Source organism: Polypterus senegalus, chromosome 14 (genome assembly GCF_016835505.1).
Source record: "Polypterus senegalus isolate Bchr_013 chromosome 14, ASM1683550v1, whole genome shotgun sequence".
NCBI lineage: Eukaryota > Metazoa > Chordata > Cladistia > Polypteriformes > Polypteridae > Polypterus > Polypterus senegalus.
The window spans coordinates 97948912-98093090 of NC_053167.1; the positions used below are offsets into that span (position 1 = coordinate 97948912).

A 144179-nucleotide genomic window follows, 5' to 3' on the forward strand; every position below is an offset into this window, starting at 1 on the left:
CTTCTGCCATCAACGAGGCATTTCTGCCTATAGAGCTGCCAACTCACTGGATATTTTTTTTGTTTTTTTTGGCACCATTCTGAGTAAACCTTGGAGACTGCTGTCTGTGAAAATATAAGGAGATCAGCAGTTATAAAAATAATTGCCAGTCTGGCACTAACAATCATGCCACAGTCAAAATCACTGGCATCTGATGTTTGATATAAACATTAACTGAAGCTGCTAACCTATATCTCCATGATGCTATGCATGGCGCTACTGCCACTAGTCTGGGCGATTATAACTGCATGGATAAGCAGGTGTACAGGTATTCCTAATAATTTGTTCAGTGACTGTATTTAAAATCACAATGTATACCATCTCTGCTGAAGTTACTACACTTGGGTCCCAATCCAGGTGGTTCATTGTGTGGTGGGTGCGGCAATGCATCAGCACACACTCCCAACCTACTTATAAAATAAAATTAATTAGTTTAAAAATAAAAAATGCTGTATAGAACAAAACATCAAAAATAACAATATGACATCCAATGACCCATCTTCTACTACTGAATCATATTGCAAATTCTGATACAATAAAAACTAAAATGAATGGTTGTGGTTCTCACAGCTTCAGTGATTGGCACTCAGTTCCCAACCGGGGCACAGAGGGAATGGAGTTTGTAGGCTCTTTGCATTTTCTCAGCTTTCCCAGGGTACTTTGTGTTCCTCCAGTATCTTACTGGCACATCAAGGTTAGTCCCAGTATATGGGGGCCTGGGTGTGGTCCTTCCATTGCGGTCTACTGCCTTCTGGTTGACACAGGCTTTGGTTTGTCCCATCCTAAAACCAGGTGAAGCAGATTCAGCAAGGGATGACTGGATGGTTATACAAGGCAAACAGTATTTCAACTTCAAGTTTATTTGGAACTTGAATTAAAAATAGTACTACTAAAGCAAAAAATTCGGATGTGAGCTTCAGTAGGCTTTGCACCCTAGGAATCAAATTACCCGGACTCTTCTATAACATTTCAGTAATTATTTACCGCTCTGATGCTGATCTTTCTGAATATATAATAGACACACAAACACACAAATAAACACATGGACAGACAGACATACACCCATCATCAAGATATCAGTGTTTTTGGTATTAAGGGGCCCTAAAATGTCAAGATCCGTCAAAAACTGGAGATCGAAATTTTTGACGAATCTAAAGCTTTCGTTCCTCCCACACACATTGATGGGTTATGGTGGAGGAGGGCACAAAGCAAAAAGGTTACATTGAAAATGCAAGAGGAAATGCTGAAAAGTTTTAACATTTTAACTTACTGGTAGTTATTAAAATTCAACAATTTTCTGTCAATAACAGACTTGACTAAATGACCTACTGCAAATGGCAATTAGGGTCACATGACTTTCACATTGGTCAGTTAAAACTTTCCTGTAACTGTCCTGGAAATCTAACTTTTTTGTAGTTGCCCCTTATTCCTGCTATGCATCCATCCATTAAACCATTTTCCTTATTCTCTTCTTTAATGGCAACGCTTTAACACAAGAATGTAAAACAGAATTTTTCTATCTAATTCACTGCCAAGCATCATCTCTAAAATCCATTTCTGCATATATGACTACATCTGTCAATGGCATTAGCGGGAACACTTTGCTGAAAATTGCATTTGATTTCTTTTTGTGTTTGAAGTTTAAGGCATTTGACAAGTACATCTGAGTTATAATACAACAGGCACTTAATGCTCCAAATTTTGCTGTGTAGCCATTTTAAAAAATACTTCAAGAAATTTCACTTATTAGTCTATGCGTCTTTCTCATCAGTGGTAGTATTCCAGGCAGGATATCATTAAAGATGGCTGTATATAGATGGTTATCAATGTATCAGTCAGCAGAAAAAAACACATAAAGCCACAATCTAATCGTGAAATATCTTTGAAATAGAATCCCGCAAATCTGAATGGCAGGTCAAAGAATAATCTTTTTTTTTTCCACCAGCAGGATTTTCTTGATGGCAACAAACTTACTAATGTAATTTGACTAAGAACATCAAAGAAAACAACTCATCCTTATTTGTGAGCTTCAGAAGGACACACAAAGTGGGCACAAAGCCTGGAAGCATGTTGGGCTCATTGAAAGCTCTAAATGAACCACAGTATGGCAATGTGCATGACTGCGTCCTGCAGTGGACCACAGATTATCCAAGGTTGGCTCTTGCATTGCTCCCAACTCTGTGGGGATCCCTGTCACCCTGCATTAAATTAAGTGGGTCAGAAAATGAAGGAACGAATTAATCAATATTCACAGGGATTTAGTTCTCAGTTGAATGGAAACCAACATGAGTTGCTTTTCACCAAATCTTCAGCTGTTTCCTTACAAAAGCAAAAAAAAACAAAAAACTAGAAAATCCCTTACTGTATATCTCTTGTTATAGTCAAACCAGGGCTCCTGCCAGTTGTTTAAAGTGCATCTTTTTTTGTCTTTGTTCTTTTTTCATTATCGTTGTTTTCCATTTTTTTCATTAAATTGTCATGTTCCTATTTTATTTAATTATGTATTCTCAGTTTAAGTAATCCTATTTGGTTAGTATTTGGTATCTATGCATGTCTTGTGATTCTCTCATATGATTGTATTTTGTGGGTGGCTCTCTAAGAGGCGGGGCCACTCATCCACCTCAGTTAAAGGACCGCCCCCAGCCTGGTAACGGCCTGTGAATAGATACCCAATGCACTTCATTCAGACATACTCGGGTGGATTTTGGTGGTTCTTAAGGATGTTTTCTTCTATTTTAGTTTTGGTTCTCAACTTTTTCCTACCATTTCTTATTGTATTCTTGTCAATTTTTTCGATTTGGATCTCATTTGTCTGAGATGGTCTTTTAGGTAAGTGCTTTTCTTGATTTTTTTTTTTTTTTTGCTCTTTTGATGCTTTTGTGGTGTTTTTCCTTTTCATTCAATTAATCCTTTATGAGGATTTTTATGGCCTTGGTCTGTACAATTCATGAGTTGATGGTGGTCCACTCCCTTGTGGAGAAGTTTGTTTTGGGATGTTGCAAAATATACTTTCACACATCCTGAACAGTAAACCGAAGCCCCATTGGAGTCACTTTCTGAATTTGAAGACAGGACCCTTGACCAAGGATTGGGGATTGGGAGGCAGGTCTTCATCTGAAAAAGTCATTCCAATGTGGCTTTAGTTTCCTGTTTAATACAATAAAATGAGGGCTGATTGAGGTCATTTATGTTAGGTAGAATGCCTAGAGGGGGCTGGGTGGTCTTGTGGCCTGGAACCCCTGCAGATTTTATTTTTTTTCTCCAGCCGTCTTTGAGTTTTTTTGTTTTTGTTTTTTCTGTTCTCCCTGGCCATCGAACCTTACTTTTATTCTATGTTAATTGGTGTTCCCTAATTTTAATTCTTATTTATTTTGTCTTTTTTCTCTTTCTTCATTATGTACAGCACTTTGAGCTGCATTATTTGTATGAAAATGTGCTATATAAATAAATGCTGTTGTTGTTGTTTAGGATGTAAGCGAAGTATTCCAGAAGTAATTATTTAACAACATGTTAGCCAAAAAGCTGTGTTTTGCTCATTCTGAGAATACAACTGGATATCTTACAATTAGATGAGCACATCTAAACCATGCCTGGTAAATAAACCTAACGCGATAAATGTTCCACAAGAGCTTTGAACATATGAACTAATGTGTCAGGTCTGAGTAGTACTTTTGATTGTGTAATACACACACATACATGTTGCTGGGGAATATATAGTCAAGACTTAATTTCTCCATGGTGGGTGTCCTTTACATCCTCTCAGAGGTACATATGTAGGTGTGAAAAGGGGCTTACTCACTGACAAGCAGCAAATGATACCATGGTATTTGGCAAAAACTACACAGACATGAGGAGGCTTTGCAGAATCCACACAAACAAATTCAAGATTCAAACCCTAGATGCACATCAGGAAGCAAAGCTAGGCACTGCACCACTCACATGCTTTTTAGAGGTTTCATTAAATTTAATATACTGGAGTGGTGTCTTCCTTGACATTTAAGTAAAGGTAATCACTGCATGTCTGTGTGGTGATCTGACCATTACATGTATATGGGTAATCAAACTGCCGATGTGCCCGTCTTTTGGCTTTTCTCCTTCACTGAAATAATGCTGCAAATGGTAATCGAGGTCTAGACCTCAGCTTTGAGACTCTCCCTCCATTGCTGCTCTCTAACACCGCTGTAGTCTGCTTTATCTTTTGTTTCTGCACAAGTATACCTCCGGCCCTGCTTCACATTGCTCCCCTGGCATTGATGGCCACTTAATCTGTCATACTTTTTCCTAACTCCTTGTCCTCAAAGCTCAGCTGGTCCTTAAAATGACTACTCACTGTTGCTGCAATAGATGGAATTTATTTGCAACTTTGCAGGCTTGCCATTTTAATAGGCTCCCCTACATCTGGCTTTGAGGCTGCTCATCTACATGATGGAATGCCACTTGTCAGCACTGTTAAGATGTAGTAATTGCAAAATTAATGATCGGTAAAGTTAGCAGTTTTTTTCTAATACTACTAACACTGAAATAATAATTGAAAATTAAATGCTATAAACATGTCTTTTTTTCTTTTTTAAGGTCATACTGTAACCACCCAATGGTAAACAGTTGTTCAATCATTTTATTATGCGCCCCACTGTAGATGCTAGTCCATCATCTTGATGCTCCCATTGTATGCCCGTGGGAGACTCCATTGGTAGTCACAAAACTCCTCTTGTTACAGCCATGGGAGACGCCAACATGAGTGTTCAAAGTTTTTGGGCATCAGGTGCTGTCCAGCAGTGCAGTCCTCAGCCATGCATTGTGTTGGTTAATCATTTCAGCCATTCATCAAGGGGTATTACATAAGTATTCACAGCCTTTGCTCAATACTTTGTCGATGCACCTTTGGCAGCAATTACAGCATCAAGTCTTTTTGAATATGATGCACAAGCTTGGCACACCTATCCTTGGCCAGTTTCGCCCATTCCTCTTTGCAGCACCTCTCAAGCTCCATCAGGTTGGATGGGAAGCATCAGTGCACAGCCATTTTAAGATCTCTCCAGAGATGTTCAATCGGATTCAAGTCTGGGCTCTGGCTGGGCCACTCAAGGACATTCACAGAGTTGTCCTGAAGACACTCCTTTGATATCTTGGCTGTGTGCTTAGGGTCGTTGTCCTGCTGAAAGATGAACCGTCGCCCCAGTCTGAGGTCAAGAGCGCTCTGGAGCAGGTTTTCATCCAGGATGTCTCTGTACATTGCTGCAGTCATCTTTCCCTTTATCCTGACTAGTCTCCCAGTTCCTGCCACTGAAAAACATCCCCACAATATGATGCTGCCACCACCATGCTTCACTGTAGGGATGGTATAGGCCTGGTGATGAGCGGTGCCTGGTTTCCTCCAAACATGACGCCTGGCATTCACACCAAAGAGTTCAATCTTTGTCTCATCAGACCAGAGAATTCTGTTTCTCATGGTCTGAGAGTCCTTCAGGTGCCTTTTGGCAGACTCCAGGAATCCTGCCATGTGCCTTTTACTAAGGAGTGGCTTCCGTCTGGCCACTCTACCATACAGGACTAATTGGTGGATTGCTGCAGAGATGGTTGTCCTTCTGGAAGGTTCTCCTCTCTCCACAGAGGACCTCTGACAGAGTGACCATCGGGTTCTTGGTCACCTCCCTAGCTAAGGCCCTTCTCTCCCGATCGTTCAGTTTAGATGAACGGCCAGCTCTAGGAAGAGTCCTGGTGGTTTCGAACTTCTTCCACTTACAGATGATGGAGGCCACTGTGCTCATTGGGATCTTCAAAGCAGCAGAAATTTTCTGTAACCTTCCCCAGATTTGTGCCTTGAGACAATCCTGACTCTGAGGTCTACAGACAATTCCTTTGACTTCATGCTTGGTTTCTGCTCTGACATGAACTGTCAACTGTGGGACCTTATATAGACAGGTGTGTGCCTTTCCAAATCACGTCCAATCAACTGAATTTAACACAGGTGGACTCCAGTTAAATTGCAGAAACATCTCAAGGATGATCAGGGCAAACAGGATGCACTTGAGCTCAATTTTGAGCTTCATGGCAAAGGCTGTGAATACTTATGTACATGTGCTTTCTTAATTTTTAATAAATTTGCAAAAATCTCAAGTAAAATTTGTTCACATTGTCATTATGGGGTGTTGTGTGTAGAATTCTGAGGGAAAAAATTAATGTAATCAATTTTGGAATAAGGCTGTAACATAACAAAATGTGGAAAAAGTGATGTGCTATGAATACTTTCCGGATGCACTGTACATTTCATTCCATGACAGTACAGCCAAGCACAATAACAATAACAATAACAACCATGTTGTTGAATCTCCTGGTGATATAACAGTAATTGAGCTGATCAACAACAATGACAAAACTGACACAATGCTGTGCCAAAAGTAACTTTCTGAACAACAGTAAGACAAAGAAACTCATGGATGTTTTCAGGACACACAGGAGGAGACACATTCCTGCAAGCATCAGTGAAATGCCAATGGAAAAACGATGGCTGCCTCAGGATAGAGAGCACCCTAAAACTAACTAGGAAAAAAATCCTGCTGGATACCTATACTGATATGGACTAGGTAACTAGGTAATGTTTAGGAACACACGTCATTTGAAGGAAATGAAAATTATGAACCAACAGAGGGCTGAATTCAAAGACACCACGAAAATCAAAGTGAAAAAATGATACGGCAGGCTAGTCCATTTTGCTGAAATTTCATTGCAGCAACTCCAAATCGTACTCAGTAGTTTGTATGGCCTCCACGTGCTTGTATGCATGCCTGACAATGTTGGGGGGAGGGGGGGCATGCTCTTAATGAGACAATGGATAGTGTTGAGGGGGATCTCCTCCCAGATCTGGGGATTGAAACATAATGTCCCAGAGGTGCTCTATTGGATTTAGGTCAGGCGAGTGTGGGGGCCAGTCAATGGTATCAATTCCTTTATCCTCCAGGAACTGCCTGCATATTCTCGCCACATGAGGCCAGGCAATGTCGTGCACTAGGAGGAACCCAGGACCCACTTCACCAGCATAGGGCCTAACAATGGGTCCAAGGATTTCATTCATTTCATCATACCTAATGGCAGTCAAGGTGCTGTTGTCTAGCCTGTAGAGGTCTGTGCGTCCCTCCATGGATATGCCTCCCCAGACCATCACTGACCCACCACCAAATTGGTCATGCTGAATAATGTTACAGGCAGCATAACATTCTCTACGGCTTCTCCAGACCCTTTCATGTCTGTCACATATGCTCAGGGTTGAACCTGCTCTCATCTGTGAAAAGCACAGGGCACAGCGGTGGACCTGCCAATTCCGGTATTCTATGGCAAATGCCAGTCGAGCTCCACGGTGCTGGGCATTGAGCACAGAGCCCACTAGAGGACATTGAGCCCTCAGGACACCCTCATGAAGTCTGTTTCTGATTGTTTGTTCAGAAATATTCACACACAACTGGCCTGCTGGATGTCATTCTGTAGGGCTATGGCAGTGCTCATCCTGCTCCTCCTTGCCCAAAGGAGCCAATACCTAGATTATTACCTGTCTCCTGGAATCTCCTCCATGTCCTTAAGACTGTGCTGGGAGACACAGCAAACCTTCTGGCAATGACACGTATTGATGTGCCATCCTGGAGAAGTTGGATTACCTGTACAACCTCTGTAGGGTCCAAGTATCACCTCATGCTACCAGTAGTGACAGAGTTACATACCATATACTGTACATGCTTTTTCTTAGTTTCTTTAATCATATACTCGAAACAATCCTGTCTTTGAGGTCTACAGACAATTCCTTTGACTTCATGCTTGGTTTGTGCTCTGACATGAATTGTCAACTGTGGGACCTATATAGACAGGTGTGTGCCTTTCCAAATCACGTCCAATCAACTGAATTTAACACAGGTGGACTCCAATTAAACTGCAGAAACATCTCAAGGATGATCAGGGCAAACAGGATGCACTTGAGCTCAATTTTGAGCTTCATGGCAAAGGCTGTGAATACTTATGTACATGTGCTTTCTTAATTTTTTAATAAATTTGCAAAAATCTCAAGTAAAATTTTTTCACATTGTCATTATGGGGTAGTGTGTGTTGAATTCTGAGGAAAAAATTAATTTAATCAATTTTGGAATAAGGCTGTAACATAACAAAATGTGGAAAAAGTGATGTGCTATGAATACTTTCCGGATGCACTGTACATTTCATTCCATGACAGTACAGCCAAGCACAAAAAATAACAATAACAACCATGTTGTTGAATCTCCTGGTGATATAACAGTAATTGAGCTGATCAACAACAATGACAAAACTGACACAATGCTGTGCCAAAAGTAACTTTCTGAACAACAGTAAGACAAAGAAACTCATGGATGTTTTCAGGACACACAGGAGGAGACACATTCCTGCAAGCATCAGTGAAATGCCAATGGAAAAACGATGGCTGCCTAGGTCTCAGGATAGAGAGCACCCTAAAACTAACTAGGAAAAAAATCCTGCTGGATACCTATACTGATATGGACTAGGACCTAGTCACTAGGTAATGTGTTAGGAACAAAAGGATGCCACGTCATTTGAAGGAAATGAAAATTATGAACCAACCAATACATATATATATACATACATATATATACATATATATATACATACATATATATACATATATATATATACATACATATACATATATATATACATATATACATACATATATATATATACATATATATATATACATACATATACATATATACATATATATACATATACATATATATATATATACATACATATATATACATATATATATACATACATACATATATATACATATATATATATATACATACATACATATACATATATATATATATATACATATATACATATATATATACATGCATATACATATATACATATATATATATACATACATATACATATATACATATATATATATATATACATATATATACATACATATATATATATATATATATATATATATATATATATACTGTATATATATATATCTTTATGAGAATTAAACTTTTCATAACAATGTGTGAATGTATTTTTCTGGAATATGCATATTATTTTCATTTCTGGAATATGCATATTCTCAATTATTCTTGCTATTAATGTGTTATACTTTTGCTAATGCTTGATCAATTATCATTTCAATTGTGTTATCTAACCTAATTACTTCCGTTTCAAATTATGTTTGGAATATTCTTTTATATTTTATTTCTCCCATTTTGACCATGTTTTCATTTAATGCGTTTTGTTTCTATTTATTTAAAATATGCATTTTTATGTTAATTCTTATTCAGATTGTGTACATATGCGATTCAGATGTATTTAATTTATGCTTAATACCTTTCATTTACTGTACTCATCAACATTATTCCCCCCATTATTTGTTTAGCTCATGTGTATTCCAGTTTCACAATATTCAATCACAGCAGATTAAGTCTGGCTTTATAGATATTGATCTGTAGAAAAAGACTTTTTAATGCCAATGTGAAAAAAACATCTCTGGGAAGAGGTCTAAATCAATTACAAATATAAAACACAGTCATTACATACTGTAAGTATTCACTCCAGAGGTTAATATTACATAACTAAATCATCACTGGTGCAGCCAATCTGTTTTAGAAGTCACATAATTAATTCAACGGAGATCACCTTCCTGGGGTTTCAATTGAGTGTACTATAAATGCTCCTTATCTGGAAGGTTCAATTTGGGGTATTCAGTACAGTGGCCTAACATACACATTGAAGACAAAAAGAACACTCCAAGTAACTCTGTGAGAAGGTGAAAACCACAAATCAGTGGATGGATAAAAAGAAAATTTCCAAGTCACTGAATGTCCCTTGGAGTCCAGTTAAGTCAAATACGAAGAGGTAGAAAGAGTTTGGTACAGCAAGAAATCTGTCCAGTGCAAGCCATCTATAAAAACTGCACAATCATACAAGAAGAAGGCTAGTGAGAGAGGCCACCAAGAGACCTATGATAATTCTGAAGTAGTCACAAGCAATAGCTGCTGAGACTGGAGAGACTGTGTAGACAACTGTTGGCTAGGGGCTTCACCAGTTTTAACTTTATAGGAGAATGGAAAAGAGAAAAAGATGATTGCCAGATGCCATGTGGGAGACTCTGGAAGAAGACTCTATGATGAGATGAGATCAAAATTTAGCTTCTTGGCCACCAGACTAAACACTAAACACCATGTTTAGCTTAGACCAAATGAAACACATTATCAAAAAGGCACCATCTCCACCATGCAATATGGTTGTGCTGTGGTGATGATTCTCTGCCGAAGGCTCTGAAAACCTCCTGAAGGTAAAGGGCAAAATGAATGCAGCAAAACAGACGGAAATCCTGGTGCAGTTTACAAGAAATCTTCACCTTGACATAAGACATATTTTTCAGCAAGACAAATACCGCAAGTTGAAAGCTAAAGCTAAACTGGAATGGCTTAAGATCAACATCATTAATGCCCTGGACTGGCCAAGTCAGAGTCTGGATCTTGATCCAAGTGAGAATGTATGGCTGGTTTTGAAGAATTCACTACCGATCCCCATGCAACCTCACTGACCAGTTTTGCAAAAAAGAATGGAGTGAACAGCAGTGTCCAGATATGAAAAGCTTATACACACCTGAGCAAACAGACTTGAGGCTATTGTGGCTGCCAAAGGTACATCTACTAAATACTGACTTGAAGGGGTGAATTCTTAGTTAATTGTTTATTTTGTGTTTTATATGTGTGTTTAATTTAATTAACTTTGCAGAGATCAGTTTTTACTTTGACATCAAGGAGTCTTTTTTGTTGATCAATGTCAAGAAATCTCAAATAAATTCACAGTTGCATAACAGTAAAATCTGAACATTTTTTCACAAGTACTGTAAATAGGTTTTAGGCCTTGTTCACACGGGCGTTAAGTTTTTGGATAAACGAACTTGCTCTGAACGTCCTAGACGCTTATGTTGCATTTTGTGGTGGCAATCGATTGACTTCTACACGGCGTTCGTTTGTCTCTGTCTAACGCCAGCCTGCAGCCCAAATTGTAGTTTGTGTGTTAACCTGTGGAGGCAGTGTCGGAACTGGATATGAAAGCCCTTGTCGTTTTATTTGAGGTGCCTCCTTTCAATATGGACCATTTTGCTATGTTAGATATTAATCTTCTTGTTTTAAAATACTGTAATGCTGACGTAGGGAGAGAAAAATCGCCGCCGCTGCTGGGTTCATCCTCTGACTGCACAACGCCGGGTTAAAGGAAGTTTTTGTGCTTTATGAAGAAATGCAAAATTTCCGCGCAAGTTTTTAATTACTGTCGGATGTCGGTTTCCACTTTTGATTGTCTGCTGCAGCTGGTGCAATGCCACATTGCACGCCGATCAACCAATATGCGACTTGGTGTTAGCCAAGAGAGACTACTTGTCACTTTGAGGTAAGGGAACAGTAGTCGAGTGTGCGCTTACACCGGTGTTATGCACTGGATTGCCCCCCCTACATAATCGTTATCAAATATTATATTAGAACATAAATTAATAGGTTCATGGTTTACAAATTACATGAGACAATAAAATAAAATAAGCAATATGAAAATATATATGTTGTATATGAAAACATAAAAATATCCGGTCCTCCGACGCGTAAAATAAACGCGCAGAAAACGAACTAGAAGCGGATTCCTTGCGTTCGTTGGTTTTGAACGCCAAGAAAAGCTGCATGCAACGCTTTTTGATGCAGATAAATGCGCTGCCGGACAAAGCGCCGTCACCAAAGCCCGTGTGAACACTCTCATTGACTCCTACGTAGAAAACACTCGGCGCTTGATCTGCGCTCACTGGGCCTTCTGACGCAAAAACGCAGCTCGATTTTAACGCCCGTGTGAACAAGGCCTTACTTTGCAAATTTTTGTTTAAATTGTTACTTTTGACTTCAATTGCTTTTTTACTTCAATGTTTAAGGATACATATTCACTATCTGTGTTTGTCTGTTTAAAAACAGAATCCACTGGTTTTATAATCCAAGATCTACATTAAATATTTGTATTTATTTTATTTCATATGGCCAAAGACATATACACCAGCAGTTGCTTCATGCTCCATAGGCGTAACTAATGATGTTTCTTACCATTAGAACTGGCTATCATGTCTTAACATGTGTAGAATTAATGCAGCTAAGTCACATGGGCCCTGTATCTCAACATGAAAACACCATATTATTTTAACACTATTTTCTTGAATGAAAATCCAGAGCTTTGCCTTCTACTGTATATTAATTACTCATGTTGGCACAGCTGTTACTGCAACTCCCTCATGGCAGCAGGCTCGGGTTCATTTCCTGGTTGGGTCATTCATTGACTGTATAGAATTTGCAAGTTCTCTTCATATTTGTTTGAGTTTTGCCCCAGTGAAGTGACTACAAATCAGGTCAAAAATGAGTAAATGGGGGTGTGTACATGAGGTGCCTACTGACAGACTAGTGTCTCATCAATGGCTGTTCACTGCCTTGTAATTTATGCCCTGACCACTTGCGATGTTGTAATAGAAGCAGAGTCCAAATGGACATGTTTTTATTACTTTAAAACTAATAATTATATCTTGTCCTCTGGTAATAATGTTTAATTTCTGTTTATTTATACTTTCAAAATTCCAATTTAAGGTACAATAAATAGTGTTATCTATCTTGGTTCATAATAGCAGACATTTAAATTGGCATTGGTTTGTTTCAAATGTTATGGATCGCAAACTTCCCAGTTTTCAGTGCATATTGTATAAGGGCTAATAGATGACTCTTGACATTGTACTCAATTCAGAGTTTTGACACTTGGAAAAACTGACACTCATCAGTAATTTTGAAGAATTTTTTTAAACATCTCATTTAGGCTCCTCAGCTTTAAAAATGTTAGCAAAGCCAAGTTCATTACTAAGGTCTAGTATGCTAGGTTCCACCCCACTCTTATCTGGCACGCAACTGAGATTGCACACAACCCTCACCTTTGGATGATGAACACATATGAAGACTCCAGGTGGCTCTTTGGACTAAGCCTGTCTGGGCTATAGGCCAGTTAAGGTGGGCTTGACATGCAGTAAAATGCTGCCTGGGGGCCCACCTTAGAAGATGTACAAGGCACAGCCCCCACGGAGAAAAAAAGGGGCAGATCCAGGACATACTGCTGAAATAGTATCATTCAAATAGAACTGTATCATCTTGGAATTCTTAAGAAGTTACTGTAAGAATTTGTTAAAGATAGAATGGACTGATTCCATTCTGCCACAATGACCCTTTATCAGGTTAATAATAGTGAAAGTAAATGAATGCCAATATCGGACTCAAGTTAAACTGACTTCACATATCATTCTGTGAATCTCCTGTGACAAGGCCACTGAAAATGGTGGGGTTTCCTGCGGTTTACACTAGTATTGTAAATCTAGTTATTCTGGGATTTCCTTTTTGTTTTGGATAGCACTAAAGCAATTATGCCAAATTTGATTGTTAAGCTTACAAATAGAAAGATAATAATAATAAGTTCAATTTATGTAGCACCTTAGGACACTTTACAATTCAATAAACACATTAAGGAAGTTAAATGTACAGATATGAATTTGATAAGTGAAAAGCTAAAAAGTTAAAATGAATACAAGAGGCAGCTTCTTGCTAACAGTATCGCTGAGATAGGAAAGCCGATGTCTTCAGGGGGCCACAATAATCAATCCCACCTAACTATATGAGTTTCTTATACATACAATCAGTATTATTATTTTAATGTAGACTGGTCTGCATTTTTTTCTGTTCCCATGCAATGACAAATTTCAGCAGTGTTATTCCAAAGTTTAAACATGTTTACACAATGAAATCACACAAAGTGTACACTGCTTGGAATTGTCCTGCTTGGAATATATACCTAGATTCTTACCACCTGCCCTACTTATATCAGTCAGATTCACAGAACTAGACCTATGTTCACTCTATTTTTCGATACCATGAAGGGAGTCCTTGAGTAAATGAGGGATGCAAAGTGTGCTGAAATGAGGTGCTTCTGAAAAGGTGTAATCATTTAGATAATAAAACAATGTTAAAGACATTTAAAAGTCTTGAGCAGAGCCACTTAGTTAGCTGTCATTACTCAAAGAGATCTCAACCACCTTAAGAGGGCTAATTGTTGGGGCACAATTGACAGCAGAAGCACTAGTTTTTGTTGTAGTAGCAACAGCAGTATGAAGGAGCTTCATTGAAAAAGGCTACTGAACTTTGAACCTGAAGTTTCACAAGGTACACTGCCTAAAGTCATATTGGCATAGACATTAGAGAGCAATATAATCATAATCTTGTTTTCCAAACTGAATTGTTCTGATGACCAAGTTATAATACAAGGTCAATTCCTGTCATGATTTTTCTTTAGAGGTAACCAATTATGAGCAATCACATTCATTTTTTAGTAAATGTTTTTGTATCCTAATGGTAGCTGAATTCTCCTGAATGAGAAAAACCCTAACCACTGGGCACAAATGATCAATGACTAGTTTAGCGAGCATTAAAATGTAAACCATATGCTGTCGTCACTCCAGTCTCCAGATGTTAACCTAACTGAACACTTAGTCAGAGATTCTGGAGAGGCATCTGAGATGGTGTTTTCTACCACCACAATCAAAACACAGAAATGGTGGAAAGAATGGTGTCAAAATGTCACACTCCTTTCAATACAGTTCAGCCTCTTGCTTCCCTAATTTTGAAACTTAACTGTACAAGCAACAAACAGATGCATTAAAGCAATAAACTTAAAAAAACATTTTTTATTCCTATATAACCAATTAGTACTTCTAGTTTAGTATAAAGGTTCACTCCAATAGTCCATCCATCTTTTAACCAACCTATCAGTTCAGCATCCTGGGGTTCTGGTTTATACACCAAGCAGCATGGGCCACAAAGCGGAAAGCAACCCTAAATGGTGGGCCAGTCTGCAGAATACATTTGTATTTCTTAACTAGGCAAAGTTTAGAGTTACCAATTAACCAAAATTAATTTCTTTGGGATTTCAGAGAAAAACTGGAGTATATGGAGAAAAAACAAACATAGGGAAAACACACAAATTCTACACAGCCAATGACCAGGCCCAGGTTTCAGACCCAAAACTCCAGAGTTTGCAAGCAACAGCACTAACCACTGTGATACCCTTTTGCCCACCCTGAATAGTGCATTTGTAAAAATTCATTCAGATTCAAATTTCTGGGCATGAACATTTGTGTAATTAATAATAATAATTACATGTATATAGTGCTTTTCTAATCTATTCAATAGACTTTACATAGACGATGAGGAACCACAATCAATGTGTAGCATCTACCTAGATGATGCGACGGCAGCCAATTTTGAGTCAGTATGCTCACCACACATTAGCGATTAGGTGTTGAAGGGGTGAGAGAGACAGTTAGCCATAAAGGGACAGGGTATGATTAGGGGACAGAATAACAAGGCCGTGGTGGGTAATTTATTCAGGACATTGGGGTACACCCTACTCTTTTTTTCGGATGTCAGAACCTCAGTTTTACGTCTCATTTGAAGGACAGTGCAAATTTTTGTAGCATAATATCCCTGTCATGTCAATGAGGTATTAGGACCCACACAAAGACCACAGGGTAAGTGACCCCATTGGTCTTACCAACACACTTTCTAGCAGCAACTCAAGCTTATCCTAGATGGTCTACAATCCAAGTACTGGGTAGGCCCAAAACATGCTTAGTTTCAGGTGGATTACCTGATTTGAAGTACAGTTTGTGTGGCTGCTGGCTAATAAATTATTGAGTAAGCAGTAAAAATGAATTGCAGTGTTGTGAAAAACAACCAATAAACCATTTACAACCATTTGCTGATCTGATCAAGGTTTATACAATTTATTGAATAAAATTATATTTTATATTGTAAGACAGCTATTAAATCAGTTATCATAATTAGTTTTACCTATTTACAAAACAGTTGCTTCCTTCTAGGAGACTTGCTTTTAAATGTGTACTCTTTCACACACCAAAATGTGTTTACATAAAATATAAAATAAGCAGTTTACAACTTAAAAAGAAATGATCTTTTTAATTACAAACACATCAAGATTATGTACAAGTAGTTTTAATTTCATGTCATGTTACTTGGTGTGGTGCTTCCAACATTTCCATTAAGAAAGTATCTATTGGTGTGTCACCTATCAACTTGAAGAAAAAGAGATGCTCTAAACACTTCAGACCAATGGATCGTAGTGCTGGAAGTCGCAAGAGAAGTTTGGCAAATCTGAAAAATAACAAACATACAACTATGGGGTTAATTTTGAAATGACTGTGTTTTTTTTTAGCAATTTCAAAGTAATTTTTCAGCCATATGCCTACCTTCCTGGCTGTTCTGGGTATTTCTGCTTAGTGTAAGCCTCTAGTGATGCATAGACCTTTTCCCTGAGACCTTCAACCTCTGGTGGATTTGAAAGACCCTTGGCATCTAAAAGAATAAGGAGAACTATGATATAAAATGGCTTCACTTTTCCTTTAATAATTGAGCTTATATCAGAAGGGTAAAAAACTGTAACAAAGACACAACCACACTTAACAAAATCTTATTAACTTTCATATAGCAAAATGTTTAAAAAATGGTAAAGTGAAATGCAAATTATTTAAAAGTACACAGTGCATAACATAAAGCCAGTGCTTGGGCTAGGTTATGTTACGGCCTAGCCCAAGCTTATTAGTGTGCCAACCAAGTGTTTGGTAGCTAACCTGTGCGGCTGGGTTCACAAACCCCTCACTCATTATGATCTGCGCCCTAGTCAAATGACTAATTTGCCTTAAAGGTGGTGCTTGCCCTGCATACAGCATTTTCAGATTGATACTCTAATTTTAAATATAATTGCATATGCATTCAATACTCAAAACTAGACTGAAAACTTATGTTATATTGGTTCTATTTCATATGCTGCTATACAACTTTCTTAGATTACCATCTCACATTCACACATCACTTTCATGACCAGTCTGCATTTATTTTAAAATCCTATTGTTATTAATGAAATGGGCAGAGCAGTCTGTTTCTTTTCAAATATTGGCTGCTTGGTCAAATAGTGCATGGCTCTCCAAACTCGTGTTGACAGGAGTACTTGACACAACTCCTAGCACAAGTTATTCTGAAAGCTAGATGAAAACGGTGTAGAACCAGCTGAACAGGAATATGGTAGAAAGCCCAAGGAGTTCTGAGATGCCTTGTGAGATAAAGAGTGTTTTCATGTGACGCACATAACTGTAGCACATGAGCTAAAAAAACACTTTGTATTACAAGCTGCTGTGTCCTGACCTTTCAAATAAGTATACATTTAGTCAGATATACAACTAAGTTCCAAGAGAAAAAGGGAAAAGTTAAAAGAATAGATGGAGGAAATGTAGGGCACAACAGGATTACTTTTTCTTGCAGTGTTACATAATATGGAACTCCATCAGTTTTAAAAGTGAAACAGTATTAAAGATTGGTGTCATAACTTCACAAACAAGTGGACGTTTAGCAGAAGGTTATTGCTCCTCATTGTTAGTGTTGTGAACAGCACAGAGCCTGAAATTATAACCCACAAATTCAAATATATTTCAAGAAATATATTTTTTAGTCTTAAACCACTGAATTTCAAAATTGCTTTAGATGATAGCTGCAAATATTTTGGCATCAATAGCTTTATAACTGGCTGATTTATTGTTAAAAATATATGAGCCAAGTGTATGCAGAATCTCTTTAAAGTCTCAATTTCCAAATAACATAAGTTGAAAAGAATTCAGAGAATCCTGTTTGTCATTTGTGAATTCAATAATTAACATTTACATGCAGACAGAAATTTTGTGGCAGATAATATTCAATAGAAATTAATCTCCAGTTGTCTGCTTTTGATTGCATGTAGTCATGGTGCAGGAATTCCTGTGAAGGAGTCTGGTGTAGTATTAATGTATGAGACCAGCAGGGGTCACTAACATCACAAAGTTGGGTCACACATGACCTTAATTTAAATAGGGAAAAATCCCATCAATGTATGTTTTTATATCTGTAGACCCTCTTACACCTAGGGAGGCCGAGTGATCTTTAAAAATCTTTTGCTATATCATGCATGTAAACAATGCCACACACCAATAAAAAAAACAATACATGAAAGCAATGGGAGTCAACCTAACACTATTAGTATGCAAGGTTTTTTTTTTTTTGTTCTTTATTTCGCCTTATACAATTTCTTGTATTAGGAATTTATCAGTTTTTGCATATCCCTTGGGGTCAGAGCACAAGGTCAGCCATTGTATAGCGCCCCTGGAGCAATTGAAGGTTAAGGGGCTTGCTCAAGGGCCCAGCAGAGTAGGATCTCTTTTGGCAGTGACAGGGATTCGAACCGGAAACCTTCTGGCACCAGCGCAGATTCTCAGCCTCACAGCCAGAGGGGTATTTCAAAAACTGTCACAAAAAATATTAGAAAAAAATTGTATTAATTATTCTATATAAGGAATAGCCAAGTATTATGTACCACTCAGGAGGAACCGACTAAAAGATTTCAACCAATGTGATGAACCCTCCCACTGACCAAGCAAACACAAGTTACACTCTTAAAACCAGAAACAGCGTTACTAATTCAGAAAACAATAGCAAATACCTACAAGTGACACATCAGTACTTACAATAGATAGCATTTCTCCTGATCAAAACAAATCTAGGCACATAATTGTATGATGCATCAATCATAAGATATCCTCAAAATAAGAGGAGGTGCAAGGCTGCTTTGCTAAGTAGCACCTGACATTTCAGGGTCATTAATGCAGACTCAATAGGTCACACTCTCGCAAACTTCATACCACTGGATGGCATCATCTGTGACGCCTCCAATGATACATGGATGTCCCTATATGAACATAATGAGATACAGCTGGGGTCATGCATAAATAACTATATAATCTCTCAAAGACGCATGGAGTATGAACAGAAAACAGCAGAATATCAAAGAACATCGTTTCTGCTTATTTTCTGGAAAAAATGGTTTCAAGTCAACCAAAACACACTTTGAACAAGGTTTTGGAGGCTATCTCCAAAGACAGTGATAAAGACCTGGCTGATTTTGAGTTCGACACAGACAGCAGTTCAGAAGATGAGTTTACTGAATAAGTAAACTTGCTAAACAATTACATTGTGTAATTCATATACAAAAAAGGAAAGTGAAAGTTCAGGGATGAGGTAAAAAAGCACTAGGTGGTAGTGATGAGTTACCAGAAAGCTGAACAACTACAGCAGAAGTGGTAAGAGAGACAGCTAGAAGGGTACTTGCTATGATATCTGGACAGAGGAAGGAGGATAAGGAAACCTGGTGGTGGAATGGGGAAGTACAGGAGAGCACACAGAGGAAAAAGTTAGTAAAGTAGAAGTGGGATAGTCAGAGAGATGAAAAAAGTAGACAGGAGTACAAGGAGATAAGGCATAAGGTGAAGAGAGGGGTGGTGAAGGATAAAGATAAGGCTTATGATGAGTTGTATGAGAGGCTGGACAATAAGGAGGAAAAAAAGACCTGTATCATTTAGGTAGGCAAAGGGAATGAGCTGGGAAAGATGAACAGCATGTTAGGGTGATAAAGGATAATGACAGAAACATACTCACAAGTAAGGAGTGTGTTGAACAGATGGAAAGAGTACTCTGAGAGGTTGATGAATTAAGAGAATGAGACAGAGAGAGAAAGAAAGAGAGAGAGAGAGAGAGAGAGAGAGAGAGAGAGAGAGAGAGAAAGAGAGGGTTGGATAATGGGGACCAGAAAGTGCAATGTATTAGCAAGGAGGAAGTAAGGACAGCTATGAAGAGGATGAAGAATTAAGAAGGCTATTTGTCCAGATCACATACCTGTGGAAGCATGGAGGTTTTCAAAAGAGATGGCCATGGTTAAAAAACCAAATTGTTTTGTTTTGCTAATTAAGAAGGGAGGTGATAAATCTTGAGCAGTTGTATGGTTTCATGCCAAGAAACAGAATTACAGATGCGATGTTGATAAAGAAGGAAATAGAAGGGCAAAAGAACATACATTGTGTCTTAATGTACCTGGAGAAAGCATATAACAGGGTGCCTAGACAGGAGTTGTGGTATTTTATGAGGAAGTTAGGAGTGGCAGAGAAATATATAAGAGGAGTGGAAAGGAAAGCGAGTCAGTGGTGAGGTCTACAGTGCAGGGTGTCCCACTCGGGAGTACAACTTTAAAAATGTGAATTACTCGCAAACGTGTGAACGTAAAGGCGGGCTGTAAGAACTGAGCATACCTGTATTTAATGGAAAACAAGTCCACATTACAAAAGGTGCTAAAAATATCCTCCCCCAACGACCGCACACAAGGAAACATGACGCTCCACAATTGAGAATGTCCTCTGCAACATGTCACTGTCGATGGCAGCAATTTCACGCTCAATGTTTGCTTTCAGTTGTTTAATGGTCCTGGGTTTGCTTGCATAAACCTTGCCCTTTAAATATCCCCATAGAAAAAAATCTGGGGGAGTTAAATCGGGCGATCGAGGTGGCCACAAACCTTTCGAGATCGGATCTCTTCCATACTGGCATGAGAGGTATGGCACATTGTCCCGTCCTTTTGGAAGTAACCTTCTTGAAGTTTGTAGTTGTCCAGTTGTTTCACAAATTCGTCAATTATGAACAAGTATTGCATGCTTGCTTTTGCCACTCTGCAGGGTTGGTGTCTGGGGCTAGACGGCAGGCGCAGCCCGGGCGCTGCCACACCCGGGGCCGCCGTAGCGGTGCCCGCTATAGTGCCCGCCTCTTTATGACACAGAATCAATTCTTCATTAAATAAGGAATATTTTGAACCTTGTTGCATGATGATACATGCACGCGTTGCAGAGTAATTCGCATTTTTAAAGTTGTACTCCCGAGTGGGACACCCTGTATAAGAGTGTTGGATGCGTGATATGGAAATGGAAAAAGATGATTTGCTGTGTCGACCCCTAATGGGAGCAGCCGAAAGAAGAAAACTGACAAAACTGAGACATGAATTCCTGTCCTTACATGACTGTTTTGACTTGGCGCAAAATGTTGATATTCCTACCCACTCTGATTGTCATATATTGGACCTGATCTGCACATCTGGCTTATCTGTTGGAAACACTTATAGCAGTGATTTGGGATTCTAGGATTATAAAACAGTACTTTTCAATATCTCATTACCTCCCCCTCTTATCTTTTCTTTCAGAAACGCTAATAATATCCAGCTCACTATCCTTGCTAGATCTGTTTCTGATATTTTTCTGTCTTCCCCCATTTCATCAATGCTTGGTACACTTGTTCACTACTATAACCCATCTCTTCATTTAGTACTAGATAAAAAAGGACCTTTAAAACATAAGGAGGTTTCCTTTAAGCATTCATCTCCATGGTACAATACAGAATTATGGCCTATGAAAGCAGCTGGCTGACGCATTGAGAGAATTTAATGAAAGACTGGCTTTACTGTGGCTATCCAGGCTTTCTCTGACCATTAAAAGGCTTATTGGGAAGTAATAGCTGCAGCCAAGAGCACACATTATGAAAGAATAATAGAAAGTGGCTTTGATAACTGGAGAGTTTTGATCTTTCAACTCCATCCAGCTCCTTTTCTAAATTTTCACCAGTCACATCTGCATTTGTTAATGACCTGCTTTGTAAGATGAAGGTGACTACTTGTGTACTGGACCTTATCCACATCACACTTCTTAAATCTAGCCTTCATGCCATAGTCTCGACTGTTACAACAATAATAAACATACCCCTTAACACTGGCTTTGTGCCAACCACTTTTAAAATTGCTTCTGTAACCACAATGTAAAAGAGTCTGGTTTTTATGCTGACAGTCTTTAACAATTTTTGGCCCATCTTTCACTTACTTTTTTAGTCAAAAATCTTTGAGCGAGTTGTAGCCTCATAATTCACCAGTTACTTAACTGCTAAAAATGTGATGGAGCCCTTTCAGTCTTGTTTCAGAGCACAGCACAACTGTGAAACTGTTCTGTTTTGAGTAACCTATGATTTGCTTATGGCAGCAGACTCTGGACAAACCAGCATATTAATTCTGTTAGATCTCAGCGCAGCATTTGACACTGTCAGACATGACATTTTACTGTCCAGACTGGAGAACATGCTAGGTATCTCTGGCACTGCCCTCCAGTGGTTTAGGTCTAATGTGACTGAAAGGCAAGAGTTTGTTCATCTTGGCAACAGCAGATCCAGCTCAGTGCCAGTCACACAAGGAGTTCCTCAGGACTCTGTCCTTTGCCGTCTGTTCTTCTGTATCTAGTGTATATGCTTCCCCTTGGCCATATCATTTGTAGCTATGGACTGGGTTATCATTTTATGCAGATGATACTCAGGTCTATTTCAATATTAAAAGTGAAACTTCATTTAGTATTTCTGAACTAACAACTTGCATCAGTGAAATTAAAACCTAGATGGAGCACAACTCTTTAAAATTAAATTTCAACAAAACTGAACTCCTACAAATTGGCACTAAAGTGCAACTTCAGAAAATGAGCTCCTTTTCTGTCACTCTTGATGGCGATCTCATTAGAACTACTAATGCAAGGACTCCACCCTTTCTTATTCTACCCACATATTGTAAGTCACATTAAGAAACTTTCTTACTTTCACCTTCGTAACATGTGTTCGCTAATTCCTCTCCTTTTCTAACACTGAGAATCTTGTCCATGCTTTTATCACATCCTGTATTGATTATTGTAACTCCTTACTGGAAGATGACCCTTCAAATCTTATATCCCTTCTCCAGTTGATTCAAAACTCTGCCGTAAGTGTCCGTACACATTCCAGCAACAGCAAGCATATAACACCAATCTTGCTTCGTCTTTGCTGGCGTTCTGTTAATAACCTACAAAGCTTTAAATGGCCTTGCATCGGACTACATCAGTGACCATGTCCAACACCATGTTCTTGTTCATCCACTAAGATCCTCTCCTTCTGGCAATCTTTTGTGCCCCACTCTAACCTGCACTCTATGGGTGACAGGGCAATCAGCTGTATAGCGCTCAGACTTTGGAATGACCTCCCTAAATTAATTAGTACAGCTGACACAATTCATTCTTTAAAAAAGAAACAACTTAAAACTTATCTATTCCTAGCATTCTGATACTTCTTTCAGTTTACCTCTGTCCAGATGCTCATGATAAATTTGTGTGTGTGTTTTATCACAAATTATGTTGCTTGTTCAGGTATTTCTTTTAGTATTACATTTATTATTTTAGTGTTTATTTTTTTTATTTTGTTCTACAAAGAAAATATTTGTATACAATGTTACATATGGCCTGCTGTTTTTTCGGAGACATTCTAGATGAGGACAGGCCATTCAGCCCAAAGCTCGCCAGTCCTATCCACTTAATTCTTCTAAAAAACACCAAGTCTAGTTTTGAAAGTCCCTAAAATCTTACTGGCTACCACCCTACTTGGTAGCTTATTCTAAGTGTCTATGGTTCTCTGTATAAAGAAAAACGTCCTAATGTTTGTGCGAAATTTACCCTTAACAAGTTTCCAATTATGTCCTAATGTTCTTGATAAACTAATTTTAAAATAAGAGTCTCAATCCACTGTACTAATTCCTTTCATAATTTTAAACAATTCAATAATCTTCTTTTATTTAAATTGAAAAGGCTCTGCTCTTTAAATCTTTCCTCGTAATTCATCCCCTGTATCCCTGGAATCAGCCTAGTCGCTCTTCTCTGGATCTTTTCTAGTGTTGCTATGTCCTTTTTGTAGCCTGGAGACCAAAACTGCACACAGTACTCCAGATGAGGCCTCATCATTGCATTATAAAGCTTCAGCACAACCTCTTTGGAATTGTACTCCACACATTGTGCTGTTCTTTTACTACTAAAATACTGAAAGAATCTCTTAAGAGTTTTCTTTCACCTTAAATGATATATTCCTCTCCAAACATCTTAATGGTTGCCTTCATGTTCTCATACGCACTGAATCACTTTAAAGTTATTAGTCTTATACAGCTATTTTTTCCTTTGCAGCTCCTTTTTAACTCTTTATTAACCCACTGCATGCAGAGTTTATTTAAATTTACTATTAATTCCAAATTTAGGTATATACCTGTCTGTACTGCATATAAACAATTTCAAACCTGTTCCACTGCTCCCAGTCAATTCTCCTTAAACTTTGCCCCATTTGCTCAAAATATCCATCCATCCATTATCCAACTCACTATATCCTAACAACAGGGTCACAGGGATCTGCTGGAGTCATGCAAAGAAACAAACCCCAGGCAGGGTGCCATCCCACCGCATGCTCAAAATATGCCTTACCAAAGTTAAACTTAACAGTACTAGTCTTTATATTCACTCTTACAAAACACTGAGAATTGTATTATATAATGATCACTTGACCCTAGTGGTACAGTCACCTCTATACCTTCAATTCTATCCTGAGTATTACATTATTATTAATATACAGTGCTAAAAAAAACATTCATTGATTACTTCTAAAAACTCTTGTGCTTGTACTATGCCATTTGCAAGGTTTTCCCAGTTAATATTCTAATAGTTGAAGTCCCCCATGACTATAATATCCCCCTGTAAACTTGCCTTTTTAATATTACTAAAACATGTGTTTTTAAATTACCATCTGCATTGGGTTGTCTATAACACACTCCTAAAATAACGCCTCGTTCCCTAATGCTTTCCAGGTGAAGCCACATATCCTCACTAAGATGGGGCTCATCGTCTAACTGAAGTGGATGTTTTCATTCTGTTTGACGTAAACAGCAACCTCATCTTCTTTTCTGATTTGTTGATCTTTCCTAAAAATGTATATCCCTCTATGTTATACTCATCCCCATCTTTGTTATTTAGCCAGGTTTCTGTTATTGCTATAATATCATAATTATGCTTTGCTCTGAAGAGTCTTGAGCATGGGAAAGGTGCTATATAAATAAAATGTATTATTATTATTTATTATTATTGTTAGGGGAGAGGGACCCAAATGCTGTTAATGAATTATTTCATTGTGTTATCAACATGAAATATTAGACAGGTAAGTTGACATGTCTGGGAACACCTCAGAGGTGAAAAAACTGACCTGGTGTTACTTGTACATGAGATATGCTATATCGGAAAACAAAAATTTGAAAAAAATAGTGTGAGCACCTATTTTTTTCTAAGTAAAGGAATGTTTAAATTTGACACAAATACAAATTCTTTAACATTTGTGAAATTATCTGTCAGGTTTTACTGAAAATGTGACTGTCCTGTCTTTATTTTTTGAATAATAAAGCTCAGGTGGAGATTGCTGAAAAATGCCCTCAGGTATAAGGGGGTTAAGCCAATATAAGGTAGCCTGTTATAGCTCCACAGGTAAGACAGCCAGTCTGGCCCTCACCAGTATACCTATGTGGTGAGGTAAAGTTGCCACCAGAGATACCTGATGTATTTTGTCCAGGGTATGCATAGTTTATTGTTGGAAATGATTTAAAAGACCTTCCTCCCTTTTGGCTGGTGGACCTTGGAGTTGGAAAGTAGCTGGTGACAACAGCTTAACTAGTGAGATGAAAAGGAAGGCCAGAGCGAAGAGTGTAGATTTTATGGAAGTATATGGAAGTATAAAGGGAGAGGTAACTGTACTTGTGGTTACCCAGGGATTAAAACTGTTTACATAGACCAAGGAGGCATCAGGTTTCTTTTATTTTATCCAGTGTTAGTATCTCTTGCTGAGATTTCTCTTTTGTTATTATACTACCTGTTTAGCTTACTACTGTGGTCTTCTGAGTTTGTTTGGGTTGAGGATGTCTTTGGCTGGAAGATGGACACCTATGTCCACCATCAAAAAACAGAGACCAAAAACTCAAATGTTACTGATCCCTAGATGAACCCTGAGATCCAATCAGTGAGAAGGAGTCAAACGTATTTTAGGATTACCAAAACTGTAAAAACAATAATTTAATTCAGAATATTACAGCTTTCATTAAAACTGAACATAAAACTCAAAATCTGTTACCTGGGTTAAAAAGGACAATGGCCCGTAGACATCCCAGCTCTGTTTTATCCATTTGCATATCCTTCATTTTAGATACCAATTCTGTAAGAACACTATGAAATTAAGCAGAAGTTAAACAAAGGAAACATATAAATATATCATTAACAGCTTTGTTTTGCAACTTGTTTTTTCCTACTTTACAGCAGAAATAATTTAAAAGCTACTAGACAAAATAAAACATCCACATTCTTCCTTTAACTCACTTAATCATTTCAAAGTAATTCTTTTCATAACAGTGTTCTCAAAGTATAAGCAACATCAACAGAAACCATGCTTAATCCAGTTTGAGGTGGGGTGGGTCTGACAGCATTGATAGTATGACAGGAACCAATTCCTGATAGAGACTGTGAATGACGATAGGTTGCTCTGGTCAGTTCTTGGCTTGGTACTACTGTGACCATCGACTAGGATAAGTGCTTCTAAAAGTCGGTCAGTATAATTTTATCTTGTAAACGCAAAAAAAATGCCACCTACCGATCAAAGATAGATCCAACTCCAGCACTGTGAGCACTGTTTCGATGGACATGCAGGCCTGTTGCAAGTAGAATACCATCTTTTACAGAAACAGAGCGATGAGAAAATGAAGCTATTAGCAGTTCATTCCAACCTTAAAAAAAACAAAGCCTTAATTAACTAATGGATGACTTTTTAAAGATTATGTAACACCATTTCTAATTAAAAGCTGCAACTTCTTAGGGTTTATAGTAACCTGCTTGTGCCTACTCTTCCTAAAACAAAAAAGGCAAGCAAAAAAAGTGGTTTGATTCTTGAGTCTCTCTCTTTCTGTCTGTCTCCTATTCTTGTGGTAGTGTGAAGTTCTAGTAAATTATGTTCAAATAAAAGGCCAAAATATAATGATTTTTTATCCTCTGTTTTTGATGTTCTTTTTAACAGTTCAAACTAAAAATGGCTCCCCTCCTTTGGAAATCAGAAACAATAAATTTACAGTAAAACACCTGACATATCCAATTCAGAATCATAGAAGTGGCTAGAACCTAAAAAATAAAGAGCTGATTTCTTTTTTTACTGCAGTACTCTAATATTATCAGGTATACTTTACTTTAACTGTTATAAAATTTTGTACAGGAGTAAAATGTTGGTAGACAAGTATATTAATGGATATAAACACCATGGAGCACCAAAAAGCTCAACCAATCAGAAAATCAGAATAAGAACTTCTTACTGTCACGTTTGTATTGCTGAAGCATTTATGGGTAGTTTTAATTTTGAAATTGATCTATCAATGATGACATGCACAGCCTTTTCAAAAGGCCATATAAGACAATAAAAATCTACCTGAAGCAAGTGGATAGGTGGATACTGTCTTAACATTGCTTCAGCCTGTACAAAAGATCAGACTAAAATAATGAACTTTAACGCTATAATTACCAAAGCCTACGAAAAAACTCGTAATCCCGACCCACCTTAAATCCTTTAGCACCTCTCCGTCAGCGTCTTTTGTGTTGTAAATGTGTTGATCAGCACAAACAGCAAGCAGCCTGGTATCCCATCCCCCCGCCCACCGCCGCAGTTCAAATCGCGAATAAAGTTGTCAGTGCTCAGTATTTATCTTGGAGTGAAGTACCTGGAGCTGTATAGGGTAAATAATACATCGTCATTTGGAATACATACATTTCATGTGTGTTCTGTGTCTACAACAGTCAGTCTGCCTCACACCTGACCTGTTAAGGCAGAACCATAACAACAGTTGTGTGGAGCTTTCGCCTGCAGCTAAAGTCACTTGAGTGCACATGTACTGTGTCAGCATGCCCGTATCGATCAAACAGAGGAAGCTCTGCAGTTTACTTGTGACTTTACGCTGTAGGAAGATAAGTAAATAAATATAGGTAAATAACATTCAATCTGGCTTTTATATAAGTAATATATACATGGTTTTCATATAAAGACCATCACAAAACATAACCACAAACAGGACTTTGCATGATACCCTGGCGATCTCTGTAAGCCGTGCTTTTTCTTTGAAGGACAAGTGTGGGGCAAACTGACTGGCAGGATGACACCCGACCTGTTTCTGCATCCAAACTGTGCCATCTTTCGCCTTTACGTTTGGTACAGCTGCGCTGTGAGTGGACGTTTCTTGAGGAGAGGGCTTCTGTTCTCTTTCTCCGATGTAAAACCCTCGTCGGAATTGAACCACAAAAAACTTGATTACGAGTCAGCAGTTCTTACCACTGCACCACCAAAGCGGTCATGTTATGGGCGTGTCGATGTCGCATCCTAACGCAAGTTCTTTTTCTGCAGTTATGTTCTTGAATAAAATCGCACTTGTTTTGTTATACTTGTACCTTTTGGGAAAGCTTCAGGTTTCACACATTATACACTTCATGTCTATATTTTGTCAATTATTACTAAAACATTAAAAAGTTTCTGTTTTAACGCTGTGTTTACATCGATTGTTATAGACATGCAACACACATGAAATGCATGTATTCCAAAAAACAATATATTATTTACCCTATACAACTCCCGGCAACTGACATGCAGGTAAACAGACTTGAGATGAGAGAACTTTCTGCCTATTCTGCATTGGTGGGGGGAGAGCAGGTTGCTTGTTGCTTATGCTTATCAATATATTTACAACACAAAAGATGCTGATGGAGAAGTGCAAATGGATTTAAGATGGGTTGGGATTACAAGTTTTTTCGTAGGCTTTGGTAATTCTAGTGTTAATAAACTCTTTTTTGAATGAAAGTGTGTAAATTGTTTTACTGATTGAAATTAGAACTTCTTTTTTGATTTGCATCTAAAGTTCTTTAAAAAATATATTATTATGAATTATTTTATATATAGGCCATGTATTGCTAACTCTTTATGCTTAATGAAAAGTTGTTAATAAAAAACAGAGTTGAACAACCACCGAAGACTCTTAATACCATTATCTTCCAAAATCCCATCTGATGATATTTTCAAGTACATATTTTTTTTTTTAATATTTAACTTCACTATCATAAAAACCATAACACTGAAGTAAAAATTCCATATTACATAAAATATGACTGAATTTGCAATGCATCAGTCATTCAAGCCCAATAATTTCACTAATTGAATTAAATTGAATTTTTTTTTTTAATATTTGGATGTCTTTACCTGCTCGCAAAAGAATTACTTGATCATCAATGGGTAATTCTGAAAAGTGAGGGATTCTCTTAGCCCACTCCACAAGTGTAAAGAGCTGTTTATCTGCTGCCTGACAGATATTGGTAACTGGATCAGACTAAAAAAAAGAAAGAAACATAACAAAATGTAGTCCACTTCCAGGATAAAATTTGTATTAACTGCTTGATTTTATAAAAAGGTAACTATACTGTGCATTCCTGTACATAAAGTCAAAAGGACCATTTAACTGCAGATATTCAGTCTCATACAAAGTTGGAATCATAAGGATGCAATGTTTATGTTATTAGAGTTTTCCACAATTAATAGTAAATAAGGTTTCAGACGCACAAACTATTGCCATCTCCCCAAATACATTCATTGTGATATTACAAGTGGGCCAAGTAACTAACAGTCTTGTAATAAATATTTCTGTTGCACAGAGATTTACTGATACATTGCTAAATTTTCTCAGGATTACTTTCCTTCCACAATATAAAAATATAAAAAAGGAACTTGTGAATTTCCACACATTTACAGTGGAAAGCATGAAATCATCCACATGCCACCAGCTATATTAACACAGTCATAATGGAAATACAAAAACAACACCTATTTACATAGCACACTCTAATACAAATGTTTAGCACAATGTGCTTTACAAGAAGTGAGAATTAAAATTATGAAAATAAATAAATAGGCATACAAATAAAAAATAAAAATTGCTGAGTCCCTAAGAGAATTAAGTATTACCTATACACAAGGTTATAAACACAAAGTTTTAAGTTTGTAGGCCTACTTGTTAAAACAGTAAAAGTCAAAGAGTTTGATAATATGGCCAGAATTATATGATGCAGAATTTGCACCAACAATTGGCGCATCATAATCATTTGTTTTAATAAAATGCAGTGCATTTGTCATTCCAACAGATGGCACATCACAGACATTAACACTGATTTTATGAGTTCCATACCAAATGGCATACAACAAAGATATATGCATTCCATTTGTCATTTCAACAGAAGGCACATCATAAACATTTGTAGTAATGTATTGTAATACTACAAATGTTTGTGATGCACCATCTGTTGGAATGATAGAGACGCACTATCCGGATGGACACATAGATACACAGATGTACAGACACTCATCCTTTTATTATAAAATATGCTTAAATGTAGAATGCAATTTCATGTATGTAACTAATATATACCATGATTGTGAAGAAGTAACTTTGGAAAATACTTAACTTATCCTTTAAGTGTACAGATTCAAGCCATATTTTTTATAAACAAGCATGGAGAATGTGTATCATTTATATCTTGTGCATTGCATTTTATTGGAGAACCCACAGGATTGAAAGATGTCTTGATTATCCAGGTATTCTGTTTGGTATACAAACTTGCTGTTTGTTTGCTATGAATTTCTTCAAATGTAAAATGACTTGTTTCTCCTCTCACTCCCAAAGACATGTTTAAGACATTCAAAAATGATTTTAGTGGTGCAGATTGTAAACATGTGGCATGTTGGTTAAACAAGGAAGCAAGAATTTCACTGTGCTCTGCACTTTTGAATATGAACTTATTTCTGAAAGAGGTCTGTCCCATGTGAGGGTAGGCGCATGTGTGATTAAGCACTGGAATGCATTAGCACCCTGTGCTGGGATGATCCCTGTCTTGCACCCAATGCTGGTGAGACTGACTCTGCCTCCAACAACCTTCACTTGGATTAAGATGTTATGATATGTTATAAAAATGACTGCTGATAGAAAGGGAGACTACTGCTAAATGAAAATGTGTTTTGAAATGAAAGCAATGTAAAATCATATATGAACACATAAAATATTGTATTGATTAAAAACTGTACAAATTCAATTTAAAATCACCTACTTATGGAGTTAAATACAGTACTTGAATCTAAAATATGTTATCCAGCTTTGGTAAAAAAAACTAATCATTAGTGTATTATACAGTAACTGCTTTCCAGGTTCTGGATTTTTGAGGGACATGGCACAAATGTTAGAAAAATGTCCATCCATCCATTACCTAACCAGCCATATCCTAACTACAGGGTCACGGGGGTCTACTGGAGCCAATCCCATCCAACACAAGGAGCAAAGCAGGAAACAAACCCCGGGCAGGCCGCCAGCCCACCGCAGGGCACACACACACCCACACACCAAGCACACACAATTTAGAATCTGCAGTTCACCTAACCTGCATGTCTGTGGATTGTGGGAGGAAATCAGAGGACCCGAAGGAAACCCACTCAAACACGGGGAGAACATGCAAACTCCACACAGGGAGAACCCAGGAAGTGAACCCGGGTCTCCTAACTGCAAGGCAGCAGCGCTACCATGCCACCCAGTTAGAAAAATGTGAAAATGAGAAATACTATATAACAATTTTACCCTTGATTATGAAATAAAGTTAATATTTGTTTATAACATCAATATCTTCACATTTATAATAAAGCACACATAATAAATATTGAGTATAAAGCTATGCATCTGTGGGTAAAAATATAAGAACTGGTGTAAAAGAGACCACAGAGCATATTCTGAATTTTATCCTCAATCAGTAAAATTTGTATGATATGCTCCAATGTTACACTTACTGAATTTCCTGGCCCTGCATCCACATAGGTTTCTGTCTTTGGTTCAACAGCCAGTTCTGCATCTAAGATTTTTTCCACGGGCATTTCTTCACTGTAGCTACTTGTTGATTCCACCTCATTATCACTTTTTTCTCTGCCTCTTTGCCTTTCTTCTTGAACAGCTAGAAGCAATATATTAGAGAAAGGTCATTCTAAAAGCGGATACCTTTAAGGACATGTGCACCTCCAGCTAATATACTCATATAATATTCCATTACAATATAAGGATGAGTGGCTTTTTATAGACCATAATGTCATACCTTTGTAACACCTAAAACAGGCTGATTAACAGCTGGCAAATAACAGTATGCAACAGGTAAAATATATTTATATTCATATTCAGGATTTGTTAAAAATTAGACTATCGCTGGCTTTTTCTGAACTCACATGGACAAAGGTTACAGTGACAAGACAAGACAGCTTTCAAACCTAGAAATTACATTATATGGAGTCACGTCTTATGATGTTAAATAAAAAAATATTGATAATATTTACTCACCTTCCCTTTTCATGCCCATCGCCAGACATTTCTGATAGCGACAGTACTGACAACGATTCCGCTGACGCTTATCAATCATGCATTCCTTTGTGTCCCGACATGTATAGGTAAGGTCTTTCCTGATTGTTCTTTTAAAAAATCCTTTACATCCTTCACAGCTATAGACACCATAATGTTTTCCTGCAATTACACAAAAAGGTTAATACATAAAGTTTAAAACATTCTGTAATATCTACAGTAGATTGTTCCTAAAACGGTGCATAATCCTTGCCTGAGTTTAAATTCAATTACTAGGGTTATCTGTTCTGAAAATGTGGTATCAATACAACAGCTTTCCTCCAGGACTATGATCAGCTCCAGTACTGTTTGCTTCTAACTTAACACTCTTAATAAAATTTCTCTTTACGATTACTTGAAAATCAACATCCACTTAATAAAATGTCCCTTAGGTTACCTGAAGATCGATCTCCACAGATTGCACATATGTGTTTAGATAGAGAGCCCGGGCTTGTTGAATGATAACTACTGATGTTTCCAAGTCCTACAAGTCCAGGAGGGGGTTTAATGTCTTCTGTGCTGCTCACATTGTTCAATGAACTCATCTGTAAAGGAACCCACAGTGAACAATCAAAAATGTAAGTGTTATTTTCATATTGAACCTTTAGACCGTGACCTGGATACTCACCCTACATTAAGGTTTATATACAGTACATAATAAAAAGATCCATATTTAAAAAAAAAGCAGAAAACTAATTTAAGTGACTGATCAAGGCAACAAAGGGATTCTGAGCTTGATACCATCTGCTTTAACATCCAAAACATTTTAGAAACAAGATCAGATTGCCTGACAATTCCAAAGCACATGCGAGCATATCATCTAAGTTTTCTGAATTTCTATAATCTGCTAAACAAACACCACATTACTTATCAAAGCTTTAGGCAGCTTGACAGCACTATTTTATAATCAATTCAAGATACACTCAATGCCTGTCCTCCTTACGACATTAGAAGCTTACTTTAATGTCAGCAAAATGTCGACAAATCAATACAAGCAAAAATAGACTTTTTCTATGGAATCTTCAGGACAGGAGAAGGAGAATGCATGACTATAGTCTTCTTCTTTAGCTATCTAACCTAAGTCACGACCAATACCACTGGCTGTGATCCTGCTTGAAAAATCACTTTCTTCTATTTCCTAAAAATGAATATCTTCATCTTGGATAAAGAAATATTAAAATACTCCAAGAATGTTTGCTGCTAATTAGTGCATGTCTTTGTAGTAAACTAATTAAACTCCGGACTGCTTCAAAATGCTGAATGTCAAGTGATAGCATTGCAACCTTGTAAGCTAGCCATTCAGTTTAACAAAACATAAAGGCATAAAATAAGATGCATCTTAGAATAATCCTGAATACCTTGCTATTCATTCACTGTGTTATGAAGTCTAATGCTGTAGAATCTTATTCTACTTTGCTTAACTTCTTTTATTCTGTTCAATAATTGAAATGTTTGAAAAGTGACCTTCTCAAGTTCACAGCTCTCAGAAAAAAAATAAACTCATCTTACATGTTGCATGTCTGAGAGTCTTCATCAGTACGTATTTGTCATGCTTCAATTTCTGATATTTTAAAGATCTGATATGGATTTTTTTTTTACTTTGCCTTTTACTTTTTCTGTTTTTTTTTTTTTTAATAAAAGCAACATTTTCATTGATCTCTGCTATATAGTTAAGATGCACCACAAAAAAACTAATAGTAGGAAATTGGCTTCCTTTAAGAAATTATTTAGTCATACACTTTCTGAAGTTATCTATATATATAAAACTAGCAAAATACCAGCTTCGCATGAGAAGTAGTGTGTTAAAGAAGCAATAAAAAGAAAAGGAAACATTTTGAAAATAACGTAACATGATTGTCAATGTAATTGTTTTGTCACTGTTGTGAGTGATGAGTGTTGTTGTCATATATATATATATATATATATTACACACACACACACATAAACATATATATATATATATCTATACATATACACATATATACATACATATATATATACTACATATATACACATACATATACATACACACATACATACATACACACACACATATATAAACATATATATACATATACATACATATCTACATATATACACACACAGCTATTTCGTATCAGTGCAATACGCTGCTTGTTAAAACGGATAACTCCTGCTCTTACGTGCAAGTCTGCGTGGATATTATGAACTATCGTATTTGTTCAAGTTCTATTTAAATTTTAAATAGAAGGAATTTTTATTTAGTCGACAGAAATATCTTTGGTAGGAATGGTAAAAACAGACAGGAATATTATTCCTGAATAAATCAACTCAAACCTTAAACAACTTATAATATTTTGCTCTCCATAAAAATATATCCTGTCTAAATTATACAAGTTAGAAATAAAGTAAGCGTTAAAAGAACAAACATTCAAATTTCTTTACTCTTATGTAATTTTATATAAAAATAAACTTAGATTTTAAATATCCCAAAAGATTTTGCTCTCCATAAAAATATATCCTGTCAAAATTATACAAATTCAAATATGAACATGCTGCATAACAAAACCTGGAAATATAAATAAAATGTGTTCCTTTCAGCAATAACAAATCAAATCATTCAGTTGTCTTTGCTCATATGTCATTTTAGAGCTGGGCGCCTGGCATCTTTTTGGCAACAGGTTCGTTTCTGTTTGGTGTGAGGTTCTGTGTTGTGGAGATTCTCAGGATGGATTGCAGGTGCTCATCAGTGAGGCGACTCCTGTGTGCTGTTTTGTTAGTCTTTATCACTGAGAAGAGCTTCTCACACAGATATGTGCTACCAAACATGCACAAGGTTCGAGCCGCATGTAGGCGGACTTTTTGTTCTTCAAAGTCACCAAAGCGCCGTGCAAACTCAGTGCGCTCAGTTTATCAGCAAAGTGCGTTTGGGAACACCGTAGTGACGACTTGGTTTAACATTACTTGGCAACAGGGAAAGTGGGGCAAATTGCACTGGTGCATTTGTGTCTCCCATAAAAGCAGCTTCACTTGAAATCACTTTGTGATTGTGCGGGTAAAGCGTCCGCTGAAGTGTCAGATTCTTATTTAATTCTTCTGCTTTCTGTATCTTCTGCATTGCATTCAGGTTACCCTGATGTTTTGTCTCATAGTGCCGTCTTAGATTAAATTCTGTAATTACAGCCACATTAGCTCCACAAATGAGACACACGGGTTCAGTAAACATATACTCAGCCTCCCATCGGTTTTAAAGGCTCTATTTTCAGAATCAACTTTTCTCTTCAGCATCGTGTGAGCTAGCCGCAATAACTTGCAGCATCATAAGCTAGACTTGATTAGCGGTAAGTGTTGGCAAGGCAGCTGAAGCGCTGCATTATGGGATCTGTAGTTTATTGTGTTACCAGCGCTTCATATACCGGGCCATTAATAACAATAATACAGTATATAAAATGATCTCGCGGGCGGATATAATTACGCCGGGCGGATGTGGCCCATGGCCCTTGAGTTTGACACATATGGACTAAATAGAACTTGAAAAGATATATTTTTCAAATGTGATCGCGCAATTCAGATAGAGTTGGCGCACTACAGCCTGCATGCCTCAAGAAGTCATCCTCACCTCGCTCTTACTTTTTTACCGTTCATCTAATGAATACACTGAGTATGGCTTTACCAAAACAATCATTGATGGCGAATAAAGTATCCATTATTCGAGTATGTAGATCGGGATATATATATATATACATATATATATACCAGCGTATCATGAGAAGTAGTGTGTTAAAAAGCTAGAAAAGAAAAGGGAACATTTTAAAAATAGCGTAACATGACTGTCAATATACAGTATTTGTTTTGTGAGTGTTACTGAGTGTTGCTGTCATCAAGGATTTGATTATCATTATTTCTTTCAATCAGGTTCGTATTTGTAGGATGTGTTGTGTTCAAGTTACATTCCGTGTTTGTCAATCGTTGTAAAGATGACAGGTTTCATTCATCGATTCGTTTCTTACTGCATCAATAAACAGCTCGTCTTCTTCTTTATCTGAGACCTGACACACTGCATGCACGGTTTTTTACACTGTCTTCCTTTAGCGGGACATTGACTTTTCCAACGTGTGCTTTGTTTCGCAGTAGCTGGATTTATGAATATGCTTGTATGTATCAGGCGCTTCATATTTTTGCTGCCTTTTCAATTGTGTAATTGGTTTTGTTCAGCGCTCTTTGGAACTGTTGCTTTTATCTGTGCACTCGTCAGTTCCGTGAGCCGCTTGGTGTACATGCATCGAAGGTTCCCAGCTGTGCTGGTGCCATCTCGTACTATGTCCATGGCTGTATTTAATGTTACCTTAGTCCTGGCACTTAAAACTTTCTCGCAGTTTAAGCTGAGTTTGTGTCAAACACCACCCTGACCATCTCATCTTCCTCTCCATAAGCACAGTCCTTCACCCGTGAATATTTAGTGGGAGTTTGCTATTGGATTGCCGCTGACGGACGGCCTTATATGGGCAGGCACTAAATTACAAGCCAGCGCAGCCTGTCTATGAACTTAATTTAAAGTGTAGGTTTACATGTGCTTTGTTTCAGTAGCAGAACTCATGAATATGGTTGTATATGTCACTTTCGCTCGCTTCTTATTGTTTAGCTGCCTTCTCAATTATATAATGCATGTTTTCTTCAGCGCTTTTTGAGGTCTTCCTGGTTTTCTATGTACTGCGTGATTACGTGGGAGGCGTGATGATGTCACGAAACTCCACGGCGTTGAAGCTCATCTCCATTACAGTAAATGGAAAAACTGCTTCCAGTTATGACCATTCGCGTAGAATTTCGATATAAAACCTGCCCAACTTTTGTAAGGAAGCTGTAAGGAATGAACCTGCCAAATTTCAGCCTTCCACCACACGGGAAGTTGGAGAATTAGTGATGAGTGAGTGAGTGAGTGAGTGAGTGAGGGCTTTGCCTTTTATTAGTATAGATTCACTAAGGCAAGACAACCATGAAAAGCACGCCGGAAGGGGCGTGGATTCACTAAGCCGCCGACAAGTGAGACACCTATGGGCACACAGGAAGGAGCCACGCCCACCAACTCCAAGACCATTGGATACGATGACAACTCGCAGGGCCACGCCACCAACTCGGACGATGACACAGAAAAATGGCGTCATTTATGTTCGTCTGTCATAGAGGCCACATGCAGTGCAGGTCAGGTTAATGTCATGTACCTCCGAGCTACGTTGACTGTTCATAGAGGCATGTTTCTCGGAGGTGAATCGCCATATGCAGCGTGTGAAACGGTTTTGAGGGGTATCCCATGGGATCCTTAAAACAATCCTATAAAACTGAGGTTAAAGTACAATGAAGGAGTCAGTCTTTAAAAACCAATAAGCCCTGTGACTCTGTTTCATTACAGTCTCACCTGCTTCACCAATACAGGCCCTGCAACTGTCGAGACACTCTGTCAGCAGCTGACCTTCTCTGTGCCTGACCGGTTCACACAGAGGCAGCGCAAGAGAAAGCTGCGCCAGAGACAGACAGAGGCACACACACAGGCAGCTGGTGGGCAGCTCTCCGTGAGTTTCTCTTGCGAGCGGACACATGACCAGGCGGTGCGTATGCTTTGAGAATGAGGCTGGATGCGGTTTGCGACCGGGCACATGAGCAGGCAGTGTGTATGCTTTGAGTGCGAGGGTGGAAGCGACAGGACCATCTAGGAAAAATCATGTCGCGGATGTGATTAGCTGTATGCAGTGTGTAAAACAGTTTGTTTGTCGCAGATGTGAATTGCTGTATGCGGCGTGTAGAACAGTTTGCGAGGGGTGTCCCTGTGTCTTTCCAGAAGTGTTCAACCATCAATAAATAATTATGTCGCGCTTGTTATGCAGCGGTTTCACTATTGTGTTGTATTTTGCTCTCTCCAGAGTTCCATCTTTTCATTCACTTACTGTTGTATTCTCACACTAACCTGTTTTAGACAACCGTGTCTTTCCAGAACTGTTTACCATTCAATAAATAATTATGCATGAGATTGAGCGTGTGTCTAGGCATGGGTAAGCCGTTGAACCCCATTCGGGCTGCAAACCGTGGAATTGCCACTAAGTGCGACTCATACGCTCCCACTGTTTTCGTCCCTACCCTTTGTACACACCCCCCTCCCACACGTTGACTGTTAATAGAGGCATGTTTCTCGCAGAGGTGAATCGCCATATGCAGCGTGTAAAACTGTTTGCGAGGGGTATCCCATGGGATCATTAAAACATTCCTTTACAACTGAGGTTAAAACACAATGAAGTGAGCAGTCTTTAAAAAACGAGTTTTCGATTACGATGCACAACTGCGTGCAGCATAGCAAAGTGTTGTACACACTACATACAGCAATTCGCATCCGCGACAAACATGCGTCTTCTTAGATGCTCCTGCACTTTGTACACACCCCCCCTCCCACCTCGCTACGCCAGACGGACGATTGTGTGTTGGTTCGTTCCATGCATTGTTACAATGTTGCTTTTCTTGCTGATTTATTACATTACCGATTTTGCAAATGTTACATTTTCTCCCTGTGCTTAAAAATTATTAAAAAACCGGCCTGATTATGCGGCGTATGGTACGCCGCGGGTTGGCTAGTTTTATTTATTACAGGGTGCCACTGAGATGGTGTCCACTGCAGAAGCACTCAGCACAGTGGAGGAACCAACCCTGAATGGAATGCCAAACAGTCTCAATCCATACTCATACTTAATAGTTCATTGTAAAATGTGCAGTTTTAACAACATTTTACAGCTTACTAGCACATCTGGAGCATACCTGTGGGCTGTTTAATACACCAAAGTTAATGCCAGGCGTGGAGGGCAATGAGACAGATGGTGATCCAAGCGAAGATGTTATAACTGAATAAGGAGAAGTTAAACCATTGATAGGTGATCCTAGTGTGTTCACCGGAGAAGCAAGAGGCCTTGAGGCATTCATAGATGTGCTGATAACAGATGGATGTCCAACCATAGAATTCATTACAGTCTGAGATGAAGGTGAGTTCATAGATGTGTGGCTGACCTGAATGGAAGAATCTGGAAGTGGAAGAAGAATATACAATGTTTTAGTGAAAAATCAATGATAAAGCCAAAGATCTGCAACAGTACATTCTTCAATCAGAATGAAAGCAGCACATTTAATTTAAAAGCATAATTTAACATGCCTGGCAGCTTTATTTTAATTACAGTAATCAAGCATTAAATGCAAATGGTCAATATTTAAAATTAATACAAGTACAGAAAACAATGAAAATTCTAAAACACAAATAAATACAACTTGAGTTAGTTTTTCAAATACTTTATATTTTCTAGTATGTTTTACTACAAATGTTTGTGATACACCATCTGTTGGAATGATGGAAACACAGCAACCGGATGGACACACAGATACACAGACACTTATCCTTTATTACAAAAACTACCTGCGTTACCCATCTAAGATGTGTTGAAATCTAAGTAGTCAATGAAAACCTTAGCATTAATGTTTGCAGTGCACCATGCAATGCCCATGTCTGTTAAATGCCATTTGGTGTAGGTTTTGAAAAAGCACTGTTAATGTTTGTGTTGTACTATCTATTGAAATAACAAATGTAATGTATTTTATTACTAAAAATGTTTTTGATGAAAGAGACAGCAACCAGATTTACAGAGACACTTATCATTTTATTAAGACAGACATGCTTAATTTTAGAATGCAATTACATGTGTCAAACTAATGTATACCATACAATTATGAAGAAATCATAATATATCTATATCTGATATCCGAGATAGCTTTCAATAAAGCAAAATGGTGACTAGAATTTAGCAATTTTTAGGTAGTGCTGGTGAATTAATGAAGAAAAACTGCTGGTTACTGCTTTACCCCCACTATTTCTAGGGTAGACGCTGCATTTCCATCCTAAACAACAACAGCATTTATTTATATAGCACATTTTCATACAAATAATGTAGCTCAAAGTGTTTTACATGATGAAGAAAAGAGAAATAAAAGACAAAGTAAGAATTAGAATAAGACAATACTAATTAACATAGAATAAGAGTAAGGTCTGATGGCCAGGGAGGACAGAAAAAAAAAACAAAAAAAAAAAACTCCAGACGGCTGGAGAGAAAAAATAAAATCTGCAGGGGTTCCATGCCACGGGACCACCCAGTCCCCTCTGGGCATTCTACCTAACATAAATGAAACAGTCCTCTTTGTATTTAGGGTTCTCTTGGAAGGACTTGATGATGAAAACTAGATAAGAATATTTGTACTTTCCACCATCCAAGGGTATTTGTGCAGCTGCCTGTTTTTTAATACTGTTAAGATGAAGTCCAAGACTAATGTTTCTGATTTCTTGAAATAATTTCCCATTGTTCTTTGCTGGCACAAATTTGAATGTTTCCATCCACTGTGCCTAATAAATAGCTCCACCCATGCCAATGACAGATGGCACGTGCTCTATAAGATGATACTCCAGGACAGGCACGGTGCTTGTAGCAACAACAGCAAAGCTCTCATGCCAGATTAGTGTTAAAAATTGTATCAACGATGAGTTTTGCCAATAAGCCAGTTATAATCTTTGCATAAATTTTGAGTGCAGGTACTCCAGAATGGGCTTTTGGTGGAGTTTGTACAGTTGTGCTTGAAAGTTCGTGAACCCTTTAGAATTTTCTATATTTCTGCATAAATATGAACTAAAACATCATCAGATTTTTAATCAAGTCCTAAAAGTAGATAAAGAGAAACCAGTTAAACAAATGAGACAAATATATTATCCATCCATTTTCTAACCCGAATCCGAATACAGGGTCACGGGGTCTGCTGGAGCCAATCCCAGCCAACACAGGGCACAAGGCAGGAACCAATCCTGGGCAGGTGCCAACCCACCGCAGGACACACACAAACACACCCACACACCAAGCACACACTAGGGCCAATTTAGAAATGCCAATCCACCTAACCTGCATGTCTTTGGATCGTGGGAGGAAACCGAGCGCCCGGAGGAAACCCCGCAGACACCGCAAATATATTATACTTGGTCATTTATTTATTAAGGAAAATGATTGAATATTACATATTTGTGAGTGGCAAAAGTATGTGAACCTTTGCTTTCAGTATCTGGTGTGACAAGACAAGACAACCCCTATTTGAAGCAATAACGTTTCCGGTAACTTTTGATCATTCCTGCATACCGGCTTGAAGGAATTTTAGCCCATTCCTCTGTACAGAACAGCTTCAACTCTGGAATGTTGGTGGGTTTCCTCACATTAACTGCTCGCTTCAGGTCCTTCCACAACATTTATTGGATTAATGTCAGGACTTTGACTTCGCCATTCCAAAACATTAACTTTTTTCTTTTTAACCATTCTTTGGTAGAACAACTTGTGTGCTTAGGGTCGTTGTCTTTCTGCATGACCCACCAACTGAGATTCAGTTTATGGACAGATGTCCTGACATTTTCCTTTAGAATTATCTGATATAACTCAGAATTCATTGTTCCATCAATGAAGGCAAGCCGTCCTGGAACAGATGCAGCAAAACAGGCCCAACCCATGATACTACCACCACCATGTTTCACAGATGGGATAAGGTTCTTATGCTGGAATGCAGTGTTTTCCTTTCTCCAAATATAAGCGCTTTTCATTTAAACCAAAATGTTCTATTTTGGTCTCATTCCATCCACAGGCCTTCAGTAACTTAGAAGTTACCCTGGGATCCTTTGTGACCTCGCCGACTATTTCACGCCTTGCTCTTGAGTGACCATCAGGAGAACACTGTCGAATTTCCTCCATTTATAAACAATCTGTCTGACTGTGGATTGGTGGAGTCCAAACTCTTTAGAGATGGTTTTGTAACCTTTTCCAGCCTGATGAGCATCAACAACTCTTTTCTGAGGTTTTGAAGAACAGACTTTGATAGATCCCTGTTCTTTAAACAACAATGGTGTGCATGGCAAGGTTGCAAGGAGGTGTCTTGTCACACCAGATACTGAAAGCAAAGGTTCACATACTTTTGTCACTCACAAATATGTAATATTCAATCATTTTCCTCAATAAATAAATGACCAAGTATAATATTTTTGTCTCATTTGTTTAACTGGTTTCTCTTTATCTACTTTTAGGACTTGAGTGAAAATCTGATGATGTTTTAGGTCATATTTATGCAGAAACATAGAAAATTCTAAAGGGTTCACAAACATTCAAGCACAGCTGTAAGATCAGTATCCTCCTCCTCAATGATACTACTAGCCAGAAAGGATATCAGTGATTTCAAGTAGTGACCTGAGTGCTTTCCTATCAGTTTTCCAACACTGTAATTTCTAGGTTGAGAATAGAAGATGTCTGGTTTGCTTATCATCTTCCAGGGCCTATATATTTGCTTTTTTCTGTTCATGAATTCCTGGCTGGAGATACTGTGCTAAGTGTGCAGGAAGGACATATGAGGCCAGATTGAACACCTTGTATGTATGAGAAAACTGCAACCGAGCTGCTCTTGGTCTTCATGAATATGCCCAAAAATAAATAAATCATAACCTCCCCCCTCCTATTTTTCTCAGCATCCAATCTGCCTGTATGCATTCTTGCATTCAAAGGTGCTCAGCATTTTACCAGTAACTTTTATTAAGTATGCAGTTTAAATATGGTCCCAGTTTCAGTGCAAGTAAAACTCTAGCTAAATGGGTGAGGAATGTGATGACACTGGCAGAGAAAGTGTTACTTCTGGATATGATAAAATTGTGACATTATTATGCATATTAAGGCTATAGAGATAATGTGAACAAGCCCATGGTTCACTATACTTATAAGAAAAAACAAGAAATGTGAGATGTTTTGCTGTTAGTGTACTTAAAAGTGAGAAAAGAGTGCCGTAGGTATGTGACAAGGCACTGGTTAACAGTACAGTACTCAACATCTGGATTGAAGGTCCAGCAAGAAACTACGTCAATCACAAAAAATCAAGAATCCTCCTTCCCTATTTCTAAACCTGCTTAAAACACCAGTCCTTTTAAGGACACACACTTTCACACAGAGCTAATTTGGAATTGACTGTTCATCTAAATGCACTTCTTTAGGAGATGGAGGAAACTGGAATACCCAGAGAAAACCCACAAATACACAATGTGAATGTAAGAACCTCCACATAGTGACCAAGCTTGGGATTCGAAAAATGACAGCTGAAGTGGTAAAATGCAATGCTAACCACTGTGCAACAGTCTAGATTACAGGTACGACGTTGGTTTGATTTTTACAGTGGCCATTACCAAGTATGCCTATGATTTTTATTATGAAAAAGTTTCAAGAACTGGGAATATTACTAAACAAATGGGAAACAAAAGGGGTACACCTGGTTTGCTATTTTGTGTTATTGGATTGCACTATACTTTACATACCAGAGAGTACAACTATTACTAATTATTAAGTATACCTATTATTTTCTTTATTCTGTTTCACTTTTTATTAAATATATGTTTACTAATTTTGTCAGTAAAGTGAAGGTCAATGCTTACCACTGCATCATAGTGCATATGTTGATTTTAATTTTACTTTTATGTGGGGTGGGTGGGAGCTGGAGGAGAAGCATCTTTTTTTATGGCAGGTCTTATAATCTAACCCAGTGAACAGCAAGGGATGAGTAGATATGAACAAGGGTAATTATCATCAATATGTGATATCAATAATCAGAAATTAATTGTTCCTTCCTCCACCCTAATAATGATAATATGATGATAATATAACTGTGCCATCTGTTCCTCAAGGAAAAGTAAATAATATGCAGAATGCAAGCCTTTATTACTACTATTAATAGTATATATGTGTTGTTATCCCTGGTGCGTTGTGGTTTCAGAATTACACTTTGTGATTTAAATGAATGTTTTGCTGTGCTATTATCTATTGATCCTTGGTAATTAGCGTATCAAGCATCAGCCTTTTTACAGGAAGAAGCTTGCTTGGATGCTGCATATCATGTTTTCATTAGAGTGGGTTATTAATTTATTTATTTTTTGCTAGGGACTAGCTTAATTTTTTTCATAAATTGACTAGTGTAACACTCCATACTTTTTCACTTAATCATGTTTCTGCTTTTCACAATAGATCACTTTTAAAGAACTGGTATGTTGTGCCCTTGTGTTGTAAAGTAGCTTTGTGTGAAATCTACTTGCTTGATTTTGTGATATGTTAAACACTTACACAAATATGATTCTTTTTTCTCTTTAATTAGTTTAACTGAGCTAGAGACCAAAATGACAATATGTAAAACAAAATTCAATCAAAATAACATTTAGCACAACATATAAAAAACAGAAAATTAAAATACGGTAAATCATAATCAATACTTAAAGCCCCATCACTGCTAAGTGGGTATGATCCCTAACAAAATGGGAAATCCTTGGGTTAGTTTTTTATGATGCAGCCGATACTACAGATGACCAAGTTTAATACACAAGTTATTTCTCCAGCCATTATAATTTTATTAGAATTCATATTAATAATTATACATTAGCCAGAATTATTTTACGTTTTATAATTCCCCACCTTCATAATCTAACACCCTTCAGGGTGTGATACTATATCAGTAGATAAGAAATGACAATTCCTTTGTAATTTAAAATTAGAGCATTTGAGAATTTTTAACTATATCTAGAAGGAAACTATTAAATTAATTATTAATAGTTAAGTGAGTCTCTTGACAAAATACTATATATTATCACATGGAACATAGATGTGAAAATATTGCAGATTACAAAGTTTAATATAATCAATATGGCTGTTAAAAGTATAATTTGAATCTTTCTAACTGCAAAGCTGCCGAAAGCATCATGGTCACTCTCCTAATTTAACTGCATCACCTTGACAGAATTTAAAAGAAATAATTCACTGACATGCAGCTACTGCAGAACGTGTCATTTCAAGGTTTCTTCCTTCACCTTAAAGAATTGTCTAAAGACTCGGAAAACCCAGTTTCCCCATCTTATAAGCCAACAGATAAGGGTATTTGAATGCATCCATACTAAATGAGACCTTGTCTTTTCTGCTTTATTTAAAGCTCTGACTATACAAACACTCTGAGCCAATCTGATTCACAATTAACACATTACCATTCTAATTTGCTTATCTTATACATTAAGAAAATCATGCAATCATTCAATCTTAATGTCATTAAACCTTTACTTTATATAGTCCCCTTCACAATATCCACTGTGTCTAAAAGCAATCAATATTAAATCAAAGAATAAAATTTAAGTGCAAAGTAGTAAGAGACTCTTTTTATAATTTTCCCCGAAATATGAAAGTAATTTTAAGAAAGGAGAGTTATCCTTAAAAAAGTGAAAATGTAATTAATTGTAATCATACTCTGTATTATGAAAAAAGCTCACATCTTTCATTAAAGCCATAAATAAACTGATGCAGTATCAACCAATCTCAGTGTCCTAACTGACGTACTGTGTATTTTACACTGGGAAGTATTAGCAGTACTGCCACATGAATCCAGAATCTGGGGTTTTAATCCTGCATTAAGTCATTGTTTTTGTGGAGAGTGCACATTTTCTTCTTGTCCATTAGGGTTTGCTACACACATCTTCAAAAACAAAATGAGGCTAGTTATGCTAAGTTAAATGACAATTCATAATCGAATCTGCGCAAGTGTGTGAGTGGGCATTAGTTGGCCCTGTAACGGACTGGTTACCAGGACTGGTTCCTTCCTTGTGCCCTGTGATACCAATGACAGGCTCTGGTTCCCCACAACCCTGAAATTTAAGCTGTTTAGAAAAGTTGTATTATATTTCATTAGGTATTATTAGAAACATTTATCATTGCAGGGTGCATTACAGAACAAATAAAAGAGAAATACAGCAAAAACCGACATTTAAACCATATTTAAAACTGTAGCACAAGTCAAAATAATAATACAACACTGATAGCAACTACTAATGCTTTTCCCTAGCATTAGACACCAGGTGTAACAAGGCTAAGCCAATTTTCTGAATGACATATGAAAAATGTAAAATTGTACTCACTGAGTGGATACATCCATCAATAAACTGCATGCAACAAGCATATTTTCAAAACACTGCAGGCCATTTTTATACAATTCATTCCTCTTTTGAATTTCTTTTGCTTTACTATTTTTTCTGGAAACAAATTACATAACTGAAGACCAAATACAATCCCTTACTGGGTTCAACATGACTTGAATGTTAAAGTAACACTTCTTTTAAAATTCTTATTGTAACAAAAACACCAGGAAATCTCTTATTACTCTCTTTCTGATCCCAGATGGTTACTTATGTTAGTGGAAATGAAATATGTGAAGAGTATGAGCAGAAAAGGACATTAAGAATACAGAACAAAGCCATGTGGAAACAAAACAATCACATAAAACCAAAGAAATTCTAACACAATAAAATAACATAGACTCAGTTTCATAAAGCTAATGGAAGAGCAGCTCCAGAAATCTAGAACTCAACTGATAGATCATCTCAAACTGCATGTCACCTTTCAAACATCCCAATACAATTTACATATATAGCATTTTATAGGAATGCAAACCTTTAAATTTGAATATGCAACCTTGTGGACTAAAGTTCAAGTTTCTAACTTGAAACATTACTATTTAGTAACATGTATAAAGTATTCATAAGGTGTTACTTGTATCCTAAGTGTTGTGAGTATTTTATTAAAGTACTTTTTTTTTTTTAAATAAGCAGAACCCATGGAGAAATGATAAATCTATTTTTCAAATTAACAGCAAACATTCTTAGTTCTTTGAATTTATATCTATCTGATGAAACCATGAAACAGAGTAACAGATCACAAAATAACTACTAATTCTGAATCACTTTCATCTTGCACATACCCAACACATAATATCAAAAGTGATTCAACTATTCATAATCTTGGCAAAGAATTTACATGATTTAATTTCTAAATTAAGTTAAGGATGATTGTCTAATCCCTTGTTAACACTAAATCTGCTTAAACCTTTGAAAATTACCTCCAGACAGATTTTATCGACTCAGGAGCCAACAATCTTAGAAAACACCAGACTTAATCTTTGTACTAAAATTCTGCCTTTCTTAATGTGTTAATGACTGGACCCATTTATCCATTGTAAATCCATGGTACCCTGTGTCACTGTACTTTAATTGTGCCGGGAGTCTGTCACTTAAATATGGTTATTATAAATCTCCGTATTTTTTTTCTATTCATTTCATTACAAAAGTATGACAACTGTAAAAACAAATATGGATTTCTTTATACCTTCAGTGAATTTTGTCTATGCTCTAGTAGATCCATTTTTGGAACAGTAGAACCTGTGATTAAGGTGTACAACACACATTTATATTATTATAGATTTTCCAAAGGTTCCAACTGTATCACCTTGTATAAATGAGGACTTAAAATCACTTACTGTTATAATTTAGGAAAGTTTCAGCACATTTTGGCAAATATTTGCTGCCAGATAGCACTTTACAATTTATTTATTTATATCTGTACATTCCAGGCATTACAATGTAATGACACAAATTGTGCATTCTATAATTGCAAATTACACTCAGTGCTTTCTTCACTATGCACAAATTTATCGCGTCTCAGAAATACTACTAGGAATTGCACCAAAATTCTGACTAGACTAAGAATTTGTCCTACACCACAGTGAGACAGGAGAAGTAGTAGTAAAGCATCCAACAACCACTCCCAGCGAGGAGGAGTTCACATCTCAGAATGACTGACATTACAATTCTATGGCACCCCAGGCAACAAAATGGCTCTCATGAAGGTGTCTTGTTATCATGATATACAAAAAAAGCTACATTTTGTAGTTTCAATTATACTAACTCTAAGCCTTCACCACAAAGAGAATAATACAGGTAATAATAATTTTGACGTAGTGGGAGCAGAAGAAGAAAAATGAGGTACAATATTGTGCTAAGCTGTGTGTAATTGTTGCCATTTCGCAACAACATCAAGAACAATACTGTAACAAGATTAATATTGAATGGCCGAGACACCCAGTCCAAACAAGAGTAAAGTCCAATACTTGCCAGATTTATTTAACAATGAATAATCCATAGTCTTTAAGAAGAATCACCTTCCTGCTGTTATGGCCACAGGAAACGCCTTGTAAAGTAACAGTTACTAAAACTAGCACTGTTTCTAAAGTCACGTCCATGCCTTCCAGTGTTCCCAATCACTTTTCAGTTCCTTCCTCTCTTTCTGTGATTCCCCCCTTACTGTCTATGAAGCACTATTTATCCAATGTCCAGAGAGTCTCCACCTGCCTTTTAGAACCTTCCAGGGCTTCCAGAGCATAACACACATATTCCAGTCATTTGTGGAATGCAGAGCTCAGTGTACCTGTGTGTTTTTGCTGTCAGTCAATGCATCCATCCCCAACTTTCTTTAGGCTAATATGCTGGCTGCTATAGTACAGTTTTCATCCGTGACCCACCAGTATGTTGATACAGAGGTATAGTTTGCGATACACGTATATATGCTCATGCACACCTGGGGAAATGATCTTTATATATATGTGCCGTCAATCACTCCAAAAACTCCAGGACAAACAGTGATTTGCATGAATGTAGCATGCTCTAAGATGATACCACATGAAGTGGGGGGAATTACATTACCTCACGCATTGTAATAGCATTCATAGCTTAGTGAAAATTCAAAAAAGGGTTGGATGGTAACATAACAAGAGGTATTGCTAGTACAAAACTGTATTTTTCGTGTGGTCAAAAAATGTTATGTTAACCAACACTTTAATTTTGGCTGAAAGTGCCTAGCTTCTTCATGTAGATGAAGCAGTATCAGGATATAAAAAATTTGTTAAAAATATTATTCCATATCTGTCAAATCGATTTATTTTTACAATTCCATTGTTGTCCAGCCTTTCCAAAACATTCCTCCTTTCCTGGGGTGTGAGTGCTGATGCCTACCTGAACAGCATCTTCTGAAAACTAATAGTGAATTTGGACACCTCAAGAGCTCTAATAAATCCTGGTGAAGTTAGTTTCCTAAATTAGGAAAACAATAAAATGCTTTTACTCCTACTCCTAACAATAGGACCATATTTGCACCACTCCCAGAGTTTTGAGCAAGTTAGGACCATTTTACTACTCTGAGATGTTTGATAAATATGGATACAGATCTGCACATTGGTGGGGGAGGGCAAAACTTCTGTGTTTGCTGTAAAATCTAGCACAATAATAAGAAAAAAAAATAACCTGGTGTTTGAGAAATAAAACATAGTGTTAAAATTAAAAATGAAATCTAGTATTAGAAAAAAAACTTTTGTTGGAAAAAATAAAAGAAATGATTTCTAACACTGCACATGATTATGAATGTAATTTTAACTCTAAAAAAAACCCCAAAAAACAGAAATCTACCCACCACAAAATATATATAAAAACCCAGCAGCCACAGCGTAACTGTCCAAATAAAGTTGTTGCCACCTTCACAGCAATGCTAAGCTAAGTAGCAACACAGATTACTCAATGATACTGGTATACACCTTGGTGAAATAGTGGGAAAAGGGCATTTAAATAAAGATAAATGGCTACTACTAAATGATGCTGACCCATTAATGCATCAATGGCCTAGCTGCATTTTTCTGTTAGAAATAAAATAAATTAAACCAACAACCAAACAAATAAATTTATACAGTGCACTACCAGCGGCAGTAGGTCATTTTATTTTATAATGGAAATCATTATCTTTTTAATTTTCTATAGTACATGTCTGAATAGAAAAACAATATATTAATGCTATGCATCTATTCTAATAAAAGGCAAAGCCCTCACTGACTGCCAGACTGACTGACTGATTCACTCACTCACTCACTGACTCACTCATCACTAATTCTCCAACTTCCCGTGTAGGTAGAAGGCTGAAATTTGGCAGGCTCAACCCTTACAGCTTACTTATAAAAGTTAGACAGGTTTCATTTCGAAATTCTATGCATAACAGTCATAACTGGAACCTACTTATGTACATATATACCGGCCATAGCCTGCAGCTCCGTCGCCATGTCAGGCGGAGTTGCGTTTCTCATTGTCACGTTCCCACGTAATTGAGTGCCTGCCCATATAAGGCCATCCATCAGCGGCAATCCAATAGAAACACTCTACCACTAAATATTCGCGGGTTTAGGGCTGTGCTTATGGAAACGAAGATGATGGTCAGGGTGGTGTTTGGCACAAACTCAGCGAAACTGCGAGAGAAACTTTTAAGTGCCAGGTCTTAGCTAACATTAAATAAAGCCGTGGACATCGCACGAGATAGCACAAGCACAGCTCAGAATCTTCAATGCATGTAGTCCAAGCGGCTCACGTGAACTGACTGTGAACGCAGTATGCAGACAAAATGCAAGAGCTCCAAAGAGAGCTGAACAAAAAAGCATTACACATTTGAGAAGGCAGCAAAAGAATATGAAGCGAGTGACGCATACAAGCATATCCATAAGTGCAGCTACTGCGGAAACAAAGCACACGGTGGAAAAAGTCAATGTCCAGTTAAAGAAAGACAGTGTAAAAAAAAAAAAACCTGTGCATGCAGTGTGTGATGTCTCAAATAAAGAGGAAGACGAGCTGTTTATTGATGCAGTAAGAAAGGAATCGATGAATGAAACCTGATATCTTCACAACAGTTGACAAACACGGAATGTAACTTGAACACAACACATCCTCCAAATACGAACCTGATTGAAAGAAAAAATGATAATCAAATCCTTGATGACAGCAACACTCATAACAGTCACAAAACAATTACATTGACAATCCTGTTACGTTATTTTTAAAATGTTCCCTTTTCTTTTTCATAACTTCTTTAACACACTACTTCAGGCTGGTATTTTTACATATATATATATATATATATATATATATATATATATATATATATATATATATATAGTGGTCCCTGGCGGGGCTGGAGCCTGGCCGGGACACCAGGAGGACCAGAGGAGGGCTTGTGCCTCCTCCAGACCCTTGAGGGCGATCGCCCTGGTTGTATTGGGGGCCACGGGTAGACGGCTTGGAAGCCCAACCCTGTAGGGCCCGTGAGGGCAGGTATTTTGCTACATATATATACATATATATATACACACACACACACACACACACACAGTGGAACCTTGGTTTACAAGTGTTTTGCAAGACGAGCTAAATCTATACTAATAAAAGGCAAAGCCCTCACTCACTGACTCACTCATCACTAATTCCCCAACTTCCCGTGTAGGTAGAAGGCTGAAATTTGGCAGGCTCATTCCTTACAGCTTTCTTACAAAAGTTGGGCAGGTTTCATTTCGAAATTCTACGCGTAATAGTCATAACTGGAACCTATTTTTCTCCATATACTGTAATGGACGTTAGCTCGACGGCCGTGGGGGGGCGGAGCTGCGTGTGACATCATCTCGCCTCCCACATAATCATGTGAACTGACTGTGACTGCAGTACGTAGAAAAGAAGGAAGAGCTCCCAAAGAGCGCTGAAGAAAAACGCTGAATACTTTAGAAAAACGCCGAATACTTTATTTGCGAGATACAAGTTTAATGAGAAGACACGAGGTATAAACGAGACTTTGGATCACTTTGTAACGGAGTTAAAATTGCTGTAGCGAGAAACTTTTAAGTGCCGGGTCTTAGCTAACATTAAATAAAGCCGTGGACATCGCAACATCACACAAGAGAGCAGCTCACGTGAACTGACTGAACGAGTACGAGTGATCACTTCCATGCATCAAACCTGTTCAAAAACGCATTACACAATTGACAAGGTAGGAAAAGAATATGCTCCGAGTTGAGTTCCACAGCTAACGCGGTCTTGCAGAAGCAACGTCATGCTGCCACCAAATACTCACAGAAAAATCCACAAGTTAATACACACGCTGTCTCTAGAGTTTCTCCACACTCAATGTATTCCTCACATCCCCTTTATACCCTCTGATCTTCCATTTCAATTCAGATGCCTCCAATTTCCAGTAAATCTCTACTGCGCGATGACAAGTAATAAGTCTCAGGGACAGGCCCTACAAAATGATGCCATTGATTTCAGGCAAGATTGTTTTTCTCCTGGACAACTATTTGTTGCATTCTCAAGAGTGAGCTCGCGTAGATTCGTCATATTACAACCGGAGTGCAGCCAGAAACTTTAAAGTGCCGGGTCCTAGCTAACATTAAATAAAGCCGTAGACATCGCAACATCACACAAGAGAGCAGCTCACGTGAACGCAGTACGAGTGATCACTTCCATGCATCAAACCTGTTCAAAAAACACATTACACAATTGACAAGGTGATGGCTTTATAAGTCGTTCGTTTATAAAAAAGCGGAGAAGCTGTGTAAAGGCTGTTTCACAAAAAACCAGCGAAGCGTCTCAATTTCAATTGAAATGCCTCAAATTTCCAGTAAGGCTCTGCTTCGCGATGACAATTAATAAGTCTCAGGGACACACCCTACTAAAGGTTGCCATTGATTTGAGGCAACATTGCTTTTCTCCTGGACAAAACTATATGTTGCATTCTCAGAAGTGATCTCAGTACACAGCTTGGTCATATTACAACCGGACTGCTGAACTGACGTGGTATACAAAGAGATCCTTAACAGATAGTTATTGGTATATATGTATGTATGTAAGTGTATATATATATTTATGTGTATGGGTGTATATATATATATATATATATATATATATATATATATATATATACAGTATATGTGTGTATGTGTAGATATGTGTATATTTTATATGTATATATGTTTGTGTGTGTGTGTATATATATATATATATATATATACACACACAGTATATATATATATATATACAGGTACAGTATATATATGACAGCAACACTCATAATAGTGACAAAACAATTACATTGAAAATCATGTTACTTTATTTTTAAAATGTTTCCTTTTCTTTTTCATAACTTCTTTAACGCACTACTTCTCCGCTGCGAAGCGCAGGTATTTTGCTAGTTCGATATAAAATAGAATTCTAACTCTAGATATTTGAAACCCTTCCTTTCTCTTTTCTCCCCAGCAGATGGCACAGTTACACACAATAAACAATGAGAATTATCAAACAGATTAAGAGCTATGAAACCAGAACCAGTTTGAAAAAGTTTTTTTTAATTCATTTTCAGCTACATATGTAAAAATAGAAGAAAACTTAAATGTCCTCAATGCCAGAAACAACAACATGAAAAAGTTTCACCAATACCTCTAAGCTGAGCAAAAAAAAAAAAGTCTATGGAAACTTACATGAAGATCTCACATGTACACTACATGTACATGGTCAAGCTTTGAGCATTCTGACACACAGGCATGCAGTTTAACATACCATTATAATCACAGCTTAATCTAACTAACACAGAATTTAATGTAAATATACTGTAAATTAGTTTAAATTGATAAGATTAACATGCTTTTTGATAGGTCTAATTACTATTCTGTTTGAGTCCTCAAATCACAATGTGAATTTTACCCATGAGTTTATGATTAACCTTTTATGCTTTGCACCATGTTTAGAAGCAGATCCACTCAAACATCAGCGCTTTGCCTGGAGCACTACAGCTGCAACACACAGAACATAAGAAAACCTTTGATGAGAATACAGTAGACTATTTTACCTTGTCAGTCTCTATTTATCTAACTTGCAAACTAGAGCCAAAGTTGACATTTTTAAATATTCTCAAAGTATTTCTATCTACCCCATTAGAATTACCCTATTCCATATACAGTACTTATTGTTGTCTTTCTGAAGAAATACTTGTCCTTGTGTTCTAGCTGATTAGCTAATATTAAAGTACAAGTTGGTGCCTACTTTTCTAACACTCATTCATAATTTTTAACTGTTCTATTATGCCTGTACGTAATCTTCATTGCCCTAAACTGAAGAGTTTTTGATTCCTTCAATCTTTGCTCATAGATCATTTCCTGCAGTCCCGGAGCTATTCTAGTATCCAGTCCTTAGGACCATACCTAAACACTGTTATTTATGTAATGAAAATTGCAGACACTATTCCAAATGAGGTCTCACAAGTGCTGTGTCTAGTTTAAACATAACCTTCCCTTGAGCTGTAGTCACCACATTGCACTAGGTAGCCCAATACTCTATTAGCCTTCTTAAACAATTCTACACAGTGTGTGGTTGTGCACATTGAAGGGTCAAATAAGTCTTTCTCATAAGGTGTGCTTTCAAATTAGCACCTCCCCACTGTAATATTTGTTTTATTTTTTAAAGTAAAAAACTTTCAATTTACGTAGCTGCCCATGTTCAAATTCTTGTTGCTTTATCTGTAATGATTTTGCTTACCACTAATCAATATACTTATATATATACACCCATTAATCAATTTAGAGTAGTATCATCTGTAAATTTAACAAGTTTGCTAGTTACATGTTAGATATTAGATATTACATATAAATTAAAAAATTTTAAAGACTCTACACCTTTCCCTGAGGGACCCCACATCTAAACTCATGCAATTCAGAAACAAATTTTCACAGTATACCCCCTTGTTTTCTGTATTTAAACAAATGTTTACCAATCTTCACAATGCACCTTAAATTCCAACATCTTGTTGTTTCATTACAGTTTTTTCAAGAGGTACTGTACATTGGCAAATGTTAATTAAAATCAAAGAAAATAATACCATCACACTGTTATGGTCAAATGATTTTGTTGCTTTCTTATTAAATTCCATGTTAGTTAACCACAATCACTCTCATCTATGACTATGGTGAATGCTATTGCACCTGTACTTGATAGGTGTTGCTTAGTTTCATCTTTAACAGATGCTTTCATTAATTTTTCATTAAGATATATATATATACGTATAGATATATATATATATATAGTGTCACGCACGAGCGCATCGGGAGCAGCTTAAGGACCCGACGCGCACCGCGACAAGTCCTGCCAGGGGACGAAGGCAGCGTACTAACCTCTCTCTCTCTTTTCCCATAGACAAGATGAAGCGCCGCCGCCATAAGCTAGCCCGGACAAACCAAAGAACACCACTTCCGGATTCCTTTCTTTCCTCTGGTCCCTCAGCGATAACGTCTAACTCCCATACACCACCACGACTTCCCAGCATCCCTCACGCTTAATTTTCGATCCGCCACTTTATATTGTCCGTCCAACTCTTCCGGTTTTGTCTTATGATTTTGATGATTATTGGACCTAAAATTCTTTGTTGCAGTATACGGGGCTCAAAACCCCAAACCTTTATGTACGTGTCTGTGCTTTATTACAATATATACACATGTATGGAGTAACCACAAGGGGTGCCAGACTGTCACAAACCATACACCCAGCAATACACCACACGTGTATTTATTATTATTTATTCCACAATGTACCTTCACAAATCTCCTCTCAGAAATGTGCCACAATTATACAATAAATGAGTACAGTAGACTGCCAATTCTTCCTCCATCTCTACCTTCGTTGAGTTTTGCCCAATGCTTCCCAACTCTGACTGCACTACATAAGGCAAAGGGCTCCTTTTTATGCCAGATCCAGGAATGCTTCTGGTGCACTGCCAGGTCTCCTAGGCAGCACTTCCGGGCCATAAGGAAAGTAGGGATGTCTTCCCCCAACGGCGCCCTCTCTCGATCCCCAGGGAACCTGACAGGGTTGCACTTTCGCATTTCATCTTCCAAGCACCCCTGCGGGTGTCCCAACTGGGTGCCCATAAGAGAACCACTGCCACCTGGTGTATGGGGGATGAAACCACTCTCGACTCTCAGCTTCTGCTGGTTGCTCCATTAACTCATAACAGCAGGGTACAAAGTTATTTAATTGTTCCACCGGCTAAACTGTCTGTGCTGTCATACTGGCCTCCCGTCCAGGAAATGGCTTCTTTCCCGTCTCATCCAGGATGCCAGTCACCCTCCTACAACATATACACCTATAGATCTGATTGCAATCTGATTATTTGGGTAGTCACCTATCAGGTAATGCTTGTCATTGGCACGTGTCGTGCACTCTTTGTACTATTTGACAGGTACTATACATCATGTCTATGATCAGCTTCCCGCAGCTGAAATGGCGTGGCGGATGTTTACCAGTTGGCCAACTAATGCAACCTTTATCCGGTAGGTGACCACCCAAATAATCAAATTGCGATCTGCCCTATAGATGTAATACTACTACACTCTGTCAAGTAAGCAAACCAGTCATTGTGGCACAGCATCTGAAGCTATGCCACAAGCACTGACGTCCAATGTTCGATCCCCGCAAGTGGAAGCAAAGATACTATATATCATAAGTGTGTGTATATATATATATATATATATATATATATATATATATATATATATATATATTCATCCATCCATCCATTATCCAATCTGCTATATCCTAACTACAGGGTCAAGGGGTTCCGCTGGAGCCAATCCCAGCCAACACAGGGTGCAAGGCAGGAAACAAAGCCTGGGCAGGGCACCAGCCCAATGCAGGGCACACACACACACCCACCAAGCACACACTAGGGACAATTTAGAATCGCCAATGCACCTAACCTGTATTTCTTTGGACTGTGGGAGGAAACCCATGCAGACACGGATAGAACATGCAAACTCCACGTAGTGAGGACCCGGGAAGTGAACCCAGGTCTTCTAACTGCAAGGCAACAGCGCTATCCACTGCACCACCATGCCGCCCTTATATATATATATATATATAAATATATATTTGCAGCTGGAGATCCACAAAGAGAGAAAAATGAATCACGTATCATAAAGTAGTTTTTATTCCTGAGCTTCCAGACCCTGACAGGGGCCTTCATCAAAGGATAATGCTTAGACTTACAAGAATCAAAGGCAACATATAGAAAAAAAATACGTGGGGGGGTGGCTAAGTCAGTGTGATGGGGGGGGGGCACTGGTTGTAAGGTTTATTTATTATGAACATGTTCTTCTTAAGTTTGCACATGCTGGATTTATGTCCAACTGTCTGTTGATGGCACTCTCATTTGATAGCCAAGAATCGTCCAGCTCTCTGGCACTTTTAGTAATGGCCTTAAATCAAGCATTATCCTCTGATGACGGCTCCTGGCAGGGCTGAAAGCTCAGGAATAAAAACTACTTTATGATACGTGATATACAGTATATATATACACACATACATCCACATATATATACACATTTGAGCGGGGAAGTAGTGTGTTAAAGAAGTTATGAAAAAGAAAAGGAAACATTTTAAAAATAACATAACCTGATTGTCAATGTTTGTCAACCGTTGTAAAGATAACAGGTTTCATTTAATCGAAGTGTTCACTATGCAAATCGCTACTCGTGAATGTAAAATGTTTAACAGGCATTCCCGGTATTAACTTGTGCTAAAAACTTTTTAAATAAAGAGCTAGGAAGGTGAATGGAAAGAAGCAGCCAGCGGTAAAGCAAGGAAGAGTTCATAATAAGGACAGTTCGGTGCACGTAGAAGGTGTAACAATAAGATTGTTAAGCCTTATGATAATGGTCTCGCATGGAGGACTTAGAGAGGTGCACTGGGAGAAGTATAATCTGAACCTCTCCACAGTTTTGTTTATTTTCGGGTTGTAATGTTCATCAAATTTACGTATCATCTATTCTAGTGGCGGACCATGCATCTCACACCTAGGCTTTAGTAGTGCTCTGTCTGAATCAACCCGCCCCTCAAAAATTAATTTATGGCTATAAAAACCATCTTAATATGCAGAAATACAGTATAAAGAGCCGCTGCATCACAGATAGATAACTCCTGTAGCCACAATAAATGCCTTTATTGAATAGACAAACCAGGGGTGAACAAGTTCCTTTCTACTGCAGCCACAGCTGCGACACACATAAAAACATCAATAATAACTATAAACTTGCAATATTATTTAGAAAAAATCGCAACATTTTACTCACCAAAAATTCTGATTATTTGTAAACAAAATCCATCCTCTTCTCTTTCCTCAAAAACAGTTCAATTACTCTGTCGTATGGATTATCCGTGCACTGCAGTTCCATCAAAAAGTCCCTTTCTATCGCCATCGAAGCTAATGCTGAAAGTCGAACCTGCCCTGTCGTATTTCTGGCATTAGTTTTAATTCACTTTAGGGCTGATAATGTCTGCTCGACAGAAGCAGTGTACACAGGAATGGTCACCGCCAAATATACCAATGTGAACAGCTGCCCCATGCTCTCATTCAGATTTTTCTGATGAAGGAAGTCAAGGAGATCAGTGGGAGATTTTCCTGCAAAATCATCCATGGCATACATTACAGTCAGTTCTGTTTTTAGCCGAGACAGATCAAAAACCGCTCCGTGGCTCTTGTGTTAAACTGGAGAAGGCTGCATGCAGGAAATTTTTCTTGTATTCCCGAAACTTCTGGGCTCGAGGAGCATGACAAACATCAGGTTTTCGTGGTCTTGAAATCTGGTCTGTGTCTGGCAAATAATATTGTCCAAATCCTGCCATGGAGTTGGCCGTAGTGCGCGCAAGGATCTTGTGATCAGAGCGCTTGCAGTGCGTTCAGTGGCCTCGTAGAGTTCCTCATATCGGCTTCTATCCAACCAATGGGTCTGAATACGGTGATGTTGCTGTACGCCTGCTAGAGGGCCCCACTGACACCAACTCAAAATCTGATTGGTTGAAGCAACAGGTTAATCGACATTTATTCTGTGTTAGAGTGCCTGCACAATGGCAACAAATGATGGCTGAAATGTGATTGGTTAAATACTTTAATACGAAAATACATGCCTGGAAGTAGCACAACCATCGGAAAAGCTATGAAAGGAAGCGGACATACTATTTGGAATTATTTAATAAGTATTCATGGACAAAATATAATTAACATCAGTTTGTGATTCAGATATTTTTTTAAACCAGCAGAGAAGGCATGACTTCACCAGGTCTTTAGCATCGAGGATTTATACCCTGCGTCTTCTCATTAAAGTTGTATCTCGCAAATATCTTGTGTGATCTTGCTATTTAATTTTAGCTCAGACCTGGCACTTAAAAGTTTCTCTCGCACTTTCGCTGAGGGAGGGTTTCCGCAGTAGCTGCACTTATGAATATGCTAAGCACAGTCCTTCACCTGCGAATATTTACCTTATACGGGCAGGCACTCAATTACGTGGTATTCATGATGATGCGAGACGCAACTCCGCCTCACACGGCCACCGAGCTGTAGTCTATTACAGTATATTGACGAAAGTAGGTTCCAGTTATGACCGTTACGCAATTTCACACTGCTCATTCAAATGTATTTTATGCATGATGAGGTGATGCCCAGATGGCAGGAGGTTTCCGGGAGCAAGGGAACCACCATAATAACACTGGCTGAAGAATCTGAGAAAATCTCCAGGCAGGACACCAGTAGGAGGGGATATTCTGGAAATGTAAGTGTGGAACAACAAGGCATGAAAACTTGTACATGAGAGTTGATTACTCACCCAGAAACATGCAATGGTCCTGAAAATGCGATAGATAGGCAGGCAGGCAGGCAGACAGGCAGACAGACAGACAGACATGTCCCATGAGGAAATTTGCATGTAACTAAATTACAGAGTCTGTACCTAACAGTTGCCAGTGTTCCCTGACCCTCTATGGCGAGAGATACTTGAGTCCAAGGAGAAATCACTAAAAGAGGCATACCCTACTTACTGCAGGTGGTCATACTGATGCAGAAGGGAATATCTGAGACCACATCTGAACAGCTATCTTATAAGCATATTACAACAAAAGCAACAGAATGTTTGTGGCTCCATTGCACTAACTAATGAGCTAACTATCTTTATAGCAGCTAACTTATCAGTACAGTTGCCATTCCCTTTGTGCTTCACTTTCTATCTTATGTAACATCATCAGGAGAATATTGAATTTTGGGGGCTTTAATGATGCGTATAATGTGTCTTTTGTGCAAATACTTATTGAGATGATTTTATATGTTCTGATTAAATATTTGCCAGTTAATAAGTTTCTTATTTATAACAAGTTTAAAAAGCATTTTAGCAATAAAAAATTAATACTACGCTCAAGAGGCATTTTTATTTAGGTATTACCATGGAGTTCACTGAGCACTTGAAACCTCCACTCCTATTGTTTTTTGCACAATCCACAGATATACTAATGCTGTTCTTAATTATTATTATCCAGGTTACAGTTTAATAATATCCCATTTAGTCTGCAATGCAGTTCCAATATCAACAGTTTCCAGGGGCAAGGGTACCATTATAATGACAAAGGCCAAAGTCCCAAAGGAAGCTTCTAGATAAAATATACCTAGAGTGGTGGATATTCTTGTACCACAAAAAAATACAAATTTAATTTTCTATATCTTTCCTTTTAATTTCATACTGATAACATTCCCAGTTAAAAGTGCTAAAAGGGCAATGTAAAACTTGATTAGTAGTGTGTTAATATACTGTATTAGTCATTGTAGCCATTCAACAGCTATTAATTTAAATTGTAAAGGTAATATTAACGGAACTAGATATTAAGCCCGTTACAATAACGGGCGCTAGAACAGTAGTGCATAAACATTAGTAGGAACAGTCTATATTAAATGGCAAGGGACCTTGTATGTGGCTGTAACATGTGTCACTGTATTGTGTGCCTTTAAGTTTCTCTCTCAGTAATACTGGTTTGCATTTCCATAAAATGCCTGCAATTTTGTCTGACAGTAATACAGTGGAACCGAAGTAATTTCCCCCATAGCATTGTATGTAAATACAATTAATCCGTTCCAGACCGTATGAACTGTATGTAAATATATATATATATTATAATTTTTAAGTTTTAAGCACAAATATAGTTAACTATACCATTAAATGCACACCGTAATAGTAAACTAAATGTAAAAACACTGAATAATACTAAGAAAACCTTGAACAACAGAAAAAACTAACACTGCAAGAGTTAGCGCTATAGCCTTACGACTTAATAAACAACCAAGAAAAGTAACGTTGCAACAATGCACGCGCCTGTGTGTGTGTGTGTGTGTGTGTGTGTGTGTGTGTCTCTCTCTTGCGGGCCTGCGTGTGTGTGTGTGTGTGTGTGTGTGTCTGTCTGTCTGTCTCTCTCTCTCGCCTGTGTATGTATGTCTATCTCACGCGCACCTGCATGTGTGTGTCTGTCTGTCTCGCGCACACCTGTGTGTGTGTGTGTGTGTGTCCATCTTGTGTGTGTGTGTGTGTCTGCGCGCACGCCTGTGCGCCTGCGTGTGTGTGTGTGTGTGTGTGTGTGTGTGTGTCTGTCTCTCTGCCGCTCACCTGTGTGTGTGTGTGTCCTGACGCCTTGTGTGTGTGTGTGTGTGTGTCTGTCTGTCTGCCGCACACCTGTGCGTGTGTGTGTCCGTCTTGTGTGTGTGTCTCTCTATGGGCCTGCATGTGTGTGTGTGTGTGTGTGTGTGTGTGTGTATCTGTCTCTCTCTCGTGCCTCTATGTGTGTGTGTGTATCTGTCTCTCTCTCTCGCGCCTCTATGTGTGTCCGTCTCGTCTCTCTCTGTGCACAGAGAATGCACAGGAAGAGACTGAACATGTGCCATGTGGCCCCGCGTATGCGCACTTCACCAGAAGACACACACACACACACACACACACACACAGGGCACACAGGGTTTTATTAAAGAGGATGCCAGTATGAGGTGAAAAGGCATGTTCATTGCCAGTACATACAGGTAGTGTTTCTACTTTTATGACAGGGCAGCAGGCAGGAAATGGGGGTGCCTTCTATTTATAAATCTTGAAATGTTTAACTTCTTTTTTTATTTAGTTCCAAAGTAGTTCATAGTAAAGCTGTTAAGTAACAGAAGGCAAGTGCCCTGATACAGTTAATTTATGATCTGTTAGCATAATTATTATTTATTTTTATATAGAGCATGGAAGGGCAAGAGTCAGACTAGCATAAATGATGACAAGGGATGGTAGAAACTTTTCAAGAACAATAAACATGTCGAAAACCAAGATGAGGCAGAGGAGTGGAAGTTTCTATAAACAGTCAGAAGTGAAGTGAAATTCAGGCAGAAGATGGTTTTAAGTTACGTGAGAAAATATTAATATACAGGGTCATTATAAAGTCCTTGTGCAGTTTTAAATAATCACAACTTCATTTCTATGCAAATTAAAATGAATCTGTAAAAAGTTTAAGTGTAAGAATTTATTACATTTTTACACTGATGTATTCTTGAGATTTTCAACATGTTTACCATCATCACGTATAGAAACTGTGTTACGTTTCTGAAATTCTACAAATAAGTTCTGCCGGTGATTTTTAGTAATTCCCAGAATCATCTCAGTTACCCTGTCTAAACAGTATAGTTTAGGTGTGTGGTGCATCTTTCTTTTAATGGGTTCTAAACCTTCTTTGGACAGCAATGACGGATTTCAGCTCAGTTTACTTTTTTTTCCATTGAAGTTATGGGTCAACAGTGATTCTGAAAACAGAATAATAAATAATGAATACATTAATTATTACAAATGTTGTATGGAGCTATGATAAAATAAAGGAATCACACTTCACAGTGTTCTTTACAGACTGATTTTATCATGCATACAACTGAAGTTATGAGAATTTAAAACTACTTTTTGAGCAATGTCACACAAGTGTGCATAAGGGAAATTTTCAAGGATCCTAAAAAGGTAACACTATCACCCATATTAGAGAGAGGAGGCACTGTCTCTAATCATGTCTTCCTTTTTACCTACAGTTCTGAGCCTTAAACACGGGAGAACTTGTGACCCAGTTCTGCTTCCTCCAAGAAGCCCCACCCCTTCCTTGACTTTATACGAAAATGTACATTCTCAAAATGTCCCCACACCTTGCAAAAAACCAAGTAAGGGCATAGCTACTTCAGTGTGATATTTCGGAAATCCTCATTGATAACAGCAAGATGTCCCAAGTCTCACTGACAACTGATGCCAGACAGGAAAAGTCAACCCTGAGATCTAAGCCTGATTGCTTTCTGATTTTACATCAATGTAGATTATTATCCACTTTCTTTAAAAATGAACAATGGAATGATGATGCACTGAAGTTTGATAAAAATGTTGTAGTTTCAGTAAATGCTCATGGCACTTTGGATTCCATACCATCTGCCCCATATCTCAAGACTGACAAAGATCTATTATATTGGTTAGCCAACTACCTAGTTCAAATAAGTCGTCAACTCCCAATCCCTAAACCGTCCAGACAAAGCATCTGTGACCAGGCCCTAGTCCATCTCTTGGGGGCATATTTGGGATTGGAAAAAAACAAAAACATGCTCCACTTGTCACTATGCCCATTGATATTACTTTAGAGTGCACTGGAGTAGATATCACTCAATCAGTGTGATTAGGGGCACAAGTATATCCTGGTAATCATGGATTATGCTACCTGCTATCCAGAGGCCATTCCTTTGCAGTTAGCTAATACTAAGCCTATTGTCCAGAAACTAGTGGGGTCTTTGAGTGAATTGGAATCCCACAGGAGGTCCATATGGATCAATGAACACTAGTTACATGCTCCAAATACCAGACTCCAGATACGTTCAAATAATTGGCTAAATTTCTGAAAGTAAAACATCTTAAGACTTCCTTCCTTCATTAACAAATGAATAGTTTGCACAGTTGCACGACCGTTTCTCAAAGATGAGACCTCTAGTAAATAAACCTATAGACCATGCACAACAAGCCCAGTCTTGGTTATTTAACCTGGGCTAGGTTTAAAAAAAAAAAAGAATATCAGAATGCGGGTTTTGTGCTAATAAAGTTTATTGACTGAAATGGGGGTTGGGTAAGGTTAAGTTTAATATGTAAGTGTCCTCTGATTGGCCTATCGACAGTCCAGGAAAGATAATTGTGTGAAGGAAAGAAAAAGGATGAGTTGAGGCAGAATGCCGAAACGAAAAGGGAAAAAGAAAAGGACAGTTTAAGGCAGAACGGTGAAATGAGAAGAGAGGGACAGTTGTGGCAGAACGCCGAAACGAGAAGAGAGGAAACAGAGGAACAGTTGAGGCAGAATGCCGAAACAAGACAGAAAAAGAAAGAGGAAATAATTTTAGCAAACCACTAAAACATAAAAGGAGAAGACAAGAGAAGAGAAAGCTTTAGCAACGCGCTAAACTGATTAGACAGAAAGAAGCGATAGAAGAATGCTAAAGGGAACATTAAGTATACAAAGTAGTGAAACGCCGTAACAAGTGAGAAACAACAGGCTAACAAAATGCTGACGCACAAAGTGCCACACTGAAGTGATAGATATTTCAGAGTGGAGAAAGCAATTGGGGAACACTGTAAAAGTGCACCATCAAACAGAGGGTGTCTATAACCAATGGAAAGGACAAGTAAGTGTGCCACTGCAGGACATGAAGAGTCAAGAGCAGAGAGGGCCTGACACGTGGTGGACGGGGTGATTTGGTTACCTAAGTAAATGAAAGATGGCAGGACACGAGATCAGCACTGGCAAACCGCAAGTGAGGAGGTTGTTCAAGAGAGAGGGAGATGAGAGGCCCAAAAGAGGTACTTGAGGATAAACGAGAGTACATTCAAACAAGGTCTTGGCATTTTTTTTTGTTTGTTTTATGTGGCTTGAGTTAAATCCTCAAGTGAAGGGGACAGTTCTGTTTTGCTTGTTTAGCCACCACGCACCTGAGCTATGGTTTGGAGCCCCAACATAGTGAGTAAACTTCACTGACTGTGGTAATAAATAAGGGTGAGCTCACCAGTAGTATCGGACAGACAATATATATAGCTGCAAATAATTTAGTGTTTGTGTTTCATTATGTGTTGTACATATTTGTAAAATGCCAAGTTTGGAAACCTGTTATTCATTTTGCACTCAAGTAAAGAGAAAGTTTTTTTTACTTAAATTTCGAGTAAACTGTGGCTTGGTTATGTGTTCAAAGGCTGAAGGTGGTATATATTGTACATGCCAACAATAGAGGTGGCGACACCATAATAAAAAGCTCAGGGCGTTGCATGCTGATTAAAGGAAGGGTGGTGCAAGGGGGTTACAGTTATATAATAGAGGGGCCACCCTGCATGTTTTTCAGGTGGGGGGGTTAATGGATATGCTATTAATCCCAACAAATTATTCCAAATCATTGGCCCATTGGCAGAGTCTATGCAAAATAGTGCTAGGGGTTGCCACACTGCTGAGCAAGTCTGTCATGTTAATTCACTGAAACTATGGAAGGAATGGAAGGTGACTCCATCAGACTCAAGACTTCAAAGATTACTCTTTACCTGCTCAATCTCTCTATATTTTGGTGCCAATTTAAGGGCCCCTCAAAAGAAGGAGCTGGAAAAGGCTATCTTTTCTGTAAGGGATGTTGTCGATACCAAACCATGTTTGACTTTCCTCATTGCGCATGATATTGTGACTGAACAAGAAGTCGTAGTTTGAGAATTAGACTACTGAGACTATGTGTAAGAAGACAGAAGATGAGATGTAAATAAAAATAATGCTAGAAATTAGATATATAGAACCAAGTTTTAGCACCCAGTCTAGTCCAATTGTATCAGTGCCTACACCAGATGGCTGTTTTTGTAATGATTTTTGGTAGTTAAATTAAGTCTCCCCTTTGGATGCCTAATCAATGCTATGAGTAAACCTCCTTCTCAAACAGCTCAGTAAGGCACAGTATTTAAAAATTCTCAAAATACTCAAAGCCTATTAGCAAATTACCTTAATGGAATCCACCAAAGAAAACACTGACTTTAGTACCCCCAGTGGACATTGGCAATACCATGTCCTTCCATTCGTTTTGCATGAGGTACTGGAGACATTTCAACATCTTGTGAACAGATTGCTGTGGCCCCTCAGTGTCTATAGTGCTGTCTTATGATGAAGCAGGTCAGTTCCACACTCCCAGCAACCATTTTTGGGAGCCTCTTAAACCCGCACCACCTACTGTATAACCTAACCAAGGACTGGGTCATAACAAGTGAGGACACACACCGTCTGTAATGGGTAAGTGTAAAGTATAGGTGCCTTTATTCAAAAGTGTTTCAATCAAAACTTCATGGTCAAATAGAAACAGTAGAAAAGTTCAGTGCGTCTTCCTTCAATAAATAAATAATCCAATAAATAAATAAATACATAATACAGTTTTACGATGAAGTTTTAAACATGCAATAAATAGCTTAAAAAATGCAGGTAAAACAAAGTCAGGATTCCCAAAGTAGAATGCCCAGACATGAGGCATCCATGTTACATCGCTCTCTTTTCTCTGCCACAGCATCCATCCTCCTGCCTGCCGCCATCCTGCCTTCTCTTACTCTGTTTTGCTTCCATGCTCTCTCTCCTCCAGCCCAGCATGTAACCCTTGTTGTCTACCTGGCTCACCCTTTACAGGTCTCACAGTCGACAGAGAAGTCAGGAACTGCAGTCCCTTCCAACTACGGCTTCCATCACACTGCCTCCTTCGGCGTGTCTACTGTGACCTACCAAGCCGCTTCTCCCGTCTTCCTCATACACAAAAATGTGTACCTTCTGGATCCCTAGGGAGACTTCCACTGTTGCTTGCTACCCCTCAGCTGTTCAGTGGGAAACCGATCCGAACCCAGAATGTCAATCTCTTATTCATTCACAGAGGCCCTAACTGCTTGCATCCACTCCTCCATACCAGCTGACTGGATATTGTCATTATCTTCTGTTTGGCTTCTCCTTCTTTTCAGCCTGCTTCTCTTTTTTTTTGCATTCCATCTCTCTTGACTGACTCCCCTTTATACGCCTCGGTGGGTGCAGCACCTCTAACACATACTGCATAAAACCAATCAACACAAACTACACCTTCCATTACAGGTGTGCCCTGTCTCAATAACTCCATTAACTCCACAGAGGCGCGCAAGTACGTACACCCACCGAGATTCAGCCAGTTAATTAGCTATTTATTTATTTAAAAACTAAGCTAAGCTGTGGACCCCTATATCACACGCCTACCTAGATAACATAGTCTTCGATTCCAGCAATAGAAGGATCATCTAAGCCATATGTTGATGGTGCTATGCTCTGTCCATACTCCTGGTCTCTGCATCTATTCTGCAAAGTGCTACATTATTGACAGAGGCCATATATTTGGGGTATGTGGTTTGACTGGCACGGTCAAACCACAATTTTCTGAAATTACTGCTATTCGTGACTGACCCTAGTTGCAAACAAAAGACAATTCCTAGATTTTCTAGGACTATTGGGATATTAAAAACATTTTGTGCCTTGGTTCAATGAGAGGGTTATGGCTTAAATTGAAGTCACTTGGAAATGAGCCTCTAATCTGGTGGTATGGAATCAGTGTGCTAAACCCTCATTTTGTATCCTTTACAAGGCCTTTATGTCCAGACTTGCTTTGGTTGCTCCTGATTTTTTGCTTCCTTTCTTCTTTTAGACTTGACATGTCAGTCACTGGCCTGGGAGAGTGGTGCTAAGTCAGATGATCCACAGTGCTAAAAATCCTGTGATGTACCTTAGCCAGAAACTGTTGGAGCAGGAAAGGAGACACTCAGCAATAGAGCATGAAACCCTGGACATTAAACGAGCAATTATAAAACTGAGGAATTATTTCCTGAGCAAAGAATTCACCTTAGTTACTGACCATGCCTCTCAATTAAGCCATCCCATGGAGGATAAGCAGGGCCACATAAGTGTCTTTGGGAACATCTTCATGGCTGCCAAAAGGAAAACAATACAACCCAGAATAGAGAGGGGATGCAGTTTGCCTGCAGTTCCAAAGCTCAAACAGGAGAAGATTGACCCAGTTATGCTTCTTTCAAGAAGCCCTACCCCTTCCAGGGCAACTGACATACTGTAGAGTATAAAAGTGAAAACCACTGAAAATCAGCTTTCATTTTGGAACCATGGTTGAGGAAGACAGAGCACTCTCAACAACCCCAACATTTATCTCGGAATAAAGCCATTTTTCGCCCTTCTGACAAATTTTCAAAATTTTAAAAAGTATTAAAAGGGTGAACGGCTGGTAAACCACTCTTTTTAAACCTACCATTTCTTTCTTTTATATACTTCTTATATTCTACTTATATTTTTATATATATATATATATATATATATATATATATATACATATATACATATATATACATACATATATACTGTATACACATATATACATATATATATTGTCACACACGTGCGCATGGGAGGCAGCTAAAGGGCTTGAGTAAGGGCAGTTCCGAGACATACTGGGATGTGGCAGAGTGCACTGACTCTTTATCTCCCATGCCTGCAGACCATTCACGAGAGATTCCACCTAGTCCTCTTGACGTCATGTCCGGGCTCGAACCAATGACTGAAGACCTTCATGAGCCCGACCCCTCTGACTTCACTTCCTGTCTTCCCCTTTAAAAGCCTCCACCTTTTCCGTATTCCCTCAGATCTGTTTTGGACTCGGTTTTGTGCACATCAGTGCTGTATCAATTTAAGCAATTTTGCAGCAGGGAAACCAATTATACAGGTGGCTGCCCCAAACCTTTGTATGACTCTGTGTCGAGTTTGTGACTATATATATATATATATATATATATATATATAGTACTTCACATCTCTCTTCGCCCAGCTTTCAGCATCTGCTCCATAGTTAATCGGCAGAAGAAAACATATACATAAAGACATCCTTGTGTTTAGCTACTCTCCAATGGCATTCTTTGGAATCTTACTACTGCAGAGTCAATGTCATCAAGATTTATAGAAAAAAAAAAAAAAAAGAGTAAATTTTTTTCTTTGGTTTTGTAAAGCTGTACCTTTTATTACCTTGGGTACGGTTTAAGATTTGAAATGTTTATGGTTACAATTCACAAAAGAACATAATTTCAAGTAAGCTAATACTTCCAGGTGCTTTGAAGTCAACAAAGGCTTCATTCTGGAAAGATAGTATATTGGTGTGGAGGTCACATCTAACTGTAGCTTTGGACATTTGGTAACCTCAGGATGCAATCAAATTCTTCAGATGTCTAACTGTGATCCTTGAAGAAAGTATGGACTCTCAAAATCCAAACATCCTCATAATGCACATAAGCAAAACAGGCTTAAATCCTCATCCAGGAAGGTTCAACACAGCTTCATTTTATTCAAACCTTCCTAATTATTGCTATCATATTGGAAATTAATATTTGTATTACTTTTTTTATAGCCACTGCCTGATTTATGAAGGTATACAACCTCTTTTCTTGTTTCAATAATTCTGGAATGCACTGTATTTAAATTCAGTTCCAAAAAAGTAAAACTGCAAAATTTATCCTTCACACACTTGAAACTGAAGTCAAAGTCTAATCTAGAATGTATTTGCCAGTCCTTGTTGAAAAGGGCATCGGCAGACTCCTATAAACCAAAAAAAAACAGTGCTATTTTCTGCATCTACAACAGAACAACCAATTGCGTATCTCACAAACAAGAGTCTTGATGTGTTCCTCCATTTGAACTCAACCGGTATACTGTTATTCTATAGAAATATTTCATTACCATTAAATGTACTGCAAATACAATGGATCTATCATTTCTAAATTGTTAGAACAGTGTAACTAAATTTTTAATTTTCACGATTTCTAACTGGCACTTAACTAAACAGTCATAAATAACAGCATGAATGTGACTCTGTGTAACAAAAATATACTATGAAGGTTAATAGTAAAGATTATAATTTTAACCTTGCATTCAAGATTCCAGTAGGTTATACTAGTGAAACGTAAAAGAATATTCTTCCCTTGATAACACACAGTCAAGGGAAATGTACTGTAGTTTTCTTTATTTATGTTCAAGGTCTAAAGGATGTGTTTTTATTAAATATGAATTTAACATCCTTTTATTTTTAATCACAACTTTGAATCTGTGACTACAAGATATTTATATAGCAAAACATAAGGAAAACTGAATTGATCTTAATTAAGCAATTTTTAAATATAAGTAATAACCTGATAGTTCTTCTTTCGGCTGCTCCTTTTAGCGGTCGCCACAGCAGATCATCTTGTTCCATATTTTCCTGTCCTCTGCATCTTGTTCTATTACACCCTATCTCACCTGCATGTCCTCTCTCACCACATCCATAAACCTTCCTCTTTTCCTCCTACCTGGAAGATCTAACCTTAGCATTCTTTTCCCAATATACTCAGTATCTTTCCTCTACACATGTCCAAACCAGCACAATCTTGCCTCTCTGACTTTGTCTCCTAACCTTCCAACCTGAGCCAACCCTTTAATGTACTCATTTCTAATCCTGTCCTTCCTCGTCACACCCAATGCAAATCTTAGCATCTTTATTGTCACCTCCATCTCTGTCTCCTGTTTTCCAGTCAGTGCCACCGTCTCCAACCCATATAACACAGCTGGTCTCATTACCGTCCTGCAGACCTTCCCTTTCACTCTTGCTGATACCCATCTGTCACAAATTACTTCTGACACTCTTCTCCACCCATTTCAGCCTGCCTGCACTCTCTTTTTCACCACTCTTCCACAATCCCCGTTACTCTGTACTGTTGATCCCAGGTATTTAAACTCATCCACTTTAACCAACTCTACTCCCCGCATCCTCACCACTTCTCTGACCTCCCTCTCATTTACACACATGTATTCTGTCTTGTTCCTACTGACCTTCATTCCTCTCCTCTCTACAGCATATCTCCACCTCTCCAAGGTCTCCTCAACCTGCCCCCTACTCTCATTACAGATCAGAATGTCATCAGCAAACTTCTTAGTCCTGATACAAATATGTTTAATGAATAATGTTTTACCTCTGCAAAGGAGTTCGATGCACACTTATGTTTTATAGCTAGGTATCCATGCTCACAAAACTACTTAAAATACAAATGAACACACAGCAGGGAATTTGGAATTGCAAATATCAGCTAAGCACAGACGCCACTTATAGTGGCCACTGGCAAGCAAGCCCAGCAAAAGCGGTCACATCACTGTCTGTTGCTCTCTGCTGCTGTAATCCTGTTTACATGCAACTGAAACTTACTGCTGCTGTAGATGCAATGTATAACTACAATAAGGGTCATGAATGAGTACTCTAAAATTTTAAAGAAGGGTCAGCATCTAGCAGTAAGGTAAAATGAGTGACTAGTGAGGCAAGTAAAGTGGAAATCAAAAACACCCTTTAAAGCAAGGCCATGAAAGGGTTTCTGAAATTCTGCTACAGCACGAACATTTCAACTGATGAATAAAAAACCCTAAGACAGACACTGTCCACTAATGTACTGTAAAAGTAAGTAGTCACAAATATACAATTTTAAAAATCGTATTAAACCAATCATTATTATTCATCTCAAAATCTTTAATGTCATTGTTACATGAATAATGTGTTCAGTCACACTCCAGCAAATCTGAACACACCTGTAGGCAGCTGTTTTCTACCAAATATATGTTAGGAAAATAGTCTGTACAGCTGTATCCAGCACTGATACTTTCAGTCTATTTAAAAAATAATAATTTATGTCATGTTTAACTGAGTGAACTGAAATGTACTTTATTAGATTCAGAGCATAATGGGCAATACATGATGTTGAAAAAAAGACAGAGGCTACAGTGCTTTTCATATTAACTGCTGGATTATGTAAACAGTATAATATTCAATCATTAAGAAACAGGCCATACTGCTGAATCACTGACTTGATTAGCTTATTTCTTTGTATAAAGTACGCAGCTGTGCTAATATTATACTCAGCTGTGCTGATATTAATGGGGATATCCTAGGAAGCACATGTTTTGCATTCTGAGTTATTTCAAAGAATAATTACAAACATCCAACCACTTGCATCGTTTTTGAAACACAGAAACAAATATCTGCTTACTGAAGCCACATACATATACTTATAAACATAAATATGTTCTTACACCCATTTAATCTATACATACATTTGCCATCCTGCTTAATCACAGGGAGGACATAGTACATCCAGAAAAACACTGGGCTTATAATAAGAAACCAATACATCAGATACAATCCTATCTCAGGGTAACATATGTGTACAGCCTCACACACACCAATTAACTGAGTATGCACATTATGGGAATGTACAAGGAAGGCCAGTGTATCCTTAAAAAAATACAGACCTGGGGAGAACATTAAAACTTCATACAGATTGTACACAGTAACGATTCAAGCCCAGTCTCGATAACTTGCAAGGCAGTAGTGTTAACATAAATATATTAAACATATTTAATCAACAGCACACTTTAATAGGGAACTGATAAGCAACAGTGAACTGCACAATGTGTTAAAGTCAAAGCTCGTCTTATGTTGTTCTTCTAAACATGGCATCTGAACTTGTAACACTCATTTTATTCTGACGTGAAGAATTGTTATTCTGTTACCTTCATCAGTGATTATTATGATTGTTATTTTTAGTATCATATTTTCTCTTGTAACATCTTTTAAATCCACAGTCTCAAAGTTCTATCTGACTTGTAAAACCATGGCAAAAAACAAGTACTTTCACGTGAAAGCCGAGACAAAAATCAGAACATAGTGATATCAGATTTGCAAACTTTGCCGCCAAGTCCCTCTAGTACATCATGTTTACAATCAGCAGGGTGTCACCTTCAACTACATGACTAGGCAGATTGTAGCAGACTTCACATCCTTCAGCAAAAAAAAAAAGTACTTCCTCTTTTTCTTTGTTTACGTAAAACACTCATCTTTTGTTCAGAATGCATGTTTCATTTACAAAAATCTACTATACTCAACTGTCTGATGTCTTTCTGCATTTAGGATTCTGTAAAATGTCTGCTCAAAGCTAGAGATTTATATGGGTTACTCATAATGAACATGACCAGAAATGCAACAACTAGATATATGCTGTACAGATAATTTGCTCATTTAGTACTTAGTATAATCTGTACTGTACTTGAATTTTACCTGAGAATTAGTTCACAATGCTCTGTACCTGCACACAGTTAAGAGTACTATACATAAATAAGTTGTATTGTTGTATCACATTGTATAGTAGAGCAATAGAACTCTGGCCATTTTAATACTAGTAAATTTGCCAATGTACTTTTGGTTAGAAACATATTTTGCATGTGAAAGATAGTTGAATACACGTGAATTTCTTATACTATCATGCATGAAAAAATTTTTGTTTTGTTTTTCTTTGGTGGGCTTTTCTTTCTTTAATTAAATTCTTCTACTTGTTATGGTATATTTACTATCAAACCATATATTTTGATAACAAACGTGTTCTAAAATATTTCGGGTAAGGAAGACATGTTTTTAGGTAAGGTAAGAATTTCACTGTACTCTTTACATTTGACAATTACTACCATATAAACCCACAAAAAATGAGTCTGTACAGTATTTATTTTAACAAAATCTCAAAATCAATTGTTTATATTCTTCTGTTTTATCACATAATTCTTTTTTTGAAGATCAAATCCAGTTTAAAATCTTTTTGCCTTATCAGGACACTAGCCATCAAAAAGGTTCTCAAATATACCTCTGTTTAGAACATAGTCAAAAGGCCAGGAAGCAAATGTACTTCTATAAAATTGATTTTTCTCATTAAATATATTACCTTTGCAAAACATACTTACACAGAGCAGATGTCCATTAATGCTTAAGTCATTATGGAAGCCAGCAGTTTACCCAGACCATGACTACTCATTGTGACCCAGTGACCGATATGGTGCATGACTTACATCAGGTCTAAAGGTAATGAATAAACTAGCAGGGTGAGGCTTAAGTCAAGTTTGACAGGTCTGACTGTAATTTACTATGTAATATTTGTTATTTAATATATTACTATTATACAATTTTTTTTTCAATGTACCAATCCACTGTGCATTCTGTTTCCATTTTAAGCATTTTCTGCCATGTATAACCAATACATTGGAATTCTTATTTAAGTATGTTCTCTAGCTCTATCAAAAATAAAAAGGCCAAAAACATAAAAAGGAAAACTGCAGTTTCACAGTGTACTACACGTCAATGTCAAAATGAGAAAAATGTTCCCCAAAATTGAACAGTGCCGGTGATAAAGTACAACAGTGAGAAAATGACTGTGCTTTACATTTACCCAAAAAAAATACAACAAGGAGATGGGACATCATTTAAACCACAGATCAGGGCTTTCATTTTTGTAATTGTGTCAACAGATTCTTACCTTGATAGTGTAGAATTAAGTGTATTATTTTAAAAATGTAATCTTTTTAGATGGTACCGTAGCACAATACTTTATAATAACTGGGCCTGTTCACTGTCTGTGTAGAGACTGCATGTTCTTCCTATGTTCATGTAGGTTCTCCTAGTTCTTACAGTTTCTTACTACACTCCAGAGATGTACAGGTTAGGTTAATTAACAAATGCAAAATAAGCCAGTATGATCAAGTGCTGGTTTGTGAATTCATGCGTTCTATTATGGACTAGTGCCATATTAAGTGGTAGTTTTCCATTGAGCTCTCAAAAATTCAGGATTGTGCCCACCCCGATTGACATTATAATGGAAAAAGCAGATGGAAGCATATGCAGTTTTCAAGATTTTATTTAGTTAATGTATTTACTATAAAGATGCACAATATGTTTGACAATGGACAGCTACTCACTGCAAAAAGATGACTTGGAATGCAAGAATGTTGCTGTAGTCGTTCACATTCTATATAAAGGAGTTGTCTAATCAAGAGTAAATTCTAGAGTTTTATCAACAGTAAATGCTCTAAAATGCTACTAAAATATAATAACAATAACACAAGGATATGACCACTGCAATGACGCTGAGAATGTCAATTTAAAACTTGCAGTAAGGCTTTGTCAGTGAATTTTATTTTTGCAGTTAAATTATACAATTATTCTACAGGGGAAAAAATCCAGCAAAAGGAAAGTGCTGCAAGGAAAATCATCATTTCCAAAGTGCCATTGGCAAAGGTTTTGCTGAGCTGTCCGAAAGCGTAAATGCTCTGTTCAGTGTGGGTGCTAATCAGTGGCGTTTTAACAAAGCTAAACAAGCTGTCTTCACAAAGTAAGATTTTAGTTGTATAGCTAGAACAGCATTATCAAATCCAGCTTCATTTAGGCCTAGAAGAGGAAGTACATAGGAAATGTGTTATGATGTACCCCACTATATAAATAAAGATGGAAATGATGTGTAGAGACACTGCACAGGCTTAAAAACATTTTTTGGTTTGATGGTTTTTCAAAATTGCAGTGCTTTCAGCAGAGCATTTGGATAATTACAGTATACAATCCGATCCCAGCTGGAATAATTAGTTACTTTTAATAATCAGAGAGGGAGTTAAGGAGCTGACATCTGGCTTTCAACCACTCCTTATAAAGATTATCTTAAATATCTCAAATGTGTCCAATTCCTAGTCATCATCTAGTTAACTGACAATCCCTTCATTCTTCCCCTCAATTTGGGATGAGTGAAGGACAATCCTTTTTTAATAAGAGAGGAACCTACAATAATAACTTTTCAAGACACAGGAACCAATACAACACCACAGCAACTGATCTACACATATAATAAAGTGGAAAATCGTCTCTTCTTGGGCAATACAACACTAAAAATATAAAGAGGCTGGATATTTGCGTCTACAAAATGAAGTGTTTTGTACTGTTAGGAAAGAAGTGTCGCTGTAAAACTTTTAATCAAAGATGAGAAAAACAAAAAAATTAAAAATTAAAAAATAAATCATTCCCTATTGAACAAAATTCTGTCTCATTTCCATCCCAGCAAATACAAAACTAAGCAGATGTTCCAGTGTATATATAGTATCACAGGATTCATTTATACTGTGCAGTTATGTTTGGGGGCAATCTGGGTATGACAAAAAAATTATCAACCTCATACTCAGTTAGGCTGCATGGCAAAATGTCAGTTTTGATTTTATGTGTGGATCTACTTGGAAGCATTTTGACTCTGCTCTGCTCTAGTTGATACTCAGCTGCAGGAGACAAATGAGGATGAACACAAATAAAATTAAACTGGGAGCATCTTCTAAAATACAACTAAATGTGTATCCAAGATCATCATAAATGCATATTGATTGCTGAAAAATAAATGACTGTCGATTTGCTTACAATTAATTTGAATGGACAAGCTATTTATGCTAATAGGGGCTTCCATGTGATTTAAATAGTCTAATTTTTGCCTGCTAATCTAAACCTGGTACAGCCAGAGACCACACAATTTCTGAGTAACAACATGTGCATTTTCACTTACAGGACAAATGATCAGTCATTTTTATGTAAGAATATAATCGGACAGCTATAAAAAATTTTATAATTTCAGAGTTGCTGAAAATACCATGTTCATTCCACACACCACATACTATTCCTTTCTTCTTTTACAGCATTTTCCAGGTGAAGCCACAACGAATGATTCAAATCTCTCCTCAAGTAAAGGACGATGCAGTGTAGCACATGAAGCAGACTGCTATGAAATATGACAGCATTTCCCGCAAGACAAGAACAGGACCTGAAGTATAACCTATCAGCTCATCAGTCTTTCTGTAATACATAGACTAGAAAGTGAAAAGTGGGAAGGAAGGCTTTGGCTAAGATGAAAAGGTTCTGCGTCATCCTTCTTTCTGTGATAAACAAAACAGGGGGCCATGAGAGCTATGGAAGATACACGTGGCCACATAAATCTGAAATTCTTCTACAGAGAATTAAGGATCAAATGAAGTACAGCTCTCGCCAACATCAGTTTCACATGTTTCAATGATGCTCATATGCACAAAGCACTGCTTCTATGAAAAATGATCTGGGGTTTTGTGTATTACAGCAAATTCTATAATTTGCTTCTGTCTGCCGTTATATTGAACTGCCCAGCACAGAATAAGCCCCATCAAGAAGAATACCCATCATAGATTTGTCTTCTCATATAACTCTTTCATACATATAAAATCCATGCACAATTTTCAATGTCTCTAGAGCACTTGATTTTTTGTTTTTATGCCAACAGTACCTATATATTTCCTCCACCCTTTCATGAGCAATGGCTTTTCTAAATATGCCTATGTGTTTTACTGGTTTCTATATTCTTGTGAACAGATACCTGATTTCTTTAAAACTAATATTTTTAATTGCACTGTGAAGAAATTCAAACTTATATATTGTCAGAAACTCCACACAGAGCCATAGCAAGGTTTGGGGCAGCCACCCGTATATTTGGTATCCTGGCTGCAAAGTCGCAAAATGTTTATACAGCACTGATGTGCACAAAACCGAGTCCAAAACAAAACTGAAAGAATAAAGAAATGGTGGAGGCTTTTAAAGGGGAAGACAGGAAGTGAAGTCAGAGGGGTCGGGCTCTTAAGGGTCTTCAGCCATAGGCGCGAGCTCGGACGTGACATCAAAGGGGCCAGGTGGAATCTCCCGTGGATAGTCTGCAGAAAAAGAATCAGTACACTCTGCCACATCCCGGTCTGACTTGGAATTGCTCTTACTCAAGCCCTTTATCTGCCTCCCATGTGCACGTGTGTGACAATATTCATGCATTTCTCCTGTATTTGTTGCGTCTATACTAAATTTATAAAGAATTTGTCATTTATATTTAGCTTTTCTTTCTTTTGGATTGATAGTAGAAATGCATTGTATTTAATAATGGATGAAAAAGAATATTTCAGTTGTTTCATAGGAGAAGACAAGAAAAATACTTTCACAGAAAATGTGTTATGAATGACTAACATTAAATATTCTGTGTCCAGTCTGACATTTACTTTCAAAGCTTGCTCTCCTAGTGCTTTACAAAGCAAGCTAAAGTCTAACTAAGCAGTAACGCATTTCAGTCAAGAACCACTTCCAAAAACAGCACCAGTTCATTACAATACATTCTTACATACACACCTACACAGACACTCTAACAACTGCACTTAAAGCAAGAGAGAGCATATGAACAGTACACAGAAGGCAAACAAACAACCTGAGGTCCAGTTTCTTTTAATAAACAATGCAGCACAGTGCACCCACTCTAATCTGATCAAGATAAAGTCCATTTACAGGCAGTGCTTTTAAAAATATGCATTCCCTGAAAGTTTTCACATTTTATTGATAAACGACATTCAATCACAGTAAGTTAAATTTGCCATTTTTGACACTAATCAACAGGAAAAGACTCTTTAATGTTAAAGTGAAAACAGATCTCTGGAAATGAATTAGAGATACTGATCACAAGTATTCACCATAGTTTCATGGCTTAACCTACACAATGAAGACAAAAACACTCCAAGAAGCTTTGTGAAGAAGTCACAGCATGGATACAAAAAAATATGTAAGTCACTGAATATCCCTTGGAGTCTAGTTAAATTGATCATTAAGAAATGGTAAGAGTACGGCGCAACAGTAATCTGCCCAGAGCAGTCTGTCAACAAAAACCTCATCATGCAAAAAGACAACTAGTGAGGGAGGCCACCAAGAGACCAAGAAGAACTATGAAGAGTTACAAGCTACAGTGGCTAAGATTGCAGAGTCTGTGCAGACAACAACTGTTTCCTGGGTGCTTCACCGGTTCCTGTTTTATGGGTGAGTGGTAAAGAGAAACACACTGTTAATTAAAAAAATAAAAACTAAATAAATAAAAATCTTGGATAGAATTTGTCAGAAGGCACATGGTGGACTCTGAAGTCCGATGGAAGAAGGTTTTATGGTCTGGTGCAACCAAAATTGAGCGTTTTGGCCATTAGATTAAACATCGTGTTTGCCGTAAGTGAAAAACACATCACCCCCAAAGCACGATGGAAGCAATACTGCTTGTCAGCAACATGCTCTGGATAGCTTAGGAGGGTGGAGGGTAAAATGAATGCAAAAATGATGAAGTCAGCAAGAAACTTGTGCCTTGAGAGAAGATTTGTTTCCAGTAAGACGACAACTCCAGGCTTAAAGCCAAAGCTACATAGGAATGGCTTAAAAAGAACGTTAAAATCCTGAAGTGGCTGAGTCAGAGTCCAGATCTAAGCCCAATTAAGAATATGTGGCTGGGTTTAAAGAAGACTGTTCTCTCACAATATCCATGCAATCTGACAGAGTTTGAGCAGTTTTGCAAAGAAAAAGTACATTGTTCAGGTCTACAAAGCTGATACAGACCTGTACACAAAGACTCAAGTCTATCATGGCTGCCAAAGGTACACCACTTTGCAGAGATCATTAATGAGTCTTTTTCACTTTGGCATTAATGAGTCTTTTCTGTTGATTAGTGTCAAAAAAGCCAAATTAAATCCATTGTGAGTCAATGTTTTATAACAATAAAATGTGAAAACTTCCAAAGGAGAGAATATTTTTTTATAGGCACTGTATGCACTGATAACATTCAGGGTCATGGGGTGGAAGTCTATCCTGGAAAATCTTAAGCACAGCACTGAAACTAGCCCCAAATTGGACACCAGCAAAAAAAAAGGTAAAAATGAAGTGGTACTTTATGGACACAATGCTGGAAGTGTAGAATTTCCTGTACAAATAAAGCAACAGGCTGTTATATACAGACTAAGTTCGGTTTTCCAACAGGTTCTGTTTCACTAATATGTAAATCTGATGCTGACCACCTTATAAACACTTAAAATTCATTTTCCACAAAGATTGCATCTGATAAGTATAATACTTTCAAAAAACAACTCATTTTGTTTTTTTTTTTTAAGCTAGTGGGGATAAACAGATGTCACACTCATTCTTGCCTTTAGAGATTATCATATTAGCTGCTTAAGTGCTGCTTGATTACCAGACTAGAGAGATGACCAAGAATGGCCCATCTTTAATTTTCCAGAGTTGTCAATACTAATTAGATTGCTGTTCTCCTTTATTAGTAGCTCTTTCAAGGAGAAAATTCAAAGTAATAAATCTATAATCAAACTCATGACGTTTTCAGCCCAAGCAGCAATATATTTGAGAGGCACTAGTTACATAAGTGGGCTCAATACACGTGTTTTCTGCTAACAAAAAATGAAGAACTGCAAAACTGTATCATAACCATCGATTAAAGGAAGTTAATACTAAATGTATAATGTTATTATTACACAAATCCTAATAAGTTGGAGCTAATTTAAATGTACCATCTGCCACTAAAAGCTCAGCTTCTCCATATCTCTTTAGCTCTAATCTGAGGATGTCAATAAAAAATGGTCTCTCACCATACAAGGTAAACTGTAAAGGACATACTGTAACTCTTACAACTGTGTAGTGATGACTCTGGAAACTAATCTGTATTAATTTCTGAGGCGACTGGAGGATGAATTAAAAAAAAGCTATTCTACTTATACAGCATGTTACGGTTACTCAGTACATTCAACATCGTAACAGTGCTAACTGATGTCAAGCTTCTTTCCTATGTCCCAGACCAATATGGTGACGCATTAATTATAAGCCACTGAGGGAAGACTGTTCATTGTGTAACTTGCAGGATAATGACTATAAGGTCAGCTATGTGGTCATTTTTTGCTGTGAATGCTAGTGACAACAAAATAGCAGTATGCAACACTTCCTCTGCAGATATCTTGCATGGCAAGGGAACGATAAAAAATTAATTATAAAATAAATTAAATTATTCTTGTTAAAGGAATTCCATGTGGACAAGTATGCTGCCTACCTTAAATCAAAAGAAGGAAAACCTGTGCTTCTGCACAACAGCCTCCTACTTCCTTGTCAATTGAGCCATTATATGAATTAAAACCTTCAGTCTAGACATACTGTAAGCAAAATCCATTTCACTGAAATAGATGGGTATATTTGACCATGGTTCCATTTAAAACAAGGCAGAAAGTACATAAAAATAGTCCACGTGTACATTAATTTCTTTACATTTGTTTCAGTAACTGAGCTAACTGACAAAGAAAAAAAAATATTTCATGAAAACAAATTCAGTGTTTACATCATTTAAGTAGTCTGTCATCAGTAATGTAGAAACTTGACATTAATTTGTGTATAAACAAAATGCAGAAAAAATAGGAAATAAAACCAATGACTGGTATTTTCATATATAATACCAGGAAAGATTTTACTATTGATCTCAACGCAGAATTTGTCTCCTGTATCTCTATATTGTACTTTATAAAGGGTAACTCAAACAGCTTAAAAAAATGATGCTAAGGGACAAAACAAACATTACATAAACTAATGTGAAACTTTCTTACTTCCTTAGAAAACACACTTTGCAATTTTTTTCTGGATTCCTGACCTTTTCTGCTCTGTTTAATGACCAATGTTTGGATTTTATTTTAGGATTTGGTTGCCTTACCACTTGCTTTTTACAGGCATTGTATGCCTTTTGTGTGCTTTTGTGCTTCACATGGTAACAGAGCTTTTTGTGAAATATTTTTTTTTATTTTATAAAGATCCTGAATTGGCCCGTACACTGTATTTAGCTGGGGTTTGATAGTAAATCCACCCTAGTGGCCATTTTTGGAAGTATTTTTGATACATTTTTGGGAGTCTCTTTTGCTTTGCAGCTCAAGTCACAACAGTAATCATATTCTAAAATTTATCTCCCCTATTTGTTATTACAAGTGGGAGTGTGAGGGATCCTCTCATAATAAAAAATGAAATTATGGCCTTGAATAACACAGCTTTCACTACTTCAATGTTGCTGCACCTTGTTTAAGTTTTTTGGATTCTTAATTTAGCCTTTTTAAAAATCAAAATTCAATTCACAGCCGTGGGGTTTTTGGGTTGTTTTTTTTAAACGAAATGGTACAATTATCTTTATTATCTCATTACTTATTAGCAATGATTTGGTGGAACTCCAAATGCTTTATTAAAAATTCAGGAGAGCTTACCTTTCAAGGTATATTGTTGCTACAGTATTATTGCAATCATAGCATCAGAACTTTTCTGAAGTGAGTTGTATTTTAAAAGCAGAAAATAACTGTTCTTAGTATAATGTGACTGTGTTATTAAAAACTGAAGAGAAAGCAAAATGTATGTTTCACTGAAGGCTTTGTTTCAATGACTGTAGTCAAATCAGAACCTTCATCTAATTGGTGTATGGAGTATTCTGCACTGCAATCATAATTTGACATTTGATTGCAAAATCAGATACAAGTGTTGTTGCAAAATAATAAAATTGTAAAGTATTGCTGTTCTTTTTTACTGCTTTACAGGTCCAAATAAGATTTAAATTTTTATTGTTTTATTTCTTGTATTTATTTGAACTGTTTTGTATTTTTGTTAAAAGAGTAATGAAAAAAAATTCTGCCTTTGTGTGTTTTATATACCACCATGTTGTCATTAAAGTGATAGATATTGATAACTATTTTTTGTCCTTCAGTAAATAAGACGTCAATATGGTCTGACTTACTCTTCGGTGAAGCCAACTGTGTTCTTGTGCTTTCTGCTGTAAGCCCCTACAGCACATGCAATGACATTTATTATTTTTTCATGTGTCACACACAAATGCACTCAATTATTTCTTTATATATACAAAGGGTCATTTAACTCGTAACAGAAGAAGCAAAATCCTTGTTTTTATCTGTTCCTATCCAAGCTGACCTCAAATGATTTACATCAAACATTGTCACAGAAATAACACATCCTTGTTTTTCAGATCTTGTATTACGAAATGTGTTTTTTTAACACATATTGCCCACGTAAATTGTCAGAAAAATTATCAACATACTGTCTAAAATGCAATATTGTTCATCATCTACATTTGGTATACATTTAATTGAACTTTGTATTAAAGCAAGGAGAATAAGTTACAGTACAAAAAATGGCCACAGATCCCGACATGAAAATGTTTGGTCATATTTAGGGAATATTCCTGAAAAATTGGCAGCTTGTACTGAAGAATTAGCAAATGCAGAGTATCAGTCTAATTTTGACCATTTATTACCAGGATGCTACGGTATAGGTCTATGGATACTGCATATGATAAATAATGAAATGTAAAGAAACTGTTAATCGCTTTATTTTGATAAGAAACAAGAACAAAAGTCTGCAACTGAATGACAGCCTTTGAAGCATATGGCACCATGCAGACTGCAGGCTTAGAGGCACATGTGTCGTTAAAATAACACATTAATTTGCATTCTCCGTGGTTTTTGCACACAAGACATATGGTAGTGGGTGACTGTCTGTGCTCAGTGAATGGCAGAATGTCCACGTAGTGCTACAATTGTGACACGTCAGATGCCCTGTGATGAAGAAATGCCTACAGGGCAGCTATCGACATCGGTGCTAGAGTCTACAGGTTCCATATCATCCAAATGATTGTCACTACCTCAATCACTGTCATTATCATTATAACATACATCTAATTGTTTCAAAACATCATCCGCTTTATAGCAGTGTCCATGTTGATTTTTCACCAGGTTTTATGATTTTCTTCCTACAACCACAAAAATAAGTTAATTACAAACTAAATTTTGAGTGTAGGTACACAATGGGCCCTGTGATATACTGTATGCTGCCACCCTGTTCAGAGCTACTGTAGTTCCTGTCTTGTGCCAGATTCTATGAGGATAGGCTACTGTCCCTCAGAGGCCTGAATTGGGTAAATGGTTATAGAATGTTATCATACTGTATGTTATGCCCTAGGCAAGCTGAAGTTTTATGTGTCATATGAAACACATATATTGGGATTCTGTTGCCCTTTTTAACATCCATCCTGAACCTCCTTATTCTAATTGTGGGTCACAAAGAGTGGCAGCCTATTGCAGCAGTGCTGGAGAAAAAGCATTTGTTTGTTTTCTCCAGATAGTAGAAATTAAAAATTAAAAATTCTAATCTACAAATATTTTACATACTGTCAACTGGCTGTTCATCTAGCCCTTTCTTAGGTACTCCAAAATGACCACACAACGAAGGCAAACAGTGATATAAAGAGGGTCCAAAATTCATTCTATCATTGGTGATGACAAATCCTCCTCAGGTTCTCATTCTAATGATAACTTGATCAAAACAGTAGATATACTGTTAGAAGAAAATTAACAGCAAAAACTCTAAGGTTGTTATTACTATAAAAAAGCAACAAGAACAGCTTGGCGTCACGATGGTTTACTGGGTGTTACTGTGATCTCACAGTTAGAAAACTGGGATCAAATGCTTGGTCATCATGTAGCATTTGAACATTCTTAATGTATCTACAGGAGTTTTTCTACTACCACATCCCAATGATGTGTTAGGTTCCTGGAGACTCTGATGAGGGTATGCTCTGACATAGACAGTGTCACTGTATTCAGGTTTGGTCTATCACTTGGCCTTATTTTGCAAGGATAGGCTATGGCCCCTTACTTACAACATTAAAATTGGATTAGGTGGGATCAGTTCATGGATAAATGAATGTTGTGCTGAAATAGCAGTGCTTCACTTGAGATTTAAATCATGAGATCAACAGGGCTTTTGTGGTCTTGGAAGGCATATCATTCCAAAAGGTATGGAAATTACAAGATGCTGCATTTCTGCAAACATTTTAAGAAATACTGTATAGTGTGATCACAATGTACACTTTGGAGAAAGAGCATTAATAAGCAATAAGGAAAGGCTAAGGCTTTAATGGCTTTAGATTTCAAAAACATAACCAGAGTCCAGTGTGAAGATTTAAGAACTGGGGTAATGTGGTCTATAATCATAATTCCTTATTATGGTTATGGTCTTTGCTGTCTTGCATTAAATTAACTCTACAATATTTGTTAAACAATTTGAACATCTTGACAGAAGACAATGCAGTAGTTAATTCTTCTTGATTCAATTATGAACCAGCTTTTCAAGCTCTTATCCATTAAGAAACACCATCAATTTTATAGCATTTCTAAGCTGGGGAAAACACAGCTTAGACAGAGCAGAAACACAACACAGGTGAAGGTTAAATCAGCATCAAAGGGAACAACAGAATTCTGTGAGAATCTAGCCAAACTTAAGTTCAAGCCCTCCAGATGAAGACTTTACAGTGTTAACTTGGTTTTTTGCTTTGCTTTTCGCCCCAAAGTTTACAAGTTAATTTTCCTTCAACAACCAGTGCTCAAATACCTTCCCACTTGTTTAACATGTGGAGTGTACACATTTATCCCGTTTCTGCATGAATATTAATCTTGGTGCTCTGCTTTCCTCCCAAATCTCCACTGGCTATTCTAAACTGGACCCTGCATTAACATGAGTGCTTTTTCTAGCCTAGAGCTGCTGGGATAGGCTCCAGATTAGATAAAGTGGGTTTGAGAATAATATTTTAATTTCCATTCAAAGACTATTTCATCTTGCTTAGTAATTTAATTACATAAGAAGTGTGATATGCAGTGTACATAATTATACACGAGTACCAGCAGACAAATTAAAAATGAATGCTACAGAATGATACAATGATCCTATTGCGGAAGATACATTGCAGACTCATCAGCAATAAGTGAAAATCTGCGATATAGAAAGACCATATAAATAAACATTTTTTTTATAGTGTAAGCCTTAAAATACCCCTCCCACACGCTTTAAACACATGTAAACTTGTAATGGCGAGCAACGTCCGTGTACCGCTTTCCTTCTTGAAGCATATCCAGGAGTTTTACCTTCTCCTGCATGGTCAAGGTCTTCCTCTGGTGCTTAGGCTCACTACTACCAGAAGGCTTAGAAGATGCAGGACGCTTGGGAGCCATCGTAGGGCTTAAAACAAAATGAACAGTTCACAAAAAGTTTGCTCACAGCAATCAGACCACAAGCAAGGTACGCAGAGAACAGAGATGCGTCAGGGACTCACTCTCACTTTTCTTGCAAGATTACACCACGTTAGCATCAGCCAATCAGACCCCAAGCGAATGAAAATCCCGCTCTGATTGGTTGAGTCTCCTCTTTCAGCCAATAGAAATCATCTGGGTACTGTAACATGAAACTCTTTGTCTACCGTAGTATACAATGTACGTATAAAATTAGATATGTTCCACAATAAAATCCACAATATAGCGGGGGCACGATAGCTGAACCATGATATAGTGGGGAATCACTGCATTTCTATGTACAATATATACACAGTGAAAAATGTCTATCTGTACATCCAAGGATGACAAATCTGCCACAGAGAAAACTGAAATAGAGAAAACTTAGAAGTATGAAGTTCATCACCTAAGAGCAGTCCATGACAGTCTAACTAAATTCTCAAAACCAAGTTTAGCAGAATGCTACACGTAAATCTAAAAAACACAATGACTGTAGAATGTTCTTCTTGGGATAACAAGAGAATATCTTATGTTGGTGGTGCAGCATCCTTAGTCTCCTGGGCAGCAAATATAACTCTGTAATTTCAAAAATTTAGCAGTACAAAAAAATAAGATTTGTACTTAATAAATTAACTTCAATTGTATCTTTATTTAAAGTCAAGAGTAAAAATTACACTTTTATATCTGCATTGATTTTTATTCTATTTACCAAACATTTGTGTAAAGTTATAAGGTGAAACCGAATTAGTCAAATATAAGCAAGTGTAGGTGTTATATGTAGGGTTTGTTCTTGCTTTGCACCTATCATTGCTAAGATATACTTTGAACCTTATAACCCTGACCTGGATTAAGTGGGTCCACTAATGGATGGATGAATGGATGTGTGGATGAAAGTCAGAATCTATATAACAATAACTTGAAGTGATTTGCTTCCCTTTAACCTTTATTGATTTTGTACGTACACTTCACAGACAAATCTTTTCCCCAACATTCCCTTCAATGTGCTTCATAAAACGTGTGGCAGGTGAACTCTAATACAACTAAAACTCTAAGATATACACCTAATCATGACTTAGCAAAAGTGAAAATGCCAGGATTTCACAATTGCTAACACAATGGATAAGCACAGCCAGTTTTTCTAAAACAGTCCTGTGGTATTAGTAAACACGTTTTATTTGATCAAGTGGACTTTGTTCTTTAGTCCAGTAGAGGACATAAACAAGTTCCTCTGAACAAATGCAGATCAAGATGATTTTTATCCAGAATTATGGGTATAACTTTATGCAAGCTCCCTTAATTTGTGCTCAGTGAAGAGCACTATATAAAAGTAAAGTGAATTAAATGTATCCTCTTCATATGTATTATTAGCACATTTGACAGAAAAGGCATGCAAAAACTGAAATGAATATCAGAGATCATTTCATTTAAGTTAGGGATGGGCCACAGTGGATACAATAACCACATATCTGAGATTTTGGGTTACTGGCTCCAGACAAGATAAATAAACAAACAAATTTAGCTATGCAGTCTAAATGAAAAACAACCCCCCACTCCAAAACCTCAAATGTTGGTGATTTGGTATTATCTGATCTTTGACATTTCCATTCTTAAGTATTGACTGCCTTTTGAAATTTACCATTCAGCATCTCTAACATCATCCCTTTATCTTGGCTACTGTTTGTGTATACATCCCTTGACTGAGTGCAATTAAAACTGTTCTATCAATCCATCCATCCAATCTTTAAAATTCACTTTTACCGTTACGGTGTTGAGAGGAATAGCCTATCCCAACAGCAATAGACTAGACACAGCAAGAACAAATAATATATGGAAGGGACTTTATTGCATGAAAAGAATTAATGAAGCACTCTTATTGTGGTAGAGGTTGGGGTTTGGGGTCAGGGAGAGATGTAATATAGCATTTTGTGAAACAAATTGAGTGCAAGGCAGAAACCAACCTTAAAACACCCACACTTCTTCATGTCAGGCAAATTCAGAATTGCCAATTAACAAACTTGGCTGGAGTCAAGGGTGGACCTGAATGCTTTTAGTCAATTAGGCAACCATTATAGTGAGGACATATAAACCCCATCTCTTTGGTGTTATAATATTGGCTAAAATCTAAGCTAAATGCTAACAAAAAGTCATTGAAACAATGCAAGTTACTTATATTTTATAACTACAGTGATACATATTCTGTTTTAGGTTTATACTGTTTTTGCTGCTATAACTTAATTCATTGCACTGTCTGTATTTTAATAGGACATTTTAATCACCTGTTGCACAGCACATAACGCTTTAAAAATGATATATATATATATATATACACAGTATATATACATATATATATACAGTACACATACACACGCATAATAATGTGCACATAGAAACAGTATACTGACTTTTTGTATGATAATTCAGAAGCAGTGCAGATGAAACATGTAAGTTTGCAGTTGATACCAAACTAGATGAAAGGACAAATAATGTAGAATCAGTTAAATTGTTACAGGCTTGGGCAGATCCATTGCAAATGACATTTAATGCAAGCAAAAGCAAAGTACTACACATAGCAAGTAGAAATGTTTGGCCTAAACTCACAATAGGAGGTCTGAAACTTTGAGTAACTCTTATAAGAAAAATCAAGGAGTCATAGCAGACTCGCTATCATATTAGAAAAACTATGTGGCAGCACTAGAGAAAGTTCACAAAAGAACGACTAGGCTAACTCTGAAACTAAGAGGGATGAGCTATGAATAAGAAATTGAAGGAGGTAAACCTTTTTAGTTTGTGTATACTGTACAATCCTTGACTAAGAGCAATTAAAACTGTTCTGTTTTCAGGGTTGAGAGGAGTAGCCTATCCCAACAGCACTGGGTGCATGGCAGAAATCAACTGTGAAAGAAAGCCAGACCAGCAGAGGACATATTAATGCACACATTAACAAACACACATACCAGTCCATTTTAGAGACACCAGGGGTCTCATGTATAAACGGTGCGTATGCACAGAAATGTTGCGTAAGAACTTTACCACATTCAAATCACGATGTATAAAACCTACACTTGGCGTAAAGCCACGCACTTTTCCACGGTACCTCATACCTTGTCGTACGCAAGTTCTCCGCTCGGTTTTGCAGACTGGCGGCACCCAGGGTCAAAGCAATGCTACTGTTCCTGTGTGATTACACGTTATTTTCCTGACACGGCTTTATAAATACTGAAACTAACCGCATATTTTTTATTAGTGTAATGCATCTGATTGTAATTAACTTGTAACAATATAATGGTCCAGGGAACAGCCATAGTATTCCAAATACCATAACTGCTTTAGTGTTGTTACTCTCACTGCACCTTCTTCTTCTTTCAGCTGCTCCCGTTAGGAGTTGCCACAGCGGATCATGTTTTTCCATATTACTCTCACTGCACCACTCGGAGTATTTATATCATTGGATCTGAGTGTGAATCACAGCAGCAGCTGATCGGAAAGAGAATTATCAGTATACAGCTTCAAGGACACGCTACCTCAGCCATGGCAAAACATTTCAAAGCCTTTCCTGTACGGACCTCGCGGTTCAGAAACAGTTTCATCCGAAGAACTTTAAACTCACTTAATCAATTGCTCCTTGTAGAACTGTTTGTACTTATAAGTACAATCACCTCACTGTAAACTTGCACTACAGTTATAATATTACACAACCTGAGCCACTTTATAAAGCGCGTATTTACATATGATGACGATATCATTTTTAAGATGAAATGCAGCAAAATATGTTTATTATATTATACAGATAAAACTTTAACTTCATTTAAATAATTATATTCTTCACTGGGAGTGTTGTGAAGGGTAGAATAATTAAACATGTACTACGAAGATATTTCAATGTTCCTTAACTCTAAGCTTACAGATGGCTTAACGTCTATTACAGAGCTGATTGTGTGGTGATCGGTTACTTGGAGAAAGAAAAACAAGGACTGCAGGGCGGCTACGCCAATATACAGTATATTGAATATAAAACAGAAAGAGAAAATACCAACATAGCTAAAAACGCAACAAATTTCGGCAAAAGTTAAATGCTTGTGTCATCTGCACGAGGCGGCTATGCAGTGTCCGCAACAGACGTGGCCATCCACCGTGCATAAGCTACCTTATTGACATCAGCGGGTGAAGGGGCCACCGATTATTCCTCTGCCCAGGGCCGCCACAAGCCTAGAGCCTCCCCTGAGTACTGCTGCAATAAATTATTTCATCGAAGGTCGCACACAATCACTGCGCCATTAAACCCATGTTTAATAACGTGCTTTAACTCCTATCATCATGAACATGATATCACGTATACATCTCAGTATTTTAGTTATTCTGAGAGCTGTAATATCATGAATATAATGGATTCTGTGTCCAGTTGGAAGAAGAGAGCCGGTTTAAGTAGCAAGTAGTGTTTCACACACATAGAGCACATAGAAGATCACATACAAAACAAAGCATTTAATATGCTACTTTAATTATGATGCGATTTGAGAAAGTGGTTAATTAAACGTTTAATGACAAAATAAACTACATGATTAAAGTGGAAATTTTGAGACTGAAGTTGACATTTCGTGCTTTTTCCCCCACTGTGTGCCTTTTTTTTCTCCGTACCCTAATAAGCTTTCATATGACACTCAAACAGTGGGCTACAACTCGCCTTTTCACGGCGACTTGTTTTTTATTTCCAGCACTGTGCGATTTTGTGAACGTGAGCTTTCAAGTTTCTCCAAACATGCTATGTCACTCGATCAACTTCCTTTTGTTGATTATACCATGGTTTAAATAAACAAATAGTATGTTTTTCCTTTGCCTCCACTTGGTATCGCTGAAATTCTTATATTTTCCCCCGTGCTTTTCCCATTGTCTTTTCACAGAAGGCTGCGCTTAAGGGCGATTTATATTCATTTGCATATTCAAAGAGGCGTAATTCTGGGAGGAGTTGGGGTGTTACATAAGGCGCGTGCACGAGCGTTACTTTTCACGCTGATCTGGATTTATGCGAGCGGAAGAACATGGAAGTTGGAGTACACACAGATTCCTATATCTGGATTTTTCTGTGCGTAAGCACATTTCGGCTTTTGTGCTTACGCCATGTTATAGTGCGAATTCTACGCACGGCGTTATACATGAGGCCCCAGATGACCAACACACACATCCTTCAGAAGTGGAAGGAAATTGAAGTACATCTGAAAATCCATACAGACACAGGGGAAAAAGTATCCAAGTCAGGAATTGAACATGGATCTGTGGAAATCCAAGGTAATTGTACTAAGCGCACTGCAACTTAATGGATTTCTTACAAAAACACAATTACTCTACACAATTTGTGTACTCAGTTAATATGACTGTTAATAAAGAAAGGATAACTGTACTGACTAAAAAAAAAAAAAATCACACCTAGTTGAGCGACATGGTAATGTATGCTACCGTCTCACTGATTAAACATTCTGCACATTGACTTTTCTCTGGGTACTGTGGTCATCCTCTGTCATTTTAAGGATGCATGAGTTAATTGAGAAGTATAAATTGGTCAATGTGAGTGTATCCTTGAGTGGGCCCAAAGATGGACTGGCATTATGTCCAGGACTGCTGGAGATGGGCTCTAGTTCATTCCAGAGCCTGAATTGGATTAAATTGGTTTTAGAATATTAGTTCTCATGGTTTTAAGTCATGTTCACTAGGGCAAAATAATGCAAGGTTTTTCTGGTGTGTAATATTTTGCTTCTGGAAATACTACTGATTATCGCATACATGTCGTAACTAGTGATGAGCGAACTCCATGTGGTTCGCTTTGCATTTGGTTTGGTGATATCAAGGAGTGTTCACGAATATCGCCAAATTCAGCAAAATGCGTTGAAGTCAATGGAGAAGACAAACTGAACTAGATTTGACTGGATTATAAAGTGTCACTGAGAGATACGGAAACATCTGCCAACTATACTAGACTCATTATTATGACCAAAGGTGACCTGAGCTGTGCGGCAGCAGTGCCCACTACAAAGAAGAAAAAAACAGTCAAAGATGTGCAATCGTATATTTCGACAAAGCACAGAGGAAATGCCTAAATTATAGTCAAAAGCCAGAAAAAAATACATAGCTCTTTTAAAGGAAGATAAATTCAAAGTGCCATGTCATGATTGAGCTGCTGGCTCATTCTATTTTTTGAAGTCATGCTGAAGGCTCTCTAAACTGTCTGTACTTATGCTTTGCACTTTTTCTTCTATCAAAAAGATAGAAACATCTTGTAAATTGTAATAAATATTTTGTTGTTATTATTATTTCAGAGTCTCTTATCCACGGGTGGGGGTTACTGTCAAGCTCCTTTAAGGTTTGTTTTTTGTCTCCACGTGGCTAATTATACATTCATTGGTCACGTGACTCCTTCTCTTATAGTGACATGGAACTCCAACATCATAACTGCAAGTTACATTTCATAAAAATAAAATTTTGAGAAGGCGCTCTCGCTCCCTTGAACCCCTGTCAACGACTCCAGACACCAGGTAAAAGTCCAAGATTCGACTTTATTTAATCGCCACAGTGCACAAAGCACAGTCTCCACCACAATATATAATAACCACAATAACTACAATAAACAATTCCTCCACTCCCAGACGCGTTCCCTTCCACCCAGCACAGCTCGTCGTCTGGGAGCTCCCGTAGTCCTTTTATATTCCCTGACCCGGAAGTGTTCCAATCCCCAGTCCATGTGACTCTCAATCACTTCCGGGTCAGGTACAAGTTCTTTTCTTCACCCCGGAAGCACATGTCGACAAGAGGAATGACGTGCTTCCGAGGCGTAGGGAAAATATCCATTATTCCTCCCTACAGCATCCCCTAGTGGCCCCCATGGCATCCAGCAGGGCTGTGCATAAAAACTACATTGCCCATGATGCCCTGCTGGTTTTCTGGGGACCTCCCTACTGCAAGAAGGGCTCCACCTGGCGGCTTGGGGGTATTGGCCGGGATAAACGGCCGGCCATCCATCACACTTGCCAGTTGCACGGTACATAATTCTTTAAAATGTAAATATATATACTGTAGTACTAATAATGTGTACATAGATGTACTGACTGTTTTTATGATAATTCAGCAGTGCAGATGAAACATGCAAGTTTGTAGATGATACCAAATGGGATGAAAGGGCAGATAACATATAATCAGCTGAATTGTTAAATAGGGATTTGGATAGCATACAGGCTTGGGCAGCTCTGTCACAGCTGAAATTTAATGCAAGGAAAAGTATTACACATAGCAAGTTGAAATGTTAAGATTTGAATTCACAATGGGAGGTCTGAAACTTAGGGTACCTCTTATGAGAAGGATCTAGGAGTCATAGCAGACCTGTCACTCTCTACATTAACACAGGGTACAGAAGAGAGCAGGGTATTAGGTTGTACAGTATATTACAAGGTGTTGAGTATAAATCAAGTATTGGTGTCCATATTACAAAAACTACTGTATGAAGCAGCACTAGAGAAACTTCAGAGAAGAGCAACAAGGCTGATTCCGAAACTAAGAAGTATGAGCTATGAAGAATAGATTGAAGGAGTTGAACCTTTTTAGTTTAACCAAACAAAGATTAAAAGGGGACATGGTTAAACTGTTTAAAATAAAGGAAGTAATGTATTAGATCCCAGTTGTCAGTTTAAAATAAATTCTGCAATAAAAACATGGAAATGTAGATGGAAAATTGTTAGGGGCAGATTTTTCTTCACATAAAGAACCATAGACATGTGGAATAAATTACCAAGCAATGTGATGAAGAGTAGGGTTTTAGGAATCGTTATATCTCGACTTGATGTTATTTTGAACAATTTAAGTGAATAGGATAATTGAGCTTATTAGGCTGAATGGCCTGTTCTCATCCCAACTTTTCAAATACTCTAACATGACTTCTGTTGTTGTCCTTAAGCCACCCAGTGATATACAGCTAACTGTAGTTAAACATAAAAATGGAAAATGTTTAGTTTTTGTCTGATTTCATAAGCCTTATACTATAAGGAACCAAACAAATCAATTGTTCAGAATACTTTAATGAATACATTAACAATGCTGCAGGATGCTGAAAGCTACTATCTGCCTAAATAAGTCACTTAGTAAGAATATCTGTATATTTATTTAAGATTTTCTTTTTGGTTATTAAATATAATGGTTAAACAGTACTACCAAAATTGAAATGTAATATTGGTGGCAGAAATAAACACTAAGATTAATTTTACCTGATGAGCTTTGATGTTTTATTAAGATAAAAAACACTATAGTACACTTAAACAAAATGCACAGTTATCACAAGTCCTGACCTGTAATTCAAGCCCAGAGTTTGCTTATCTTCCAAAAGAATATATATGTCATACTGCATTTCATTTTCCCTTACTGAAATGATGAGATTAATTTCTTCCTGATTTCTACCTGCAAAAAACAGAGTCTTTAATACGGAAAAAGGCAAATGTGCAAGCAAAAATGATAGGCCCACATATTCCAGAAGCCAGCGATTTGCCTGAATGAATTGCTTAGTATGGTGAACACTTTCCAGTCACTCATTCTCCAACCACCCCTTAAATTATGCCACTCGTAACTTTCATCTCTCTGCACTATCATTAGTCCTCTACGATCACTTAAACTTGGTGAAGACTAGGGCTTCAGGGTCTTCATGCTTATTTGTAGGAGCCTGTCAATAAGTTCAGCAAAGTCTTTAAAAGTCAAACATTTTCTGATATGATTCCTATCCTTGTAGCATTGGGTACAAGGTGGGAACCAAAAATGGTTGGGATGTCACTCCATAACACAAACACACTCAATTGTACTAGGCAAATGTAGTGTCAAACATTCAACAAAGCACATTTTGGGAACTGAAACAAAACCAGGGTACTTCAAGGAAAAATAAAATCATATGTACTCCGCACAGACAGCGATTAGTCAAGGAATCAAACATGGATCTCTGTTGTGTGAAAGCAATACACTCCAAAAATTTAACATGCTACAGAATTATACATTTTTTAAATACAAAACATAAGAAGCAATAGTTTCAATTTTGTTTCTGTCCCTCCCTATATGCTGTAAAAATTGTAAATGTAAACTAACATTTTTAAAGTTTTATTTTTGCCTTAAATTCTGGACTGCAACGTGCTACTTCAAAGGCATCAGTGCTTAGTGTACACAAAAGTGAAAATTTCATTTCAAACAAACATAATAAGAAATCAAAAAAGTGTATAAATGTCTGCAGGTACAAACCGTTTGCTCAGTACAATTAAAGAATCTAAAAAAAGTAAGAGTATAATAGAGTGAATGGTGCAAAAATTAGTCGAATGCAGCATGCACATCCCCAAATGCAGACTCAAATAGGCAGAATCTGTCTCAGTTTATTCTGAAGAGGTGGAAGAGATGCATTCTCTTTTTGTAACCTCCCTTCCTTCAAGGGTTAGGGCTAGAGTCTATTTATCACCGCACACACAGTAGCAGGGACTCCGCCTAACAAAGGCTCCAGCTGCCCAAGTCAAGTAAATGAGGAGACGGCCTTTACTGTTATTTTAAATAGCACCTTTCATGGAAATTGCATGCATACAGCTAATATGCTGAGACTCCACCATCATTTTTAAGCATCATGAGGTAATAAGAGTCTAAAAACAAAACAGGAGACATATTGTATTTTTATACATCTAAAGCACAAACTGCAGTACAGCAACTAAATTACCAGAGTAATGACAGCAATGGTTCTTTTTCTGGTCTGTCATATTCATCTATTTTGTCTAGCAAAAAAAAATAATAATTTAAAGGGAACAATTTGCCTCCGAGACTCACATTCCAGGTGGGGCTTCTGATAAAAATAAATACAAAGGCACAATCACAATGCAAAATTCTGCATCCAAAGTATGCCATAAATTACACTAAATGTTTTTGGTTTGATTTAAAATACTGACAGAATTATTTTTTATATTCAATGCTATTGTTATTTTTTTTCTTTAGTAACTGCTGACAGTGATAGAGTCTACAAAAATGATAACTAAAAAAAAAGAAGATGGAAAAAAAAAACAGAATTTTGGAAACGCCATTATGGTAAAGTCAAGCCCTGATTTTAAAGAATGCTGAACTACAATGACAGCTGTAGACAACAATTGAGATACACCAGCATTCATGGTCTGTGCATGTGAACTTGCCCTCCTGAATAAAGAGAATTAAATTAATATTTTCATCTAAGTTGTTTTTAACCATATACTGTACATTACTGTAGAACGCTTACAACTTATTTTGCCTCACAGGACAATGTAATAAATATATTGTTCAAAAATACCTTTACAGCAAAGGGTTATCATTCCATAATATAAAACACAACTACAACTTCTTTCCATCATAATGAAACAATTAACTGAATCACACAGATTATCAGTGCCAGATAATTTTAAAATGTTACTCTAAAGAACAGCAATTGGAGTAACAACAAGGCCTAAATACAATTGCAGAGGCACATATGCATGCAGAAATAGTGTTGTAAGACAAAGAAAATGCAGACACTTCTGCATTATTTTATATGTATATTTGTAGCAGGAATATGTAGCTGACATTGAGCAAGTCCCAATTAGAGCACCAGCAGTTTCACACCATTCTGCTTTGTGTACCCAACAAGACTATGGCTTATGCGGAGGATGCAGTTCTGTTTTTTTCTTGGTACAATATGGGTCCAAGTTGTGACTTTCAAACATTATATTTAAATCAACCATCCGGTAGAAGATTAAATTTCACCTTGCCTTGTTGAATTAACAGGTTATAATTAGGCATGGAATCCACATTATGATCAAGCCAAGGAGATGAGAGAAGAATCCAGAATATATTTTCCCGCCATTCACTAACTTTCTGAATCCACTTTCTCCATTGCAGGGTCACAAGAGGCAAGAGCCTCTCCAAGTAGCAACAAGCAGAAGGCAGTGACCAACCCCAGACAGGCTGATAGTAAACTGTCAGATATACTCACTTCCACCAGATCAATTTATAGTCCACAATTAACCTTGTATGCATATCTTTTAGGATGTCTAAGTAAGCTTGGTCACAAAGAGAAACATATTGTGAACAAGGGGAAGATCTGTAAGCTTCATAAGGACAATAACTGGACTGAAAATTGAACACACATCCCTGGAGCTATGTGGCAGAATCACTAACCAGATGTAACTCTGTCTACATGATATTATTTTTTTTTTCTGTCCACCTTTTTATTTTACAGGAACAACCGACAAAGGATTGTCCCCATTTTCTGAAGTTCAGCCACTCAAAGCTTAATATTAACAAGTAAAATCACTAACAGAGGTTTTCAACATCGCACAACACTAACAACAGGAAATTGCACACAGAGAAGGACAAACTAAGCTGATATTTCAACAGGAAGGAGAGAAACCCCATTCAATTTTGCTTGTCATTGTTTGAAGGAAGAAGTAAAAACTTACACAAAAAATAAACCACAATGAGCTCATTGGAAAAGGTATCATAAAAGTATGAAGTACAAAAGGCAAAAGACATCACTCTAAATAAACTCAAATGTGAGCAGACATTAATAAATCTTGAAACTAATACAAATTAGGATTTTGCTGCATGATAAATAAACTGACAAATATGAAAATAAGTGAAATTACATTAATACATGATAATGGCTTGTGGAGTCTCTGAGAACTAGATAGAGAACACAGCCACAATTCTGGCATTTGTTTGCTTTAAACAAGGAATAAACAGAGATAGAGGGGTTAAACAAATGAATAAAACACTCTCCTCAAACAAAACTGTCAGCGTCACTTAAAAATCAATGACGACCCATCTTCAGCTACTTCATATTTTCATTCTTTAGAGCAATCATGTAGTTTAACAAACATCTGTGTTGTCTAGAAGGCAGCTAAATCATTCATGGGTGCACATGTCTCTCACAGAATGACCAAATATTCAACTGGCCTGCACTTCAGCTGTAAGAAATCAATTTTTACTGCAATCTTTGTAAACTGCTTTGTATTGCTTCATTATGAAATGCACACTATACAGTAAGCCAAAAATGTAATTTAGAGATAATTAATTTTTGCACTAGCTAGAATTTACAGTCTTTAGGAGCAGGAGTACATTTTCTGAAAAGTGCACCCTTTCCTTTAGTTAAAACAACTGCATTTTTCCAGTCACTTCACAATTAATATTCCAAGTAAATGTGTATATTTTTGTTGATTAATCTCTCGAAAGCACCTTGAGTTACTTGTAAATGTATGGTAAGGTTCTACGTCGTATATAAAAGTTATCATTATTAATAATATTACACGATACCTATACAACAGTTTAGTTCTGATACCTTCAAACAAACTTGATAACAAAAATTAAAAACATTTATTGCTATCCTGTGTCTGTTCCAAAATGAACTTATCCTTCTGATTGCATTTTGAAAAAGTTAATGCACAAGTAAGAATTTCACTGTATTCTCTACATGTGATAATATTGACCCTATAAATAATTATAACTTATACAGAAATAAAATCCTCACACAAAATTTCAGCAGCTGGAATGCCATTCAAAGTAAAAAACTACATGTGTACCAAGTCTTTTCTCCAATACAATTACCTTCAATAAACACAAACCAAACTGAAAATATTTTGTGCAACCAGTTGAAAAAAGACAAACCATGTGGAGATCACACTCACAAATAACATTTTGATCACTAAATTTAAACAGAACTCAAACATTCTGCTGCCTAATAAGACCACTGTTTGCAAATGTTGCTGTTTTTTCTATTCTTCACAGAACTTCAAATAAAATTACAATAAATAATGGTGCCCTGGGTATTTTGCTTGCCCATTAGTACTGAACCATAAGAATGTACTTACAGGTTATAAAGTTAGCAGCTCTGTCAAGTTTCTCCCTAGGTGATGAGCAGACAGGGTGCCACATTGTAGTATCAGCTAACAGAGCAACACAATGAGCACAGCGACATAAGTAAACATGGCACAAGAAATGGCTAAGCAGGAATGGGACGGAAAACAGCCTGTGTCTATTGCTGGATTAGAGAGATTATCTTCGGATCAGGCTGTGCAGAGCCGTTTATTGTTGAAAATCAGATTATTTTTTAGATGGCTAACTTTTTAAGTAAAACTATCATCTCAGAACAGCTGGCATTTTATAGCTTGTTGTATTTAGAAGACTGAATGCACTAATCTAGCATGGAACTAGTAAAACTACCCAACACTAAGACCTAAAAAATTGAATATTGCAGAGTGACACAGAAAAAAAATTAAAATGACTATTTTAGTTAATTCCAATATATTTAACAGTTTTCCTTACTTCAACTTGTCCATTTCTAACTAACTGGATAAAAAAATTCTGCAAAATAAGAAAATGCAAGAAATGAGGGGTGCAATTGACAGACTAAATGCTGAGATAATACCGGTAAATGCACACTGTTCTGTCTCTTGAATATTTCCTGGATACAACAGTAGGAATGATGCCTTCTTAGTGTACTTGGCAATACCTACAGTAATACCAGTAACTACAGCTCTTATGGTAAATCAGCGTCAATCTACATAAACTGCCTTTTGTCATTAAAGCTGGATAGCATAACATATTCCTTCTTACTATACATGTTTATAACGAGACATACCTTTTGCTTACATTAATACTGTGTTTTACTTCTTTGTTTATAACAATGATGTTTGAGTAGGGTTTTCAAAAAATTGTTATTTTTGACATTCAGGATAACAATTTTATACGTTTTCTCCCTCGAAAATGTCTGTATATAATTTTAGAAAAGGATGAAGACATAACTGACTGGCAGACATCTTTCAGGTGTATTCCATTTATTTTTGCAATACGGGTATATATTTAATTTTGAGAAAAAAAAATCCAATCCCTTCCAAATAAAACTAAAACAGCACGAAAACTGATTTATTTATTGGGTATGGTCCAGTGAAAACCTGGGACTGCTGAATGTTACCACATAAAACATTAGCTACATATTCAATAAACATTTCTTTATGTCTGTGTTTAAAATGGAAAAACACAAAAATACATAAAAAGCATTTTTTGTTGAATTTTATAACCTTTATATATATATATATATATATATATATATATATATACATACACACCCACACATACATATACATACACACCTACCTATACAGGGATCTCCCAACCCAATAAGTGCATATTGGTGAAGGGTAGGCTAGTGGAATTGTAAAGCCCTGTGCTCCCACCTCATTATGTACAGCCTATTAAACTTGAAATAACAAGGCAGTTCATTGATAAGCATGCATCAACTCACTCCTATTTGCAGCATGGAATAAAGGAAGACAAGAATAGCAGTTAATTACCACATTGTGATCTGAGTTATTTAATAATATTGTAAAGGGAGTAGAAATAAAAACTATCTTTCAAATGTAACATATGCATCATGGTGTTAAACAGCTAACATTACAGCATGATAGAATAGCCGTAAGAATATGTTTTTCAGCAGATTCTTTAAGTGATTCATTAAGGATATTGGACGATGATTTCTGGTTAATCCTAATCAGTTTTCCATTTTAATTACCAAGCAGAACAGCACATTTTTTTGTTACAATTTTTATTTTACAAATTATATTTTCCATATTGAAACATAGCAATGAAGAAGTGAACTGAGAACAAAGAAAAACTGCAGCTAAGGTGATGCCTTTCACGTAACCCACTTACAATAGTTTTTCACACACAGGCAAGTTAATGAAATAAAAAAAGATTTAATTCATTATTGTATGTTCACACAATTCAAAAATGGAATTTAATGACAAAACAATGCAATAACATAACCTTAGAATAAAAATATATGAAAAGTTAAGTAAAATATGTACTTCTTACTTAATAAAGCAATGAAATCTGAATGCACACAATGCTGCAAAGCCTACACTATTGACTCATCCTCCTGTAAAAGTTTTAATTTTTCACACCTGTATCCTTTATAGTTCTGATTAATGTGACCCTTCTTTTTCAAGATTTTGTTTTTATTTTAGCTGAACAGTCTTACTTAGTTTTATTACAAATTTCTATTCCATTGAAACGTTTAAAGGAAATCCCTCCTTATATTCAAAGGTACCTTTAGATTGCTGAATTGTTTTTTATTTTTTTTTTACCAATTCAAAGGGTGCATGCTATCATGACCTTTGACTACTATTTAACATATTTTGTGATTAATATAAATGTAAACTTCAAATAAAATACAAGCAATTACTAAACCTACTTCATCTGTGAGCAATATTAATCATGTAGTGTACATGCATATGCAGTTGACTATAACCTGACAAAGCAAAACTGTTGTTTTTTTCTAAATAGGCCTGAAACATTTAAAGTCAAGTGTGAACAAAAGATGCTCCATTAGTCTTGGGTTTCAAGAAATGTGTTTTTTTTTTTCTTTTCTTACACAAACAAGGTTCAGGAAATGGATGGACAAAGCAGGCATCCCTCCCTGATGTTCTCTGAACTGGCTATACTGTGACTATAAAACCAGTAAGACCAGTCAATAAACCCCTCCACTGAAAAATCTTCCATAGAATAAATTGTGCTAAAATTGGACACGTGTTTGATATAAAATGTCTCAGATTACACAACACAGTCGAGAAACTATTCAGACAATGAAGGGATAGTTTGTTATATAGAGCCAGTTTTTGTAGCCCCTATTGTGGTACTCCATGGTAAGGTTTCACCAAAACCTGTTGAAGATAGGACTGTTTGCACACAATACAGTAAATGGACCTTTATACTAAAGTGTAAATGTTAACCATTTTGTTTAGTAAACTGCATTTCGTAAAAAATCCACTATAAATCTCAAAATGAATAAAGTAAATCAAAAATAGAAATGTAATCCAAAAATGTATTTAATCCAAAAGATTAAAACAAAATAGCCTATTGTTCAAGATTTCCCTTGTACTTACAAAAAATACAAATGCGACAATATTCCATGTTTCAGTTACCCCCATTCTTGTATTTAAACACAAGTGTCCAGTTTATAAAATCATCAAATTTTGGATTAACCTGATAAAAGATGTGGCCTAAATAATTGATTTACACAGCCATTTTGTACGTAGATACACACACAAACGCATATGTATCTACATAGTTAAATGAATACGTACCTATAATGGCATTTCTACATCGTTGTAAGAATACACATTACACAATTCTTCGTGGTATGAAATTAATAAAGGCTAAAATTAGTTCCGCTTAGTGAAGTCTTCACTGCAATGACATTACGTTTTTTGTTCCTAATGCGATTCATGCGTGGTTAAAAAAGTAAAATAAACTTTTTAATCTTTAAACAAAAACGTCTTTTTCTGAAAGTTTTAGAAAACATATCGTAGAATTGCGACACTAAAATATTCGGAACACTGGATTCAGTGGGTCGAAATATATTTGTGTTTCTACAATACTGAAAGACAGAGAATGCGACCTTAGCTGGCGCACTTCACGCTAGGTTTTTTCTTTTAAACAATGTTATCTTAATAGGATATTTTAAACAGATGTCAGTCAAATGTTGCCAGACGTACTTACGGCGTTACCAAACTTTGTTTATTCTGGCATTTCGTTTTAAATAGCGACGGTTTCAGGTTTCCTCAGAGAAACGGAAACATGTAGCCCGTTTCTCTCTTGATCACTCGAAAGTCTGGAGACACTTTGGCGTTCAATTCGGCGGCTGCTGCTACAATTTAGCCATTAAACATTATTTTAGGAGCGATATCGATACAACCAAAACTATAGTACATGTAAAATCGCGTTTATGAGAATAGGTAAGGAAGGCAGCAGAGGATTTCCGTGGGATTCTTGCAGGCCTTGGGCTACCAGATTTATTTACTTTTGTATTTATTTTTGTTGCGTGTGATATACTCCCCCTTCCTAAATTCGGCTCGGACTTTTAGGTCCCGCGCCAAGGTCTGTCACCTCAGTTGTGCACGTGCCTCTTATCGTGCTTATTAGCTCATTGCACAAAATAGTTATGAAGTAATCAAAAAATAAAAAGTTGTGCATTCAACCGTGATGTAATAAATAAACTCGTGCTCGTGATTAAAACCGCATGTCAGCGGGTATTGTAAAGAGAAACCCATTAAAACACACGTGTGCGCTTTTTTTAACCCGCTTGATTGAGGAGGCTATTTTAGAACATTCACTTCAATAGACTCTCTCTCTCTTAGTTCGGCAAAGTAGTTAAACTGTCCACTTTAAATGCCATAGTAATCTACCGATCTTGTAAATTTTGCCCTGACTTGAGATAAAAGAATGAAGTGACTGCAACAGCTAGTTTAGCAAGAACGTCGCCGGCCAACGTGCGGGAGAGGGAGACACACACAGAGCGAGAGGAGCCATAAATTACATAATAGTAATTAGAGTGCCAACCTCTGACCCGTGAGCAAGAGAGGGAATTGCAATCACCTGACTTTAACATTGAGCACAGCCGTGTTGTCAATAAACATTACTGCGAGCCAAGTGCTAACTAAACAGATAATAAGGCCCTGGATTTATATCCAGTCTAAAGTCCGCAGTAGAATTTAGTTTAGCAGCGACCTCGACGTGCGGCAGATCCCAGCGGAAAAAAAAAAAAACTCCTCCATTCTTACATACATATACACCCCCCACCCATAAAAGCTGACAGAAAGTGATCACCGGTCCAGCAACGGCGTACTTACTGAGGTGCAGAAATGTGTCACCGTTATCCATAATGCCCGTTGTGTGAACCGAACGTGGCGTTTCGCTTTCCTTAGGGGAGCTGAAGCGCCGAGAGCAGCATCTCACTCCGAATTCCTCTCGCCGGCTGTGCTCAACTCTCACTGCTCCACTGCGAAGGGCGCACAGTGGGGCCCACCGAGGGGGTGGAGAAAGCAGCGTTGTGAATGACAGCGGCGCTCCCGCTGCTGGTCAAGACGCGGTCGGCGTGGCGTGCGCCTCTGCACTGTCACATCACCCGTGCTGAAAATCTGTGGCTCACTAGTGACAAATGATAGTTGATGAGCGCAGACTGCCATGTTATGCGGCAATTCCCAACCCCATACACTTTTAAACGGTCGTTTTATATAGCGCCTTGCACGTACCCACGAAAACTTCCCAGTCTCTCTGTCTCTGCGACGCCCTACTGAATGCTACAAGGTAGTGGAATGAACTTCTTTGTCATATATTTTCATCTTATTTGTATCCATAAATACAATCTTCAGATCGCCAGTGAAATCATGTATCTAGCTGAAGTGTTGGCATATTTTAGAATATCATAAGCGCTCAACAAATTCATAAAAAAATGAAAGGAAGCGTTCAGTTAAGGTCGTGTAATAGTTGCATTTTAACATGGAAAAATGTTGCATGTTTATATAAACAAAAGATTTTCCATTCTGTTACCAGTCTTCCAAATACCAGATCTTGTGTTCTGATACTATTTATTTTATAATAATCATTGCAAACATAGTACTACTGCAAATGAACCATATACAAGAGCATACAAATTACGCAGTGTAAATCTAGCATTATTTTGTCTTCAGAGAAAAACGTTTTTCCTGTTAATGACAGCAAATACAAATTCATTTCATGTAACATTAGTCGTTTTTGTGTTATTTTTGCTTTCATTACTTTAACCTAATAACCTAACTGCTTCCTTTTGTTATCATTTGTAAAGTAAAGTTACTACCGTACGGTACTTTATAGAAGTACTTCATACATTGTGTGGAAAGTTGATTATATTGTCTCATTTTTTTCTTTTTTTTTAGAGCACTTGTTTTTTTTTTACCAATGCCCAGCAAATTTGAATGCTCGATTTCCCTGTGAACAGAAGACAAACGAAAATAGAAGTTATTTTATTTTGAGAATCAAAACAATAACAGCTGCAGTAAAATATTAAACCTGAATTGAATATAAAACATATAATTCATGATCTATAATATGAATCCTAATAATTTGATCGAGATGTTTATGTCGGGGGGACATTTTAACTTCAGGCTGTTCTTGCTGTCTACCGAATTCAGTTTACATAAATCTGGCTGTTTACCTTGGGTACTCATTCTGTCTGCCCTGCAGTGACTGACTGGCGTCTCTTAACGGTTTGGTTTCTGCCTGATTCGATTTTTTAACAGATGGGCTCTGGATCAAGTTAGAGTTGTTTTCAAGAAGTATTCCATGAATTCGTACGTGTCTTTTTATCACTATCAATAATATAGTTTATTTTGGGAGGAGTAGGGGAGGGGTAATCACAGTCTTTAAAATTAAGCTTGTCAAATTTTTTTCCTACTTATTTGGATATAATCGCACAATTCTACCCCGTTCAACAGTCTTCTTCTCGGACTGCTCGAAGCGTTAAGGATATTTCATTGCGCTCCGGCGACTTTAACTTAAGACTCTTTTTTAATTACTCTCAAGTCCCGATATTCACAAAAGTCTAATTACATTTTAATGGGTTCTAACCTAACCGGGTAATACATTTCTAATAAGCATTCTCTTTGACATAACAAGCAACGCAAATTAGCACATTAAAACGTCAGCCATAAATTATAAGACTTGTATAGGGCATTTAAGTGTTTACAAATCGATTTTTATCATGGTGTGTGCTGTCTTTTATGAACTCCTGGCTCTTTATAATCATCCTACTGTCACTGGAAAATATTTTTAAATCTCATTGCAAACATTACAAATAGTTATTTAGAAGTATTGTAATAACACAATAAAAAGCTACTGTTTATCCTTTTAAACAATGTCATAAAATTCTAATATCTTTTATTTACTGAATACAGGAAACAATGTTAAATGCTTTATTATTATTATTATTATTATTATTATTATTATTATTATTATTATTATTATTATTATTATTATTATTTAACTTTTATAAATGTTTTCTTCCGACGTAAATCATGACATGGTGGCCTTGTCCTTTAGATAAGGTGTCACTAGTTATTGTTCGTACGAATCTGAAAGGTAAGCCTTTCTGTGTCTGTTCTTATATGAATGCGATACACAATGCAAATAAAGAATAGAAAGGCTTGTTTTTCTGTGGATTGTTTAGGGTTTTGTTTTCTTTATTAAAGTTCTCTTTGCACGTCTGAAGTCCCCCTTGCGCCCCCCCCTGCATCTTTCTCCGGAGTGAGGGGTCATTTAAGGGTGAGCTCCCAGTACCTCAGAAGGTTATGCAGGAGTCACCAGCATTCACTGTTGAACTCTGGTCGGGAGACTCCACTACCGTTGGGATGACCATCCACCCCGCCGCCCCTTCTCTTCAATCTAATCCAGAAGACATCTCGGCTCCCACCCTTGTATAAACGACCTATAAAGGAACACAGGAGGATACTAACAAGGATGAATAGTTTTTTTTTCCAACTCATTCGCTCTACTCGGGTCCTTTCAGTTCTGCTCCTCTTCAGATAATGTAAATTCATGAAAGTCAAAGAAACGGAATAAAATGGCAATTCATCAACGGACTGCTTTCATGTCCCTAATGGGGGCACATGGTTTAGGGACATAACCCTCATTTGAGATCCTCCTTATCCTATTAAAAATGTGAACGTGTGTACCGTAGCATTTATGCACAAATGTATTTATCTGTTTGTTGGTTTTCCTTTATTTCTTTACTGCTTTCCAGTGTTTGCTTTTATTCTTCAATGACACCAGTGCTGGTATAAAAATCAAATTGTATGTCTTTGTTGCATTTTGAAGCTTTGACATTCTTTAGTTTGGAAAATTTGTTATCATTAACACTTCAAAGTGATAGTATAGTTAAAATAGTAATTATAAGTATCTCTTATTACAGTATAGAGTTTATCAAAATACATGAACACTTTCTTAATGGTAATTCATATAGCATGTATTTTTCCCTATGGAAAGAATACTGATTACTGTATATGATTTAGATGTCACTTGTGTTAACATACATTTCTGATTCTTGCTATCAGCACTATCAGTTGCATGAAAGTATGTATATAAGTATGTATACTAGAGGTAAACATTTTGTTGGATCAGGAAGGCAAGTAACACTATGGTATCATATGCAATTGTCTACTGGTGAGTTTATATTTAAAAAAACATATATATATGGGTGTAAACAGTGTTAAAATCTATCTATCTATCTATCTATCTATCTATCTATCTATCTATCTATCTATCTATCTATCTATGTGTGTGTGTGTACACATTTATACACAGCCCTTCAAAAGTATTCAGTTCCTAAGTTTCCCAATGTATTTTCTATTACAAATGATACATTCAAGTACATATTTAAAGGTATTTTTTTCCTTTAAGCAGATGTCTTAAATCAAAACTGAAAACAACTGTCCTGTTACGTGTTCAGGCTGCATACATTATCATTTAGCCGAGTCACCTTTTCTTTCAAAACAGTTTCTTAATCTTTCGGATAGGTGTTTATCAACTTGACACAGTAGTTGGGAATGATTTTTTTGCTTATTCTTGTTTGTAGATTTGCTCTGGCTCATTCAAGTTTCTAGGACAATAATTGTGGACTTACATTTTTGAATCATTCCACACAGTTTCACTTGGGTTCAGGTCAGGAATTCAACAGGGCTGCTCAGAGACATTCACCTTTTGACTCTTGCGCTCCTCAAGTGTTGTTTTGGCTCTGTGTTTGGGATCATTGTCTTGCTGAAAGGTGACTCTTCTTCCAAGCTTCAATTTTCAGCAGACTGAAACAAGCTCCCTTGCAGTATTAACCAATGCTATGCTCCACCTAAGTCTGATAAACTGCCTAATCCTTGCTAATGAGAAGTACCACAACATTATAAGCACATACAAAATTTAACAAAAGAGATAAGACCATTCCATCCATCAATCTCATTTTTGTAACTCATAGCTAAGCTGTCCCAATATCTCATTCAGATACTTCATTGAATGAGGTCCCCACACAGTCTTCTTTGCTCAGGAATAAAAAAGATTTAAGTGTCTACATCTGTCAGAGCAGGACATGTACTTTAGTCCTGGGATGCACTTGTTTGCTCTGCTTACTTTTGTAGTGTGGTGATCAGAATTTCACATAATACTCCATATGCAGTCCTGCTAGTCCATTTTATTTTCTGAGCATAATGTCCCTTGATTTATATTCAACGGTTTTTACAATGTAGCCTAACATTTTATTTGCATTTTTAATCACTTGTGCACATTGCTTAGATGATGAGAATGTTGTATCAACATAAATCCCCAAATCTTTTTCAGAGGCTACTTCCTGTTGGACATTGTTTCCCACCTTGTATTTATGACTGATACTCCTTTTACCTACGTGTAGCACTCATGGCTTTTTTCTTTTTTGCTGCTTTCACCAAATTTCACTGCAGAGACAGTGTTTCTTGTAACATAGTTGTGCTACAAGCACTGCTTTAACTTACAGCCAAAAACTCCTTTGCAGGCCATTTGACCACAAGGCCTTTTCCTAAAACATAGCTGTTCCAAAGTTGTCCTTTCTGGCAAACTAAAAATGGGTCTTAAGATGATTCTTTTTGATTAATGTTTTTTCCAGACTGGGCAGAGTTACACAGAGCTCTTAAAACAGTTGACTACTGAATCTTGCTCTCAGTCACTGAACACTGTAGGTCTTAGTGCTAGCCTCTCAGTTGCTTCTGTTACAAGTCTCCTTCTTGTATGAATACTGAGTTTTGACAGTTTTTGTCTGAATTGTCTGGAATGTGTGGTGCTGTTCTCAGATAAATGTATTAGCATATTCATATTGGTTGGAACACCTTTCTTAATCTGTGGAGTTTTTTCACTTTATCTGCTTTTTCATAGTAATAAAAATTACTGTGTATACTATGGGCATACCCAATGAAGGCTATACAACCAAAACATTATGTCTTTTACCTTCTTTCCTTTCAAGTATGGAAATAACCTTTTACCTTTTGTTTTTTTTGCTTTTTGCTGATGCAGGCCTACACTAACTCCACTATATTGTGTGTTCATATATTTTATTTATATACTGTATATATGTATATATATACTGCGTTTATATACTATAAATATATATACCTATTGTGACGGATGCCTGGGACCTTTGCCCAGCCAGGATGCCTCCATGCTGGAAGGACTGGGGGAGCCAATCTATCCAGAATGTTACCTTCCCCGGACCACTAGATGGCAGCCCCCCTGGGTTGCAGCAGTGCCTCGGACTCCTACAGGGCTTCATGGGAGTTGGAGTTGGTTACAGCCCTGTTGGGATCCGGGGGTGCTGCAACAGCTGCTGAGCCCTCTTGTGTGGTTCTTCCGCCACACCCGGTCAACGAGCACCTGGAGCACTTCCGGGGGCATTATTAAAGGATCCAGCAGTCATTACTCTGGGAGCCAGAGTCAGGAGGAGGAATTTGGATATAATTGCACAATTCTACCCCGTTCAACAGTCTTCTTCTCGGACTGCTCGAAGCGTTAAGGATATTTCATTGCGCTCCGGCGACTTTAACTTAAGACTCTTTTTTAATTACTCTCAAGTCCCGATATTCACAAAAGTCTAATTACATTTTAATGGGTTCTAACCTAACCGGGTAATACATTTCTAATAAGCATTCTCTTTGACATAACAAGCAACGCAAATTAGCACATTAAAACGTCAGCCATAAATTATAAGACTTGTATAGGGCATTTAAGTGTTTACAAATCGATTTTTATCATGGTGTGTGCTGTCTTTTATGAACTCCTGGCTCTTTATAATCATCCTACTGTCACTGGAAAATATTTTTAAATCTCATTGCAAACATTACAAATAGTTATTTAGAAGTATTGTAATAACACAATAAAAGCTACTGTTTATCCTTTTAAACAATGTCATACAATTCTAATATCTTTTATTTACTGAATACAGGAAACAATGTTAAATGCTTATTATTATTATTATTATTATTATTATTATTATTTTATTATTGCAATATTATTATTATTATTATTATTATTTAACTTTTATAAATGTTTTCTTCCGACGCCGTAAATCATGACATGGTGGCCTTGTCCTTTAGATAAGGTGTCACTAGTTATTGTTCGTACGAATCTGAAAGGTAAGCCTTTCTGTGTCTGTTCTTATATGAATGCGATACACAATGCAAATAAAGAATAGAAAGGCTTGTTTTTTCTGTGGATTGTTTAGGGGTTTTGTTTTCTTTATTAAAGTTCTCTTTGCACGTCTGAAGTCCCCCTTGCGCCCCCCCCTGCATCTTTCTCCGGAGTGAGGGGTCATTTAAGGGTGAGCTCCCAGTACCTCAGAAGGTTATGCAGGAGTCACCAGCATTCACTGTTGAACTCTGGTCGGGAGACTCCACTACCGTTGGGATGACCATCCACCCCGCCGCCCCTTCTCTTCAATCTAATCCAGAAGACATCTCGGCTCCCACCCTTGTATAAACGACCTATAAAGGAACACAGGAGGATACTAACAAGGATGAATAGTTTTTTTTTCCAACTCATTCGCTCTACTCGGATCCTTTCAGTTCTGCTCCTCTTCAGATAATGTAAATTCATGAAAGTCAAAGAAACGGAATAAAATGGCAATTCATCAACGGACTGCTTTCATGTCCCTAATGGGGGCACATGGTTTAGGGACATAACCCTCATTTGAGATCCTCCTTATCCTATTAAAAATGTGAACGTGTGTACCATAGCATTTATGCACAAATGTATTTATCTGTTTGTTGGTTTTCCTTTATTTCTTTACTGCTTTCCAGTGTTTGCTTTTATTCTTCAATGACACCAGTGCTGGTATAAAAATCAAATTGTATGTCTTTGTTGCATTTTGAAGCTTTGACATTCTTTAGTTTGGAAAATTTGTTATCATTAACACTTCAAAGTGATAGTATAGTTAAAATAGTAATTATAAGTATCTCTTATTACAGTATAGAGTTTATCAAAATACATGAACACTTTCTTAATGGTAATTCATATAGCATGTATTTTTCCCTATGGAAAGAATACTGATTACTGTATATGATTTAGATGTCACTTGTGTTAACATAAAATTCTGATTCTTGCTATCAGCACTATCAGTTGCATGAAAGTATGTATATAAGTATGTATACTAGAGGTAAACATTTTGTTGGATCAGGAAGGCAAGTAACACTATGGTATCATATGCAATTGTCTACTGGTGAGTTTATATTTAAAAAAACATATATATATGGGTGTAAACAGTGTTAAAATCTATCTATCTATCTATCTATCTATCTATCTATCTATCTATCTATCTATCTATCTATCTATGTGTGTGTGTGTACACATTTATACACAGCCCTTCAAAAGTATTCAGTTCCTAAGTTTCCCAATGTATTTTCTATTACAAATGATACATTCAAGTACATATTTAAAGGTATTTTTTCTTTAAGCAGATGTCTTAAATCAAAACTGAAAACAACTGTCCTGTTACGTGTTCAGGCTGCATACATTATCATTTAGCGAGTCACCTTTTCTTTCAAAACAGTTTCTTAATCTTTCGGATAGGTGTTTATCAACTTGACACAGTAGTTGGGAATGATTTTTTTGCTTATTCTTGTTTGTAGATTTGCTCTGGCTCATTCAAGTTTCTAGGACAATAATTGTGGACTTACATTTTTGAATCATTCCACACAGTTTCACTTGGGTTCAGGTCAGGAATTCAACAGGGCTGCTCAGAGACATTCACCTTTTGACTCTTGCGCTCCTCAAGTGTTGTTTTGGCTCTGTGTTTGGGATCATTGTCTTGCTGAAAGGTGACTCTTCTTCCAAGCTTCAATTTTCAGCAGACTGAAACAAGCTCCCTTGCAGTATTAACAAATGCTATGCTCCACCTAAGTCTGATAAACTGCCTAATCCTTGCTAATGAGAAGTACCACAACATTATAAGCACATACAAAATTTAACAAAAGAGATAAGACCATTCCATCCATCAATCTCATTTTTGTAACTCATAGCTAAGCTGTCCCAATATCTCATTCAGATACTTCATTGAATGAGGTCCCCACAGTCTTCTTTGCTCAGGAATAAAAAAGATTTAAGTGTCTACATCTGTCAGAGCAGGACATGTACTTTAGTCCTGGGATGCACTTGTTTGCTCTGCTTACTTTTGTAGTGTGGTGATCAGAATTTCACATAATACTCCATATGCAGTCCTGCTAGTCCATTTTATTTTCTGAGCATAATGTCCCTTGATTTATATTCAACAGTTTTACAATGTAGCCTAACATTTTATTTGCATTTTTAATCACTTGTGCACATTGCTTAGATGATGAGAATGTTGTATCAACATAAATCCCCAAATCTTTTTCAGAGGCTACTTCCTGTTGGACATTGTTTCCCACCTTGTATTTATGACTGATACTCCTTTTACCTACGTGTAGCACTCATGGCTTTTTCTTTTTGCTGCTTTCACCAAATTTCACTGCAGAGACAGTGTTTCTTGTAACATAGTTGTGCTACAAGCACTGCTTTAACTTACAGCCAAAACTCCTTTGCAGGCCATTTGACCACAAGGCCTTTTCCTAAAACATAGCTGTTCCAAAGTTGTCCTTTCTGGCAAACTAAAAATGGGTCTTAAGATGATTCTTTTTGATTAATGTTTTTCCAGACTGGGCAGAGTTACACAGAGCTCTTAAAACAGTTGACTACTGAATCTTGCTCTCAGTCACTGAACACTGTAGGTCTTAGTGCTAGCCTCTCAGTTGCTTCTGTTACAAGTCTCCTTCTTGTATGAATACTGAGTTTTGACAGTTTTTGTCTGAATTGTCTGGAATGTGTGGTGCTGTTCTCAGATAAATGTATTAGCATATTCATATTGGTTTGAGTTTTTCACTTTATCTGCTTTTTCATAGTAATAAAAATTACTGTGTATACTATGGGCATACCCAATGAAGGCTATACAACCAAAACATTATGTCTTTTACCTTCTTTCCTTTCAAGTATGGAAATAACCTTTTACCTTTTGTTTTTTTTGCTTTTTGCTGATGCAGGCCTACACTAACTCCACTATATTGTGTGTTCATATATTTTATTTATATACTGTATATATGTATATATATACTGCGTTTATATACTATAAATATATATACCTATTGTGACGGATGCCTGGGACCTTTGCCCAGCCAGGATGCCTCCATGCTGGAAGGACTGGGGGAGCCAATCTATCCAGAATGTTACCTTCCCCGGACCACTAGATGGCAGCCCCCCTGGGTTGCAGCAGTGCCTCGGACTCCTACAGGGCTTCATGGGAGTTGGAGTTGGTTACAGCCCTGTTGGGATCCGGGGGTGCTGCAACAGCTGCTGAGCCCTCTTGTGTGGTTCTTCCGCCACACCCGGTCAACGAGCACCTGGAGCACTTCCGGGGGCATTATTAAAGGATCCAGCAGTCATTACTCTGGGAGCCAGAGTCAGGAGGAGGAGGACAAAGCTTCCCGGAGGGAGAGTGGAGGAGAAAGAAAGAAGCAATAGGCAAAAGGATTTGTATAAGTTGTGTTTGTGCTTAAGACTGTGTTGTGCTTGTGGGAGCGAGGAAGACATTGCCCACAAGTGAAGAAAAAGAAAATAAAACACGTGTGCTTTGAACCTGTGTCCTACTTCTGCCTCTGTCAGGGCTGGCCTTAACACTGTATACTGTACATATATACATATATATATGTATGTGCACAGCACAATAGAGCAACTCTTTTCTTTATTTCTGTCACTTCCTCTTCCACTCCTCCTTGCAGACATTGTCCACTTTCCTCTTGGCTCTGGCTCCTCGACGTGAGGCAGGCAGCTCCTTTTATCTACCACCTGAGAGTACTTCCAGTCTTCTATACACATGGTCCAAAAGCACTTCTGGGTGAGGCTGAGGCTCCATGAAGTCTAAACCTGTCTAAACCTAGGGAACTCAACAGGGCTGAGTTGAAGAATTCCATGTCCCATGCTGCCCCGTTGGAATCCAAGGCACTGCTACAACCCAGCGGGACTGTTATCTATTGCTCCAGGGGAGATAATGCCCTGTGCACTCTCTCCCACGGGCCTTCCATTCTGAGGACATCCAGGCCAGGTAAGGACACTGGCTGTCTCACACAGCATAGATATACTGCATATTCACACACGCACAAATGGAAGACAACTTCAGAGCTTGTCAGCTGCTTATTTCATCCCAAGTCATAGGCTGGTGCTGTCATGTACTGCCTTTCCCTCTCTTTTGTCCTCAGAGCAGAAAGTTGACAATCTAAGGAACCCTGATGTCAATTTCATTTTTGCTAGTTCGATTCCACCTCTTCCTCTGGGGCCAACATAAAAAGGATGTCACCACTAGAAGACCTCAGTTATTCGACTAACATTTGAAAAGATGAGCTTTTACAGTGTTGGCTGTCATTTCCTTACTGCATCTGGCTATTTTGCCATTTTGTTCACCAAATAATGTGGGGTTCATCATCCTGTGCTCCAACTCTTTATCATTGCCTGCTTCATCTCTTAGTATACATATATATTAGTAAAAGCTGTACGCCTGTAAGATAAATTACACAGGAAGGGATGGAGGAAGCAAAGATTGGGCAAATGACAAAAGAAAAGTGGGGAGTAGGTGAGAAAAAGCTGCCATTAGAGAAGTTGAAGGGACAGAGTAAAATGTTAATTGATCATTAAGACCTGGAGAAATATGTGATACCTGGGTGAGAAGAAGCTCAGCTTCTGTGTTCCTTTGAAAAGTGTCTTTGAAGCCCTGTGAAAGAACATAAACAGAGAAATCAGTTTTGCTGTGATCAAGAGATTTGAAGTGTTCTATAATAGGCTTTGTAAGGTATTTGATTTTAACAGTTTGAACGTGCTCCCTGAAATTCTGTCTTTCTGTTTTACCTATGCAGATGGTTGGACACTTTCTACAAGAAATGCAGTAAATAAGATTTTTAGATTGGCAAGAGGCCCATTGATAAATATTTAACTAGCTGCACTACCCATCTAAGATGGGTTGAAATCTAAGTAATCAACATGAACTTAAGCATTAACATTTGCAGTGCACTATGTAATGCCTATGTCTCTATTACATGCTATTTGGTATCACATTTGTAAAAGCAGTGATAATGTTTGTGATGCTCCATCTATTGGAATGAAAAATGCAATACCTTTCATAACAATGTTTGTGATGTGCCATATAAAGCTATCGTTGGTGACATATTTGCAAGTGACACAGCAGCTCCTGTTACACATCAAATTTCCTAGTGAGGATTGTGCCTGTCCTCTATGAAGTTATTTACTGATGAGTAGTTAGGCTAGGTTAGGTAGTTGGTTGAAAGAGATCAATAAAAGTTTAGGAAAAAGACTCATGTGGAAGGATCAGCCTACAAAATTTGGAAATTTTGTTTGATGACCTGTGAGAGTAATAGAATGTTATGGTGAAATGGAAGGACCTGTGGGATATGGGTTTCATTGTTGGGTTCCTCTTAGAGTGGATGTTATGAGATCTAATCCTGACTTGTTTCAGGGTCCTGTCCATAATATCAGAAATGTATGTTCTATTAATGAAGAAATTCCTCATTCTGACTGTAAAAACTGTAAAAGAGTTAAAGAGTTTTAGTATGTCAGTGATGGAAGGAGCTGTAGAGAAGGTAACTGTGTGAGTCAGTGGGTTTGTAGTAAATAAAGGTTTTGAGTCCTGAAAAGTTGATTGAAAGACCTATATCTGGTAGTTGTAGTATTGTCATGGAAATATTGGCTGTAAACCTGGGAGATGGACAGAAATAAGTAAAATCATTAATGAATTCCTGTAGCTTGCTTCTGGAGCAATAGGCTGCACCAAAACAATTGTCAATGTATGTTTTGTACAAGTTCGGTGCAATATATATACAGTAAAGACGGGGAGAGTAAGTACAAAGCTGCAATTGTAAGGGAATTAAGTAATAAAGTAACATGAATATTATAATCGTAGGAATTACTGTAAGCGTCTTATTTATGCAAGTAGAAATTATATAGATTTTGTGAATATGAACCAATACTCATCCATCCAATATTTATGTAAATAATAGTACATAGATATATACAGTATATACTATTTACGCGCAAAATATGGACATAAACACAACACATTATTTATACACTTTGTAAAGTGCAAACTACAATTTAATGTCTCTTTGAATGGACGGTGTTTTCCTTGGTAGGAAGTAGCACTCAGCTGATAGTGCTGAACTGACAAAGGATTTGACAACAGGAAAGCACTTCTAAATGCCAGTGTTGGTTGAAGAAGCCTTCAGGACAGATATGCCTGAAATGTAAACAGTCCACCAAAATATAAATTTCCTGGGAGCATCAAGGTGAATGAGTAGTTAATTAAAACAGACAGAAACCTAAATAGGGCTTTAACCAAGCCAGCAAGTTATTAGAGAAGGCAGAATTCTTACAGAAGTAGAAACTGAGACAAAGTGGACCTGAAGTCAGGGTGAGAGCCAGTATAAAAGCTTGACTGCAGACAGGCTGAAAGGCAAGATGATTTGCTGGAAGAGTGACAGAGACAGTAGTATAAAAGTGGGTGAGCAAGATAGTTATAACTCCATTATTATGTTGTACAGCAAGTGGTAATATTGCCCAAGCCTTAATAAGGCATTTACATTAAATGTGTTTAAATGGGATTTTTACCTTTGATCAACACATTTACATTTATAACTAACAAAGAAATTACAGAATAGTGTTTTAATTTTGATGTTATAGTTTTCTTTATTTGTTAAAAGCAAAAAAACTTAGTAAAATATATTTTAAGTCAATACTGTAAACAACTATTTTTAATGTATTCAAAAATATGAATGTGTGTCTACAGATTTATAGATAAATATATCTATAAATTTTAATATTCTCTTTAGGATGAATCTTCCATTTATGTACAGCAAAGGTGCTATTGTAAATCTAACTAGATAAAAAACAATAAAAAAATCTATTATTCACAGTACAAAACCCTGCAAATCAGAAAGAAGATACATTATAAATCATCTTAAGTATTGTTAAATGTTGACTTTGTTCTAAAATACAAATATGCCAATGGCTTTGCCTTCTCACCTTTCTTGCATCACATGATGTTGTTACTTGTAAACAAAGATGTTCAGCTTTCAGAAGATGGTAAACTTGCAGGTTTCTTAAGATAATGACGTGAATGAGAAAACACAAGGGTCTTCCAAGAGGAGCATAACAATAGCCTAGGATTATATTCATTCCCCTCCCCCAGCATTCATCCTCACCTAAAATTCGAAGGGCCCTCCCCTACATCAGAGTCAATGAAACAAACCTTCTACAAGCTCTTTGTGTTCACAGCATTAGCCAAGTAATACAATTGCATCGTCAGTCATGAAACACACAGTGTAGCAAACATAAACCACCTGTTGGCTAAGTTCTTCACAATAGCAGTTCGAGCAATTTATAGGCCTTCACAGCAAGTCATGTCCTTTGTGAGAAATAACACTTACTGGGTCTTGTTGACTTCTGTAATTTAAATGGTTTTGCTTTTATAGAACTAAGTAAGGATGAGTGGTAAACACCTACAGTAAAGACTATGACTCCACAAAATGTTATATATTATAATAGATATTTCTTGTGAATAAATCAATGGACTCCATGAATTATGCTGGAATATTTTTTTCATGTTCTCATATATATATATATTATAAGGTTAAAATGGTATTTTCAAACAATCCAATAAATCTTTTAGATTATTTTTTATTATCTATATGCTGTCATAAATAGAATCTTTTTAAGTAAAGCTGTGCTTATTTTTATGCTGGAGCTTTGACATTTGAATGAATAACACTAAATCAAGGAAACCTAGAGGTACAATTTATATTCATATCGGGAGCTGGAGAAAACTCTAGTATACCCCTCTACCACCAAGCCGGTGTAAAGTTAAGTCCTCCCAAAGAAAGAGCTGAAAGTTTCTTTATGAAATTTCCCAGATGGCTACTTAGAAGTCTTTGTCAGCCATATGACAAATGACACTATATGCATTATCTACAAAAAGTAAGTCACCATCTGCTTCATTCTTAAAATATCCAAAAGTAAAACCCTTGTTTTTAAACATAATATTGAAAATATACATTCAAATACATAGGTTTTGTCTTTCCATAAATCTGTAATAGATTATGTAGACTTTGAAAATAGATGGAGGGATATAAATGCAAAGTTTTATTGTTAATACTATGGAAGGGATATTACTTAGGAATGCCTCTGTCTTTCTTATCAATGCATTTCAATAAAACAATGTACTATTGTAAATTGTAATTTTTTTTCAAAATTATATTTGGAAAATATAATATAATATAATTATGAATGTTTTAAGTGTATAGGAAGGTTCAATTTATATATCCATTAACAATGATTTCTGACTTTTGTACAGGGCGGCAAGACTAAACAAGAGTGTAAATTGTAAGTACTTTATAAATATGGAAACATGCATTCATGCAGACAGTTCAGACTTTAAGATTTCATTTTTCTTGATTGTGGAATTATTCAAGCAGTCCTACCTTTGCATAATTGTAGAAGTCTATAATGATGAGCTATTACAGATATCAACAGATAGATATACTACCTCAGGTTAGTTTAGCAACATCATTTTTTTTACTTGTAATCAGGTGCATAACATTTGAGCATTATGTTTGTTAAAGTTACAGGTACCTGTAACTGCTATTACTACAAGTTTAAATAGATAGATAGATAGATAGATAGATAGATAGATAGATAGATAGATAGATAGATAAAATTTAACATCGTTTACATCCATTTCAACACAACAAAATGTATTATATTTAAAGCCAGTTTAATAAAAAAAACTTCAAAAACTAAAATTTTATATTATGATACACCTACAAACTATTACACGTAACAAATGTAAACCATTAATTGTTTTTATGTACATTTACAATTTTGTATTAGGGTTAATAATAAATATCTTTAAATTAAAAAAATACATAACATTTTAATTGGAAAATCATCTACACAAACACATTGCATATATACTGTACATATACTTTATTGTCACACACATTCACATGGCAGAAAACTTCAAGGCTCATCAACAAGTAATTCTACTGCAAGTCAACAGATGGCAATGTCTTTTAATGCCATTCCACTTCGTTCATGTACAGGCCAGAAGATTGACAGCCCAAAGACCTCTGATGTCCCTCCTCGCTTCTGATCACCTGAGCCTGCTTTTTCCTGCTTCCATGCCTTATACCCACCTCCATTGCCATCTTGCTTCAGTCCAGCCTTGGGCTAACATCAGGAATGGCATTATTATAATTGCTATTAATTTGTGTTTGGTTTTTTGTAAACAATTATATGGGGTTCTCCATGTGGTGCCCCAACTATATGATCTTTTTTGTGTTTTTGTTACCATATTTTACCATGTTTATATACTGTATAGAAGACTTTATATATTGTGCATATATTATAGCGCAAAGTCATTCAGTCATCCAGGAATTGCAGATTAGCCAAATATATCAGTTTTGGGGCCTATGGAGAAAAACCAAAGTACCATGAGGAATACCCACATAGGCATGGGGAGAATTTGCAAGCTCCATGTAGACAATGACCAGGTACAGCATATACAGTCATATGAAAAAGTTTGGGAACCCCTCTCAGCCTGCATAATAATTTATTCTACTTTCAAAAAAAAAAGGTAACAGTGGTATGTCTTTCATTTCCTAGGAACATCTGAGTACTGGGGTGTTTCCGAACGAAGATTTTTAGGGAAGCAGTATTTGGTTGTATGAAATTAAACCAAATGTGAAAAAACTGGCTGTGCAAAAATGTGGGTCCCCTTGTAATTTTGCTGATCTGAATGCATGTAACTGCTCAATACTGATTACTTGCAACACCATATTGGTTGGATTAGCTCGTTAAGCCTTGAACGTCATAGACAGGGGTGTCCAATCATGAGAAAAGGTATTTAAAGTGGTCAATTACAAGTTGTACTTCCCCTTGACTCTCCTCTGAAGAGTGACAGCATGGGATCCTCAAAGGCAACTCTCAAAAGATCTGAAAACCAAAGATTGTTCAGTATCATGGTTTAGGGGAAGGCTACAAAAAGCTGTCTCAGAGGTTTAAACTGTCAGTTTCAATTGTAAGGAATGGAATCAGGAAATGGAAGGCCACAGGCACAGTTGCTGTTAAACCCAGGTCTGGCAGACCAAGAAAAATACAGGAACAGCATATGTGCAGGTTTGTGAGAATGGTTACAGACAACCCACAGATCACCTCCAAAGACCTGCAAGAACATCTTGCTGCAGATGTTGTATCTGTACATCGTTTTACAATTCAGCGCAATTTGCACAAAGAACATCTGTATGGCAGGGTGATGAGAAAGAAGCCCTTTCTGCACTCACGCCACAAACAGAGTCGCTTGTTGTATGCAAATGCTCATTTAGACAAAGTGCTTTGGACTAATGAGAAAAGTGCTTTGGACTAATGAGACAAAAAATGAGTTATCTGGTCATAATAAAAAGCACTTTGCATGGCAGAAGAAGAACACCGCTTTCCAAGAAAAACACCTGCTACTTACTATCAAATTTGGTGAAGGTTCCATCATGCTATGGGGCTGTGTGGCTAGTTCAGGGACTGGGACCCATGTTAAAGTCAAGGGTTGGAGGAGTTCAACCCAATATCAACAAATTCTTCAGGATAATGTTCAAGCATCAGTCATAAAATTGAACTTACGCAGGGGTTGGATATTCCAACAAGACAATGACCCAAAACACAGTTCGAAATCTACAAAGGCATTCATGCAGAGGGAGAAGTACAATGTTCTGGAATGGCCGTCACAGTCCCCTGACTTGAATATCATCGAAAATCTATGGGATGATTTGAAGCAGGTTGTCCATGTTTAAATTTAACTGAATTGGAGAGATTTTGTATGGAAGATTAGTCAAAAATACCTCCATCCAGAATCCAGACATTTATAAAAGGCTATAGGAGGTGTCTAGAGGCTGTTATATTTGCAAAAGGAGGCTCAACTAAGTATTGATGTAATATCTCTGTTGTTGTGCCCAAATTTATGCACCTGTCTAATTTTGTTATGATGCATATTGCATATTTTCTGTTAGTACAAAAAAATTAATGTCACTGCTGAAATACTACTGTTTCCATAAGGGATGTCATATATTAAAAGGAAATTGCTACTTTGAAAGCTTAACCAATGATAAACAAAAATATAAAGAATTAAGAGGAGTTCCCAAACTTTTCATATGACTGTATATATCCATTTTCTAAAATCTCTTTTTTTAGCATTTTTCTATTATATGGTTTCATTTACTCAGTATATGGCACAGAATGGGAATCAATGCCAAATGGCCACAAGGCATACTTATGCACATGCTAATATTCATTCAAGCTGAACAAATTCAGAGTCACCAGTTAACCTAACATGAATATTTTTCACTTTAGAAGAGAACCAGAGTATATGGAGAAAATATTATGCTGGCTCTAACCTTCAGGGACCAAAATTTTATTAACAGCCCTGCTTTTACATGTACTGTATTATGTTTGCATGTTCTCCCGGTCATTGTATGTGTTTTTTGCTGGTACTCTGTGTGATAAATTAACTGCTTCATTCAATTGTTCTGGTGCAAGAATGTTGGAGTGTGTGCATGAAAGTGCCCTGCATTTGACTGGCATCCTCTTTAGGATTATGTCCTGTCTAGGCCCAGTGCTTCAGGGATAAACAAGTTCTAAAAATAGTGGGATCAATGGATAACCAGTGTTCCATTCTGATGCTGCATTGGCAGAGTGATCTTACATAGAAGCTAGTAAAAAGAGATTAACCATTGAGCATTTTAGCTTTAACTGTAGCTGTGAATATTAAACATGGTGTGACTTCTTAATTTTGCCAATAGTATCAACTTTACTAGTAAATTTAAAAATGACTACCAAGCAGCTACAGTATATGGAATTGAAGATAAAACTAAAAATGTCTGTTCATTTAAAAACATTAATGGTGCTATTTTCTGTTTCATGTCATTAAGTCATCAACACATGCCTACTTAATAGATGTTTATCAGCCTCCCACATAACTGTTGCACTGAACACCACACAAAACCCCCTGTGTCCAAACATATTGTTGAAAGGATGATGACTGCAGCAGGCTTTAATAGAAGAATGGCAAGAGGGTGAAGTTCTATTAAAGGTTAAAAGAAAGGGCAACAGAAAGGATTAAAATTGGTATTCTTAACTAAAAATCAGATTTTGCAATAAGACTGTAAACTTTGAAGATTTGAGTGAAAATACCCAATATAAATTAACACTGGTTCTTCAGATAAGAGCTGGACACCTACTACTTTGAAATGGGGGTCAAATAATGTTTCTTCTTAAAATAATACAGGATTTGCAAAAATTATGACTACATGAATTGAAACAACGTTGACAGAGCACTGTTGCATGATATTTCAATTGATCAAAGCATTGTAAATGAGCAAAAAAAAAAAAACCTTCTACTTATATTCAATGACAATGTGTCTGTGGGATGTAGGAAGACTAAAAGTAACAGCTAAGACAACTGCTTACAAAATTAAAGCAGATGACAGATTAAGAATAGTTTGTCGCTCAGGTTCTTTTGTGGCTATTGTTAGAGGTGGTGTGAACAAAAATATCACATGAGGCAAACATAACATACAGTATTTCAGCTGGTCACTGCAGACAGTAAAAGCATTGTGATAATGAAAAACTGAAATGTTGTAAGTGATCATTACTGGACTGGACATGGTTTATTCTGTTAAAACAATGGATGGTGTAAAAATGAAAATGAAACAACGAAGACTGCTCAACTGAATCAACACTTTAAGATACAAAAATAGAAATAACTACTGTATATAGACACTAAGCAGTGCAGCCAAGAAGCAAAGGATTTACGACTTGAAACCACAAGGTCCCACCCCGTCTCACTGTGAAACCCACACTTTAGATGTCTGTACCTTAATTGTAAGAGTTTGGATCTTAAAAGCTTGAGTTGGTATTTTAGTTGGCAAGGTATTTTATAAAGGAAAGAATGACACAATTGTAAACTTTTTTCAGCCTTTATTAATTTACATTATATATCGCTATTTTTTTTTTTAACAAAGGAGCAAGTAATCCATTTACAGTAACAGTTACAAACACGTTTTAATTGCATCTGTCTGTCTCAGACAAACAGATAGATAGATAGATAGATAGATAGATAGATAGATAGATAGATAGATAGATAGATAGATAGATAGATAGATAGATAGAAGCTGATGTAAAGCATTCTGTCAGTGTTAAATTCTGTCACTGTTTGCTAAAATGTCAATGTATGACATAATTGTAAAGATTTTTTTGTAGATATTGCTAAGATTTCATTATAAAGTTCTAACTGGCGATTTACTTACCCTAATAATTTTTTAGTCTTATCTAGTAAAAGTGGTAATTTCAGACTCATTCAACTGTAATTCCTTTAGAATAGCTCAAAATGTTGAATTTTATTTATTTATTGTTGGCATCACACTTGCCATTAAAAGCAATGAGCAGGCTGACAGCGCAATGTTACTTCCTAAATGCCTTTCCCATCAGGTTATAATGGTAACACCGCCCAGACTCTTGAAATCTGTTTGTTCCTCTGTGTTGCTCCAGGATGTCTCACAGCTTTTATGACTTCATGGTTGGAAGATGAGCCCTACTAATTCTAAGCAGCAAGCCTGCAGTAGTGGATAATAGTATGAAAGGAGGAACTGTGAAAATCAGCAGACAATCTGTCAAATGAGTGTCAAATAAAAGATTTTCTCAGAATTTTTTATCATATGGTGGAATCATCTGATTGATAGACTTGCTTTTCTCTCGTTGCCACACAAAGCTGTCATCAAATGATGTAAAGAAGCAACCTGCCACAGATTAGAAAAAGTAGAGAGGGAGGTGAGAAGAGTACTGAGGCATACAGTATTCGTTGCTCCTTCTAACAAAAGTAAAATACACACTCATGCTTAAGTTAGAAGTTCCTGTCAGTATTGACCTTATGAAGTGCATTGTATCTGTACTGGGAGGAAATAATTTTTTTTACCTTATTACAAAAAACAGATACAAAGGAAGATTTAAGACAGAGAAAATGTTATTATGTCTGAAGAAAAATGATGTCTATAAACAAATTTGTTCAGTATTATTTGTTCAGTATTTGTGTTATTTATTAATTTGTTCTATGTATTTTTTTTTTTTGTTTGTTTTTAGCGTTTTGCCCTTCAGGACCACCATAGTAGTGTCTTGTTTGTATAAACCAAAATAAGATAAACAATTCAATTTGTAGATGTTTTATGCAGCATATGTAGTAAGTTATTGTGTGCTTACTGCATGCGCCTAGGTAACTCAATATGACATGAAATTCATTGAATATTGTATATACTCTTAATGTTACGATGTTTAAAATGTGATTTCATGTAAATGTGAAGATCAGCTTCCTTGGTGGTTTATGGACAGATTGGTTCATTGCCGATTTTACTTTATCCTTATCTGGGATCACACCAGCACAATATTTGTGTATTTGTTTTATTTTTAAACTTGTACAGTATAGTGAAAACTACCATACAACATTTGAACTTTGGTTAAGCATTTACAACAGTAGCTTAAAAATCATTAAAGAATAAGTTAAACAAATTAAAATTAATCAAGATAATAAAACAATTCTTTGCACTTATATCTATACATATTTACTAATGTTTTGAGTACTGGTCGCCATATCATGACACTATGATGATTTTTCTTTGGTTATTTCATATGACATGTTGTATTTTACATGACCTTTCATAATCAGCTTTTTCATAAAGTACTTTATAAGCAGAAACATTAAGTTAATTAAATAAAAATAGCATAAATAAAACACAGATTAAAATTGCTGCTATAGTGAAATGGCTAACATTGGTGCCACACAGCAATTTGCCTAGGTTTTTCTCATACTGTGTGTAATCCATACAGTTAAAACTGGTCTTGTCTCAATAAGTGTGTGCAGGTAGGTGTGTGTGTGTGTGTGTGTGTGTGTGTGTGTGTGTTAACCTGCCCAGCTATAGCTTTATGCTACATCAAGTATTGGTTTTCTCTTTTTGACCAATTGCTCCCAATGCTTTATAACCCTGTGGCCTTGATCCTAAAAAAGCTGGTTCAGAAAATTGATTGAAACATCGGAGGGCGTGGAATGTCACCTCTCTGAAGGGAAGGAGCCTGAGCTAGTGCGCGAGGTGAGAGGTTCGGCTAGATATAGTCGGACTCACCTCGCACAGCTTGGACTCTGGAACCAATCTCCTTGAGAGGGGCTGGACTCTCTACCACTCTGGAGTTGCCCCGGTGAGGCGCCGAGCAGGTGTGGGCATACTTGCCCCGACTGGAGCCTGTGCATTGGGGTTTACCCGGTGGGCGAGAGGGTGGCCTCCCTCCGCCGGGTGGGGAAGGGTCCTGACTGTTGTTTGTGCATATGCGCCGAACAGCAGTTTGGAGTATCCACCCTTTTTGGAGTCTCTGGAGGGTTGCTAGAGGGCATACCTTCTGGGGATTCCCTCGTTTTGCTGGGAGACTTCAATGCTCCGTGGGCAATGACAGTGAGACCTGGAAGGGCGTGATTGGGAGGAATGGCCCCGATCTGAACCCAGGGTGTTTTGTTATTGGACTTCTGTGCTCGTCATGGATTGTCCATAACGAACACCATGTTCAAGCATAAGGGTGTTCATATGTGCACTTGGCACCAGGACACCCTAGGCCTCAGGTCGATGATCGACTTTGTGGTGGTGTCGTGGACTTGCGGCCATATGTCTTGGACACTTTCGGGTGAAGAGAGGCGGAGCTGTCAACTGATCACCACCTGGTGGTGAGTTGGCTTCGATGGTGGGGAAGATGCGGTCAGACCTGGTAGGCCCAAGCGTGTTGTGAGGGTCTGCTGGGAGCGGCTGGCAGAGTCCCTGTCAGAAGTAGCTTCAACTCCCACCTCCGGCAGAACTTCAACCCGTCCCGAGGGAGGTGGGGACATTGAGTCGAATGGGCCATGTTCCGTGCCTCTATTGTTGAGGCGGCTGACCGGAGCTGTGGCCGCAAGGTGGTGGTGCCTGTCGTGGCGGCAATCCCGAACCCGTTGGTGGACACGGCGGTGAGGGATGCCGTCAAGCTGAAGAAGGAGTCCTATAGGACTTTTTTGTCCTGTGGGTCTCTGGAGGCAGCTGATAGGTACCGGCAGGCCAAGCGAAGCTGCGGTTGTTGCTGAGGCAAAACTTCGGGCATGGGAGGAGTTTGGAGAGGCCATGGAGAGCGACTTTGGACGGCTTGAGGAGATTCTGGTCCACCGTCCGGCGTCTCAGGAGGGAAGCAGTGCAGTGTCAACACCGTATATAGTGGGGATGGTGCGCTGCTGACCTCGACTTCGGGCGTTGTGGGTGGTGGGAGGAGTACTTCAAGACCTCCTCAATCCCACTAACATGCCTTCCAATGAGGAAGCAGAGCCTGGGGACTCTGAGGTGGGCTCTCCCATCTCTGGGACTGAAGTCACCGAGGTGGTCAAAAACTCCTTGGTGGCAGGGCCCGGGGTGGATGAGATCGCCCGGAGTTCCTTAAGGCTCTGGATGTTGTAGGACTGTCTTGGTTGACACGTCTCTGCAACATCGCATGGACATCGGGACAGTGCCTCTGGATTGGCAGACGGGGTGGTGGTCCCCTCTTTAAAAGGGGACGGAGGGTGTGTTTGTTGGCATCACACTTGCCATTAAAAGCAATGAGCAGGCTGACAGCGCAATGTTACTTCCTAAATGCCTTTCCCATCAGGTTATAATGGTAACACCGCCCAGACTCTTGAAATCTGTTTGTTCCTCTGTGTTGCTCCAGGATGTCTCACAGCTTTTATGACTTCATGGTTGGAAGATGAGCCCTACTAATTCTAAGCAGCAAGCCTGCAGTAGTGGATAATAGTATGAAAGGAGGAACTGTGAAAATCAGCAGACAATCTGTCAAATGAGTGTCAAATAAAAGATTTTCTCAGAATTTTTTATCATATGGTGGAATCATCTGATTGATAGACTTGCTTTTCTCTCGTTGCCACACAAAGCTGTCATCAAATGATGTAAAGAAGCAACCTGCCATAGATTAGAAAAAGAAGTGAGAGAGGTGAGAAGAGTACTGAGGCATACAGTATTCGTTGCTCCTTCTAACAAAAGTAAAATACACACTCATGCTTAAGTTAGAAGTTCCTGTCAGTATTGACCTTATGAAGTGCATTGTATCTGTACTGGGAGGAAATAATTTTTTTTACCTTGTTACAAAAAACAGATACAAAGGAAGATTTAAGACAGAGAAAATGTTATTATGTCTGAAGAAAAATGATGTCTATAAACAAATTTGTTCAGTATTATTTGTTCAGTGTTTGTGTTATTTATTAATTTGTTCTATGTATTTTTTTTTTTTGTTTGTTTTTTAACGTTTTGCCCTTCAGGGCCACCATAGCAGTGTCTTGTTTGTATAAACCAAAATAAGATAAACAATTCAATTTGTAGATGTTTTATGCAGCATATGTAGTAAGTTATTGTGTGCTTACTGCATGCGCCTAGGTAACTCAATATGACATGAAATTCATTGAATTGTATATACTCTTAATGTTACGATGTTTAAAATGTGATTTCATGTAAATGTGAAGATCAGCTTACTTGGTGGTTTATGGACAGATTGGTTCATTGCCAATTTTACTTTATCCTTATCTGGGATCACACCAGCACAATATTTGTGTATTTGTTTTATTTTTTAAACTTGTATAGTGAAAACTACCATACAACATTTCAACTTTGGTTAAGCATTTACAATAGTAGCTTAAAAATCATTAAAGAATAAGTTAAACAAATTAAAATTAATCAAGATAATAAAACAATTCTTTGCACTTATATCTATACATATTTACTAATGTTTTGAGTACTGGTCGCCATATCATGACACTATGATGATTTTTCTTTGGTTATTTCATATGACATGTTGTATTTTACATGACCTTTCATAATCAGCTTTTTCATAAAGTACTTTATAAGCAGAAACATTAAGTTAATTAAATAAAAATAGCATAAATAAAACACAGATTAAAATTGCTGCTATAGTGAAATGGCTAACATTGGTGCCACACAGCAATTTGCCTAGGTTTTTTTCTCATATGTAATCCATACAGTTAAAACTGGTCTTGTCTCAATAAGTGTGTGCAGGTAGGTGTGTGTGTGTGTGTATGTGTGTGTGTGTGTGTGTGTGTGTGTGTTAACCTGCCCAGCTATAGCTTTATGCTACATCAAGTATTGGTTTTCTCTTTTTGACCAATTGCTCCCAATGCTTTATAACCCTGTGGCCTTGATCCTAAAAAAGCTGGTTCAGAAAATTGATTGAAACATCGGATACTCCTCCTTGAACCGTCACCTTATCGTGGTGGAGGGGTTTGCGTGTCCCAATGATCCTAGGAGCTATGTTGTCCGGGGCTTTATGCCCCTGGTAGGGCCACCCAAGGCAAACTGGTCCTGGGTGAGGGATGAGACAAAGAGCGGCTCAATAAACCTCCAATGAAAAATGGGCTCACCACCTATGGGAGGGGCCAAGGAGGTTGGGTGCAGTGTGAGTTGGGTGGTGGCCGAGGCGGGGACCTTGGCGGTCTGATCCTCGGCTACAGAAACTGGCTCTTGGGACGTGGAATGTCACCCTCTGAAGGGAAGGAGCCTGAGCTAGTGCGAGGTGAGAGGTTCCGCTAGATATAGTCGGACTCACCTCGACGCACAGCTTGGACTCTGGAACCAATCTCCTTGAGAGGGGCTGGACTCTCTACCACTCTGGAGTTGCCCCGTGAGAGGCCGAGCAGGTGTGGGCATACTTATTGCCCCCACTGAGCCTGTGCATTGGGGTTTACCCGGTGGACGAGAGGGTGGCCTCCCTCCGCCGGGTGGGGAAGGGTCCTGACTGTTGTTTGTGCATATCGCCAACAGCAGTTTGGAGTATCCACCCTTTTGGAGTCTCTGGAGGGGTTGCTAGAGGGCATACCTTCTGGGATTCCCTCGTTTTGCTGGGAGACTTCAATGCTCACGTGGGCAATGACAGTGAGACCTGGAAGGGCGTGATTGGGAGGAATGGCCCCCCCGATCTGAACCCGAGTGGTGTTTTGTTATTGGACTTCTGTGCTCATCACGGATTGTCCATAACGAACACCATGTTCAAGCATAAGGGTGTTCATATGTGCACTTGGCACCAGGACACCCTAGGCCTCAGGTCGATGATCGACTTTGTGGTCGGTCGCCGGACTTGCGCCATATGTCTTGGACACTCGGGTGAAGAGAGGGGCGGAGCTGTCAACTGATCACCACCTGGTGGTGAGTTGGCTTCGATGGTGGGGGAAGATGCCGGTCAGACCTGGTAGGCCCAAACGTGTTGTGAGGGTCTGCTGGGAACGGCTGGCAGAGTCCCCTGTCAGAAGTAGCTTCAACTCCCACCTCCGCAGAACTTCAACCACGCCCCGAGGGAGGTGGGGACATTGAGTCCAATGGGCCATGTTCCGTGCCTCTATTGTTGAGGCGGCTGACCGGAGCTGTGGCCGCAAGGTGGTCGGTGCCTGTCGTGGCGGCAATCCCCAACCCGCTGGTGGACACCGCGTGAGGGATGCCGTCAAGCTGAAGAAGGAGTCCTATAGGACTTTTTGTCCTGTGGGTCTCTGGAGGCAGCTGATAGGTACCGCAGGCCAAGCGAACGCGGCTTCGTTGTTGCTGAGGCAAAACTCGGGCATGGGAGGAGTTTGGAGAGGCCATGGAGAACGACTCGGACGGCTTCGAGGAGATTCTGGTCCACCGTCCGCGCCTCAGGAGGGGAAGCAGTGCAGTGTCAACACCGTATATAGTGGGGATGGTGCGCTGCTGACCTCACTCGGACGCTAGGGTCGGTGGGAGGAGTACTTCAAGACCTCCTCAATCCCACTAACATGCCTTCCACGAGGAAGCAGAGCCTGGGGACTCTGAGGTGGGCTCTCCCATCTCTGGGACTGAAGTCACCGAGGTGGTCAAAAACTCCTTGGTGGCAGGGCCCCGGGTGGATGAGATACCGAGTTCCTTAAGGCTCTGGATGTTGTAGGACTGTCTTGGTTGACACGCCTCTGCAACATCGCATGGACATCGGGACAGTGCCTCTGGATTGGCAGACCGGGGTGGTGGTCCCCTCTTTAAAAGGGGACCGGAGGGTGTGTTCCAACTATAGAGGGATCACACTCCTCAGCCTCCCTGGAAAAGTCTATTCGGGGTTCTGGAGAGGAGGGTCCGCCGGATAGTGAACCTCGGATTCAGGAGGAACAGTGTGGTTTTCGCCCTGGTCGGAACAGTGGACCAGCTCTTCACCCTTAGCAGAGTCCTGAGGGTGCATGGGAGTTTGCCCGACCGGTCTACATGTGTTTTGTGGACTTGGAAAAGGCATTCGACCGTGTCCCTCGGGAATCCTGTGGGGTGCTCGGGAGTATGGGGTACCGGACCCCTGATAAGAGCTGTTCGGTCTCTGTACAACCGTGTCAGAGCTTGGTCCGCATTGCCGCAGTAAGTCGAGCCCGCTTCCAGTGAGAGTTGGACTCGCCAGGGCTGCCCTTTGTCACCGATTCTGTTCATAACTTTTATGGACAGAATTTCTAGGCGCAGCCAGGGTGTTGAAGGGGTCCGTTTGGTGGACTCAGGATTGGGTCACTGCTTTTGCAGATGATGTTGTCCTGTTTGCTTCATCAGGCCGTGATCTTCAGCTCTCTGGATCGGTTCGCAGCTGAGTGTGAAGCGGCTGGGATGAGAATCAGCACCTCCAAATCCGAGAGCATGGTCCTCAGCCAGAAAAGGGTGGAGTGCCCTCTCAGGGTTGGGGGAAGAGATCCTGCCCCAAGTGGAGGAGTTCAAGTATCTCGGGGTCTTGTTCACGAGTGAGGGAAGAATGGACCGTGAGATCAACAGGCGGATCGGTGCGGCATCCGCAGTGATGCGGGCTCTGCATCGGTCTGTCGTGGTGAAAAGGAGCTGAGCCGTAAGGCAAAGCTCTCAATTTACCAGTCGATCTACCTCCTACCCTCACCTATGGTCATGAGCTATGGGTAGTGACCAAAGAACGAGATCACGAATACAAGCGGCTGAAATGAGTTTCCTCCGCAGGGTGTCTGGGCTTTCCCTTAAAGATAGGGTGAGAAGCTTAGTCATCCGGGAGGGGCTCAGAGTAGAGCCGCTGCTCCTCCGCATCGAGAGGAGTCAGATGAGGTAGCTCGGGCATCTGATCAGGATGCCTCCTGGACGCCTCCCTGGTGAGGTGTTCCGGCACGCCCAACCGGGAGGAGGCCCCGGGAAGACCCAGGACACGCTGGAGGGACTATGTCTCCGGCTGGCCTGGGAACGCCTTTGGGATTCTCCCGAAGAGCTGGAAGAAGTGGCCGGGAGAGGGAAGTCTGGGTCTCTCTGCTTAAGCTGCTGCCCCGCAACCCGACCTCGGATAAGCGGAAGAGAATGGATGGATGGACATCGGATACAGCGGTTTCATAAAAATTAGTAAAACAATATGAATGGATAGATTTAAAAAAAATGTCCCTGGTCTACTATACTGTATTAAAATAGGCAAGCTCAGAAAAGGAATAAATGAATATTTTAGACATATTTTTCTTTCTTGTATTGACACTATTAAGGTTTCAGAGGGGAAGTAAAGCTAAACAAAAAAAATATTTTTTAATTACTTACATCATTCTCTTCTTTACACAGTTTAATCAAATAAAATATACTTTGTTCAGATAAATAAAAAATATGGCTAAATGGGTAGCTAAATGGTGCCCTGGTCAGTGCAGCTGTGTTTAGGTCCAATTCCAGACTGTCTGCCACCCATGGTGAGTTCACAAAGTATTGTAGTGTCATGTTGTGTTGCTCCAGGGACTCCAGTTTCCTCCTACTTGTGAAGGATTTTGCTGTTGTGGCTGGAAAATTAAATTGGACCAAAACCTAACTATACATCTTTGGTCTGTGGGAGGACATCAGAATTCTCTGGGGACATCCAGATAAGCAAGAGGAGAATATGCAAACTAAACCAAGGTCCCCACAGTTCCACCCACTTTGTTTCACATTTCAATCTGATATACTTATCATGTACTTTACAAAATAATTAGAACATTCTTTGATGTATTCAGTTCTTGAGCATGCTTTAATTGCAGGATTGAAAAAAATAAATTATTAGATATAAATGTCACAAGTTAAATATTTTAAGCAAAGTAAATTATAATAGGGTAATCTGAGTGATGTGCAGAGATTAAGTCTATCCATCAATCTATTTCTGTCTTTTGTTATTGACCACAACTGGCAAAGTCATACACAGAAAATGGATAGATGGATAAGCAGAATATTTAATTTAATTTAAAGCCACATTTCAATAATTTAAATGTAATAATATTTTAACATTAGGTTAATAATACAGCTTATATAAAAAAATATTGGATTTGAAACATACATTTGCATTATTTGTATATTAATGTCTGCCCTTCATGGCTTAGGAGCATTTTTTGGATAAACAGAATGTTTGTTCCTGACATTTATTTTCCTGCAACTTATGTAGCTTTCTTTGTATTACATCCCTTTGCAAACATCACATCAGAAGGTACACAGTTGTGTAAGAGTTCATCGGGACCCCATCAAAGTTTCCCGTGGAGGACTTTGATAAGCTGGGGAAGTGAACTACTCCACAGGAAAGGCCAAAATAACATTTCATCAGTCACTGCATATTGGCACAGGAAGTTAATCATAAATCAAACTTGCAATCAACAGCACTGACTGGCAAACACCAGGGACTTGACCCAAACCCCCTGATTCAAACAAGCACAGCAAGAATGCACAGCTGTACCTGGCAAATTAGAATTTATTAATGATATGACCTTCCAAAATGCAAGCTAAACATTGAAGACAAAAATAAGTATAATTAGAAAAGATTCCAATATAAAAAATTGCTGACTTGTGTCTTAAGAACTTTTTCTGTGAATATACTTTTCTGAATTCTATCATAATTTTCAATAATGCTTCAATTTCACTACAGACATGACTACACTATTTAGCAGCAAAAAGTCTGTGATCAGGTCACCAGTCCAGACAGCAGAAAATAAGGAGCTGCTGCTGAAGAAAAAAATGTATAATATTAATAGCATCTGTCTCAAGCAAGCTGATAGACAGATAGACAGACAGATAGATAGATAGATAGATAGATAGATAGATAGATAGATAGATAGATAGATAGATGACACCCTTTTGGGCTCCAAACATTGATTAGAGGAAGTCTCTAATCATGACCAACATGTCTAGAGTCCCCATTGTGATTGGAATCACTATCTGGAAAAAAAATGAAAACATGTATTTATCAACTTTCATTTTAAAAAAACTAAATGAAATTATAAGACAGAAAGAAAGAAATAAAGAAAGAAATGAAATTAAAAGAAAGAGCTAAATTAGATTCAAAGAAAGAAAGAACATCATTACATAGCTTACAGCATCCAGACTATAACTTTATGGCTGTTTTCTATTAATTTTCTATTTTTTTATTTCAATAAAAGGTTCTTATATATTTCTATATTTACACTATAAATAATTTAAATTAACATTGTGTGCCACATGTTTTCAGTTAGATTAATTGATGTTAATTTAAAGATGCTTTACATTTAATTTGTTCAAAGAATATATGAACTTGAGAACAGTTGTGAAGATTAGAAACAGTTCTGCTTAGTATAACTCAGAGGTCCTCAATCACAGTCCTGGAGGGCGGCAGTGGCTGCAGGTGGTTGTTCTAACCTGATTGTTTAATTAAAAAGCAATTCTTGCCAATAATTTAATTTCATGGCTTGTTAGTACTTTAACTCTGCTATTTCAGGTCATTCTCATATCCTAGATTTTCTTCCCCTTTCTAAGGATATCATCCAAATGATTTGAAGGCTAAAATGGATGAGTAATTCTCAGTCCTTCACTTTTTTCTCTTCACTTTCCTTCTAAGTATTTATTTAAACCCAACAGTGCATGATAAATACACAGGTGTAAATGGAAACAAGCTAAATGGAGAAATGCTGCTCTTTTTGTCATTTGCATGTTATTGCTAATTAGGAGCAATTAAAAGCAAAGACTACAACTGTTTAAGACTAAAATAAGCAATAAGGGCTCAAAATCTTAACGAACGAGACAACTAAAGTGAATCAGAAGTGTTACTTGAGCAATAAGTGCTTCTTATTAATCAATTGGGATGGAGCAAAAACCTGTAGCCACTGTGGCCCTCTAGGACCGTGATTAAGGACCCCTGGTATAACTCTTCAACTCCTGCTCTCCTAACACTTTTAACAGGTGAAAGGTGGTATACTTTCAACTTAATTACAGGCAGTGGCATAGCAGGGGGGGGCGGTCCGCCCCAGGCGGCACATATTTGGAGGCGGCATTATTGGCCAAAAGGCTCAGTACAATTCGTGTGTAAGCAGCAAGGTTCGGAAAAAATATCACTCATGAATGAAAATGGTTAAATTCTCTGATTTTCAACCACAAATGCTTGGAAAGTAATGTTCAGACTGTCCTCCTGTGACGGCATCAGACACAGCAGTTGAAATTTATGAGGCAATAACAAAAATAAAAAAAATTACACCGATAATAATTTCAAGGAAGATAAACAACTAATTTACAATTTATAATTTTGTTTCGTTATCAATCCGAATGCGTTCTTGCTCTGCGCAGAAAACATCCCCACCAATCACTTGTACCCTACTTTGGTTCTGATTTTCGTAGCGTAATTATATTAAACTAATAATTAGAACATGGCTTATCAGTGCGTCTATACTATATTCTTGTCTAGTTGATGCTTATAAATATATATAAAATATGATTGCTGTTTCTTTATATATGAACAAATCTATGCAAAATTTATCTTAATTTTTCTCTATACGTCATTTTAATTTTCTAATTAAATAGTTTAACATATTCAGATATGTTGGAGGGCGGCAAATTGAAGCCCCGCCCCGCCCCGCCCTGAGCGGCACGAACTCGAGCTACGCCACTGATTACAGGTGCTCTCTGCATCTATAGCATAGCATTCTCAGACCCATTTAATCCAGTTTATAGTGAAGGCCAAAAACTATCCTTGCAAATACATCCACACGGATGTATGGTGAATGTGTAACTGCCACCTTGTCAATGACCAGGTACAAATTTCAAACCCCTAGGACAATGGATCTGTAAAGCAGCACTGCTAAATATTGAGCTACTGTAGCACCCCTCCTTGTATCAATTGTGCATTCAAATGTGCTTTTAACTAGGTTGCCATCTGTGGACATTTTTCGTCCATTCTTCTATCTTTCTATAGAGCTTGTTCCAAGTAGATTATACGGAAGCCTGAAACTGTAACCTATCAAGAATAAGACAAGAACCAACCCAGGATAGAGTGACAGTTTCTTGCATAGCTTATACTAACACTCACAATGACACCAATTTTAAAGATGCCAGTCAACTTAACGTGTAATGGGTGTAGGAATGATCAGCAGCACTAGATAAGGGCACATTGAACAAACTGATACTAATAATAAAGAAAACTGAGCAAGAAATACTAAAGGTTAGGCTGAGGGGGCAATTAATTTTATCAACACAGGTGGACAACAGGAGAGTTTAAATGGTATATAATTATTAATTAAATAATTAAAACATTTATATGTATTTATCACAGGAACAGCTTTCATAATAAAATTAGCACAATAAACTACAGAAAATGTAATACCCCAGCCTTACAAAAATGTTTGTCCTTGTAAGTATAACCTGAGGGTGTAGCCTAATTTAAAGACCAGTATTCATGAAGCAATTTCCATGTTTTTGTTAAACCTAATATATCAGGTTTCAAAACTTCATTCAAAGTTGGTGCTTGCTTCCTGGTAATGTGTTTGTGAATTGTAGCCTTGTTTCAACTAATCTACAGTATTCCCTGCATTTTCATGGCATGGAAGAGAATAAACTAATATATAAAAAAGATGTTTTAAATTAATTCTAATTTTAATAACAGCTTTGCAAATACTCAAAAAAATGTTTGTTGAAGAAACTTAAATTAATTACATATAAAATTTCAATGTAAATAGTGCAAACGTTGCTCAAATGAGTTCCTCTAACAAGAGTAGAAAAAATATGGTGAATATAACTTATTTGGGTTACTCTGACCTATTTTAACTGACAGCTGTTAGCATGAAACATGTTTTGTTAAACCAGATCAGTGATTGTCTTAATCTTGATCTTGATCTTGAATTTCATGATAATTACAATTAAATAAAACTGTGTTTTTAGAAAGTTATTTTGAAAGCTTAATTAAGCTGCCAAGTCCTCTGATTACTAACCACAACCAGGTCATTGTTAAATAATATTGCCAAGAAACCAGTTCCACCAAGGGCATTAACATATTATATAGACCCCTGTCATCACATGAAGAAGAAAAGCCTACTCGTGTGGTGTAAAATGTGCAGTTGGTTTGCCAGATTACACCCAAAGCTACCTCCATAACCACACAAATCACTGGCACTTAAAGTACTGTTATGTCCAGTTTTTATGATTCTGTGGAATTAGATGGGTGAGTGAATATTGTTAAAACTCTGTAATATCTTTACAGAAAGGGTGGTCCTTCCATGCAAATTATCCAAACTTTTGCAAATGTAGAATTTAATGCCACCAAATACAAAACTGTCTAAACATTCTAGAAAAAATCCCAAAAAATACTCTATGTCCAATCCTCTCTGCATCCCCTCCAATGGAAAATGTGAAAAGATTTGTCAACATTGCTGTGTGGCATTCTGATGTGGCTGGTGATTCAATGCTAATGACATTCATTTGGTTTTAATACACATGAACTAAATGTCCATGTAAACATGACTAAACTATTATGACAACCAAACAAATTATGTCGATTGTACTAGAAACAAACATGTAAGGTCTACAAATATTTCAAACTTAAATAGCTGCATAATGACAGATTTTCCTAAAAATATTATTTTTACATTTTAAAAACATGTTCATTTTAAAGTCAACCTTGACTATTTGGGAAAAGTCAATATAACCTAGAAACGATTTCTGGTTAAGGAGCTGTTAATTAAAGCAATGAAATCCATTTATATTGTTTCTATGTAAATTATACTTCTTAACATTAACATCAAGAAAGTTAAGTCAGTTGTACTAGAAATCGGTGTGTAAAGCGAGTAAAGTCAATTCAAGTTAGCTGAGTAACACCAACATAGAATCATCTTTTTAATGAAACAGATGAAAACGTCAATGGAACATCATACAGTTACAGCAATAGTCTTGGATGATCAGCCTGGTTCTGTTCCATGATGAAACAGGTTTTCCATTGCACAACAAGTAGGAATGTTTCTGTTTGCACAAAGGAAGCAAACTTCAGCTGTCAGATATTTTACTCCAAAGATGTCAAACTCTTCACATATTGTAACTTTGTATAGTAGGTACATTTTATTTACAAAATTCCAAATATTTGTCTCTCTTAGTGAGAAAGACACTTGGCATTAATAGAACTGTAAGTTATTTCTGCTACATGCTGAGTGTATCTCAGCCTGAAAGACTCTGCAAGGAAAGACGATCAAAGCTCAATGTCAGCAGGGCTAAGAAAGCAATCCAAACTGCCCAGAATAACAGTAATTCCCACAGCAGCCCCCACCACTTAGATCGGGAATCTACAAAGATTCCAAACTAGTCTAGAGGATCCATTAAAAGCCAGCACAGTAGAAGTAGGGCAGCTTGAGAGTGTAAAACTTTACTGTCAGTTGGTAGTCTGAAAATTGGAAATACAAAAAAAAAATCTGAAAATGAGCCCATATAACAGAACTTTTGGTATTCTCAACAATAAAAAGAAAAAGACCATGAAAAGAGAAGGCAAACTTAATTCAAGACAGAATATGTGTCCTACATTGAGTCAAAGCTCTGTGAAGGAAATTAATGTACCACATAAAGTATGAGAGCAAGAGCATTCTCAAGTGTCTTCTTAAAATTCTCAAGTGTTTCCAATAAATTTAATTACATCACTCCTCAGCAGACAGTGGTAGAATTACTTAGAAAAAAATGCACATTAGGTTTTCTAAAACAGTCAGACAGGAATATCATTTGCTTTCTCCATAGAACATACAGATGTATCCAGATATATAAAGCAAACATAAAGACGGAGTAAACGTTTTTCATGTCTTTCATAGGCTAATTTAATTAGTTATAAATCCAGTCAGAAGTTTTAAACCTGATTAAATAAAATGTCATTAAAATAACTGTTGAAGAAATGGAATTCTCATAACAATAATTAGTAATCATCTTGCAATTGCTTGTTTTAATTCTTATAATATTACAAACAAAATAATTCAGCTATATTTCTAATATAACATTTAAGTAAACAGATGTAATTCCTTGGGCATTAGGATTTCTTTGGTTTATGAACAAATACACTACCAACTTCCTTCACAAGGTGAACAACTTTAAAGGTGTGGTCCGGGAGATGCTAATTGTATTCCTTTTTCATTCAGAATTTATATGAAATTTAAATAATGTAGCTGTGTGTCGTACTCCACTTTCAATTACTCTATCACTATTTACCGTACTGCATCTACATTGGGTTAATCTTTCTTACCAAAGAGGCACCACCTTTGCTCCTGAATAGAAGAAAGCAGGGTTAAAAGTGCTGTACTGCCCCTTAACAATTACTAAAAACAACTTTTAAAAACAAAACCTTTATATTAAAGAAATGCTTCACACAAATACACACTAGCAAGAAATCAGACTCAGCAAATCCAGCAAAAAAAGGGATGCAAATTGAATTCACTGTATGTCAGCTAATTGGCAAAGCTGTCTCTTCCTTGTTTTGATGTATTATTAGAATGAAGAACAACACATTAAATAAACCATTTTATGCATTCTGAATATTTTCTTTCACTTTTTAAAAGTACAAAATGTGCTCACTCCGGGGGTAATAGGTTTTTGATGTTCTTCCTGTGTTATACCTTTCCCTCTCAAAGCTCTTGTTCAGTGTTAAAAAGCATAATTAAAGGTTCTGGTCCTGTTGCTGAACTCTACCAACTGTATACGAGGGACATTCCAAAGGTTTCTGCACTTTTTTTAACTCTATTTATTAAGAATTTCAAAAACAAATGACATCACTTTTCTACATAGTTATCTTCATTTGTGATGCAATTTTCACAGTGTCATACTAGCTTTTTAATGCCCAATTACTACTCCTCCCGCCTTTACCATTTTCAACGAAAATATAAAATTGTAGAAACTTTTTGAATGTCCCTCATATTTACAATATGCTGTGTATATATATACTGTGATAAAAAAATAGGCAGCAGACAGAAAAAGGTTTGGGGATGGCCACCCCGTATACTGAAAAATCAGCAAAATAAAGAAAACACGTCTTTACGGATGCAGAGTTCCAAACCAATCAAACGAACAGAATGAATGTGATCACTAAATACAGTGGATTAGAGGAAGAGGTGAAGTCAGGGAGGCAGGAACAGGAACTGATGGATATGGATTCTGTGTAACAGAAGTGACGTCATCAAAAGGTGCTGGAAGTGACATCATCAGTGGATGGACCGGTGGTGATGTCACTAAGAGGCATGGTCTTTTGCTGGTCTGCAGATGGGACAAGTGGAGAAAGGATCATATGACAGTGCCAACCCCTGGTCTGTCTGAGAAATAACACTATTTGAGCCAGTAAACTGCCTCTCATGTGCATGTGTGTGACAAAGCCGGGTCAAGAGCATCGAATTGGCCTCAAGGTATCCTCAACAATAAAGGACAGAAAACCTATAAGGGTACATGTCCCAAAACCAGCATGAAACACACAGATTGGATTCCTTGTGCATGCCACCCTGCCATCCACTATAAAGTGGCATGGTTAGTGACAAGGGTAAATTCACAATCAAAGCAGTGTCACTGCCCATTTGATTACCAAGGCTTCCGATCCACCACCACATACTTGGTTTCCTTGTCCAGCAGTTTTTGGTTCAGGAACATGATGGGATTTTCAACACTATTGACGATTTGGCTCAGCACAGCGCCCTGTGTCTGAAGCGTTGCTCTGGAAGATAAAAGGTAGAGAGAAATTAGGAGCCTTTAAAAAGGGTAAGGGCCTGTTTCAGGTCACAAAATACAGCATATGCTTTATTGTCACATACTACGTTGTTAGGGGCCCACTTCTTTGTTATTTACATCAAGGGTGCTTCTCTCTGAGGGAACTGTGGTACAAACCAGTGGTAGCACCTGGCCAAACCAAGAAAGGCCGGGACCTGCCACTTGGTTTTCAGAAGGGGACAGTTCAATATGGCATCTACCTTGGAAGACTGTGGTTTGACTGACCCTCCACCCATTAGGTAGCCCAAATACTTGGCCTCAACCAGTCCAAAGAAACATTTCTAAGGATTGAATTGAAGCCTGGCTTTTCCAAGTGCCTGGAGCACACCCTGAACCTATTCCAGGTGTTCTCTTCCATATTTTGGAATAGATGATTGCGTCATCCAAGTAGGTGGTACTATAGTAATTGTGGGGCAGCACTTTCTCTACTAGATGTTGAAACATGACAGGTGCCCTGTGCAATTCAAATGGAAGAACACAATATTGCCAGTGCCCACAAGGGGTGCTAATTAATCTTTTCCTTTACAAAATCTGTTGAAGGAACCTGCCAATATGCCTTCATCATGTCAAGAGTGGTGAAATATTTTGCATTTTGGAGTCACTTGAGGAGGTTATCCACTTGTGGCTTCAGATAAGTGTCGAATTGAGAGACTTGATTTAGGCGATGAAAGTCATTTCAGAACCTCCGACGTCAAACAAGTTCAGGGACCAATACGATAGGACTGGACCAGAACTATGACTTTTCTCAGCTACACCTAGTTCCAGTAAACATTTGATCTCAAGCTCCACTTCATCACATTTTGCCTCCGAGAGGAGGTAAGTGCACTCCTGGATGAAAACCCTGAGGTCTGTGATAATATCATGCCCAATTGGTGAGGTCTGACCAGGTTTCTCTCTCACTTCCTCAGGGACTGGCAGGATTACTGCTTAGAACTTCTGTTTCTGACGGGGCGTTAAATTATGACCGAAGTTAAGGTTGTTTATACAGGGCCTGTCCATAATAAGGACCGGCTCTCTGTCACTCCACGGCTTCAGCAGGTTGACATGATAAATCAGTTCACTTAGTTGAAAATTTGGTTTTTTAACCAGATAATAAATGAGCCCTTTTCCCTCCTTAACATCATATGGGCTCTGCCAATGAGCCATTAATTTGTAATTTGAGGTAGGAATTAGTACCATGACACGATCTCCAGGGCAGAACTTACAGTACAGTAAGTACAATCCCACAAATACAAGGTAGGATAGGTCTAATTTTGGCAAATCTATCACACAATTGTGCAATATACCCCAGAATGTGAGTGGAAGAGAAGGCCTCCTTCTCCTCCCATCCATCTTTAAGAATGTCCAATATTCCTTGGGATTGATGCCCATATACATAGTAATTCAAAAGGGGAGAAGCCTGATGAGGCTTGAGGCACCTTCCAATAGGCAAAAAGTATGATAGAGAGGTGCTGATTCCAGTTCCTCCCATCCTTACTGGCCACCTTACGTAAAAATTGCTTGAGAGTCTGATTAAACCTCTCTACCAGACCATCAGTTTGAGGGCTGTATACTGTGGTCTTTAAATGTTTGAATTTGAGCAACTTGGTAACTTCCCTGAACGTCTCTGAGGTAAAAGGCATCCCTTTGTCTGTTAAGACTTCTTTAGGGATGCAAAGATCCCAACGCGATAGCTTTCGAATTGGCAACTCTCAACGGGATAGCCTTAGGATATCGGATAGCATAATCTACGGGAATGAAAATATATTTATGTCCTTGTATTGATGGATTAAGATGTCCTACGATGTTGGCTCCTATATGTTTAAGGGAAAGGAATCTGATGTAATTGACACTCTGGACAAGAAGTGCAGAAACGTCGGACCTCCTCATGGATTCCCAGCCAATGAAACCAGAGTTTAATCCTTTTCTGCACGTTGTCGGCTCCCATGATGGCATGTTTTTTATATGCATATCTGTGGACTGGCTGGGCAAGAAAATCAAAGAGGGCATTTACCAAAAGACGTACTTTGAGTTGTTTACATCTGGCCGTAGCCAGAGCTCTGTCTTACCCCACAATTCAAAAGCATGTAGTCTAGCTGGCCTCTCAGGGTCAAACTGCCACTTGTGGCACCACCTCAACTCCTGGTCTGCAGGAACGCCATACCTCTTAAAGATTCTGGCTTTTAAAATATTATAGTTAGTGGTCTCCTCAATCCTGAGGTCATATTAAGTCCTTTGCACCTCCCCCTTCAGGAACAATGCCAATATGTTAGCCCACTCCTCGTGTTCCCAATGATGCCTGAGTGCTGTATGTTCAAAAATCTGGAGATACGACTATGCATCATTGTTCTCCTGAAGTGGTAATAGTACCTTAATTAAGCCTTGAAAGTTGCAGCAAACAATTCTTACAGGTGTCCCAACTTTTTTTGATTACTTACAAACCATCCATCCATCCATCCATTATCCAACCTGCTATATCCTAACTACAGGGTCACAGGGGTCTGCTGGAGCCAAATCCCAGCCAACACAGGGCACAAGGCAAGAAACAAACCCCGGGCAGGCCCAGCGCACTGCAGTACTTACAAACCCTCTGTATAAAAGCAGTGTTGGAACAAACTGTGTTGCTGCACCCTCTGATGTTTTATTTGAACAATATTGCACTGTTTATTGATATTATAATGGTGATAAAAAGCAATTAACAAAGAAAAACATACAGATCATTATAACCCTTAAATGTGTAGGTCTTTCCTTAAGGGAAATTGCATAGAAAGCCAAGGTGTCAATGAGTATTGTTTTCTACACCATTGAAAGGAACTTGTAACCTGGATGAAACTGAGAGGAACAGGTTTAGTAGACTCAAAGCCATAAAAGAACCAACATATATGTTTCTGAGAGTGAACAGTTTGCATGATATGAGCCTCACAGGACAGCAGCTTCAAGCACAACTTAATAGTGGTTGAAATAAGCAACAGCCATCCATTTTCTCAAGCCACTTTATCCTGAGCAGGGTTACATGCGGGGAAGCTGGAGACTATCCCAGTAAGCACAGGACACAAGGCAAGAACAACCCCTGGACGGGGCACCAGTTAATCATAGGGTGCGTACATATACAGTATATATACATGCATATATATAAAAAAGAGAAATAACCAGCAAGCTGAATTTCTTGAAGAAGCTCAGAAATTACCAAACAAGACTAGGCCTTGTCCAAAATGTTTTCATAAAGATTGCCAATAGCTAATGTTGTTTCATGAGGGTGAATGATTTTAATGAACACTAACTACTAAACTACTATACTTGAACTCTATTGTAAGTGATGCAGAAGATGACATTCAATTTTTACCCACTATTTGAGGTTGCATGCTCTACCATTTCATGACAAAGCTATTGGTACACCTTAACACTTCCACCTCACAATAATAGAACTTACAGTTGACTGGGGCAGATCTAGCAGTGTAGAAACTTCACATACTGACGTGTGGCGAAGATGGCATCCTATAACAGTGCCACATTTAAAGTCACTGAGCTCCACAGTATGACCCGTTTTACTGTCACTGTTTGCCAGTGGAGATCGCAAGGCTTTTGTATCTGTAAACAATGTGTGCAGCTGAAACACCTGAACTCAATAATTGAGAGGGGTGTCCACATACTTTTGGTGATATAGTGTATTGACCACCAGCAATATTGAAGTGAATGTAATGTTAATGTTATGTAACATTTGTTATAGTGGCATGCTTTCCTTAGTAAGCATATTATATTTTCATTTTGTTATGAAGATGTGAATAGATACTCTTTATTGCAAATTGTAAACACTTTGCTAACCTTTGTATCTTGTGTGCTACTTTTTAAAGATGATATTTCGGTAGCACAAGATGAGCATATATATATCACCAAATAAAGCGAAAAAAGTGTTTAATCAAATAAAACTACAACCAATATATTTAAAGAATTCAGTACGGAAGCTAGGTCCCTATGCATTGCATGGCACTGAACTCTATTCTAATTACAGTTGCTTTGATAGAGTAAGAAGTGTAACATTTCACAAGGTCATTTAAACAGTTTGGTCACCATAACAACTTCAGAGTATATGGATACCTAATCCGTTTTCACAGATGTTAGATTTGAGAAGCAGTAGCAAGCCCTGCATGCTGTTTAGAAACTAAAACTAATCTAATTGTTTGGTACAGTGGATTTCATCTATATTAAACGCCATA

The 144179-nt window shown here is 37.6% G+C and overlaps 1 protein-coding gene and 1 long non-coding RNA gene across 7 annotated transcripts; one reads left to right on the forward strand and one right to left on the reverse strand.

The window, feature by feature from the left end:
* Positions 1-15919: 15919 nt before the first annotated feature.
* Positions 15920-103847, reverse strand: rxrgb (retinoid X receptor, gamma b). 5 transcript variants are annotated; one of them, XM_039735033.1, is made up of 10 exons: positions 103627-103847; positions 39205-39464; positions 32825-32972; positions 32371-32550; positions 31833-31993; positions 29211-29337; positions 26577-26709; positions 26064-26155; positions 16424-16529; positions 15920-16328 (listed from the first exon to the last, which is right to left on the reverse strand). In XM_039735033.1, the coding sequence occupies exons 1-10, from the start codon at positions 103655-103657 to the stop codon at positions 16181-16183; spliced, it is 1386 nt and encodes a 461-aa protein (XP_039590967.1). In that variant the 5' UTR covers positions 103658-103847; the 3' UTR covers positions 15920-16180. The 5 variants fall into 5 exon arrangements, with proteins under 5 accessions (XP_039590967.1, XP_039590964.1, XP_039590965.1 ...); XM_039735030.1 differs by lacking the exon at positions 103627-103847 and adding an exon at positions 102497-102737; XM_039735031.1 differs by lacking the exon at positions 103627-103847 and adding an exon at positions 102082-102204.
* Positions 97831-119073, forward strand: LOC120514578. Of its 2 annotated transcripts, none has more exons than XR_005630488.1 (3): positions 97831-97910; positions 118239-118267; positions 118987-119073. It is a non-coding gene; the product is annotated as an uncharacterized LOC120514578 (long non-coding RNA). The 2 variants fall into 2 exon arrangements; XR_005630489.1 differs by lacking the exon at positions 97831-97910 and adding an exon at positions 105012-105105.
* Positions 119074-144179: the final 25106 nt, after the last annotated feature.

Bases quoted from the DNA above. Each gene is read 5' to 3' on its own strand.
- rxrgb (XM_039735029.1), bottom strand. From the start codon at position 98,872: ATGTGGCACCCTGTCTGCTCATCACCTAGGGAGAAACTTGACAGAGCT. The intron at 32,551-32,824 runs GTAACCTAAGGG...GTGTAATTGCAG, and splicing joins CTGTGGAGATCGATCTTCAG to GAAAACATTATGGTGTCTAT. The intron at 16,329-16,423 runs GTAGGCATATGG...GTTATTTTTCAG, and splicing joins TACCCAGAACAGCCAGGAAG to ATTTGCCAAACTTCTCTTGC.